We start from the raw sequence: 129,186 nt of genomic DNA, 5'->3' as shown, positions 1-129,186 counted from the left end.
ACACAGTTCCTTTAGCCTAGGTACATCCCAATATACATAAATTTAACCTCCTGTAACATTAAATGCCAAGGCATACCATTTTGTACTAGACTGGAAATCAAGCATCGTGTAAATAAGAACCAACCAAAATAATCCTTGGCGTCCCTCTTGGTAATAAACAATATAAACCAGCCCACCTTTAAAGACTGAGAGCCTACTGATCCAGTGTTTGGTACATGAAGGATTTGGAAGTGATATGGGTCCATTTTCTGGCTATAGAACTGTGGAAGTGAGCAAAATCAGCTGACAGCAGGGCAGAGTGGGAATAAACAGCATTTGGAGGACAATGAGAACACCTTGTTTGTAGTCCTGTAGGAGAGGTCACTGTGACCTGGAATGGCTTGGATTTGGCTGGACTCATGAGTAAGAACTAGACCTTTTCTGGAAGTCTTTCCTACGTCCCTCTAAAACACTCAACCAAGAACCTACTACAAACAAGGCACAGGAACCAAAAGTAATTACAGAACTTAATTTATGAAGTGAAATGTGATATGGATATGAATAACTAACCCAAAAGATATGGTAACAGATGAGGCAGAGAAATCAGGAGAGGTCTCTTGGAGGATGGCTATCTAGGCTCAGACTCTTAAGAAACTGCTATCTGCATAACAGTTTACTATTTAAGTCACCTTTCAAAGTGTTAAACCCAAGATCACCACTTCCTTCAAGTAGCTGCGGAGGTAAAGAGGGAGCAACTCTATAATATATGAACGTAACCCACCACCACTCCCAAAAATTTTTAATAAGCTAATACTTGTCTCCAAGCTACTACTTGTCTCCTTGTTTCTGACTAAACAATCACCTAGGTAACTTGATGTGTACAAACTAGCCAGACCAGTTCATGGGAGTAGGCTTCTTACATTTCTGAGGGCCCCTCTGGCCTCATCCATGACTCTACAGTTGCACCCACAAGTCTGGCCTTTGGCATAACAGGACCATGAGCTATAAGCAGCAATGCCAGGCAAATCTTGGCTACTGCTCTGAAGGCCAGAGCCGTACTTCTGTGTAGCTCTGTCTGGATGCTGGTGAGCAAAAATGGCACTCTGAATGGACCCTATCTAGTGACCACAAGTCAGGTTCAGCAGGTCTCCAGGCAACTGCTGAGTGCTTGCCTTTGGGTGATTTTTCAAAATGTCTCAGCCTAGAGAAAGCAGCTTAGCCCTTCAAGGTTTGAGCTGGAAGGTCAAGGGGGGGAGGTTTCAAAAGAAAGTGTTATAGTCAGGACTAGAGTTTACATATTCTTTCCAGTTTTCCTATCAGCTCTGTTTTTAACCTCCCTACACCTGTCTTCATCTACCGGCTATTTATTAAGTCTACTGTATCAAGGCAGTTTACCATGAAAGCAGGGTATCAGAATATAACAGAGCTTCTTTTCTTACAACATAGGAAGGGATAATAGAAGTATGGAAGTAATTACTAGTATGGCACGCTGGAAATATGTGACAGAGAAAGGAGGGTGCCAGGGACTGTGCAGAAAATAAATCATGGAATGTTTCATGGCTGACAGGCCATTTGAGAAGTAGTAACCTTAAAGAACATGCGAGATTTTGACAGATGGGAGAAGAGTATTCTGGCAGAAGGAATATGAGTAAAATAAGGAGGTATATAACAAGAGGCACAATATAAGGGACTTTGATTATCCATTTGGCTGAAGTCTAACAAATGGTAGGCATGTTGGAAAGACAGATTTGGAGTACATCAGGACTACCTTAAAAGTAGAAAAAAACAAAAGGATATCCCCTCATGGTTTGTAAAGCAGTTCATTCTATCCCCTCGCCATTAGCTGATATTAATACTTCCAACCTAATTCAAACTTACCGGTACTTTCTTGCAGCAAACTCAACTTTATCTTAGCAGCAGATATAGTTAAGTACCCACTAGAAATTCACATCGTCAAGGACATCAATTCAAGCCAAGTATTAAGCATTTAGTTTGTGATAGGTAGGCACTAGAAAAGACAATAAAGGTACATTCACCTCGCTATTTTACAGTGATTCTGAGAAAGTTACTTTTAGAGTTTTGTCAAATATCAAGCCAAGCCAATCTTAGTACAAGGCAGGTATTTGTAAAGGAGAGACTGTGCTCCTAATGTTGTTACATTTTGTTGATCTGAAATATTAAACAGAGATAACCTAGAAGACAAGTACAGTTTAGCACACCCTTTCTTTTCTTCAGCTTTAACTAAAATAATTCTCCCAACCCAGAGAACATCTCTCCATTCAAAGCACAAAATCATAACTATAAAGGAAGAAGTGTATGGACGGGGAAAAGGGCAAATATGAATAGGAAAAAAAAAAGACAAAAGTACTGGTTTTTAGTAAGTCATTGCCTATGGAAGTATATAAAAAGAAGTTTCTTTCCTAATGATTTACCTTTCTTCAGAAAGAATATTTTGGGGAAAGAGAAGGTTAGTATTACCTATCCTAGTAAATGAAAGACTGGCCCAAGTCTTTTTTAGAAGTGGTGCTTACATATAAAATAATCACTTTGCTAAACTCAGTTTTTCCCACATTAGATATATTTCTATGTCATTTAAAGGTGCACCATGCTCAACATGTCATTTAGCCAGACTAGGAAGAGACAGGAAAAAAAAAAAAAAAATTGGACATTACCACAATGCATTTCAGAGCATTTTTAAAATCCAGACTTTCATATTTTGATGGTTCAATCTTCCCATACTTGGTCCATTATATTTTCAGCACTAACAACAGTTAAAATGAGATGAGTAAATTAAATCCCAAATTGTTCATCTTTGCTACTTAGTATATTGGACACAGATAAAATACCTACCCAATGTGATTTCTGCACACATTAAACAAAAGTACAATGTTCTTAAAAAAAGAAATTTTTTTTTCAAAGCAAGTTAAATAGCCAAGTTCTACTTTCAAGACAAACATACCAACTGACTTCAGCAGCCTGCAAATAAGTTTGAAAAACAATGCAATACACATCTTCACTGTTGTAATTAGACTTGACATGTACAACATGAACCACAAAGTGTCTAAGACAAAACCCTTAATGATTTTATGCCTGGAGGTAAGGTTGCCAAAGTGTATCCCTGTCTCATTGTTTGGATCAGTCCAAACTCCGTTTATCTAGAATGATTCAAATCACTGCAAGCAATGTAAATAACTAGTGTCATTCTGAGTGAAGTGCACTTGGAAAGTACAGTGACTACTCACTGAGTGTTCAGACATACTAAAGTGCTTCCAAACCACACATTATCTGTCCTCTCCCAGGACAAGCCATTTCCAGAGACCTCATTCTCAAACTTGACTGACCCAGGGAACATGGGACACGACGAATTACCTTGCGACCAAAGTTGTGAATGCCCTAAGGCTCTACTTGGAAACTGGCCCACAGACAACTGGGGATGAACAGGACTATTTGATAGCCAATTCATAGCTAAGTCAACATTAATGAAAAAGCAGTTAGATTAATATATAACCTTCCAAAATGAGTGGTAACATTATCAAATAAATGCTCAGTCGCTCTACCTTATTTACATAATTCATCTTAGACTTTCTTTTCAGGGGGGTGGGGGGGGACAAGATTAATTCACTGAGATGGGCCAATCTCAAGATTTCCCCTCAACCTTGCCAAAGTAAATGACTTCTGCATCACTGGAAGTCAGCTCCAAAGGACTTGCCCTTCAAGCTTTCCCCATTTAACTCATGTAGATATTTGCACAAAAGATCTGCCCTTTGTCTTAACAGTTGCCTGACTTGATGTTTAGGCAAAAGAGCAAATCCCATGTATGATACTTCTGCAAGTAATTTTACATTTCCTTTTTTCCAAAAAGGTAACTGCCAACTTACATGTGTGATACAGTGGAGATAAAAGTTGATTACTAAGGGAACTTCCCTGGAGGGTGTCCAGTGATCAAGACTCTGTGCTTCTATTGCAGGTGGCATGGGCTTGATCCCTGGTCGGGAACTGAGTTTCTGTCTGCCTCGTGGCGCCAAAAAAAAAACCAAGTTATTAACTTTCAGTGACTCTAGGGGTTGTTACCTGAATCCTCACACTCTGGTCATTACACTTTATTCAAAAAGTTCTCTTTTAACTCCAAAGAATAGAAAGGCACTGTGTAGTTCTTTAGGTCATAATGCCAACACTGACTGTAGAGTCTGTTACAGGTAAGATAAATGCAAATTACAATTCTGACTGTAATTACCATACTTTTGGGGAGATGTAAAAATTATGCTGGATTGGGCAGTGTTAGCTAAGCTGGTAAGTGCTTCATCATCCATGATGGAAGAGGTTCAAAATAAATCATAGTTCCCTGTACGAGACTGCAAAAGTCACAAGCCCACACAGCAGTAACTGACAACTAGCCAAAGTAGAAGACATTTCTCAGTAGCCTGGGGACATCTTAAACAATGAATGGGCCTGGAAAACTGGGTCAGGATTACTCACAAAGCTCCTCATCCTTTCCTAGAAGAAAATGTGATAGTATGTCTTTTATATGGAAATTTCTTTGTATATATGTATAAACTTGGTATGGCCTTAATGCTGCAGTTAAGGATTTGTTTGGCTACCACCTTAAGCAGCGTGTTAAGTAATTGCCTCCTTATTGTATATTTTTACTTCTCCCTAGGCTTTTAACCTTGAACAACCAATTCCCCTTTGTCCCTTATTCAACCCTGTCTTTTGCATGAAGTCATAAATGTTATGGCAGTTATTTTTTGGCTTGTAAAAAAAAACTATTTCTGCAGTTTGAAGATGGAATGTAAACTTTCTGTGATACATGTATATATAAAAATATATTTATTGAACCATCCATATACACACATCCATGCTGATTCCAATGGCAAAAAATTAAAAGTTTTCTGAAATTTTCCCTGTGGTTAATTCATAGTTGTTACTACTTAACCAACTTGATATTAGAACTTTTGAAATCTCGCAATTACCCGAGAGAAACCTACGTATCATCTGGAAAACATCATTTCACTTAAGACAAGGCTTTATGCTGTTCGTTCAAGATGTATTTATTGATAGGTGCTATGGGATACAAAGATGACTGAAACACAGATCCTGCCCGTAAGGAGCTTACAGTCTAGCAGGGAAGACAGAACACATACATGGGATACATGGTCAGAGCTAGGTTTCAGTAAGATGAATCTAATATCGTGTAGAAAGTAGACTGGAAGTAAGAAGAGGTAAAGAAAGCTGAGAGGCCACTGAAAGGAAGTGGGGAGGAAGGATGTGAAAGACTGCTGAGGTAGAAATGACAGGAATTAGCTGGAGACAGGATGTAAGGAGACAGGAAGCAGGTGACTAGGGTGACTGACTTGTAGCATGGGTGATGGCAAACTGAGAACGGAGTAGGCGTACGGTAAGAAACGAAACTTGGCACATACAGCTCCTGTGCGTCAACACAAAATGCCCGGGATATACTGGGCGCAATCAGAAAGAAACAGCTAATTGCCCAGACCAGGGATGGAAGTACTCCAAAATGACCAGTGACTTCTCCCTCTTCTGCCCACCCCTCAAAATTTCACACCAATCCCCTCCTATATGAAATGCGTGATGCCTATAATTTACTGAATTATGCCCAATCCCTAGGCGTGCCTCCCTCATAAGCATGAAAACAGGAATACATTATTCAACTGAGTGAGTCGTCATTGAAGGGTTTTTTCATGTACCCCGAGGAGGAATGGATTAATCCTCCAGTCCTTGTCCTCCAGGAGGTTATGGTATATTCTAGTTCTAGGTTGAAAGTTATAAGCTAAGAGAAAGGTATTAAATATTCTAGGAACATTTTAAAATGAAGATTGGGATAGAATTTCCAACAGGAGGGACAATATGGAAGATAAGTAGATGAAAATAAATTTGCTCCTTACTTCAAATTCTGGACAGACCAACCCCCACAGGGTAATGAATTAACCTCTCTTAAGACATCTTTTCTCTTAGTGAGAAAAGAAAAAGCTCTTGATAGAGGTCTTGGAAAAAAAAGGTTTTGATGGTAAGAGATTGGAGGTGGCGAAAGGAGGGGTGGCAGGGAGAATGCAGATGCAAGTCTATCCTCAGGGAAGTGAAGGCACTTGAAGCCACGGAATCAGCAACACCTAGCTTGTCAGCAAACTATAACCATCCTTCCCTGAAGAATAGGAAAAACCACTGGAAAGGCAGATTAGGACCCTGATTCAAACATGCCAGGCACTGAACAGGGGATATGCCTAAAACCAAATTGCTGCCCCTTAGGAGCTTACAGTTTTAACAATACAAGGTGGGGAAAGCACCACAATGTACAGAATGCAAAATGCTGACAGATTTAGGAGAGAATTACAGCTGAGTTTCAGCTATTAACACATTAGGATACCCAATAGCTTTCTGACAGCTAGTAGTAAACCCATCCCTGAGGGGAACACAAGTTAATGTCCTTATTGACAAAAGGCCCTGGAACGGGCATTAAAACAGTTGGAAGAAAACAGAAAACGTGAGTATGAAAACTGAGCTAATGAAGCAACTGGATAAGCATATACAATGTGGCTCCTTCCCTTTTCTCCCCACATTCTACCTTTTGACAGCTTTGGCTTACTAAAGCAAACACAGGGCAGGATTGGCAATTCCTCAATGTGCTGGACTAGTCATCTGAGTCATCGACCTTTTGAAAATTGCAGGGGTTATACAAATCACCTTAGTCCTTTCCAGCACTGATACTTTAAGAAATCTAGGAGTCTCCTCCTGTTTCTTGTGATAACCATCAGTGCGGCGGCGGGGGGGAATTTATAGAAATAGTTGCTCACTTAAAATTATGATTCTTTTATATAAACCATAAATTATTCATATTCCATCAGCAAAATTCCACCCCTATCCCACTCTTCTTGAAAACCAATGTAGATACCTATGCAAATTCATTTTTAACACAATGTATGTTCTACATAATCTCCTTAAATTGTATACTGAATCTTTAAAGAAAGGAAGTCCCTTCTTTGCTAATTCCTTATGTCTTCATTTAAAAGGGCCAAATAATTGTACATACACTCCTCATATTGAGAGTATCAGTAACCAAAGTGGTTAATTACAGCAATTGTTAAAACTATATCCATATTAAATGATATAATCATCCCTCTAATTACTACCAAAATTACAGGCAAACTTCCCACAAGTGGGTTTCTGAAGAATAAATACTTGCTAAAGTACTTCAATAGTGAATTTTTGGGTAAGCATCACTTACTTTAAAAAAACAAGTCCCTTAGGAATCTGTGACATTGGACACATTTCAAAGTAATAACCACGCAGTAGATTTCTCTAACTGACCAGGTCACATGGTTTATAGAAGTAACAAGAGAACTGATTTCCAATACTATATTCTTCTCACCCAGGGCTACCTGGTTTGAGTGGAAACTGAAGAGGAGAGACTTCGAAAGTCATGCAATCAAAAGACAGCAACTTTGATTCTAAGCCAATACATAAGCATGATCAAAAGTAAAACTGGTTAAGGGTTGTAGGCCACCTTTAATCAACCTTTCACTCATTCAGGCCATTATTAAAGACTGCTTCATGAAAGCATGAGCAAAGCAATCTAATTTCAGCATCATCCAGAGTTAGATACAGATCCACTAAAAATAATAAAAATAAAAGTTTTATCTCACATGTGCCACCATATCTTTAATTCAGTCTAGTAAGTTCACAAGCCCATCTATGGTCCCCAGAACCTTGATATTACAGTAAACACAAATTCCAAGAGGTATTACTACCCTAAAACCAGAAGTCTTCGTTTAATGACCTAGTACAACATGACAAGCGACTTTAACCTACAACCCCATCCCACATAAAATATTGCTAAGTTTCTAACACATTCTTTAAGGTTTCTAAAACATCTGCAAAAGACTACCTCTAATTGTCCACTGCCAATCTATGGTACATTAGGCACTTAGTTAGAACTCCATATTCAAATAAATGTTGAAGTTGCTACTTTTACAAGATTCAAAATTGCTAAACCAAAAGTTCAACAACTGTCTAATTTGTATACAGCTCCTACAGAGATTCTTTTAAGTAGCACAAAAATAAAGCTTTAATATAAAAATTATTTTTAGAGATCAGTAGGTTTGACAAATGCAAACAACTTCCCTAAAATAAGCCACGAGACAAACAATGGACTACAAATTTAAATTCCATAGAAAGAAATTCCATTTATTCTGACAAACAGTATCTATAAAGTGCCACGTTCTCCACTAAATCACTAACTCTACCAGGGTTCTCAAATAAAGGGATGAAGAAGAGTATCAGAGGATGGCAGTTATAAGCATAAAACACAACTAAACTAACGTGGATGATGCTAAAAATAGTCTTTCACATCCAGATTAAATTGTACTAAATGTATTCTCAAACCAGATGAGAAAATAATCTAGTAATTCAATAGCACTGTGCCACAATAAAGTCTACAAATCAAAAGAAGTCCTACAAAATTAATGTTTAACTACTTTACCTTCAAGGAAATAGAAAATGGTAATGCTAGACTTGACCTGAATGTTTTGCAGACTCAAGTCTCTACACTGTAGTTATTTCATGCCCTATTCCCTTAATGGTATAGGTAGGCACTATGGTTCTAGAAAAAAAGCATCAGTTTTGGAGGCCAATCTGCTCCTACAACATGGAGGCTCGTGATGTACTTTCTTCACCTACTACTTTGAGGGGGGAATAACACCTAAGTCACAGCGTATAGCTGTGAAATATTTAGTTGTCTAACCTAAAGTGCAATTCAACTAACATGGTGGTAGTAACCTACTGATCCAAAACCAAACAATTATTCTTGCATTATCCATTTCACCACTTCGCAGCAATAACTCAAAATGTTGAGAACACAGGAAAACACAAAACGAACCTCAATATAAAAGCAAACAAAATTATTTTTGTACAGTCAAAGGTCTATTTATTTTCAACAAATCTTAAAAGACTGAAATCTACTGAACCAAACTAGTGTAACTTAGCTAAAATGTTCATGTGTGAAGGGTTTTAAGCTCAGGAGAAAAGAACTACCTGTTGGGCCATTCTAACAGACAAAAAATTATGTTGAATGTGATGAGGTGATACTGCCTACAGAAAATCTTGCCCTCACCTATTTTATTTTCACTAACTGTGAAATATGTGAATAGATGTGTACCTAGGGTAACATGTTTACTACATCAGCAATAAAGAGTGTTAACCATGATACTGAATCCTACTTATAAAGTCCAATGCAAGTCAAATCACCATAATATCCCAATTATGGTAACTTGAAATTACTGAAGCAAACTTTTGTGAAATTATGCAGGAATTCCCTGCAATAAATTACAAGCAGCATATAGTATATTGCTACCTCTCCAAATTAAAACACACACACACACACAATTGGTACAAATAAAGTTGGGATTAATTACTTACAGCAGTTGTTACTAAAATTCCTGAGAGATTTCTAGTTGCTATTTTTCTGAGACTCTATTTCAAAGGAATGAGTCTTCACTCCAGTTGTCCTATCCCACCATTCTACCCACCATGAATTACAGGAGTAAGGACTCCCTGTGTTCTCAGTGGGGCTGCTTCATTTTCCAAGAGCATTCTGTCATCACTGGCCCCCATTCACCAAACACCAGATGCAGGGCATGCATCTCCCTCCACCCGCCTCCCCACCAAAAGAACCCACAAATTTCTGCATGTCCTCTAGGATGTAACAATAGCCCCAAGTTGAGGAACACTGTATTTAGTTAGTGCCCTTAAAGCTCTGCTCTGAGGAGGAAAAACATTTAGAAATGTATGGTTTAGAATTCACTTATGAAAAATGATTCCTAGGTTATCTATATTTTATCACCTAATAGTTACAACTTAATTTTTTTCCTCAAAAATAACTCAGGCTAAATTTTCTTCTTTCAACTACAAGCTTAATATAAGCTACAAAAGTACAAGCTGAATGTCTTCTAATTCTGGGCCAAATGAAGTGGTTACCAACTAGTTGTTTAAACTGACCCAAAAACCAGCCACGGGATTCAGTTATATAAGTTTTTTTATGTTGTTATATATGAAGGAGATGTTGCCAATTTTCAAATATTTGAGGTACTAAGGACCAACTGATAACATCAAAAACTTCATTTAAGATTACACCCTTCAGTAAACCTAGTTTCCCAGCAACAGCAAAACATTCCTATTCCTACTAATATACTAGCCTCAAACAAGAGTCTTAAAGATGAACACTGTTAAAAAAACTAAGTTTAAGTTGACAACCTCATTGTCCTTCAATTGGTAGTGACAAGTTATCACACAAAGGCTTGCTACACAAATGTGTAAACAAAACCTTCACCCATCTCACACACAGCACTCAACACATACTATGCAAAACGAGTATTAGTCTATATCGCCAGATCTTCCAGAAACGTTTTAATAAAAATTGGCCATTTCCAAGAAATACCCACTGCATGCCCACCAGTAAAAGGGAACCATAACAAAACAGAAAATTTACCATATGGCTATGATTAAAAAAAAAAAAAAAAAAACCTAGCACTCACTCAAGCACACCATCAAAGTCCAACATTAATGTCACATTCTTTCTTATGGGCTATGATTCGGAATAGACACTGAAATAAAACTTAATACAAATGCTGAACTATTCAGGTCAAAGGACTCTACAGAAGCATCTGTACTCAAAGGCATTCCAGTTCGAAACTCAATTTCAGAATAAGGCATAACAAATGAACACAAGACATACAGGGTAAAAAAGGGAGTTATAATTCCCAACATACTCTGAACCTGATAGAACAAATCTAGGGGTCTTTTTTTTTTTATTATTTTCTTTAAACAATTGCCAAGACTGGAATCAAAGATAAATAGAAGGCACAACAGTTTTGCTCTGGTTTTGTGTTACGTAGATTTGGAAATTTTTTTTGTTCTTTTTTCTTTTTTTACAAATACAAATTAAACATGAAAAAAACTCTACTTCAAAAAAAAACTAACAGTTCAGGAAAAGCTTATCAGTTGCATTCTAGACATTTAAATCTATCTCACAATTTAAATTCCAATGTCAAAAACAGTAGATTTTAGAATTGTTTTGTGATCATGTTTTAAAAGAAAACTCGAACACCTTTTATTCAGTTTTTAACCACATCAATGAGAATCAAAATTGTCAATTTTTCCAATGGCAATTTCTCCACACCAGAAGATAGTCATGACTCTCAAAGAGGAATACAATTTGGGTTTCTCCGGTCTTCAAAATGTTTATCAAATCCTGTAATTCTCACAGGCTTTTGAAACACATAGAAAGTAAGTAAGAAATAGTCCAATGAATGAAACATACCAAATGTCAGTAAGAAGCAAGACACATTCCTTTGGGGAAACTGTTAAAAAAAAAAATCCAGTCTGTATATGCAAATAAAGCAAAGAAATTCAGTCTTTTTTTTCTTCTTTAAAAATCCATTTTTCCTAAAATATCATTCCACAAAATTGGAAGTGACGGACTAAAAGGTGGGGAGCAGGGAAGAGAAGGAGCACACACCATTAACACAAAAAGTAAAATTGTACAAACTTAAGCAGTTTGTGATAGACTAGGATCATATTCCAAGATACCAAGGTTGGCTGAAGAAATTCATCATTCTGTGGGAGCTAGTTTGTACTGCTGCCTGAAGACTGGTGAAGAGCATTTCACTGCCTTGGAGCAATGCTCCTGCCCACTCCAAATCCTGGTTTCTGCACCATGCCTCCACGAGGTGGGCCTCTCATGCCACCGCCCAGCCCACCTCGAGGGCCTCCAGGTCCCCGAAGGCGGTTATCCCGGCGGTCCCCTTCACGGGCGGCTCGAGTCTTCTTTTCTTCCACATTCAGACGGACCTCTCCTCTGAACATGATGGGCTGTAAGAATCAAGGTGAAGAGATTTATAGAGTGCTTATGAACTACTCTCAAAAGAGTAGCAAAAGAGCTTATGAGCGAGCTTTCAAAGATAAAAGAAAGCTAAAAAAAGAAAAACAAGAACCAGGAGCTTACAAATGAGCTGCCTTCTCACAGTTCACTTTTTGTCTCAAACTCAGAACACATTAATTTTTCCATTAACAGACACATGAAAAAGTGATCAGGTATTCAAGTTAGTTCAAAAGTTAAAAAGTCCACTTGTACACACCAGTACAAGTGACTCTTACTCAAGTAAACCTTACCTTCCCATAGAATTATGTAAGTGGGATATAAATAAAAATTGCCACCTTCTCCAGGGACTGGGAGACTTAGAATAAAATCCCATCATCACGTAATGTGGAAAGATTTTGCTGTATATGTTTATGCAAAGTACACATACATCTCAAAAACATCATGAATTTCATTTCAATATAACCTTAAGAAAATGCAATTTGCCTTAACAGAATTCAGGAAAATACTAAAATAACAATACCAGATCTTAGTGCAGGAGAAAAGAGTCTTGGGTCTTCTTTTTTGCCAAAAGAACAATAGTAAACAAAGGGTTACTCAAGACTTCAATGAACTTAATTTATGTTCCTTGCTGGCATTCTGTGGCTTTCTAACAGAAGTATTTTTTCAAAATAAATACCTAACAGTTCTTACTATGCAGAAGTGGTCTATATACTTCACTTTTATTATCTCTTTTAATCTTCACAATAACCCTTGAAGGGTTATTATCACAACTATTTTATATAGACCAGCAAACTGGTACTAGGGAGGTTAAAGAACACATACTACACAGATCACGAGTCTAGTGAGTGACAGAAGAGCAATGTAAACCCAGGCATACTGACAGGAAAGTAAAGCACTCAATCTACGCAGCATGGACAGACACCAGTTATATTCTACAAGCTATTTCTGTACACAAAAAACTGCTGAAGGGAATAAGGTAAACTTCTACCCAGACAGTGGGGTAAGGGTAAGTGTTAGTCGTTCAGTCATGTCCAACTCATTTCTTGCTCAGTTATGTCCAACTCTTTGCAACCCCACAGACTGTAGCCCACCAGACTCCTCTGTCCATGGAATTCTCCAGGCAAGAACACTGGAGTGGGTTGCCATTCCCTTCTCCAGGGGATCTTCCTGACCCAGGGATCGAACCTGGATCTTCCACCTAGCAGGCAGTTTCTTTACTCTCTGAGCCACCTAAAGCAAGCTACATTTGAAGCTCCCAAAGTACACAAACATGATCTGAAAGTGCATGTGAGGAAACCTGCACAGGGGTTGGGCAGGGAAGCCCCTTTGAGCTCTGATTCTAATTTCAATTTTATACTCTGATTAAACATATATTTGTACATATATAAATATCAACACATCCAATATTACAAATATTTTATATATACACTATATAAATCATACACATTAATATGAAGCACTATTCCTGGCAATGTTCTACATACAGTGAACAGAAGTATTTTAAGCCTGAAAGATAAGAGGTTATGACTGCAGATATTTTAAAAGGTAGTTATAGAAGACATCTCTAAGGAGGTATCAAAAGGACAGAAGCAATCTGAATGAAAAAAGGTACCAGACATACACCCCTTTCTGAGGAACTTTAACAATTCTTATGCCTAAAGATACCATGACTCACCCACATGTCAACAAAACACCAAAGCCCTCCTCTTGGATAATTAACTAGGAAGCAATCAGGTCTGACCTTGTTTGGCCCCACTGGGATTATCACACCATTGAAGAAAATACAAATTCAAGGCTGCACCAAAAAGTATGACCACTGAACTATCACAGGCTTAATGGTGAATTTACAACAAGGCCTACAGGACATTTCTGGGTTCAGTATTCCTGTGTCCTGGGTGAGGTAAGCCATTATTTTCTCCACATTTCTCAGTGTTTTGGAGGAGATGCTTAACAAAAATAGTGGTCAAACAGTTTGATAGATAATGCACATTTCCAAATGAAGGCTAACTTATAACCACAGCATTCAACGTTTAGTATATCCACTAACATTCTGGAGAACGTCAGACATTCTGGAGAACCACTGGAAAATAAAGATCTGCACCATTTCTAACTAACATGGTTAATAAAATGTATACGCTTTAACTGGCAGACACTCAAAACAGACTAGTGGTTGCCAGGGGCTGGGGAGAGAGGATATGGGCAAAGACTGCTTAATGGGTTAAGGGACTTACTCTTGATGAAATTGTTTGCAACTAGACAGGTGGTGGTTGCACAACAATGTGTATTAAATGTTACTGAATTGTACCCTTTAAAATGTTTAATTTTGTTATGTGAATTTCACCTCAATTGAAAAAAAGTGAGGTCTTAAAATTCCCACACCCATCTCAGTAAATTAACAGTATTTATATCTTTGTTTTTCTCTACAACGACTACTACTACAGAGCTTTTTTGCTAATGAAAGATGTGGGGGAAGGAAAGGACTCTGTAAGGACACAGAAACAAGACTCCAATTCTACAAATTCCTCTACTATTGGAGAAGGCAGACTGACTCCAAATCCAGACAGGTTAAAGAACAAAAGGAGATGCTCCTCATAGTTATACCCAAACAGTTATATAGGAAAATTGCAAGTATCCCTGATAAACAAACTGATTCTAAGTTCTTAGCTAAAAGTAACATAGTGCTTCATTCATCTCTTACAACGAATAAAGGAACTGCATAAATCTCAGTGTACTGGTAACCACAATCACTTCACTCTCCATCACGCAACTTAGGCAAAAACTATTTATATGATAGTTTTGCTAAGTTCCCGGGCAGTTCTTTTAATAATGGTTAAACATGATGAAAAATATTACTCAGACAGGTTGGAATAAATTGCACTTTACATGTAAGACAGTTTTAATGATGGATGAATACATTAAGATTAAAAAAAATAGAAGATGAAAAATTGCTTACCCTGTTGCTAAGCACCTTCTGAACAGGCTCAGAATCATCAAACACAACAAACCCAAAATTGGGTAATTTCCCACCACTGTTAATACGCAGTTCTACCACATTCCCATAATCTGCAAGTGAAACACAGATTCTCAAATAAGTTAGAACACTTTTAAAAAATATTACATGCACATTGTCCACCAACAGCCACAAGGCACGTGTGGCTATGGGGAATGTGAACTGTGGCTACTCTGAAAGAAGACATGCCCTGTCTGCCAACACACACACAGGATTTCAAAGACTTACAATAGGATCATGGAAAACATCTCATGTTTATATATATTCAGATGATGTCTTAGACACACTGGGTTAAGTGAAATACTAATTTAATTGTCCAGTTCTAAGAGTCGGGCACGACTGAGCAACTGAACTGAAAGTGTAACTACAGGGTGATCTAGTGGTTGGGAATCTGCCTGCCAATCCAGGAAGATCCCACATGCCGCAGAGCAGTTAAGCCCGTGTGCCACAACCACTGCAGCCCGAGCACCCTAGAGCTGGTGCTCTGCAATAAGCCACTGCAGAGAAGCTCATGCACCACAACTAGAGAAAGCCCAAGTGCAGCAACAAAGACCCAGCGCAGTCAAATAGATAAATATATCTCAAAAAAAAGTGTTACTAGAAAACTTAAAATTACATGTGTGACTATCTTCTATTTCTATTGGAGAGCAAATGAATCTAGTGTTGAAAACTCAACAACATGGAGTGGGAGGGAGGTTCAAGAGGGAGGCTGCCTATGTATACTAGGGGTGATTCATATTGTTGTTTGGCAGAAACCAACACAACACTGTAAAGCAACTATCTTCCAATTAAAACTAAATCTTAAACAAAGATGGAAAAAAAAAACTTAATAACCTACTTTGAAAAAAGTCTTTAAGCTCTGATTTGTCCACCTCATGAGGCAGGTTGCCAATGAAGAGCTGGTGACTGTCAGGATGTCTCACAATTCTTCGGGGTTCCACATCGCCTTGCTCACCAGCCTCACGGACTGAAGAGGAAACAAAACCAGCAAGCAATGAGAAAGAAGACACCCTGCAGTAACTGTCCCATTCAGCAGTTTTCTCTCTACCCCTAAACACAGATAATTCAATTCACTCTGCAGTGTATTTTTAAATCTAAGTACCCACAAATATCAACTGCCCTCCCAAAACAAGCTCTCATCCTCAACATGTGCAGCGGAGAGAAGCCCTTCTGAGCTCTCACCTGGTCTGGGTCCCCTCTGGGGAGGAACATTTATTCGCTGTTCTCGCACCCTCTGATCCCTCTGAGGCCTCTGAAGTGGAATCTGAGATTCAGGCTTAGACTCCGGGCGAGGCTGAAAAATATATGCATCAAAATTAAAGCAAGTTAATCTTTTTTTCCTTTTTAAGTGTTCTAACGAACAATAAGGTTTAGAACTAGAAAATGACAATTCTTGAGTTCTCTCGCCACTCCCCCCAAAAAACCCAAACAAACAAAAATAAAAACACATTAAAAATCACCTTGTACCCATTCTCCTCTGCCTTATCTGTTGCTGTTGCTGTTCTTTAGTTGCCAAGTCGTGTCCGACTCTTTCAAGATCCCACGGACTGCAGCCTGCCAGGCTCCTCTGTCCATGGAATTCTCCAGGCAAGCATACTGGAGTGGGTGGCCACTTCCTTCTCCAGGGGATCTTCCCGACCCAGGGATTGAACCTGTGTCTCCTGCACTGGCAGGTGGATTCTTTATCACTGAGCCACCAGGGAACCCTGTCTTATCTGTTAAACCTCTCTAAATTCACATTACGTGAAAATATAAGTAAATTTGCCTAACATGCAAATTTAATTATAAACTCACCTGTGAAGGTGGTACTTTAACAACATGTGGGGGTATCCCAGTAACTGGAACAGCTCCACTGGGTGGAAGGTTCTTACTGGTCACAGATGCCCAAGAAAAGGTCTAAGGGAACACCACCATGAGTTGTTATAATACTTAGCAAAACAATATAAAAGTTCTAGGCTTTTGATTTCTTGTACATTATATGTGCATCACATTCTCAAGAGGCAAGATGGTTTATAAGTAACTTGAGATTCCTTGCCCCACCACTTAAAATTTAGTACTAAAATTCCTTAGGACTTATCAAGCATCAGCAAAATATGAGCAGCTACTTCCACTCAATTTAAAGTTTGTGAATCCAAGAAAATTCTCCCTCCAAAGCCAGCTCTTCCTCCTTTGATTTTCTCACTCTGTGATCCAATTATACCACCTTTAGAATTTTCTTGAATTATTTCAATCAGTACCAAAATCACCAGATCTTATTTACCTCTTATCTCTCCATCTTCACTGCCATGACCCTAATCCAAGATGTCATTACCTCTTCCAGGACTACTACAGTTAAACCACCTAACTTGTCATCTACTCTCACTCCAATAAACATTTTCCACCTGCAAGCTACAGTCATGTCACCATTCCTCTTTACTACTCACCTACACACCTATTTTATACAGAGCTGCAAACTACAAACCAGGGAGGTTACTGACAGTTCCCATAGAATAATGCCCAGAAAATTTCAAGACACTTAATTAGACAAATAACAGTTTAAGAACCCTGGCCGCATAAATACAGCACTAACACACTCCTTCACAGAGCATCAGCTGTAAAGGCTCTGTGAGTTCAGCCAGTGTCATCCTGGTGTGACTCATGAGAGGTAACTGAGAAGCTTCAAACTGTTGAAATCAGTTCTTCTAATTAGAACGTATTACAATTAGTTTCTACTTCTACTGTAAAGTTGTCCTCAATTAGATTTCACAGAAAAGGGCAGGAAAAGTCTGCTGTGCCATGTTATTTTTTTGAAGATACACTATCATTTTTTTGTGTAACAAGCACAGAGTAACATGCAATTTGAATGTAGTATTAAAAAGAGTTTGTTGATATGGCAACAATATAGCACCCAAAACTTCTTGTCTGAAAGTATTCAAATTTCCTTAGAGGAGGGAAAAAACTACTTTTGACTTTATAAAGCAATATGCATCTTATCTAAGGTATGGCTCAATATGGAAGAATTTCCCCAAATGAATACAAAAATTCACCTACAAAAGTCATCCTAGCAACGAAAAAGGAGAAGAGAGATTTTTTACAACAGAAAGAAGCAGAATAAAACTGAAGACATGCAGCATACTCTCAAGTCCTCCTGCACTGTCTGGGCTATGTCTGCTGGTGCTGGAGAAGAACTCTTCTGAACATCCTCAGGAGCAGTTTCTTCCAATACTGGCTCAGACTTTTCCTCCTGGACTTCAGATACAGGTTCCTGCTCTGGTTCTGGTTCCGGTTCAGGCTCTGGTTCAGCAACAGGTTCTTCTAAATGTTCTTCTAAGTCATTGCTTTCACAGTAAAATTTGAGAAATATCATTCTGCTTCCATTGATTTAGCAAGAAATTCCTATAGAGACCTGAACCTAAAAATAGCTCCCTCCTCCCACAAATATCTACAAATTATGTATTTGAGTATTAAAACATGAGAACTTTTCAGAAAAGCCCTCGATGAGCAAGTCAGATTTGCTAGATTCTGATTAAGTAAATGCATCAACCATATCAAAAGGAACTAGACCACTCTTTCTCAAAATCTCAAATTATCACAATTTACCTATCACATATCACAAAACTCTTAACAGGCGGTGGGCAGCAGGGGAAGGGAGCTGCTTAATAGGTATGGTTTCAGTTTTGTAAGATAAAAAGTTCTAGATATCTGTTGCACAACTGTGTGCATATACTTCACACTACTATAAAGTACACTTGAAAATGGTTAAAATGTCATGTGGTTTTTACAACCAAAACATTTTCTCACGCCAAAAACACAAGGAATTTTGGAGGAAAAAAAATAAATCAGCTGTAATTCAAAATAGTTCTTAAACTTCCACATAAGTCATAGGAACAGTTTTTTAAAACTGCATATGCTTTCCTCCTGAACTTCTCATTTGGTAGGCTTGTGGCAGGATAACGAATCTTCATTTTCAACCAGCAACCCAGGTGAGTAAAGTCAGTCCCATCACGCCTTCTAGTTCTCTCAAAGCACTTAATGCTATGCCTTTATGTATTAACACTTGATAAACCCCAAATCTATTTCCACTTATGGTGAAGAAAAAAACTGAACCAAAAAGCTACTTATGGATACTATTTAAGTAGGCCTCAGAGTGCAATCTATATTAAACATGCTTTATATATTTATGTTAGACACCAAAAGCAAAACCTTTCTTCTGGGAAATTATCACTGAGACAATTCTGAGCATTACGGCTGCCCTCCAGCAAACAAGACTATACAACCCAAGTTTTCATGCAGCTCTGGACAAATGAACAAAGTTTTCCTTACCTGACAGTTTGATCATAAAAAGTTCCAGAATCATCAGGTACCACCTCAGGTGTCTGCTGTCTTTCTTCAGGCTCCTCTACTTCTTCTTCAGATTCTAAATGAGGAAAAAAATTTAACATCTTTGTGGTTCACTTAATTCAAATATATTCACTTTCACAATGTTCATCATGACAAAAAAAGGCAATGATATGAGTACATACACATAAAAGATAAAGAAAATAGGGCAACTGGATAAAATCATGAGACAGGATTTAAGGACAGAATTAAGGCTATTTTAATGTCTGGATTACAAGCATGGAATCTGAGGTAATCCAACAAATGGTCTACCACCTAACTAGTTATATGACATCAGGCAAATGACTCCTGTGCCCTAGTTTATTAAATGGGAACAACAGTACATAACGTACTTATCTGTAAGGTTGTTGTATTACAGCCTTAAATAAATACAAAGTACTTAGAATTCTCAGTCATATAGAAAACACTAAAATCCAGTCTCTCTCCAGAGCATCTTATATATGCTGACCATTACAAGGTTTCAATTCCTAAAACTTAGGGTTCCACTCTAGTAACACACCCCACTGCGGTGGAGGTACCATCTAAACTTCTGCAGAGTCCTACACAAACTGTGACCAAGATGCTACTACTGCTGTCATAACTTGTCTACTAACTTAGGAGTTCGATGCGTCCCATCAATACCAGTGGCGTAGACTAAGTGGTTAGCCTCAAGTAGATTAAAATTGCCGAGATTTCTTATATCTTAACAATTAAAAGTTACTAATGAAAAATACAGAGAATTATGAAACCATTCAAGAAACTTACACTCTCTCCAAGTCAAATTGATGCCATCCAAAAAAAAATTTAGACAAGTAACTTACCCTCCTGAGGTTCAGTGATGAAGCCACCAAAGACTTCATCTTGGTATCTGAAGATATCGTTGTGAACATAGAACTTATTTGCAACAGAGCCCTGTAATACCAACAAAAAGTTTTCACTTATCAGCAGGCTTTTCAAACTCCAAATTACCCTACACCAAATTACCCTGGGCCATTCAGTTCAGTTGCTCAGTCGTGTCCGACTCTTTGCGACCCCATGAACTGCAGCACGCCAGGCCTTCCTGTCCATCACCAACTCCCGGAGTTCACTCAGACTCACGTCCATCGAGTCCGTGATGCCATCAAGCCATCTCATCCTCGGTCGTCCCCTTCTCCTCCTGCACCCAATCCCTCCCAGCATCAGAGTCTTTTCCAATGAGTCAACTCTTCGCATGAGGTGGCCAAAGTACTGGAGTTTCAGCTTTAGCATCATTTCTTCCAAAGAAATCCCAGGGCTGATCTCCTTCAGAATGGACTGGTTGGATCTCCTTGCAGTCCAAGGGACTTATTAGTTCTCAACTAATGGCAGTATTGCCCATCCCAACAGACATTTGGCAACTTCTAGAGACATTTCAGCTCTCCCATCGAGGAGCAGAACTGACAATTACTGAGTGGAGGGCAGGGGTGTCGCTAAGCATCCTACATTACACAAGATAGGCCTGACAACAAAATTATCCAGGCTCAAATTTTAAGTCAAGGTGGAAAAGATCCTTGCTCTACCCTCAAATAGGTTAAAATCTCCAAGATTTTAAGACTTAACATGTTTGTTAAGAAGCACTCATATATACCGAGTGCTTAAAATACCACCAGATGACTATCTAAAAATTGACCAATTATTTAAGCTGCCAAAGGCCAAATCTCAAATCATTTCTTGAACAATAAATACATTATTACCAACTACATATTTTAAAATCCCCTAAATCTGTATCCAAGAATACTAACACAAGCCCTCAAATGTGGTATAGCTAAAAAGGTTTGCCTACCCTAGGTATAAGACCCACTTATGCTGAAATCTAGGTCATTTGCTAGTCATTCAATTTTTAAGACTGTTTCTTCACCTGTAAAATGAGGGATACAAACTCATACTAGAGTTTTGATTATTAAATAAGACAGTTTATGAAACAATTCATTATACTAAGGTAATATTGAAATCTTCCTCTTGAAAGATAAGTAAATTTATTAATATCCCATGATTTCTTGCATATTTAAGTCAATCAAGAATTTTAACACTACAGATAATCTAAGCCTTCTCAAGAAATCATGACAAAACTGATTTCACATGATTTTTCAAACAGAGTTATTTTATATTTAAACAGTAAAATGACAGGGATTTTTAGATTCACTGTCCTTCAACAGAAAATTATCTTAAGGGTAATGCCAGAGAAAACTTTCAGCCAGCAAGTCATCATGAGCCCCTTCCACATGCTCACACAGATCACAGACAGGATTCCTAACTTTGCTCATTTTGGACCAGGCGAGAAGAAACTTCAAATGCAATTAATCAACATAAACCTGTGGTCCTTTCATGATAACTACCAAAAAAAAAAAACAGGACTCCTTGAAGAAACAGTTGATTCCAAAACTGGAGTGGAGGATAGAGCAGGGAAAATGCAAGGTGATCCTGAAACCTCCTGTGCCATGGAGTGCCCTGTTCCCAAAAAACCCTCAGAAAAACAAAAAAACCAAACTCACTCAAAAGGGTTCACACTTAGCAGATCTGGGACATTTTAGAAATCGATAAGTTATTAATTAAATCTATTAAACAAAGATCCCATGATAGATAGGAGAAAAGGTAAAGCTACTTACAGTAGAATGCCAACGAATAGACAAAAAAAAAATTTAGATGATCACCATTTGCACCCATCAGAATAGCAAGAATTCATGGATGCTTAAAACTAATACCTAAAAAGTTTGATGAAGAACGTAAGTACATGCACAGTCTCAAAGAAGCCCACAAGGAATCCCCTGGTGGTGCAGTGGATAAGAACCCATCGAGCCAATGCAGGTCTGGGAAGAGCCCACAAGCCCTGGAGCAACTGAGCCCGTGAGCCACAACTACTGAAGCCCACGCACCAAGAGCCTAAGTCCACAGCAAGAGAAGCCACTGTAATAGAGAGTAGCCCCAGCTCGCCCCCAGGTAGAGAGCAACAAAGACTCAGCGCAGCCAGAAATAGAATAAATAAAAAAGAAGCAGGCACTATTTACATTCTGATGATAAAAATCAGAACATTAACTTTACATGTCAACCTGGTGACCATTCACGTTAGCTAAGTAATACTAATAACAGGACTGAGTGTAAATGTTAGTCGCTCAGTCGTGCCCACTCTTCGCAACCCCATGGACTGCAGCCCACCAGGCTCCTCTGTCCATGAGATTTTCCAGGCAAGGATACTGGAGTGTGTTGCCATTTCCTTCTTCAAGGGATCTTCCCAACCCAGGGATCGAACCAAACCCGGGGGTCTCCTGCACTGCAGGCAGATTCTTTACCAACTGAGCTACAAGGGAAGCTATATATATGTACACACACATATTCTTTTCTTCTCCTTCATCTCTCCTTTTAGCAAACTGTAGAGTTCCCTGGTGGATTAGATGGTAAAGAATCTGCCTGGAATTGGGGTTTGATTCCTGCGTCAGGAAGACCCCCTGGAGAAGAAAATGGCAACCCACTGAAGTATTCTTGCCTGGAGAATTCCATGGACAGAGTAGCCTGGCAGCCTATAGACCATGGGGTCACAAAAAGTCAGACACGACTGAGCAACTAATATCTCACGTCCTTCAGAGTTACTGCAACTCTCTTAATTAATTCCACTGCTAACCAATATGTGTTTTTGCTGCTGCTGCTGCTAAGTTGCTTCAGTTATGCCCGACTCTGTACGACCCCACAGACGGCAGCCCATCAGGCTCCTCCATCCATGGGATTTTCCAGGCAAGAGTACTGGAGTGGGTTGCCATTGCCTTCTCTGGTAATAACAGGACTAATGATAACAAATGCTGAAAGACACATATAACCTAAAACTAATAAGGAACTACCAGACAATTTAAACTGACACATTCTACACGGTAACTTGATTGTCCTCTTTAAAAATGTCTACTGCTGCTGCTGCTAAGTCTACATCTTGATAAACAAAAGATTAATGAATTACAGCAGATTAAAGGAGCCTAAAAAGACATTAACAGCTAAACACAATGTGTCATAATGAGCTGAATCTTGGATAAGGAAAAAAAATACTATTCTTTGTATCACTGGAACAGTAATCAAAATTTAAATATGGACTATAGATGAATAACTGTATCACAATTTTCTTTAATATTGTATTTATTTATCTATTTGGCTGTGCCAGGTCTTAGCTGCGGCACACGGGATCTAGTTCCCTGCTGCTGCTTAGTCGCTCAGTCATGTCTGACTCTTTGTGACCCTATGGATTGTAGCCGCCAGGCTCCTCTGTCCGTGGAATTCTCCAGGCAAGAATACTGGAGGGGGATGCCACGTCCTTCTCCAGGAGACCTTCAGGAATCAAACTTGGGCCCCCTACACTGGGAGGGAGGGGAAGTCTTAATTACTGGACCACCAGGAAATCCCATAAATACCTCCTGACTTTGATTAAAAAATGAAGTGCTCATTCTTAAGAAATGTTCACTTCAGTATCTGAAGATGACTAGCCATAATGTCTCCAATTTACTTTTCAAACAGTTTAGAATTAAAACACAAGGTAAATGGAATTATATAAAAAAAATAGAACTATAAATGTGTGGACAAATGTGGCTCTGGGTAAGATAACATGTAGGAGTTACTACTGTACTATTTCTGTAAATTTAAAATTTCAAAAATTAGTCTTTAGAAAGACATGTACAAATTTTTGTATTTTTTTTTTCATACCTCAGGAGCAAGGACAAAGGTCTGCATGAATCTCCTTAAAGCCTGGTTGTTATTAGAGAGCAAGCCCATCACCTGGACCACCACACCGTCATTCAGAGTAGCATGAGCATCAACGTGGCGGATCTTAGTGTGGCAATTGGTGAAGTTTTGTGACATCACTTTCCTATGGATTTCCTAAGGAATCAAGGCAAGAGATAATGCAGAATCTCCAAGAATAACCAAAAACTTTCTAACACAACAAAGAGCATTTATCTGTGCACATCTGAATTACAAACTACAGAGACCCCACTGTAATTTGTCTTCATATACTATATTTCCAGTGACACCCTGACTTTTTAAAATTATTGTCTTTAATTAACATATCTAAACATGTTTACAATAGGTGATCTCCATGCTAAAACCAATTATCTTCAAACATAAAAAAACTTCAGAATATATCACACCAAATGAACAAAACAATTTTCAGTAACTAATAAATCAAGTAGTTACTGAAGATCTAAATTTCCAAACAGAAGTTGACAACTTTAATTTTCAAATTCTATGGGTTATTTCCTAGCTGATCAACAGCCTACATAAAGCTTGTTATGCTTACTTTCTGTCCATAGACGGCATCTGCTGGCTTTCCATTTGAATCCAATCCCCCATGGACATAAGAAGAGTTCTTTCCATAAAACCTGTAAAACAGAAAGATACTTGTCATCTGTAAGCATCCTAAGACCAGCTATTTACTGTTCACGTGTGAACCCATCTGCTTCACTAGTACATTCCTGGAGGCACGAATGTGTTTTCTTTCTCATCTTTGTATGCATCCACCCCCTACATTCATAACATTTGCTGAATGGGAATGAATTTGGTCAAGGAATTTTTGCAAGTCACAAGTTCCAGGTCTCAAGAAAGAATGATTGTGTTGGAAGGGATCTTGTAGTGCACCTCAGGAAGGCCACGTAACACTCAAGTTCCTGTTTTCACTCATGGAGAAGAGAGGTAGTCTTGATATAAGGACATCTATGGACTTCCCTGGTGGCTCAGCGGTAAAGTATCCACCTGCCAATGCAGGAGACTCAGGTTCCATCCCTGGGTGGGGAAGGTCCCCTGGAGAAGGAAATAGCAACCCACTATAGCATTCTTGGCTGGAGAATTCCATGGACAGAGAAGCCTGGTGGGCGACAATCCAAAGGGTCGCAAGATTTGAACAAGACTAAACAGCTATTCTCTCCATAGTCTTGGAGAATCCTTTTCTGTATGAGAATGCATGTGATGAATTCCTATTAAAACCCAGTAACTCAGGCAGAAGGGTTTAAGGAGTTCCATTTTTGCTGATGCATTAGGAGCTTCAGACTTAATTAATTCTCCATACCTTTAATTCACCTATTTCTTCAACTGTTTTGTTTTCATTACAATACTGAATTATGAAGGTGCCAACAACTTCCACCCCAGCCCTGCCAACACACACACACACACACACACACACACACACACACACGCAATGCCCTAACTCGGGGATAATCACTATTAGGATTTCTTGGCACCTGTATTCTAGACAAACAATCTTTCACAAACCAACCCATATTTTTCTCTATCCTGACTGTTTCCCCCCTGCTCCCCAAAAAAGGGACAGATCTGGGCCCTTAGGGATACCCAAACTACCTTTCAACTTTTTAAGTTATTAAAAGGCTCCACATCAGCCAGCCACTTAGTTCACTGCTGGCTAATCCACTTTTTGTTGTATCTAAAATGTGCCTCAGAGATTAAACGTGAAAAAATACATGTGTTAGAATCAATAAGTAACAACAGTGACAAGAAATATATTTGGTTAGTTAGTTCAAACTCCTACTCCATTTTAAATTCTAAATGTATCTAACTACTAAAAGCAAAGAATACAATTGACCAAAAAATAACAAAAAAGGGGGATATTTATGGTTTAAAGACTTAACTCTTTCACTCAATAGTCCTATAAATACCAGCAAGTTTTTAAGCCCTTAGTGTCTTTACCTGTGAAATGAAGGTAATTATTCCCCAGGACCTTACACTAAGAGCTGCTTTTTTTATAAAGATCAAGAAAGGTAAAGGAGAAAAATTAGTTCTGGTCCAACAAATACACATACATTTTGAAATTTCTAAAAAGTAGTCTAATAATTCCACAGAAATAGACTGAGGAGTTTTCTACACTGCAGCATTGTTTATAGGAAGAAATACTGGAAGCAACTTATATATTCATCATTAGTGGAGTAACACAACAATTTTTTTAGAAAGTAAAAATTTCACGGATATTAAAATTAATATGATACATATACTATCCTTGTAAGATAACATTATAGCTAACACACAGCATAATAAAAATATTTGCATCTACACAGAAAAAATAGCATTGTTTTTCTAAAGACTCCCATGTTTATTTCATACGTTTGTTTTAATTTACAACAAATCGTTTCCACAAAAAAAGTACATCCTAATTTTTTAAAGCATATTAACACAAAAATATGTTAGAAAACAAACAGTCTTATACCTTCAATACACTCATAACTAAATAATTCATGGTTCACCAAGAGAAAAATAAGCAAAAAATAAATAAATCAAAAGTACAAATATATATTTATATTTAAAGCATTATTTTTCTGAAAATATATAGGAAACTTTGTCTAATTTTCAAACATTTACATATTCTACTATTATACAATTTGAATACCCATCACTTTTTGGTACTTACAAAGCATTTTTATACAACAACCCTAGAAAGCACATAATAAATCAGAGAATCTTTTTATTTTCAACTGAAGGTTAATTACACTATTGTGTTGGTTTCTGTGATATATCAACATGAATCAGCCATAGGTATATATATGTCTCCTCCCTCTTGAGGGAATAAGAGCATCTTAAATACTCATTAAAACACAGAGTTAGGTGATACTCAGGGAAAAATAATTTTACCTGTGTAGCATGTCTGGGGCCTGGTTCAACAGTGTGTAATACTGTCTCACAAATTCCCGCCCGACCAGCAGGGGACTAGGCTTCTCCATAACCATTGCTTTGGTCAATTCAACCTGGGAAAAAAAAAAATAAAGTATGTTCTACCTGATAGATCAAGTATAGGGAGAAAGGAGCAGGGGCGAAGACTGAATCATTTAGCTGAGACTGATTCAATAGACCAAAAAGATCACTTCAGCAATTCTTGGATTTTAAAAGGAATAAACATTATAAGAAACAAGCAAACCCACACGGACCAGTGAGATGTTATATGTTCAAATTTACTGTAATCAGACAAATGCTATGGGGGAAAAAAAAAATCCCTATGAAGAATTAACTCAGCATTATTCCCAATATTCAATTTTTGTAAACTGAACATAACAACGTCAAAGGTACATATTTGCAACATGCATTTCAACTTTCCCAAGCTAGTAAACTCAATTAAGAGGGTTCCACTTGGGGAAAAAAAAGAAGTGTTCCACCTGTAACATTACAACATACTACTGTGACAGTACTAAGTTCAAGTGCGACAATACAGATACACAATACCACATTTTTAGTCTAAATCAGAGATTTTACTACCTTTAAAAAATTCTAACCTGCTTAGTTTATTTTATAACAAGATCAAATAATGAAAACAGGCAAAAAGTAACAAGCAAGATGTTTTTATTCAACAAAAGAATCCCTGCCATCTCAAAATTAAGACTTTAAGTGAGTGCACTGGAATATTTTAAAAGGCACCTGGCACATGGTAAGTTTTCAAATACTGTCGCTCACTACTTTTAAAAACCCTTTCAAAAAAGTATCTGGCAGGAGATCACCCAATTTTTCATTCGAGGACATAAAATCACCCTGAGCTTTATAAACATAAAGGCAAAGAGAGGTATGTATAATTAACTACAGCATAAAGAAGAAATGAGAGAAATTGCATTACAGTTTTCTTAAAGAATGGGCAAAATGGATTGAATTTGGTTCTTGCACAAGCAGGATGTGAGGATGTTTATCCTTCACTAGTCTATGACAGCATTATTCTTAAATTACATGTACCATTTATTACTTGTTTCACCAAACTCTACGAAACTAGACTAATAACATCAATCTAACTGTATCCTTTGATACTGCTAAGTAGTTTCATTATAAATTTCTAAATAATACTTTATCAAATACTGCTTACCACATTCAATCTTCTCACGCAAAATGATGAAAATCCTCCAGGTTACAAAATTAAAGGTTAAGAAAAAGAAAAACTTACAGACCACATCTACAACTTCTCCTTTCCCTTTGAGATTATCTAGATAATTCAAATTGAAAAAAATAATAATAACTCCATCAGCTTGATTACACCATTATCATCAATGTTTTATCTTAGGTCATTGCCATAAAGCCAAGAAAGGGAAACATATTTATATTTATATAGCAAATTGATCTTTACTTCATTTGTGACTTTTTTTCTTTAACTATTATAATTCTGAAGCTTCTCAGAAAAATCTGTATCATTCACCAAGTTTCTTATTAGTTTAACAGTTTATAGAATTGAGTATCTGGCAAACTAGGGTCTCAATTAGCATTTTTAAATGTTTCAAATAGATGATACTTTATTTCAGGATTACCTCACATAGTCTTGCAGATTCCCAAAGATGATATTCACACTATAAGCACTATATGGTTCCATTAAATTGGAAACTACAGCTCAAGTTTCTCCTTTAAGCTCATCTATAATAAATATTAACCAATCAGTTCAAGTGAAATGGTAGCAGTATTTAAAAATAATACTTCTGTCAATTGTATCTCAATAATTGAGAAAAAAAGAAAAAGTAACAGAATACACATTATTTTACTGCTAAGAAACTATATTGCTTCAATGCTTAAAATAAAGAGGGGGGACTGATTCTTGAAATAGCAAATGGCTTCAAGAATTCTACATAAGTCATGGTCAGATAAAAACATTTGAAAGAAGGCTGCAAGCTTCCTTTAAGAGTTAAGTTTCTTAAGAGACCATTTCTTAGGTAACTTTCTAGCTCCAAAACTGTATCTGACACACTCATGAATAAAAAGCTTTTTTTCATTCATCATTTTCATCACAAAAGAGGTTTATCTTCTTTTTTTCTTTTTGGTTAGAATTTTATACAAGCAAAACAGATTTTTGATCATTCATTTGTCAGGCTGAACTGTCAAGGTTGTCCAGAATTCAGATTATGACAGCAGATACATTTTTTTTCAATGATTAAGAAAAAGTCAAAGAGAAAACTAAGCAAAGATACTTAGAAAAAAAAAAATCTAAGCTGCCTGAGAGGGAACAGACTGGGAAGGACCTGAGGGGAACTGCCCGGGGTGAGAGGACTCAACGCATTTGAGTGATGGCTTATTGTACAAAACTAAAAATCTTCTCAAATTGAACTTTTAAATTCTATAATTTTGTGATTTGGAAATTATGCCTCAAAAGTTTAAATAAAAATGCTTTCACGTTAAAAAAAAATCTTGAAAGGATGAAATGTTGTAGAGTAATTAAGAATACTGAACACCCAACAGCACCAATGACTACGAAATGTTTGGGGAAGTTCTTCAGTAATCTAAGACCATACTCTGCAAGTTTTGTGAATAATGTCAGCATTTCCAGTAAAAAACAAACTGTAGGACTTCCCTGGTGGTAGAGAGGTTAAGAATCTGCCTGCCAATGCTGGAGATGCAGGGTCGATCCCTGATCCAGGAAGATTCCACATCCTGAGGAGCAACTAAGCCCGTGGGGCCCAAGTACTGGTCCCACACTCCAGAGACTGCGAGCAACAACTACTGAGCCTGCATGCACTAGGGCCTGTGCTCCACAACAAGAGAAGCCACTGCAACCGGAGAAAGCTCACAGGCAGCAAGACCCAGCCCAGCTGAAAGTAAACTTAAAAAAGAAACCTTTGGCATTTGAACCCAAAAGATTTAGTCTATATGAGACTCAATCAATTTTCATCAGAAAAATCTTATTTGGTAAATTAGCTCTCTGAAATCTCCATCTTCATTTCTAGTTCAAACATAAAACAGAAGCTATGAGGAATATGTTAACATCGTACCTTCTGAGAATAGTCTCACCCTGGTTCATTAGAACTCTCAGTTCTTTCAAATTCTATCTAAAATAATGAAAGCAAACAAAATCAAATTGCATTTTCTCAGAAAAACTAATGTTTTATCAGTTCCTGATCTATTATAATTAGAAACTATGCATACCAATGAAAATATAGGCTAAAAATTTCTCAAGATCCTCCCTTATTTATTAAATACTCCTGAAACACTATGTCCTTCTAGAAGAGCTTTTGCAAATTTAGAATATTATGGATTCTGGTTGTTACTTATGTAACAGCACGAGCCAATGGATACATTACTGGTGGACTATGAAGCATGTACCACAATCAGAAATTGTTAAACTAGACAGTCTTATCCTTGTTAATTATCAACAGCAAATCCTCCTTCCTCCTGCTGATGTGAAGACTGGGAGACTTCCTAAAATATAACATGCCACTCTCCCAAGTCTAAATAAGTGGTAAGTCTGCTGAACATTCCAAATATATCTAATTTGGAGATCACTCTCTTTTAACACTGCTTTCAGATCTAAAGGATAAACTTTTGGGGGCATATATTACAAATCACTCGGAAATCAATATAGTCTAGAAAGATCAGTGATGAAAGAAACAGGACCTGGCAAAAATAAAGGGAAAGGGAAGAAATCACTCACTTCCATTCAAGTTTACATTCCACTAATTTTATATCCAACTTTGTAACGTTGTGACTGTCATATGTCATAATAAGCCAAAAGGGGTATGGGGGATAAGAAAAACATATTTTAAAAATTATACTTTATCTTACTTTTTCAAGAAATACTTTAAAGGTCCTAGGTTAGAGAAAGAGGAATTACAGAACAGTTCTTGTTCTAAAGAAGTAAAGGAAAACGTGGCCACTTAGAAATATATCCACTACTGTATTCCTGAGCTAGAAACAATTTCTCTAGTGCCCCTCAGTTCTTTCATCTCTAAAATTAAAATCATAAAAAAAATAAAAATTAAAAAAATAAATAAAATTAAATTAAAATCATAACTGCAAGAACTAAGTGTATGGTAGTAAGCACTTAATATTAACTGTTACAATATATTGATATTGTAACTATTAACTGTAACAAAAGAAAACATTTCTACATTCCACCATTTTCTGTCACCCAGAAGACTATTTCCTTAACCATTTTGCTAGCAAAATAAAAACAGGATTATCTCCTTTAAGAATAATTTTGTAGAATACCCTTGGACTACAAAAAGCCCAAGCACCTAATATAAAACTATGTTTTACTGAACTTCTAGGTTGACTTGATGACAACACTGTTCCACTCATGAATGCCACATAGGAAGACTCACCTGCATGCCCACAGAATGTAACTGGTCCAGTTAAACTGTAAAACTAAATCAAGTGCACGTCTTAGTTATCTTAATTTTTAAAACATACATCATGAAGATAAAATGATTTTAGTGTGTTCACACTGTTACGTGTAAAAATTTCTACTCTTTAAAAAATATAAACAAAGCATCATGTATATTTTTGCTCAGTGGCTCAGTCATGCCCAACTCTTTGCCACCCCATGGACTGTATCCATGGACTATAGCCTGCCAGGTTCCTCTATGTACGGGATTTTCCTGGCAAGAATTACTGGAGTCGGTTGCCATTTCCTACTCCAGGGGATGTTCCCAATCCAGGGATCCAACCTGTGTCTCCTGCACTGGAAGGCAGGTTCTGGGAAGCCCCAAGATAGTCACATAGGCACTTAAAAGATTAAAAAGTGACACAATTGATATTTCTGGGAAACTACAATATAAAGTCACCCTATTTATAGCAGTCATATTAAGTCAGTAAGAACTAGATCTAAGAGACACAGTCACTTGCCAAATATGTACTCGTATGATAGCCCTGAAACATTTAAGTGTGTTCAGTATATGTAAAATAGTACATTGTTCAGATACACAGGTAAATATATTTTTTAAATAGTCTGGAAATAAAAATAGACAAATAGACCCACCAAACAGAATAAAGAAATATACTCACACATAAACAGACACTGATTTCCAAAAGGGCAGACAATTCAGTAGAAAAAAGGTGTTCTTTTCAACAAATCGTGCTGGAATAACTGTATATCCATATACACAGAGAGAACCTCAATTCAAGCTTCACAGTATATTAAAATTTAACTCAATAGTTTTAGATGAAACCTAAAACTATAAAAATTCTAAAGAGAATCTTAATGACCTTGGGTCATTTTTGGATATAACAAAATGTATTCTATAATAAGACAGATTGATAATGTGAACTCCCATCAAAATTAAAACCTTTCAGGGACTTATCTAGAGGTCCAGTGGTTAAGACTCACTGCTTCCAATGCAGGGGGTGCAGGTCTGATCCCTGGTCAGGAAGCTGGGATTTTGTACACTGGGTGATGTGGCCAAAAAAGTTTTCACTTTGCAAGAGAGACTATTAAGGGAATGAAAAGGCAAAGGCTTGCAGTAAATATCTGGAAAGCGACTTGTATCCAGAATATATAAAGAACTCTCAAAGCTGAATAACCCGATAAAAAATTAGTGTAAGACCTAGAGACAATTCATCAAAGAAACTATGAAAAATGCTGAACATCAATATCATCGGTAATTACAGAAATGCAAAATAAAACCACAGTAAAGTACCACTGACATATCTGTCAGGGTGACAACTTCAAAGGCTGACTATACAGTGTTGCAGAGAAGGAAAGACAGCCCACTCCAGTGTTCTTGCCTGGAGAATCCCAGGGACAGAGGAGCCTGGTGGGCTGCTGTCTATGGGGTCGCACAGAGTCGGACACCACTGAAGCAACTTAGCAGCAGCAGCAGCATACAGTGTTGGCCAGGATATTGAGGAAAAGGAACACTCAAACACTGCTGGCAGGAATGTAAAACAGTACAACCACTTTGGAAGTTAGGCAGTTTCTTAAGAAGTTCTGTTTGTAATAGCCAAAAGCTGGAAACAAACCAATTTCTACCAGCAGGTGAATGGATAAACAAATTGTTGTATATTTACAGACCAGAACAGTCAATGCTGCTAAGTTGCTTCAGTCGTGTCCGACTCTGTGCGACCCCAGAGACGGCAGCCCACAGGCTCCTCTGTGCCTTAGTCAGCAATTAAAAAAAAAAAAAGAGAAGCACGTATTGTATGATTCCATTTATATAAAAATTCTAGAAAGTATAAACTGATCTTCAGTGACAGAAAGCAGGCAAGGGATCCCTGGGGGCAGAGGAGGAGGGGGAGTGGACAAGAGAGAGAGAAGGCAAAGGCACATGAGCCACTCTGGGGGATAAGCGCTATTTTCACTGCGGTCTTGGCTGTGGTGATGGTTTCATGGGTATAAACACCACCAAAAGCTGTCAGATTCTACACTTGAAGTATGTGCAGTTTAGTGTATGTCAATCATACCTCAATAAAGCTATTTTTTAACCCACTAATATAACAGCTTGGAAAGACCAAAGATAGTCTCACAAGAAGAGAGCAGAATGGGAACCTACATAGGAAAGTAAGCAAATTTAAAAGAGTGATGCAAAATGTTATCTGTCAATTTTGAGATAGAGACATTTAAGGAATTTTTTTTACTCTATTGTAATACCTATCAAAAACACTAAGTAATAAACAGTGAGGGTTTCTGTCTACTAACATAAGTGTACTAAACTATTGTGAAGTCTGCTGCAAGGCTATGCTATGTATTCAAACACGTGAAATCTGGCTTAACCATCAGAAATAAAAATGCTTTCCAGGAACCAGAGAAACTACTGCAGAAACCAAGCTACTCTAGCTCACAGCAAGAGCAGCATAACCATCACTGAACTTAATACAGTTCAATCTACTTTCCAAACTCCTCACATTCACCACCTGTTACCCTCTTTCAAAGCACTTCCTGACAACTCATCAGAGAAATGGGACAGGCAAAAATACAAGGTGAGTCTGAAGTACCTGACAAAGGAAATGCTTTAAAAAATAATAATAATAGGCAATCAAAAGGACACAAGTCAAAACTAGAACAACTGAAGCAATAAATAAGAAGCAAAAATAAGTTAGAAGAACACTGGATTACAACCCCCTAAAATAACTAAAAATCTAAAAATTAATGGGTAAAGTATTTTAAAAAATGGGAAAATGACGTTCTTAAAAAATACAGCAGAACTTTCCTGGTGGTCCACCAGTTAAAACTGTGCTCTCAATGCAGGGAACGTGGGTTCTATCCCTAGTCAGGGAACTAGATCCCACATGCCGTAATGAAGAGTTCAGAGCCACAACTAAAGATCCTGTGTAAAGACCCTGCACAGCCAAATAAGTAATTTTTTTAAATGAGAATAGACACCTTTCTTACAAAAGAATTTTAAATGTAGAAAAAACAAGGGAAATATAGAGTCACCATGAGAACACCTCAAGAGCTGCAGGCAACGTCTACTAAAAAATGAAAAAATTTAGCAGGGAAACTAGAGAAACAGAGTATCTGCTTAAGTGTTTTCCCCCAAAAATGTTCAGTTACCTACAGTGGCAGCTTTAATACATGTTCACAAATTCTAAGGCTCTCCTTCCTTAGTGCCTAGCTTCTAATGAAAATAATGCAAAGGAAAGAAATACTACCTGGTTACCACCAGGTAGTGATCAAGGTTAAAGTCAACCAGGATTGATATTATGTGCCCTGGGACGTGGTGAGAAGGCTAAATCACCTCTGGTATTTTCTCCAAAATCTATAACCTTAGTCTACCCAACACCAAGTACACTCAAATTGAGATCAAGTGTCAAAGTCATTAAACACAAAGAAAATACAACAAACTGGCACAGATCAGAGGAGCAAAACCAGGGAGACTGGAGAACTAACTGCAATGTGGTAACTTGGACTGGATTCTGAAACAGAAAAAAGGACACCAGTGGAAAAACTAAGGAAATGCAAGTAAGGTCAGTCCTTTAGTTAACAGGACTTTATCAACGTCAATTTCTTACTGTCAATAAATGCATCATGATTAGCTATGATGCTAACAAGCAAGATGAGTGAAGGGTATACAAGACATGTCTGTATTCCAACTCTCCTGTAAATCTAAAATTACCTCAAAAACAAGTTTCCCCAAGAGAAAAAAACTTTAAGAATTGGGAAATTTAATTCACTAACTTTTCTTGGTTTTTAATATCCCTCCCACAATCCAGCAGTAAAACCCAGTCAACTAGATTTACAATTAAGCAAAAATCTGGCCTAAGATGAAAAAATACTTTTATAATACTTCATCCATCAAATTCCTTAAACATGAATTTCCTATGCTTTAGATCTCATAAAAGGTGGATGTATGCCAGGAGTAAGCTTAAGACAGTTGATAAACATGGGGTATACTTGAGGCAGGTTAAAAAAAACAAAACTAAAAAAGGCAGGTGCCCCTGATGCCTTCCAAGATTCTAAAACCTTGAAATTTTAAATAGGGAAATATATCTAGCACATATCTCTACTAGGTATACCACAAGCTTTACAAAATAGTTTAAGACAATTACTTGGGTTACAGGGCTCTAGGTCTTACAAGCAAAAACATGAGAACACCTAAAATGTGTGAAACAACTTCAAAAATACATAAAGGGTTATACAAACAAGCAATGATGCTGCCACACGGCCACTTAAGGATGACATTCCTACCAAGTCAAAGTGTGTCCCACGCAAGAAGCCAGGTTTTTCTATGAACCATCTCTAGTATTTGCTTTTTACTATCATCTAAGAATCGAATCGCCAGTCTATGTCCGACGCAGGATACAGCATGCTTGGGGCTGGTGCACGGTGATGACCCAGAGAGATGTTATGGGGAGGGAGGTGGGAGGGGGGTTCATGTTTGGGAACGCATGTACACCCGTGGGGATTCATGTCAATGTATGGCAAAACCATACAGTATTGTAAAGTAAAATAAAGTAAAAAGACAAAAAAATAAAAAAATAAAAATAAAATAAATATCTGAAATACATCACACAGGCTAAACAGCTAAGCAATATGACATAAAAGACTGGCCAGTGGTCAGAAGTGGAAACCTATCACTTCATGTCATCTAAAGCCTTGATTTTATTTACAAAGACCACAGTCTTCAAGAGAACTTTTAATTACTTTCTGCTCTGTAAAGCTTCCTCTTCCCAGTCTTCAAGTGCAAATTTTTCCTAACTCTTCACCCTCTTCATCTAATCATCAGGTTTGCAATTAAGTTTTCCCAACCAAAGCCAGATGGCCTGACTAAGGATACTAAAAAAATAAACAGAATGCTGATTTTTGAGATTTAAAAACATAAATGTAGTTGTTCACCACAGAATGCTCACCAACGACAAGTGATTATAGTTGCTGAACCTCAAATTTAGCTCCATGGCTGGAAGGACAGTATTGTACTAAATGTCCTATAGCTGTTAAAAACTGACTAGCCAGAGGTGGGAAAAAAAGCTTTTCTTACCTACCTACTTTAACAATCATCTTCCTTTTTAAAATCAATAAACCTTGCCAAGGCAGTCTTAAAGCACAATTAAATGAATATACAATTTATACTTGAATTTTGAAATATTTTAAAAAACACATCTAACTGCAAAATGTTGAGTGATCAAGGGACTAATGTTATAAACTGGCAAAAAGAAAAATTGGTTTAGGGCACACATGCAGGCTTTATACCAAATTTCATCTTTTAACACTGTCCCATCCATCTTAAGTATATACAGTTCACAAACCTATGAAAATTTAAAACTAACTTCTGCCCTTTACTTTCTAGGCAAAATACTAAAACAAATTATTTAAAATGTAAATTACCAAAACCTGCTGTGAAGTAGGTCACCAAGAAACATTACCAAATCTAACGTTCCCTTAACAGACTGTCAGCTGAGAACAGCAAACTTGAGTTGAATAAAAGAACAAAGAACTACCTACTTTTCTACCAGTTAGAAGAGGTACAAAAGCTTATATTAAAAGGATTTAACAACAAAAGTAACCTCTAGTTTGGATGAGAGACTGGAAGGCAGACAAGTCTTATATTATCACAATTTGCTTCAATTAATTTGCTCCAGATAAATGAAAGCACAAGTCATCAACGAGGCTACCAATCTGTGAAATAATTTTCATATTCCTATCCACTGGAACCCATTTGCCTGAAGTCAAGAGATTTTTTTTAAATATCTAAAGGGGAAACTAGCAAAAATTTCCCTCATTTAATGCACAAACTTTCAGTCTGATATTTACCTCAAGTAACAATTAGTGGACTCAAATTAACAGTTTAAATGTTGGTCATTAGTGTTTCAACATTTGATAACTTAAAATGTTACTAATTAACTGGTGTCTAAATGCAGGTAACTGTAATTGTTACAAGAAGGCAGGTTCCAGAACTTTCCTGGTGGTCCAGTGGTTAGGACTCCGAGATCCCAATGCAGGGGGCCCAGGTTCACTCCCTCCTCAGGGAACTAGATCCCACATGCCTCAACTAAGCCAGCACAGGCAAAAAAATTTTTTAATATATAAATTTTAAAAACAGTCAAGTTCCAAGGAAAATAATGTTCTACTCCAAGCTATCTGCCATTCAGGAAAACACCAACAAAGGTTAACAATCTGTTCATAAGATATTTTGATCCTGTATTTACTGCTACTTTCGGTTAAGAAATATGGAAATTACTGGGTAAATGGAAACACAAAACTGTTTCAAAGCTTTTTAATTTACTTCTAAAGATGTGAATCATGTGCTCCCTTTAGCAGCAAAATAAGGGCTTCCCTAGTGGCTCAGACAGTAAAGAATGTCTGAATGTGCAAGACCTGGGTTTGGGTTGGGAAGATCCCCTGGAGAAGGGAACGGCTACCAATCCAATTTTCTGGCCTGCAGAGTTCCATGGACAGAAGAGCCTGGCAGACCATGGGGTAGCAAAGAGTCGGACATGACTGAGCGACTTTCACTTCACTTAGCAGCAAAAAAATTCTTATATAAAGGTCAATTCTAAAAAGTGTCTGCACACACAAAATAGATTTTAAAAAGAGAAAGGAAAAGGTTGACAGTCATTTCAATGAAAATTAATTCAGAATAGCTAGCTCCAAAACTCATTGCAGCTTTAGCTCAAGTAGAGACATTTGTGATGCCAAATAATGATTCAGACCTGCAACACAGGAATATTTATTTCATTAAGCCAAGGAATAAACTAGCTTTGAAAAATCTCAAATGTAACTCTACTAGAAAAATTTACACTCAAGTTTTTCAAGGTGTCTTCTTTGCATATAACGGGAGCATCTACAGAATACTAAATAAATGTATGAAGACAAAAGCTTTTCACCCATAGAAGTTTACCTCAATCACCCCTAATTCATCCAGCTTAGGCTCCACAGAGGGTCAAGCCTGTACTGTAAGTGGGCACAAAGCTTTCCACTCCAATTTCAAAATTTCACTTACACATGCTGGCCAGACCTGAACCTCATCCTCATTTTTTTCAACTACATAAAACGAGGAAGTTAATCTTGTGGAAGGTCTTTCTCAAAACCTTGCTCCAATTAAAAAATGGAGGGAAAAAAAGATTCAAGATCTAATATCAGAGCCTAACTTCCTGCTGGTGATAACTTCCCATCCTCAGGCTGTAAGGATCGAATCCGAGGAGGAACACTGTCCAGGATCACCTGGACGTATTGATTTTATTCTACACTTTCCCCAAAAGCATTTTAGGGCAGCAAACCTGTAGGAAGATGTGCAGAAAGGAACCCTTTCTTACCCTTTGTCATAATCCCACGTCCAACCCTCTTCTCCCTGGAAACCCTGCAAGTGGCTCAAGTACAAATAAATGCCTCTGCAGTCGGTCTTCCGAGGCTGCGGTTGTCCCCAGGGACTAGAGCTCTGGGGGCAAAGATACCCTGTGGCCGCACAGAGCGCTGGAACAAAGAATGAAGCAGGTTCGGGGACTAGGAGTCAGAAGGCCTGGGTTCAAACAAACACCTGCCCCTCATGGCCTGTGTGCCTCTGACCGTGTCACTCCACCTCTGGGCCTTCGAGTCGGCTGTAAAAATAGGAAAATCACCGTACCTACCTCATCGGGGCGTTTCAGGAGTAAAGAAGAAACACACAAGTTGCTCCGCACAGTGCCTGGCACATAGTGAGGGCTTAGAAAAATGTTAGTTATTATCATCACTCAATACCCATGAACTCGCTGCCCCTTTACTCCCTGTAAAAAAATTCGAAAACCTAGGAGCAGCATTTCGGCTTCCAGTGTCGAAAAATTCTCACCGCACTTTCGTGCCTCACCTCCCCCCTCCCGCACCACCACCACCATCAAAGAAAAGCCTCCTCTGGTCTAGGAGGAGCCCCCACCAAAGGAGGAAGGCCTCGCTAGCGCGCGGGGAAAGCGAGCGGGAAAAGCTGACGATCCGGCCGCGCGGGGCCCCAGGCCCCCAAGATCACCCTGGGGCCCGGGCGGCGGCCGCGGCTCGCTCTCGCCCCGCGTGGCCGTTGGGCGCGGCACGCGCACGCGGCGGACGCGGACACGGCCACGCGCGCCGGGCCAGTGGGGGCGGGAGGCGGAGAGTCGCCGCGCGCCCGTGCGCCCGCCGCGCGCGCCTGCGGCCGTTGGGGAGGGGGGGGGACGGTGGGCGCGCCTGGCGCGGTCGCCGTTCGGACTTCTCCTCCCTCCCATCAGAGCCCCAGTTAGTCCGCGTCCTGGGGCCGCCCAGCCCCGCCCACGCGCCAGCTTACCTGCGCGGCTGAGCGGGAGAGGAACAAGCTCTGCTCCACGGCACGGCAAAAGGTAAAAAACCCCTCACGCAACTGCGTCCGCACACACGCGTGCTCCGTCGCCGGGCTATATAACGGTGACTCAGCCTAACTTGTTGCGGCCAGGTCGGCCAGGCTGGTGGCCAATCCCGACTGCGTCCTCTGGGCTCTTCGAGCAGCAATTGGGTACTGACTCAGGATGAAGGCGTGGCTCTTGATTGGCTTTAACTCATGCCTATGAGACTGTGAAGAGCTCGTTTCCCTAGTAACGAATTGGCACTGAGAGAGGCCAATAAGTGAAGGGTACGGTGTGAAGGCGGGAGGGAAGTTCTTTGATCGATGTCCATTGTAGCCAATAAATATGTGGGGCCATTCCCATTCGTTAAAACGTCTTCCCCTGGGCGGAGATCAGTTCTCCCTGCAGGAGCGGTTGCTCCACAAGGTGGGGCCCGTGTACTTTGGGGAAGTAAACCCCAAGCAACTAGGAGGTGGGCGCCAGGATGGCCAAGGAAGCCCCCGGCCAATCGCAGCGCGGGAAGGAGCTGATTGACGCGGGGGTTGGACAGCACCAAGGAGACCGATCCCCGGGTCGCCGTGCCCTTTGGGGCGGTTCTGAGGCTCTACTGGTCCCTGCTTCTGTCTCCTTTTTCCTTTCCTTTTTTGACTCATTGGGTGCGATCCCTGAGACCCCTGATCCCACCTTTTCCGCACAGTTTGATACCAGGGGAACCAGGTGATAAAGTTTCCCGTTGTTTGGTTGTTTTGTTTCTTTCTTATACCAACTTTATTTCCATGTGGCCGCCTAAGGGCACTTGGTGGCTCCCACCATTAGTCAGCACTATTGGACAACTATTCAGGGAAACCAGAGAGGAAAGTAACTCCCATTGTGTACCTAAGATCCTATTCTTTTTAAAAAAAAAAGTCTCGCGTGAAGAGCATTGAGTTTAAAGACGTATATTTCCACTTCGGCAAGTGCTGCTGCAGGTCACTCGTGCGCGTCCATCCAGAAACGGGAGTTTGTAAATTCTCCTAACGGCTTGGGCCTTCCTGCAACATCCAGGGCGTCACCACCATTGTCATTCAGATTTCCAATGCTGTGGCTGTGGGGGTTTATTTCTTCGGGTCGTTATGTCTTGACAAGGTAGCTTGTCAAACTCCTTTGTGAACACCCCGAAGCTTTCGCGAAACACTTCAGGCGCTAAGTGGTGCACCAGACTGGTCCTGTCCACGTCTCTTACTGATTTGTTGGGCCCTCTATTGGTCACCATGAGCGGTTTTATATGGAAACACAGGGTCACGCCTCGGTCCCGTTCTCCTTCCAGGCATGTGACCCTGCAGTAGGGGCTCGCGTTAAGTTTTGCAAATTTGGAAATGAAGCACGTGGAGCCTCTCTACTGGAGACAAGGGGGCGCGGACAGCAGCCGGTGAAGTCGGAGGTGCGGCCCCAGGAGCGAAGCGGGAGAATCCCTCTGGCTCCCTAAGCCCCATCTAGCATCGACTTGGCTCATTCACCATTTATTGGGCTCCAGCGGCTGGGATCAGAGACGATCGAGACTCTGTCCTTGCTGGCTGTCATCCATTCAACAAGCCCCGACGCCGCGCCGAGAGCTCCCCAAACTGGGGAACCGGTGTGTGGGGCTCTGGAGGCACCTGAGGGAACTCGGCTCAGGCAGAAGCTGCTAAAGGTTTTCTGGAGTAAGGAACCTACAGGATCGTGTTAACCTTGCTAAGAAATTTGAGCTTTATTCTGAGAGCGGTGGAGAGCCCCCGAAAGGTTTCTTAAGAGGGTGGACTAAGAATTTTGCATTTTACAAGACAACTTTCCAAATTGAAAAGCTAATGAGAGCTGGTTGGCAACCCTTAAAATTCACAGATTGGTAATTTAACCCAGTTGGCCTGAGATGGGGGGTCCAGGCTATTCTTGATCACATTTGGAGCAAATTTTAAGTGATACAGACAGTTCTTTTTGTAGGACTTTTGGCAGTCTGTTAAAATTGTGTTTTATTTCCCTTCTTGCTTGAAAGCCATGTGGCTTTACCAAGAGGCATGTACTTGGTGTTCATTACAGCACTGTCCACTTTGTTATGATATTTAAAAACTGAAAACATAACTACTCATGAATTTACAAACCGACTAACTGGTAATATAGCCATAATATAGACTACTGTACAGCAGTTTAAAAGAGAATGAGAAAAAACTAGAAGAGAATGAGGTCAAACTATACTGATATGAGCTGATCTCCAGTTGTTAATTGGATTAACTGACAAAAATCAAGTTGAACAAAATATACAATGAGTTCCAATTTATGTTAAAAATGAAAAACCAGAACTCTTGATTTCCCTGTGTTTAAATAGGTATGTAAGTGTGGAGGAAGTGGGGAAGGGATTTAAAACAAGTCATTCCCCTAGGTTGGGAGTGGCGAGGATAATGTTACTTGGAAGTGTTACAATGATACTGTTTTGCCCTATGGTTTTGTCTAATATGTCTGTAGGAAGAAAGGAAGGGGAAATAGATTACCAGAGAGAGAATGTGGATAAGACCCCTCAGGTGGCTGTGACTATATTCCACAGGAGAGAGCAAGTTGGCATCTTCCTGTGGTCATTTCTGTACTGGAATCATAAACCCTCAGGAGGCAGATGCTGGATACTTAGTAAATGTTCAGCGAATTATTTACCACCCTAGAAGTGTCTGGAGTGCTGGTTCTCAAGATGCGGGAGATTTTGCCCTCAGGAGACATGATCTTTTCACAACTACATAGAGGGGCTACTGGCATCTAACGGGTGCAAGCCAGGGAAGCCCAGGAGAGCCCTTTGATGAAGGCGGCCGAATTAATAGTGCCCAGGTGAGAAACTCTGATCTAATCATCTAAGGGAGAGTACCCACCCTCCTCGTCTTTCCACCGGTAAGCAAATTGTACAAACCCCTCAGAACATGACTTCACCCTGTTTTTTCTGCCAGTTCTCCCCAAAGCTCTGAGAAACAGGGTGGAAAGGAAACAGAGCAAGATCCTGTGGGACTCTTCAGGTACATATCCTTTCTATGTCCTATTTCATATTTTTGGGCGGAAAAAGACTTCAGCCTCCTTGACCCTCCTTGAGTTCCAAAGGGCTGGTTCAAATTGTTGCTAGTCAGGGAAGGGAGAAGATGCAGAGACAAAGGAGGAGCAATCAAGAAAGGATAGTGCAGCCTGTGGGTAGGGTCCCGGTTCCTCCTTAATATGCATAACAATATCTTGAGTTCTGCAGGAACTAAGGGCCCCACCCTGGAGGAGGATGGTGACTTAAGGCTGAGAGTCAAAATCCCTAGAACCATCCCATTACCTCATCACCAACCAGTCAGAAGAAAGTCACAGGGTTGGGGGAGGGTGGCCAAATGAGACCTAGATGGCAGACAAGACTAGACCTTGATCCTCAATCAGCAAATGAAATGACACACCCAGAGGCGCCATGACAGTTCAAAAGACCAAGGAGTAGGCATGGCCCAACTCCTGAAAATCTCCATCCTTCTCCAAAATAGATGGAATAATCCTCCCACTCATTAGCATATGAAATTACCCAGACTATAAAAACTATCCACGCCACATTTCAAGCCGATACTCACCCACTGTAATGGCCCACACTGTCTCTGGAGTGTGCTTCTCTCTGAATCTGAATAAATCCACTGCTTACCTATCACTTTATCTCTCACTGAATTCTTTCTGCAATGAGACTTCAAGAACCTGAGCTTCATTAGGTCCTAAAACCAGGTACCATGGGTTTTGGCTGGATTCAAGTCCCAAGCTGAGGTAAACAGTTTCACCCTCACCCCAAATTTTACCAGTAAAAACCTCACACTGAAAACAGTCAGGGAGTTTGGGGTTTTTTTTTAACCTGACTCACCCATTCCCCATGCATGGCCCTCTGATGAAAGTGAAAGAGGAGAGCAAAAAAGTTGGCTTAAAGCTCAACATTCAGAAAACGAAGATCATGGCATCCAGTCCCATCACTTCATGGGAAATAGATGGGGAAACAGTGGAAACAGTGTCAGACTTTATTTTGGGGGGCTCCCAAATCACTGCAGATGGTGATTGCAGCCATGAAATTAAAAGACACTTACTCCTTGGAGGAGTACAACCTAGATAGTATATTGAAAAGCAGAGACATTATTTTGCCGACTAAGGTCCGTCTAGTCAAGGCTGTGGTTTTTCCTGTGGTCACGTAAGGATGTAAGAGTTGGACTGTGAAGAAGGCTGAGCGCTGAAGAATTGATGCTTTTGAACTGTGGTGTTGGAGAAGACTCTTGAGAGTCCCTTGGACTGCAAGGAGATCCAACCAGTCCATTCTGAAGGAGATCAGCCCTGGGTGTTCTTTGGAAGGAATGATGCTAAAGCTGAAACTCCAGTACTTTGGCCACCTGATGCGAAGAGTTGACTCATTGGAAAAGACTCTGATGCTGGGAGGGATAGGGGGCAGGAGGAGAAGGGGACGACAGAGGATGAGATGGCTGGATGGCATCACGGACTCGATGGACGTGAGTCTGAGTGAACTCCGGGAGATGGTGATGGTCAGGGAGGCCTGGCGTGCTGCGATTCATGGGGTCGCAAAGAGTCAGTCGGACACGACTAAGCGACTGAACTGAACTGAACTGCTCCAAACTTCAACATTTCAGATTGTTTAGCCTCACTGTGCATCTGGCACATGAACTTCTATTTATTAAGAGTAACAGAAAGATGCATGGTCAAGACCCCAGAAAGTACAGGTTTGTGGAGAGAATGGAAGGGTGGTGTACTAGGTAAGGAATGCTCTTAAGAATATCATCAGAATGAGTATCTCCAAGACGTGTGGTCCAGTGGCTATGGCCCTGAGCTCCCAATGCAGGGGGCCTGGGCACATGACACAGCTAAAAATCTGCAGGCCACACTAGAGATCCTGCATGTCACAACAAAGACTGAAGTGTATTGCAACTAAGACCTGGTGCAATGTTTTTAAAAAACTGAATCAGCATTTCCCAAACATAGCTAATTACTCAGAAACGGTGATTAACTACTTGCAGTAGAAATAGGAAACACCTAAATATGGAATTTATGAGACTAGGTGGATAAAATACAACCATACGATGCACTCTTACAGTGGACTGTCCAGCAGCCATAGAGAAAATGAAGCAGATCTGTGTATATGGTTATAAAGATCTCCAAGAGATGTAGGTGAAGACAGGAAGAAAAAGGTGGCAGGGGACCATTATTTAGGGGACAATTATTTCTATTAAGATATTCTGTATTGCTATAGTTATCCATGTACAATCCTGAATGGTTTTGCTGTACATGCACAGGTAATATCTTGAAAGTGGAGTCATAAGAAACTGTTAATGGTTGCTAACAGGGAGATGAAATTGGGCCAGGGTGGGAGAAAGGCTTAGTTTTCATTCATTCAAAGTACCCTTTGGTACTTTATAATACTGGAGTGGGTAGCCATTCTCTTCTCCAGAGGATCTTCCTGTCTCAGGGATTGAACCCAGGTCTCCTGCATTACAGGTGGATTCTTTACATCTGAGGGACCAGGAAAGCCCTAATTTTTTTTAAACATGTGCATGTATTTTTCAAAAATTCAATGTTAAGTATGGATTTTACTGAACATTGATATGAGGAACCTCATAACAGTGATATGAGGAACTACACATATGAAAACTTTGATCTTTAAAACAAACAGGATGGAATACTCTACATTACCCCTTTAGGTATACAAGGTGTTTGGGAAATGAGACACTAAAGTTTTAATTTGCCTCCCTCCCAGATTGCTAACCTCTTTTCCTTTTTCCCCTTACCTTACAAAAATCATACGAAGATCCCAAAGACCCTTCACTAGCTTATAAATGCATGCCTAACTGAATCCCTGTCTCTTTTGTTACTGACTGACTGCAGACACATCACATCTTCAGATTGTGACCATGAGCCAGGCATCCTGCTAATGTTCTCTATAAAAATCATCTCATTTAGTAGTCACAACAACCCTATCTCAGAAACAGGCTCAGTGAGAGTAAGCAACTGGCCCAAGGTCACACACCGAGGGCTAGAAACTAGGACTCTCTGACTTCAAGTCCATGTTCTTTTACCCACTTGTGAGTACTGCCCAGGGAAGGACAATACAGCAGCCACAGGTAGAGAAAGGAGGCAGGATCTCCTCAGAAACCCCTGAGAGGCAGGGATTTTCTTTCCTTTTCTCAGGCAAGGCACCAGGTATTGCTGTGTAGACAGAGTTGAATCCACAGCAAATCCCTGTAAGCTACAGCCAAAGCTTTTTGCAAAAAGAGCACACTCTGGTACCATCTATAGACTTCCGTGTCCTCGCTTCCTGTGGCTTCAAAGAGGGACCAAATCTTGGAAATGCAAATAACATAGCATGTATCGAGCACCTACTGTGTGATAGGCATGGTGCTCTAGGCACCATGTTTGAGCTGCTCCTCACAAAGGTGTTAAGAAATCACCTTCCGAGTCAGCGGACTAGTGTTCAATCCTTGGTTAGGAAACTAAGATCCCACATCCCACAGAACAACTAAGGCCACGAGCCAAAACTAAAGTGCCCGTATGCCACAACTAAGACCCATCACAGCCATAAATAAATAAATACTTTCTAAAAATGTTGACCAGGGTGTGGGAAAAGAGTTACTTTCATATACTATTAGTAGAAATATAAGGTAGCATAACCATTCTGAGGGCTATTTCAAAGCAACTGTTAAAATCCACTGGGGATGGGGTAGGGATGGATTGGAAGTCTGAGATTAGCAAATGCAAACTATTAAGTATGTACAACTGAGTCACTTTGCTGTACCATAAACTATACTGCATAAAATAAATTTTTTTTAAAATTCATAGCCCTATAACTCAGAAGTTCTACTTTTCTACAACTACTCTGAAGAAACACTACCACATGTATACAGTGAGCAAAGATGTTCATTACAGTATTGTTTGTAATACTGAAAAATAATCTAGACATCTCTCAATAAGGGAATATCTAAATTTATAATAATAAATACATACTAGAGGATTTTATGCAGTGATTTTAAAGATTGAGCTAGTTTATGTATATATGTGCATTTGTATTCACAATATTCATATTTTAAGTATATGCTGCAATAATATATAGCATAAATCTCAAGAGGATATTAATAAAAAAAGAGCATCTCACAAATTATGTATAGTATGTCATGTATGCTTAAAAAATACCAAAACTTAGAGCTTCCCTGGTGTTCCAGTGGTTAAGAATCCATCTGCCAGCTCACAGAACATAGGTTTGATCCCCGGTCTGGGAACTAAGATCCCACATGCTGCACGGCAGCTAAGCCCATGCACCACAACTACTGAAGCCTGTGCACTCTAGAACCTGTGGTCTGCAACAAGAGAAGCCACAGCAATGAGTAGTCCCTACTCTCTGCAACTAGAGAAAGCCCATGCACAGCAACAAAGAGCCCACGCACTGCCACAAAGACTCAGTGCAGCCATAAATAAACAAAATACCAACGACTATTATTTGCATGTGTTTATCAGTGTTTGTAAATGCATAGGAAACTATCTGGAAAGATGTGCAGCAATCTGATCAGTTACTAACTCTATGGAGAACAGTGACCTAAGAATTTGAAGGAGACTTTCACTTTATCTGTATTATTTTTCAATTTGTTTTACATTAAGAAACTTTTCCTATAATATGTAATTTTAAAATTAGCTTGTCATAACTCTAAGAGGAGGTTTTGAGTGCTTTTATGTACCAGGCACTAAACTGATCATTTTATGAGCCCTGTCTTTTTTCTCACAACAGCACTATGAATACAGGTCAAATTATTAATATTATCTTTATTTTAGAGGAAAAGAAACTGAGATTTGGAGAGGTTAATTGTCCAAAACAGCCAGGAATTGAACACAGGTTTGTCTGGACTGTCTCATGGAACACAGCTTTAAATCCTAGAAGCCTACAGTAGTTTGGCAGAGAATAAAGGAACAAGCTCAAATACTTTGGCCACCTGATGCGAAGAGCCAACTCAATAGAAAAGACCCTGATGCTGGGAAATATTGAAGGCAGGAGAAGAGCATGACAGAGGATGAGATGCTTGGATGGCGTCACTGACTTGATGGACATGAGTTTGACCAAGCTCTGGAAGATGGTGAAGGACGGCGAAGGCTGGCGTGCTGCAGTCCATGGGGTCACAAAGAGTCATACACGACTGAGGGACTGAACAACAACAACAACAAAGGGACAAAGGGAGGGTGTCTGACAAACATCCTCTTTACTTTTGGCCACAGTGCTCAGAGTCCACTCAAGCATGCTGGGGACTGTGGTGGCCCAGAGAGTTTGTTCCTTGTCTAAAGAGTCCCCAGCAGTCATCAGTTCAGTTCAGTTCAGTTGCTCAGTCGTGTCCGACTCTTTGTGACCCTGTGGACTGCAGCACACCAGGCCTCCCTGTCCATCGCCAACTCCCAGAGTTTACTCAAACTCATGTCCATTGAGTTGGTGATGCCATCCAACCATCTCATCCTCTGTAATCCCCTTCTCCTCCTGCCTTCAATCTTTCCCAGCATCAGGGTCTTTTCAAATGAGTCAGTTCTTCCCATCAGGTGGGGAAAGTATTGGAGTTTCAGCTTAACATCAGTCCTTCCAATGAACATCCGGGACTGATCTCCTTCAGGATGGACTGGTTGGATCTCCTTGCAGTCCAAGGGACTCTCAAGAGTCTTCTCCAACACTACAGTTCAAAAGCATCAATTCTTCGGTGCTCAGGTTTCTTTATAGTCCAGCTCTCACATCCATATATGACTACTGGAAAAACCATAGCTTTGACTAGATGGACCTTTGTTGACAAAGTAATGTCTCTGCTTTCGAATATGCTGTCTAGGTTTGGTCATAACTTTTCCTCCAAGGAGCAAGTGTCTTTTAATTTCATGGCTGCAGTCACCGTCTGCAGTGATTTTGGAGTTAGCAGTCATCAGGGCGATGAAATTGGGTCAGGTGGGAGAAAGGCTTAGTTTTCATTCATTCAAAGTACCCTTTGGTACTTTGTAATACTGGAGTGGGTAGCCATTCCCTTCTGCCAGGGATCTTCCCGACTCAGTGTTATTTTCTGATCCTATGGTTTCTCCTCTTTCCTGGTTCCTGGCAGGACTATACTTTCCTGTCCCCTTCATTGTTTATTTTTTGAAATGTTTATTTATTTGGCTGTGTTGGATTTTAGTTGTGGAACTCAAGATCTTTGTTGGGTCTTGCAGGATCTTTCATTGTGGCATTGGGACTCTAGTTGTAGCCTGAGAGCTCAGTAGTTGCTGAACACAGGCTTAGTTCCCCTGCAGCATGTGAGATCTTAGTTCACCGACCAGGGATTGAACCATGTCCCCTGCATTGCAAGGCAGATGCTTAACCACCGGACCACCAGGGAAGTCCCTTCCTGTTCCCTTTAAAGATAGACATGACCATGCACTTTGCTTTGACCAAAACAATGTGAGCAGAATTGACCCAGATATCTTCCAGGCAGAGAAGTCTTTGGAGCTGGTGATCGTTTGCCAAGGTCTTCCCTACCCACACTCATCCCAGTATTCAGTGCTGTCCCATATGGATAATCCCCATCGACCTTGATCTCTGGGCAACAACAATTGGCACAGAGCCATTCCTCCAAGGTTCCCAATCCTCTGATGGGCAAAATGCATGAGCAAGAAAGAAATCTGTGCTTCAAGCCTTTGAGGTTTGGGGAATGTTTGTTATTATTAATACCACAGCATTACCTGGCCTATCCTGCCAATTACAGATAGGTTTCCAGATCTTCCAGTTTTTCAGGAGATACTCAAATCTGGGTCATCATATGACATCACTCTGTTCTTTTTTTTTTTCTTAATGCTTTATTAATGGTATACAACTGTTTTGCTCTCACTTTAGAAAATGCAGTGAAATATTCTAGGACTATAACTGAATTTATTCTTGTTTAAAACTTTTTTTGGAATTTTAGTTGTTTTAAAATGTGTCCCTTGGGCTTCCCTGGTGGTCCAGTGGTTAAGAATCCACCTGCCAATGTAGGGGACATGGGTTCCATCCCTGACCTGGGAACTAAGATCCCATATGTGGCAGAGCAACTAAGCTCGTGTGCCACAACTACTGAGCCCAAGCACCCGGAGCCTGTCTGCAACAAGAGGAGCAACTGCCATGAGAAGCTCTCGCACCACAATCAGAGAGTAGCCCCTGCTCACTGCAACTGAAGAAAGCCCACGCACAGTAACAAAGACCTAGCACAGCGCCCCACCCCCACCCCCAAAAAAAGAAAAAATGCTTCTCAGTGCTCGTAACAAAGAAGCAACTAATTTTACATGCCATTCTACAAGTAGATTTTTTTTTTTTAAGTAGATTTGTTTTTGTGGTAAAATACACAGAACATAAAATTTACCAATATGACCATTTTAAAATTTGTAATCCAGTAGCATGAAGCACATTCACAATGTTGTTCCACCACACTCAGTGTTCTTAAATGTGGTCAGCTACTCCAAAAATGTTTTGAACACTTTTGGAACTGAATAAAATATGTCTACAGGCCAGATTGAGTCAGTTTGAAACTTTGCCAGATGCTAGGCTCCCCCTCCCAAGCCTGCAGCCCAAGCTGCCTTGGCTTTGTACCCCCTCTCTTCTCACACCTGGGCTTCTCTGCAGGCCCTTTCAGCTCAGAACCTTTCAAGTGTTCCTCAGTGGATAAAGCAATGAAGCAGCTAGTGCATACCTTTATTATAACACAGAAAATAGACACTTGGTCTAATAGAGGGAGTAAACAGCAGCTACAAAAGTCTCTCTTTGCAAAGCTTAACCCACAGCGTAGGGCTTCCGTGGTAGCTCAGCTGGTCAAGAATCTGCCTGCAATGCAGGAGACCCCAGTTCTATCCCTGGATTGGGAAGATCCCCTGGAAAAGGGAAAGGCTACCCACTCTAGTATTCTGGCCTGTAGACTGGTGGGCAAAGAGTTGGACACAACTGAGCAACTTTAACAGACACAGACAAACCCCAGCATCTGCCATAGGGTCACTACAGTAGGTGGAGTTTAGAGGTAGGGTATTCCTGGAAGAAAGCACCAATTAATGTCTGAGAACCCACCCTCCACTCAGTTCAGTTCCGTCGCTCAGTTGTGTCCAACTCTGTGACCCCATGAACCATAGCATGCCAGGCTTCCCTGTCCATCACCAACTCCCAGAGTCCACCCAAACTCATATCCATTGAGTCAATGCTGCCATCCAGCCATCGCATCCTCTGTCGTCCCCTTCTCCTCCCACCTTCAACCCTCCCCAGCATCAGAGTCTTTTCTAGTGAGTCAGTTCGTATCAGGTGGCTAAAGTATTGGAGTTTCAGCTTCAACATCAGTCCTTCCAATGAACACCCAGGACTGATCTCCTTTAAGATGGACTGGTTGGATCTCCTTGCAGTCCAAGGGACTCTCAAGAGTCTTCTCCAACACCACAGTTCAAAAGCATCAATTCTTCGGTGCTCAGCATTCTTTATAGTCCAACTCTCACATCCATACACGACCACTGGAAAAATCATAGCCTTTGCTAGATGGACCTTTGTTAACAAAGTAATGTCTCTGCTTTTTAATATGCTGTCTAGGTTGGTCATAACTTTCCTTCCAAGGAATAAGCGTCTTTTAATTTCATGGCTACAGTCACCACCTGCAGTTATTTTGGAGCCCAGAAAAATAAAGTCAGCCACTGTTTCCACTATTTCCCCATCCATTTGCCATAAAGTGATGGGACCGGATGCCATGATCTTAGTTTTCTGAATGTTGAGTTTTAAGCCAACTATTTCACTCTCCTCTTTCACTTTCATCAAGAGGCTCTTTAGTTCTTCTTCACTTTAAGACATAAGGGTGGTGTCATCTGCATATCTGAGGTTATTGATATTTCTCCTTGAAATCTTGGCAATCTTGATTCCACTCACCACTACACGTGACTATAGTCTATACATTCCTATCCTCCCAACAGTCAGAAAGGGCCCACTTCCCAGGCTCACTGGCTTGTGATGAAGTGACTTACCCAAGTTGACAAGGCTAGTAATGAGATTACTGGACAGTCCTGAAGTCTGCTTTTTAAAAATATTTTTCCCTGTGATCTTTTAATACATTTTCCTTATAGAAAATATGGCAAGGGCTTCCCTGGTGGTCCACGGGTTAAGAATTTGCCTGCCAACGGAGGGGACAAGGTTTGATCCTGGTCCTGGAAGATTCCGCATGCTGCAGGGCAACTAAGACTATACACACAACTACTGAGCCTGAGCTCTAGAGCCTGTGAGCCACACCAACTTAAGCCACCACAGTGAGAAGCCTGCATAACACAACTAGAGTAGCCTCCACTTGCTGCAACTAGAGAAAGCCCAGGCAGCAAAGACCCAGCACAGCCAAAACCAAGAAAAATTTTAAAAATTAAAATGTGACAAAAGAAAGTTTCAAAAAGGAAATTAAAATTGCCTATAATATTGGAAAGGATAAGAGTGATACACAGAATATCACTGAATCACACAAAAAAAGAATTCTACTTTTTGAAATTTAGTAATGATATCTTTTTACCAGTTTCTCTAATGTCCTATAGACAAATAGGAAAAGGAGTAAGTCAAGGCTGTATATTGTCACCCTGCTTATTTAACTTATATACAGAGTACATCATGAGAAACGCTGGGCTGGAAGAAGCACAAGCTGGAATCAAGATTGCTGGGAGAAATATCAATAACCTCAGATATGCAGATGACACCACCCTTATGGCAGAAACTGAAGAGGAACTAAAAAGCCTCTTGATGAAAGTGAAAGAGGAGAGTGAAAAAGTTGGCTTAAAGCTCAACATTCAGAAAACTAAGATCACGGCATCTGGTCCCATCACTTCATGGGAAATAGATGGGGAAATAGTGGAAACAGTGGCTGACTTTATTTTTGGGGGCTCCAAAATCACTGCAGATGGTGACTGCAGCTATGAAATTAAAAGGCGCTTACTCCTTGAAAGGAAAGTTAAGACCAACCTAGACAGCATATTCAAAAGCAGAGACATTACTCTGCCAACAAAGGTCCATCTAGTAAAGGCTATTGTTTTTCCAGTGGTCGTGTATGGATGTGAGAGTTGGACTGTGAAGAAACCTGAGCGCTGAAGAATTGATGCTTTTGAACTGTGGTGTTGGAGAAGACTCTTGAGAGTCCCTTGGACTGCAAGGAGATCCAACCAGTCCATCCCAAAGGAGATCAGTCCTAGGTGTTTTTTGGAAGGAATGATGCTGAAGCTGAAACTCCAATACTTTGGCCATGTCATGCGAAGAGTTGACTCACTGGAAAAGATTCTGATGCTGGAAGTGATTGGGGGCAGGAGGAGAAGGGGACGACAGAGGATGAGATGGCTGGATGGCATCACCGACTCGATGGATGTGTGTTTGAGTGAACTCTGGGAGTTGGTGATGGACAGGGAGGCCTGGCGTGCTGCAATTCATGGGGTCGCAAAGAGTCGGACACGACTGAGTGACTGAACTGAAATGAACTGAACTGATAGATTGCCGGGGTCCAGCCCCGGTGGATCCAGGGTGATTCGAAGGTGGGGACGGAGTCGGCGTCTTTGGAAAAATACATATTTAATCACAGATATAGAGGGATTAGAAATGGATAGTGTAGTAGGAAGATTAGTGGAGAAAAAGAGGCTGAATAACTTGGATTACGTGGAATAGCATCCATGCTCCAGATGGGAATTCAGCCAGAAAAACGGGAGCAAGAAAGAAGCGACATGGGGGAATCAGTCTTTCCGGAAACTGATCCAATTTCTTTATTTTTGGGTTTGCTTATATACCTTTTGTTACACATAGGGATGAATACAGAGTCACGCGGGCGTCAGCAGTCCTGACCTTTATCAAAATCAGATGCTTCACATAAATGTATAAAAAAAAGGTCTTAGGGATATTACATCATCTTCTGGCCATGAGTGAGACCTGCTGACATTTTATGATCCTTTCTTTCTGATAACCAAAAAACTTATTTCTTCCAAGGGTGTTTTTTCTTAAACCAGGCACCACCCTCCAAATAAAGTTACATTCCTATAGGGTGAGGGTGTAGTGAGTTACAATTAAGAAAGGAATTTAACCCAAGGTTAACATGATTAATCTTAAAGGTTAATACTTATTTCTCCTATATGCTTAAAGGTTAATACTTATTTCTCCTATATGTTAGTTATATTCATTATAAGGGTAGGGAACATGGAGATTTAACAGCAAACATCAGCCCAACAAATGAAAATCCTTTCACCAATGCTCCCCTTAAGATCTATTTAGTCTTAAGATATGATAAAGTTACATTTTTACATAGCAAGGACACAGTGATTTATAACAAAGTACAGTGATCTATTACAAAAGAGAAAATCCATTAACTCAAAAAGTCTAGTATTGCTAACATCAAAAACTACTGTATTTCCTTTGCTATATTCCAAATACATTGATTAATATATTCCCAGGTGCCTAAGGATATGGAGGCCTGGTGGCAATCATTGACTCAACAAGAAGAAAAAGCCCTATGCTAATTAAGACTCTCAAAATACTCCAAAACTCTCTGTGCTGTTTATGGTTAAGAGGTAGTAAACAATCATGTGCCTAGTGGCAGCAGTATGGATAATCCTGTCACACAAGCTAGTCTGTCAGCAGAGAGGTTTGACCTGAGACACCCTTGTCCCACCCAGAGCAGGGAATTAGCAGCAATTATTGACACAACAAATGAAGAACCCTTCACCAATAGAATTCCTAACCAACCCATTATACTAATAATTTCCAACTCCCCAAAAGAATTTGCCTTTAGTAAGTCTAAAACATCTCGTGCCTCTCAGGTTGGGAGGCTGTAATCAATCACATGTGGCCGGACGAACCTATACAGGTGGGCTAGATAACCTTCAGAGGAGTACGTAAGCTGGAACACTCTTGTCACGCCCAGGAATTTTTATTGCCTTGGAGCTGCACGTTTACTCCTTCTCTGAGAGAAACAGTTATGGGGGAGAGCCCCCCGTAAAGTCAGAGGTGTAGGTGAGAGCATAAAACAGACTCTGGTTTTGGGGTTAGATGCTCAGGAACAGGGGGTTTCCTGAGGCTTGATCACGCCTTTGCGTATGCCAAGCCTCCTTCCTCATGACCTTTGCCATGGGCGGAGTTCCTCACGCTGGCCCCCGGCAACAGATATCTAATAACAATGTATGAGATACAAAATTTTGAATATATTTGTGTGGGATATAAGATCAATATAAATTAATGTAAATAGAAATCTATTTAAATCATTAATGACATCATCCAAGATGCTCCTATTGTTATTTTTTCTGCAATTGATAAAATATTTTCAGAGAAATGGCTGACCATTCCAGCATTCTTGCCTGGAGAATTTCATGACAGGAGCCTGGGATTTCAGAGTCAGACATGATTGAGCAACTAACATGAGTAAAGAGGGACTGGCCACTGGGAAGTAAAGAGAACTTGAAAGAATACAGGAGTAGCAGATTTGGGGCACAGCCACTAGCCATAGGGTTAAAATAGTACAATGGTTGTGCCCAATGAAGAATCCTGCACCCCACACACCCAGGCTAAGATCCAGCCCTTGTGAATGGCAGAGGAGTGGCTATGGTACCATGCTGGTGGAATTTGCTAGAAATTCACCGTATAGGCTGGAAAACTATCCACTAGGATGCTGGAGAAAGCTATTCATAGAAAATCCTCTCACCCCAGTTACTGTATGAAAGCACATAAGCAGGGTAGGTCCTGGGGGAAGCTGCTGGCTGCTAGGTCCTGCTGGTCCCTTACACAGCAGGAGCCTGGTGCTGGGGAAGTCATCCTCAGAAGCTAAACAGAGACCAATTACCCTCTCATTCTGCAAGAGCCTGGAGAATGAGCACACCAGAATCAGAAAGGAAAACCTTTTCTCCTCCACTGTCTTTCCAGGGTCTTTATTGGCAATGCTTAATATCGTGCCATTAGGCAATAAAACAATGTTTAAATGGTTCAGATTTTCACAAGCAGGCAAAAAGGTTGAATTGGAACTGAGACAATAAATCAACAACCAGCACTTTCTCAAAAGGGTTTCATGTATGTACTGAAACTATAGTTTGGTACTTCTCTGGCAGTCCAGTTTCTAAGACTCTGTGGTTCCACTGCAGGGGGCACAGATTCGATCCCTGGTCAGAAAACTAAGATCCTGAATGCTGTGCAGCATAGCAGAAAAAACAGAAAATGTCTATAGTTTGTTCAGCGTGGTTCCCCAAAACCAGAAGGAGGAAGGAGACTATAAGTACACCTGGAAACTAAGGGACAGTATATCTAAGGAAAGGACTAGAAATCTGAGTTTTTAATAAGCTCTCCAAGCAGCTTGACTGATGAGAGAACTTTGACACTACTAACTTGGACGGTGGAGCCCCTTGGATATTACAAGGATAGAACCAGCCTGGTACTCTGTGTGTGTGTGTGTGTGTGTGTGTGTGTGTGTGTGTGTGAAGTCCTGGGTCTTGGCACACCTCTTTGTAAGATACTAGAACTGCTTTGCCTCTGTGTGTCTTCACTCATGGATATGGGTATCATGTCTTTGTAGCTTGTTTCCCCATCTCTTTCTGTGCCTGCCTCTCAGTCTAAATATCTCGGCCTCCCAAAGCATGCCCTCTAACACCTTTCAACTTTAATACTTATTTGACTGTGGACACTTGGTGGACTTACAGTCCATGGGTTGCAAAGAGGTTAGACAGGACTGAGCGCACACATCCTCTCCTTGCAAAGCAGGTTCTTAACCACTGGACCACCAGGGACGTCCCCCTTTCAACTTTCACATGCTGTTCTGTCTCCTTCCTCCCCAGTGGGTCCATCTTCCATCTTGAGATGAAGCAAGACTTCCTCCTCTGCAAGCCTCCTCTCTTCATGAACCGTCCCCATCCCCTCCCATCTGAGCGAGAGATCCTTTCATGGCTCCAAAGGCACAAGCTCCTTTAACACTTGTATTGTCCTGCATCATCCTCTTGCTTCCCTGGCTCCCTGCTAGGCTGTCTTTTCCATTACTGCATCTTGGATGCCTAGCATAGTGCCGCCCCACGGTTGGCAATCAGCAAATACTAAATAAGTAACTGAGATTATCCCTCTAGGGAGGGACGGGGGTGGGGTGGAGGCTGTGTCTGGCCTGTTCACAGCGGGGGGCCCAGTCTTCCCAGCCCCTAATATCAGCCTGACACTGAGCAGGAGTTCCAAAAATGACCAACCAGCCAGGCAAGCTAGCCGAGCTGTCCCTCCCACCGCCTAGCGCAGACGTGGCTGGCGTCCAAGGACCCCGTCCTGGGCGGAAGTCAGCGGAGTGGCCAATGGCCTTCAGGTGGCTGCCCGCCCACAAGGCCGGAGGGGGCGGGGCCGGGACCGGAGGGGGCGGGGCCGGGACCAGAGGGCGGCTCCTGCGGCGTGCACACCCGGAAGCGCGGCCGCGTCAGCGCTCAGAGCCGGTGGAGGCTAGTCACCGCCGCGGCCACCACCTCCTCCTCAATCATGCCGGTAAGTGGTCGCGCCGTCCCCGCCCCGCGCAGACCCGCGGCCTCCGGCTTGCTCGGCTGCACCGCCGTTGGGTCAGACGTCCCTCTTCAAGGGGTCTGGCAGCGGCCGGAACTGTCGCCTCACTTCTTGCCCCTCCCACCTAGCTCCCCACAGCTTCTGCGACCCTCCAGAAAATCGGATCCCCAAAAGAATTTTATCTGGGAGTCAGGCTTCAGCATATGGAAGCTCCTAACCTTCATGCGATTACAAGCCTAAACCTTTCATGCATAGACGGGGAAACTGAGACCACCCCAACAGGGGCAGGGAGTCGCAGAGATCACACAGGTGGCTATCAGGAACGGGGATGGCTGGTCTCTGCGTGTCCCACCTGGATGTCTCTTCCGGCAGAGCTGGCCTGAAAGAGGGGTTTGCGGTGGCTTTTGCCTCCCATATAGGACAGGTGTTCAGAGATCTGTGTTTTTCTTCGCTTCCCCTGGCCACTTTTGAGTTTCAGGTTGAGCCATAATGAATGGAAAGAGTGCTTTCACCCTTTCCTACCGGTCACTTTATGAACCTGAAGCCATGGGCTCCAGAGAGGTTCGGGGTCCTGCCCAAAGTCACCAGTTGCTCAGTGGCAGAGTTTGGGATGGGCAGAGCAGGTCTTAGGGCACCTTTGCGACTGACTCAGTCTCATGGTCTCATTTTGTAGGTAAAAATTTAAGGCCTTTTTCAGATTACAAAAAAAAGGTCCACTGATTTATTCAGGGTGGTGTTGAGAAATGGGTGTGCTCAGATTAAGCCCCTTATCTTCAGGGTCCAAGTCTCTCCTGGTCTCACATGATGATTGCTCAGTAAAAGTAGTCGTGCTGGCTTGGGAGGAAGTTCTGTTCCTGATCTGATCTCGGGGCTTCTGGCTGGTGTCTTGTGGTGCTTAACACTTTTCCCCAGGGTTGCCTGGTTTTATGGCTCTGCTCCAAGTGGGTACCCAGAGGTATCCCACAGATGCCCTGTGTCTTAGCAGCCTAGCTTTGGGGAGCTGACAGGTGAGCTAGAGACTCCTCCGGGCCAGGTCACAAACATCTCAAGTGTCATTCCCCTTGGGTCTTGCCAGGCACCTTGAGACAAATCCTCAGGCAACCCAAAGTATGAACAAAGAACCTGACAGAACCAGCCCTCCCGGTTGAGCAAATCTGCCTGTGACAGTGTCAGAGAACAGCACTAATCACTCTGGGTCTGGGATAGTGGAGGCTACCAGGTTTTGGTGGCTGGGTGGCATGAGGGAAAAGCCAGCTTGAGGGTGGCTCTATTCTAGGTTCACTTCTGGGAATTTATTTATTTTTTATACTTCTGGGGATTTTGACGAAAGACCAGAGTGGATGATCAGAATGAAGAGGGCACTTGGCAGTATTATCACGAGATGAACAGCTGAAGGAAGAAGGGTATTAATCAAGGGACTCACACCAAAGCTGGAAAGGGAACAATGAGTCACCTGAGAGGTTTCTCACACAAACACTTGGAATCTCCAAAACTTCTTTGAAAAAGCTGTGCCCCAACCGCCACCCTTGCCAGCTGGGGACTTTAGACACACTGCTTTACCTCTCTGTCCCTTGATTTCCTCAGCATACAATGGGGATAAAAACTGCAACCTCACAGGACTATCAGTAGTAGTAACAGGAAAAGTGCCAGTAAAATTCGTAGCTCAGCCACTGACATAGTCCTGAAGCAATGGTAACTCTTGTGTAGACCTAGAACAAATTGGGTAGAACTACAGCAGGCGAGTTTCAACCCTGTGTTAACAAGGACCACAGTGGCTGTTCTCTGTCACCCTGAGTGAGTGACCTAACCTCAGCTGTCAAGAAGTGATAATACTAAGGCCTATCTTGTGGGGTTGTTGTGATGATTAAACAAAGACATGCATGGACAACGCCTGGCACATTGTAGGCACTCTTATCTTAGTAAATTCCCAATCATCAAGGTGTTCAAAGACTGAATGTTCTGGATATTTGAGAAAGCATTTCACCTCTGGGAGGCATCTGGATAGTATTACTCCATTCCATTCCCGCCCTTCCAGTTCTGAGATTCTATTAAAGGATTGTACAGATGACTGGGCTTTTTCATCTTCTTTACAGAAACTGTTTTATAGGTGGCAGAGCAGAGGCGCTGAGGGGCTGACTCTGCAAAGTCAAGCATTCAGTGGTGGGGCCAGTCCTGGGATTCTCTGTAAAGAATGGATTACTCTACTCATTAAGGAGTCTTTCCACAACCCCCATATTTACTTTTGCAACTCAGAGGTACTGGAAGAGAGCCCTGAATAACGATTGCCTGTCTGCTGGCTTCTGACCTCTGTACTGTGCAGGATGGAAAGAGACCTGTCCTTCATAGCCAACAAAAGAAAGCTCTAGAGATCTATTGACTTTAGGTCCTCGGGCAGCAAAAACCTTGTGCTTCTTCCCAAGGTGTCCCCATCTCAGGGTTTCTGCAGCCCCATTTGCTGGTCCAGAACCAGCAGGGTGTCCCTGGAGCCAGGAAAACCTGGATTCACGTCCCAACCTCCATATATACCCACCACGTGACTGGGTAGCTTAGTTAACCCCTGGAACCTCAGTTTTCTCCTAAGTATAGTAGGGTGACTAGCTCCCTTTCCAAGCTGGGTGGGGACTGACTTAGATACTATATAAAGAGCATTTCACGTAGTGGGTACTCAACAGATTTAGGTTTTATGTTGGTCTTGCAAACCCATTAAAGCTTTGGATTGGTATACAGATGCAAGCTATTGACCAATCTTTTGTTGTTGTTGTTGTTGTTGTGGGCCATTTTAAAAATCTTTATTGAATTTGTTACAATATTGCTTCTGCTTTATGTTTTGGTTTTTTGGCCGTAAGGTATGTGGGATCTTAGCTCCCCAACCAGGGATCGAATCTGCAACCTCTTCATTAGAAGGCTAAGTCTTAACCACTGGACTACCAGGGAAGCCCCCACCCCCACCCCCACCCCACCCCCACCGACTAATCTTGATTACCAGTTACTCTAGAGCTGCTGCTGCTGCTGCTGCCAAGTCGCTTCAGTCATGTCCGACTGTGTGCGACCCCATAGACGGCAGCCCACCAGGCTCCCCTGTCGCTGGGATCCTCCAGGCAAGAGCACTGGAGTGGGGTGCCATTTCCTTCTCCAATGCAGGAAAGTGAAAAGTGAAAGTGAAGTTGCTCAGTCGTGTCCGACCCTCAGTGACCTCATGGACTGCAGCCCACCAGGCTCCTCCGTCCATGGGATTTTCCAGGCAAGAACACTGGAGTGGGTTGCCATTTCCTTCTCCAATGCAGGAAAGTGAAAAGTGAAAGTGAAGTTGCTCAGTCGTGTCTGACCCTCAGTGACCCCATGGACTGCAGCCTTCCAGGCTCCTCCGTCCATGGGATTTTCCAGGCAAGAGCACTGGAGTGGGGTGCCATTGCCTTCTCCGTACTCTAGAGCAGGAGTCAGCAAACTTTTTCTTAAAGGGCCAGACAATAAATACCTAAGTCTTCATGAACCATATGGTCTGTTACAAGTCCTCAACTCGGCCATTCTAGTGTGAAAGTAAATGAATGAGCTTAGCTGTGTTTCAGTAAAACTTTACAAAGCCAGGTTGCAGGCAGGCTGTAGTTTGCCAGTTTGTGTGCTGGAGCAGCATCTTAAACTATTGTGTGGGCAGGAATGAGCTGGGTGTCTTGTTAAAAACTGAGGATTCTGATTCAGGAGGCCTGAGGGTAGGACCTGAGAGTCTGCATTTCTGGCATGTTCCCAGATGATGCTGATACTGAAAGCCACCTGTTAAAGGCAAGATTTTGGAGTACCCACTAGAAATCCTTATTTCCAGAATTTGTTGTGGTTGTTGCTGAATGGTCACAAAATTAGCTGAAAGAATCAAATGTGTTTAACTAGAAGAAAAGGAAGACTATTTCTTTAAGGCAAGTTTTGCAGATTTGGCCTCGGTAAAATAGTGGTTTGCTGGTTGTGTAATGATGATGCAAATGATGATTATATAACTCAGCACTGAAAAACCGAAGTACTTCACTCTTGGCCTCAGTTTCCCTTGTACAGCATGATGATAACCCAGACCCAAGATGGTTTGAGACTTGGAGAGAGCCTGAGAAGCCATTTAGACCAGTTTTTCTCAGGTGTGTGGCCTTACCCTTCTGTCTCTCCTCAGTTCAGTTCAGTCGCTCAGTCGTGTCCGACTCTTTGTGACCCCATGGATTGCAGCACGCCAGGCCTCCCTGTCCATCACCAACTCCCGAAGTTCACTCAGACTCACGTCCATCAAATCAGTGATGCATTCCAGCCATCTCATCCTCTGTCGTCCCCTTCTACTCCTGCCCCCAATCCCTCCCAGCATCAGAGTCTTTTCCAATGAGTCAACTCTTCTCATGAGGTGGCCAAAGTACTGGAGTTTCAGCTTTAGCATCATTCCTTCCAAAGAACACCCAGGGCTGATCTCTTTCAGAATGGACTGGTTGGATCTCCTTGCAGTCCAAGGGACTCTCAAGAGTCTTCTCCAACACCACAGTTCAAAAGCATCAATTCTTCAGCGCTTAGCCTTCACAGTCCAACTCTCACATCCATACATGACCACAGGAAAAACCATAGCCTTGACTAGACGGACCTTAGTCGGCAAAGTAATGTCTCTGCTTTTGAATATACTATCTAGGTTGGTCATAACTTTCCTTCCAAGGAATAAGCGTCTTTTCATTTCATGGCTGCATGCATCATCTGCAGTGATTTTGGAGCCCAAAAAAAATAAAGTCTGACACTGTTTCCACTGTTTCCCCATCTATTTCCCATGAAGTAATGGGACTGGATGCCATGATCTTCTTTTTCTGAATGTTGAGCTTTAGGCCAACTTTTTCACTCTCCGCTTTCACTTTCATGAAGGAGCTTTTTAGTTCCTCTTCACTTTCTGCCATAAGGGTGGTGTCATCTGCATATCTGAGGTTATTGATATTTCTCCTGGCAATCAGGATTCCAGCTTGCGTTTCTTCCAGTCCAGTATTTCTCATGATGTACTTTTCATATAAGTTAAATAAGCAGGGTGACAATATACAGCCTTGAAACACTCCTTTCTCTATTTGGAACCAGTCTGTTATTCCATGTCCAGTTCTAACTGTTGCTTCCTGACCTGCATACAGATTTCTCAAGAGGCAGGTCAGGTGATCTGGTATTCCCATCTCTCTCAGAATTTTCCACAGTTTATTGTGATCCACACAGTCAAAGGCTTTTGCATAGTCAATAAAGCAGAAATAGATATTTTTCTGGAAATTTTTTGCCTTTTCCATGATCCAGAGGATGTTGGCAATTTGATCTCTGGTTCCTCTGCCTTTTCTAAAACCAGCTTGAACATCTGGAAGTTCACGGTTCACGTATTGCTGAAGCCTGGCTTGGAGAATTTTGAGCATTACTTTACTAGCGTGTGAGATGAGTGCAATTGTGTGGTAGTTTGAGCATTCTTTGGCATTGCCTTTCTTTGGGATTGGAATGAAAACTGACCTTTTCCAGTCCTGTGGCCACTGCTGAGTTTTCCAAATTTGGTGGCATATGGAGTGCAGCACTTTCACAGCATCATCTTTCAGGATTTGAAATAGTTCAACTGGAATTCCATCACCTCCACTAGCTTTGTTTGTAGCGATGCTTTCCAAAGCCCACTTGACTTCACATTCCAGGATGTCTGGCTCTAGATGAGTGATCACACCATCATGATTATCTGGGTCTTGAAGATCTTTTTTGTATGGTTCTTCCGTGTATTCTTGCCACCTCTTCTTAATATCTTCTACTTCTGTTAGGTCCATACCATTTCTGTCCTTTATCAAGCCCATCTTTGCATGAAATGTTCCCTTGGTATCTCTAATTTTCTTGAAGAGATCTCTAGTCTTTCCCAGTCTGTTGTTTTCCTCTATTTCTTTGCATTGATCGCTGAAGAAGGCTTTCTTATCTCTACTTGCTATTCTCTGGAACTCTGCATTCAGATGCTTATATCTTTCCTTTTCTCCTTTGCTTTTTGCCTCTCTTCTTTTCACAGCTATTTGTAAGTCCTCCTCAGACAGCCATTTTGCTTTTTTGCATTTCTTTTCCATGGGGATGGTCTTGATCCCACTCTCCTGTACAATGTCACGAACCTCATTCCATAGTTCATCAGGCACTCTATCTATCAGATCTAGGCCCTTAAATCTATTTCTCACTTCCACTGTATAATCATAAGGGATTTGATTTAGGTCATACCTTAATGGTCTAGCAGTTTTCCCTACTTTCTTCAATTTGAGTCTGAATTTGGCAATAAGGAGTTCATGATCTGAGCCACAGTCAGCTCCTGGTCTTGTTTTTGTTGACTGTATAGAGCTTCCCCATCTTTGGCTGCAAAGAATATAATCAGTCTGATTTCGGTGTTGACCATCTGGTGATGTCCATGTGTAGAGTCTTCTCTTGTGTTGTTGGAAGAGGGTGTTTGCTATGACCAGTGCATTTTCTTGGCAAAACTCTATTAGTTTTTGCCCTGCTTCATTACACATTCCAAGGCCAAATTTGCCTATTACTCCAGGTGTTTCTTGACTTCCTACTTTTGCATTCCAGTCCCCTATAATGAAAAGGACATCTTTTTTGGGTGTTAGTTCTAAAAGGTCTTGTAGGTCTTCATAGCACCATTCAGCTTCTTCAGTGTTACTGGTTGGGGCATAGATTTGGATAACTGTGATATTGAATTGTTTGCTTTGGAGACAGAGATCATTCTGTCGTTTTTGAGATTGCATCCAAGTACTGCATTTAGGACTCTTTTGTTGACCATGATGGCTACTCCATTTCTTCTGAGGGATTCCTGGCCCACAGTAGTAGATATAATGGTCATCTGAGTTAAATTCACCCATTCCAGTCCATTTTAGTTCTCTGATTCCTAGAATGTCAACATTCACCCTTGCCATCTCTTGTTTGACCACTTCCAATTTGCCTTGATTCATGGACCTGACATTCCAGGTTCCTATGCAATATTGCTCTTTACAGCATTGGATCTTGCTTCTATCACCAGTCACATCCACAGCTGGGTATTGGTTTTGCTTTGGCTTCATCCCTTCATTCTTTCTGGAGTTATTTCTCCACTGCTCTCCAGTAGCATATTGGGCACCTACTGACCTGGGGAGTTCCTCTTTCAGTATCCTATCATTTTGCCTTTTCATACTGTTCATGGGGTTCTCAAGGCAAGAATACTGAAGTGGTTTGCCATTCCCTTCTCCAGTGGACCACATTCTGTCTGTCTCTCCTCAGTGGGTTAAAAATGGAGGGTCCCAGGGCCCACCCAGAGCCACAGTGCCCACTGAGGCAGCCTGCAGACCTGCCTGCTCCCCAAGGCCCGAAGTGATTCTTATGTGCACTGAGGCTGAGAAAACTTAATTGGTTAATGGTTTAGATAAGGGAACTGGGGCCCTTAAGGGCAAGGATTTTGCCTGAGGTCTTCCAGTAAGATACAGTGCTATGCCCAGAATTCCTATTAAGGTAACAGATTTGAAATACTCCATGAAAAATGTAGCCATAGTTTTTTGTTTTTTTCTTCTTTTTAAGGGATAGAAAAGAGGGAAGTGGAATAAAGTAATAACAATAATAATCAGAATAGCTAACTTTCTTTTTTAATTTTTTTTCTGGCCACACCACAGAGTTTAGTTCCCCAACTGGAGATTGAACCCCAGCCTTTGGCAGTGAAACTGCAGAGTCTTAGCCACTGGGCCACCAAGAAAGTCCCTGATAGCTAACTTTTTACCCCAGTGGAACCTACTGCTAGGCTTCAATCTCTTTACCTAACATACTAGTTATCTATCACTCCTGATTAATTACCCCCCAAACTTAGTGGTTTAAGGCAACAAATATTCATTAACTTATGGTTTGTGAGAGTCAGGACTCTGGAAGCAGTTTACTGGTGTTTCTGGCTCAAGGTCTCTTGGGAGGTGCAATAACTGTATTGTCCAGGGCTGTGGCCCTCTGAAGGAGGATCAGCTTCCAAGAGGGCTCCCTCACATGGCTGTTGGCTGAGGGGCTCAGTTTCCTCTGGAGTGAATGATCCTAGAGAGAGTAAGGCAGACAACACATGTCTTTTATGAGTTAGCCTCCAAGGTCCCCTAACATCACTTCAGCCATGTTCTGCAAGACATACAGGCTAACCCTGAGACATTGTGGGATGAGACTACTCAAGGGCATAAATACCAAGAGGCAGAGATCGTAGAAGAGAAGCAAAAGGCAAAGGAGAAAAGGAAACATATACCCATTTGAATGCAGAGTTCCAAAGAATAGCAAAGAGAGATAAGAAAGCCTTCTTCAGTGCTCAGTGTCAAGAAATAGAGAAAAACAATAGAATGGGAAAGACGAGATCTCTTCAAGAAAATTGGAGATACCCAGAGAACATTTCATGCAAAGATGGGCATAATAAAGGACAGAAATGGTATGGACCTAACAGAAGCAGAAGATATTAAGAAGAGGTGGCAAGAATACACAGAAGAACTGTACAAAAAAGATCTTCATGACCCAGATAATCACGATGATATGATCACTCATCTAGAGCCAGACATCCTGGAATGCAAAGTCAAGTGGGTCTTAGGAAGCATCATTACAAACAAAGCTAGTGGAGGTGATGGAATTCCAGTTGGGCTATTTCAAATCGTAAAAGATAACACTGTGAACGTGTGGCACTCAATATGCCAGCAAATTTGGAGAACTTAGCAGTGGCCTCAGGACTGGAAAGGGTCAGTTTTCATTCCAATCCTGAAGAAAGGCAGTTCCAAAGAATGCTCAAACTACTGCACAGCTGCACTCATCTCACACGCTAGTAAAGTAATGCTCAAAATTCTCCAAGCCAGGCTTCAATAGTACGTGAACTGTGAACTTCCAGATGTTCAAGCTGGATTTAGAAAAGGCAAAGGAACCAGAGAACAAATTGTCAGCATCCATTGGATCATCAAAAAAGCAAGAGGGTCCCAGAAAAAACATCTACTTCTGCTTTATTGACTATGCCAAAGCCTTTGACTGTGTGGATCACCACAAACTGTGAAAAATTCTTAAAGAGATGGGTATACCACACCACCTGACCTATCTCCTGAGAAATCTGTATGCAGGTCAGGAAGCAACAGTTAGAACTGGACATGGAACCACAGACTGGTTCCAAATAGAGAAAGGAGTACATCAAGGCTGTTTACTGTCACCCTGCTTATTTAACTTATATGAAAAGTACATCATGAGAAATGCTGGGCTGGAAGAAGCACAAGCTGGAATCCTGATTGCCGGGAGAAATATCAATAACCTCAGATATGCAGATGACACCACTCTTATGGCAGAAAGCGAAGAGGAACTAAAGAACCTCTTGATGAAAGCAAAAGAAGAGAGTGAAAAAGTTGTCTTAAAACTCAACATTCAGAAAACTACGATCATGGCATCTGGTGCCATCACTTCATACCAAATAGATGGGGAAACAGTGACAGACTTTATTTTGGAGGGCTTCAAAATCACTGCAGATGGTGACTGTAGCCATGACTGAGCCCACATGGAGAGTCCAGAAACCTGAGTTCTTCTACTGGCCCAGCTTTAGCTCACTGGGAACCCAGGCAGATTCTCTCCCTTTCTAGGGCTTAGGTGCTGCCTCTGAGGCACTTGGAATGTGACAATGGTCTCTGTACTTCAGAATCACCATGGAAGCTTATTGGTGGTAATAGACACCTCAGCCCTCTGGATTGCTGACCAGAACCTCTAGTTTTTAATAAGCTCCCAGGTGATTCTAACGCAGAGAGTGATACTCTGATGCATAATTACAACCCCCAGATCAGCACTGCTCAGAGCATGCCCCTCTCCCCCGACCAGAGTTGCTAGTGATCCTGAGACAACCGCATATCTGAAAAATCAGGATGTTGAAGGTGAGACTAGAAACCAGCATTTTAAACTTCCTTCCCAGGTGATTTGATACTTGTGTGCCAGATACTGCTAAAAATTTTCTAGGGATTCTGTCCTTTAACACAACCACCTCTGAGATACAGAGACCCTGAGTTACTCCACTGTACAATTTAGTAGAGTGAGACTCAGGCTCCTGATGAGTCTGATGACAGCCCGATCTTGCCTTTCTCTCTGCCCTCTGTCTTGGGGCCCTGAATGGGCCTGCATGCTAGTGGGTGTGGGGGTTCCTCTGCAGGACCTGGCTCATGGTCCCCTTTGTCTGTTTCAGAAGCACGAGTTCTCCGTGGATATGACCTGTGAAGGCTGCTCTAACGCAGTCACTCGAGTCCTCAACAAGCTAGGAGGTGAGTGAGTGGCCCTGGGTTGGGGGTGGGGTGGGGAGACTGGTACACTTATATTAAATGAATGCAGGCATGGAGCAGGAGAATCTTGAGTTTAAGCTGATAATAACAGTGAAACCAAAACATACTGAGTTACTTAGCATGTGCCAGGTACTCTGCCTCATGGCCTCTGTGGATCATGTCATTTAATCCTCACCACAACCACTTCAGGTAGTTTCTTTGACCATCTCTGTTGCCAGCAGGAGGGAACTGAAGTTCAAAGAGGTTGAATGATCTGTTGGTATCACACAGCCAGTAAATGACTCAGCCAGTAAATCTGGCCTGGAGGAGCCCTTGCAGGACTAGTTACTATGTTACATTCATCTCCACTGTGGTAATTTTTGTTATGTGATACATTGGAGTGTCATTTTCTATTAAGATTTTTAAAGTTGTAACATTCTAAGAAACAAACTTTCAATCAGTCATGCTGGCAGAACTTCTGCTGCTGCTGCTGCTAAGTCGCTTCAGTCGTGTCCGACTCTGTGTGACCCCATAGACGGCAGCCCATCAGGCTCCCCCGTCCCTGGGATTCTCCAGGCAAGAACACTGGAGTGGGTTGCCATTTCCTTCTCCAATGCATGAAAGTGAAAAGTGAAAGTGAAGTCGCTCAGTCGTGTCCGACCCTCAGTGAACCCATGGACTGCAGCCTACCAGGCTCCTCCGTCCATGGGATTTTCCAGGCAGAACTTCTAAAGCACCCCTTTTGGATATATTTAGAAAACCATTCTCCAGTCCCCTCAATTCTCATCTGCAAAAACTCAGGCCCAGAGTGGGCTAGGGTCTGGTCCTGGGGTTCCATGAGATAATGACAGAGTTGTGATCAGAGTCCTGGGGGCAATCTGTCTTTTAAGATTTTCATTTCTAAAACCCTGAATAATAAAACACCCAATTTTCTTTCTTTTTTAATTTATTTTTAATTGAAGGATAATTGCTTTATAATATTTTGTTGGTTTCTGCCATACATCAACATAAATTGGTCACAGGTATTCATATGGCTCCTCCTTCTTAAACTGTCCTCCCAACTCCCACTATTGCTGTTCAATCATCAAGTCATGTCCGACTCTTCTCAACCCAATGGACTGTAGCACACCAGGCCTTCGTCACTCACCATCTCGGGGAGCCTGCCCAAGTTCATGTCCATTGAATCAGACCTCCCACAACAATAACACCCAGTTTTCCAAGGGCTCTCATGGGGTTGTCATCTTGTTAGCACTTAAAACAGTCCTCTTAGCTATACTTTCCATCTGTGGAATGGGGATGTTGACACCAGGCCCCAGAGGGGGAAGTGACTTGCCCAGAGTCTCACAGTGAGTCCACGGCTAATTTCTGCAATTTCTAGACTGTAAACTGGAACCTGAACTTGAAAAAATCTGAAACAATGGAAAGAACTTGACCACTAACTTCCTGTGGGACCATGGCCTCCTCTTCTGGGGCCTGGCTTTCCCCAGCTGTGGTATGGCAATGTCAGTCTCCTAGCTTTGCTCTGGATGCTTTAAGGTGAAACTCCACGGCTTCCCTGGTGGCTCAGGGGTAAAGACTATGCCTGCCAGTGCAGGAGACATGGGTTCAATCCCTGGGCTGGGCTGGGAAGGTCCTACGTGCCACTGAGCAGCTAAGCTCATGCACTGCTGAGCCTGTGTTCTAAAACCCGGAAACTACAACGCCTGAGCCCACGTGCCGCAACTCCTGAGGCCCATGTGCCCTACAGTCTGCTCCGCAACAAGAGAAGCCACTGCAGTGAGAAGCCTGGGCGCCGCAACTAGAGAGAGGCCCACACTTACCACAGCTGGAGAAAAGCGTGCACAGCGACGAAGTTCCAGTGCAGCCAAAAATAAATAATTCTTTTTCCTTTTTAAAAGAGAGAAACCCTGCTCGGAAGCCCCTGTATACAAGCAGCAGGTCTGGATGAAGTGAGGGCCAGCCTGCTTTCACTCTTGCCAGCTCCAGAACACCTGCCTGGGGACCTGGGCCGCCAGAAACACAGCTTTGAAATCCAATGGGTCGGATGATCCCAGAGTGTTTTCCAGCTCTATGATGCCACCAGAATATTTTCTCTAAAGAGGAGGGAGGCCCTTTTGAAGCAAAAGACAAAACCCAGAGTGTAGCCAGGATGCACTGCCCTCAGCCCCTGGTGTCCAGTAGGTCCAGAGTTAGAGGTTAGGACTGAATCCTGTGCCATGTGCTTTTTGAGGCCCCTTCACTGGTGCGTGAGGACCTGCCTCTGAGCTTGGGCAGGTATCTCCCACCTTTCACTACTATTCCCACTTGGGTGGCCACTTAAGAGTCAGAAGGGTTTTCTGAGTCAGTCAGGCCACAGATGAGCAGTGCTGGGCATGAGGAATCACAGATCAGTGGCATACTTGACCTGGAGTGCCCACAAGGGCCCCAACTCCTTCATGTTCCAATGGGAAGACTGGGGCCTGTGATGGGCAGGACCCAGCCGATCAGTGGTGAAGCCAAGCCTGGGACTCTGCCTTTGTTATTTCAACAAGACCCGTTTGTACCTACTCACATATGCCAGCAAGGGTCCTTAAATGGACACAGCTCTTTAGGAGGGCAGTTCTGCAATATCTGTGAACATTTAAAGTACACCAATATTTTGCCCCACACTTTCCATTTTATGAATTCATGGTATAGAAATATTTTCACAAGTTTTATAGGATATGTTCAAGTATGTCTACATTGTTTTGATCATAGTGAGAAATTGGAAGCAACCTCAGTGTCTTTTAGAGGGGGACTGAGTAGATGGATGGTGTGTGTGTGCACAGTTGCTCAGTTGTGTCCGACTCTTTGTGATCCCATGGCCCGTAGCCCTACAGGTTCCTCAGTCCATAAGATTCTCAAGGGAAGAATACCAGAGAGGGTTGCCATTCTCTCCTCCAGGGGACCTTCCTGATTCAGGGATCAAACCCGAGTCTCTTGTATCTCCGGCAGTGACAGGCAGATTCTTTACCACTGGGCCACCTGGGAAGCCCTGTGATACAGTAACACTGTGGGATATGGTGTGGCTGTCAAAAAGAACGAAGTACGTCTCTATATGGCAAGGTGTCCTGGACACTGGAAAGTGACATATAAGTAACTTGTTTACAGAGTATGATGCCACTTTGGAAAATGACTTTTCATTTGTCCATTAGGAGAAACACTGGATGGGTCCCTATTGTTCAGTGATTCTTAGAGGCAGGAAATAGTAGGGGCCCTTACAATTTCAAATTATATTCAAAAATGCTTGTCTTTTTTTTTTTTTAATGGTGTGTCTGGGGACTTCCCAGGCAGTCCAGTGGTTAAGACTTCATGCTTCCACTGCAGGGGCACAGATTCGATCCCTGGTCAGGAAACTAAGATCCCACAAACCACAGAATGTGGCAAAAAAAAAAAAAAAAAAAAAGGTATGTCTGTATTACTTTTGCAATTAAGAAGAAAAAAATTTTTACAGCCCTTATTTAGAGAAGAGATAGACAAATTATAGCCTTTGGGCCCACAGTCTGTTATTGCATAGCTGAGAATGGTTTTTACACTTTTTCAGGCTTGTAAAACAATATGGGGCTTCCCAGGTGGCTCAAGTGGTAAAGATCTGCCTGCCAATTCAGGAACCACAAGAGAAATGGGTTTGATCCCTGGGTCAGAAAGATCCCCTGGAGAAGGAAATGGCAACCCACTCTAGATTCTTGCCTGGGAAATCCCATGGGCAGAGGAGCCTGGCAGGCTGCAATACATGCATTCGCAAAAGAGTCAGACACAAAAGCAAAAGTCGCTCAGTCATGTCCAACTCTGTGAGCCCATGGACTATACAATTCATGGAATTCTCCAGGCCAGAATACGGGTAGCCTTTCCCTTCTCCAGAGGATCTTCCCAACCCAGGAATCAGACCCAGGTCTTCCACATTGCAGGTAGATTCCCTGCCAGCTGAGCCAGCAGGGAAGCCACAACACCACCAAACAATCTACAGAAGACGATGGGGCAGAGTCTGTGCAGCTCACAGTTCCTAAACCACGGGCTCTCTGGCCCTTTACAGAAGTTTGCCAATCCCTGGTCTAGAGGAGAGGGAAAGAGTGGGGTGAACAGTTTAAGAGCCTGACTGGGTACATGTCTGTCCTCCCCACCCTACTTCCTGCAGGAGTTCAATTTGACATTGACCTGCCCAACAAAAAGGTCTGCATCAACTCTGAGCACAGCGTGGACACTTTGCTGGAGACCCTGGGGAAAACAGGAAAGGCTGTCTCCTACCTTGGCCCTAAGTAGAGAGGCCCCGTCCAGCAGCCTGCAGGATGGACCAGCATGGGCAGGTGGGTGAGGCCCCGACATGGCCACCAAATATGTCATTACCCAATGCAAACCACAAGCTCAGGGACTCCTTCCAGTCTCCCACGAGCAGACCGAGCGCTGCTTGATGTATCCCAGGGACCCCGCTGTGACTTTGGGCCATAGTTTGTGATCAACAGGGTTTAAGTGTAAGCATCTGGGCCTGGGCAGTGTGTCTTTTACTTTGGTCATATAATGGTCCCTTCAGAGGTGTTATACTTCACGTACTCCCTAAGCTTTGTTCACTGACCAGGTAAGTGAATTCACCTTGGCTTCCAACCCCACTTGGAACTGTTGTCAGCTTCCCAAACATGCCCTTTGCCCAGACTGGTGCAAAAACAGTGTGATCAGTTTGGTAGCTTCTTAAAGCCTACCATATGACCCAGTCATTCCTTGCCTAGTATTTACACAAGAGAAATGGGAAGCACTGTCCATACAAAGACTTGTAAATACTGGTAGTGGCTTGACTTGTAATAGCCCAGAGCTGGAAACAACCCAGTGTCCATCACTAGGGGAGTAAACAAACTGTGGTATAGCCATATAATTGAATACTATTGTCCACGCAACAACTCCAGTGAATCTCACATATAAAAGGAGTGAAAGAAGCCAAGGAAAGGAAACATACTATATGCTTTCATTTATGGAAATTCTAGAAAAATGAAAACTAGTCTGGTGAGGGTATGTGGGTGTGTGTGTGTTAATCGCTCAGTCATGTCCGACTCTTTGCGACCCCATGGACTGTAGCCCACCAGGCTCCTTTGTCCGTGGGATTCTCCAGGCGAGAATACTGGAGTGGGTTGCCATTTCCTTCTCCATGTGGGTGTATTCATCTGATAAGTTACAGGTCATCACATTGTACACTAAAATGTGTGTATAACATGACAGTGTACCCCCAATAAAGCTGTCAAGGTGAAAACAAAAACCGCAGTAGCGTGTTTAAGCTGGCTGTTCCCTTTGATTTTACACAATCCAGAAAGGCCGGTGGCACTGTGCCAGCACCCTTCACTGTGGAGCCAGGGCAGACTTAGTCATCCGTGCAGCGTTCCTTCCCTCTGTGCCCAGTCACAGCCTCAGAACCCTTCAGAGCACAGCCCTCCTAGGGGTCACCAGCCCTGAGTATCTCTAACGCGTGGATGACAACAATCACGACATCCCTAATGTCGGCCAGGGCTCTCACTGTAATCAGGAAACACGAGGCCTGGAGAAGGGAAGTGACTTGACCAAAGCTTCACGCAGATGAGTGCCAGCCGCAGCCTCCTTCTTAAGGGTAGGTGTTGGAATCTGCGCCGTGGTGATGTCCTGTGTGTCTGGTGACATCACACGCAGATCACAAGATGCCAGGTGTGCCTGTCTCCTCTTCCCCTTTCTGCCCACAGATACAGCCATGTTCAGGAATGAGCCCAGGGTGAATAATCGGTATTCCAGGAGTCTGGTTTTAGCTCTGCCTTCAGTTCACACTCTGACTTTGGACATTTTTCTTTTATTCCTGAGACCTAGTCTTCCCTCCTGTAAAATGGGGCTGTAACCTCTACCTTGCTTTCCTGCCTTGTGGGGGTTGCTATGACGTCCCTCTGAATATGAAGGATGCTCTTTAAAGGGAGAGCAATGTTTCCACCATACCAGTGTTCATCATGGGGGTTCCTGTGTCCCTGCGGTTTTGGGAGGGAGGGTGGGACCCTGGGCCCCTCCATCTAACCTAAGTAGCCCTATTTTATATTGGGTATAAGATTGTGTTTATAAAAGTCTCTATGACAAGGATGGATGGAGGAAGGGAAAAGTTACTCAGTGGCTCCACATATGGGGGAGCCCCAGTGTAGACACACTGAATTGGAAACTCCTGACTTGAGCATGTAAATTTTAACTAAAAAATTAATACCCAGACTTCCCTGGGGTCCAGTGGTTCAGTGGCTAACAGTCTGCATGCCCAATGCAGGGGGCCCGAGTTCAGTCCCTGGTCAGGGAACTAGATCCCTCATGCTGCAACCAAGACAGCCCAACACAGCCAAATGAATAAATAAAAATACCTGCCAGTTGTAAACCATGTATAGCTTAATGTGTGTTTTTTCTCATAGTAGGCTCTTCTTTTTAAATTGAGATTAAATTCTCATAACGTTCAGCTGACCATTGTCATATGTGCCACTCATGGGCCTTTACAGTGTATTCAGAGTGTTGTACCGCCACTCTAATTTCAAAACTTTCATCCCCCTGGGAAGACTCCCTGTACCCATTTAAGCTCACACTCATTCCCCACTACCTCCTCTCTCCATCCCCTGGCAACCACAAATCTGCTTTCTGCCCTTCTGGACTCACCTATTCTGGATGTTTCCTATAAAAGGAAACATTACATGACTTTTTGTGTCTGGCTTCTTTCACTCAGCATAATGTTTTCAGGATTCACTCAAGCTTAGCATGTATCAGTACTTCATTCCTTTCAATGACTAGATAGTTCTCATAGTAGTTTTCACTAATTTATCTATTTTAGCTTTTTTTTTTTTTAATTATAGGAACTGTCAAAACTATGCAAGTAGAGTCGTAAAATGAATCTCCACATGCCCACCTCCCAGATCAGTTATCGAGTCATTGCCATCATTTCATCCATGGCCCACTCTCACCACCCCTATATTCACAGCAAATTCAGGCCTCATAGAGTTTGGTCTGCACACCTGTCAGTAATGATGTGTAGTATGAAGGGGCTCCTGGAGGTTCATACCACAGTACTGGGTGAGGATCACTGATCAAGCCAGTTTTACTCCCACACACCAGGCAGCATCTGTCCCTGAATCTGTTTTAAGAGGCTCGCCAGTGACTGATTCGAAGCCAGGTTCAGGAACCAGAGGATGAATGTTTATTGGTTATGAGGTCTCCTTGATCATCTGGCTCTTATCAGATTTGTTTGCTCATGGCTTTTTTCTGTTGCCATCCCAGTATAAGTTGAAACAAGACAGAGGAAGAGCTCCAGCAGCCCTGGGAGAGCCTGGAAGAGGGCTTCAGCAGTGATCGGCTTAGCAAGGTCAAGGCATTCTTGTAGGAGTGGCGTGCAGGCCTGGACATGGGGTTCTAGTCCTACTCAGCACCTGGGTTTCCCACTTCCCACCCTGCAACTGCCTCTTAGTGAATCTTTACTGCTTCTGTAGTGTCTCCATGTGCACAGCAGATGGCACCAGTGTTCCACCTCACTTCTCATTTCTTCCAGGACGCTGATCCTCTCCTGCCTTCCAGACAGACCTAGGACCTGGCAATCCCGCTCAGCAATGGTAGTTCCTGCGGAGACCCTCACTTGCCCTGCTCCTCTGTAGCTTCCCTGCAATAAAGTCAAGCCGATTTTGCTGGCGATACTGTCTCTCGCCTGGTCTTGTCACTTGCTTACGTGCTGTGCTGTGCCGCTCACATGTTGCTGTGAAGGAAATAACTACAGTGCTTCCTTGGGTTGGCATTCTGACAGCTCCCAGGTCCAATGGATCCTGAATCTTGGCTGTGTGAGCTTTTTCAGATCACTTACCCTCTCTGGGCCTCACTTCTCCTCATCTGTAAGTGAAGGTGTTGGGTTAGGTTGGTGATCCTGTTTCTTTTCACTACTTTCTTAGACTCCATATGTTGAAAAACTTTTGTCTGTCTAGTGAATGCATTTAAGGGACGTAAAATTGTATGGTAGTCGGAATAATAATGGGAAGATGTGCTTGTGTATCATAATAATGGGAAGAGAGAGACTGTCTGGGATAGAGTCTAAGCTCCACATCTCCCAGTAATCTCTTGATGTCCACAGGCATAAAATGTAACAGCATCTCTTGCAAATGGTGGTTGTGGGGATTAAATGACTCATGTAAATCAGAGTGCTTGCCAGTTAGAAATCACTCAGTAAACATTCTCTATTCACGTACATTTTTTTGGTGTGTATTTAATTAATCAAATATCTATAGAGATGGCAACTAGAATCCCAGTCAACCTAAAAGTTAATGCCTCACGGAGTTGATTCAGTTATATCAAAACAAAGGGGATGTTTTCATTTGTATAGCTTTATTTACTTTTTAAAAATACTTTAAAGCGGCAGCTCTCAAACTAGTTGATCTCAGGACCCTTTTACATGCTTGAACATTTCTGAGTGTCTCAAAGAGTTTATGGTTATGTGGGTTATGCCATGTTAGAAATTAAAACAAATGTTTGAAACTCAAGAATACAAAAGCACATCTCCCATGAGCCATTGGGGCGAGATGAGGTCATCGCACAGCATTTAGATCCTGGAAACTTCACTGCATGATTGTAAGAGAAAGAAAAAAAAGGCATCTTGTGGGAGCAGTTTTGACCTGGCATTCCTACTGAAAAGTCTTGGGAACCACATCACTGCTTTGATCAGTGACCTGGGATGAGACCTGGCTCTGCCTTCAGCCACCTGTGACCTCAGACCAGTCACCTCATCTCTCCCAGAAGCAGTTTCCTCGTCTGTGCAGTGCACAATATCTGCACCTCAGGGGCCTTAAGTAAAACTCTGCCAGCTCTAAACTGTGTGCTGGTGTAATTCTGGCCCCATTATGAGAGTATTAAAACAAGTCTCATCCATTTCTGCCTCTGTGGTCCCTTAGGGGCACAGGGCCTCTCCCAGCCTTCAAGGTATCTAGGTGTCTTGGCCACAAGATGGCGCTCTTCATTGGCTTTGACCATCCATGGAGATGTTGAAGACCGTTTCTGTGGACTCTGGGAGTACAAACTTGAGTTTTTCCATTTTCACAGCTTCCCAGGAGACCTGGTTGATGCTGGCTGGCCCACTGGGAACGCTCAAGGATGGAGACATTGGTGCCTCTTGGGGCGAGTGGTCCTTGGAGGAGTTCCTTTCCTTTGATTCTTCACCCTATCACTCCCTGCTGGAATCCAGGTTTCCAGCTGAGACCCTAGGTTTTGCTCTTCAACGCCCCAAGCAGCGGGAGCCAATGAGATTTCACAGCAGGGTGTGTGTGTGTGTTGGGGGGTGGGGAGCAAATGGGTCCACATGTCACCCCGTGCTTGCCCCAGTGCCTGACCCCAGCCCACCTGCCCAGGCTTCCCAGCCCTCTCTGCAGCCAGCTGCATCTCCCAGCTGCCTTGCTTTTGTTCACACTGCCTCCAGATGGAATGATCTCGCCCGCCTCCCCCTGCCGCCTGTCTCCACGTACAAATTCCTTTCCCTCCCTTGCATACCACAGCCTCCAGGAAACCTCCACAACTGGAAGTAATTTATCTCTCCTCTTGGCCCTCCCAGCATTTATCCTCCTAGCTTCAGGGCTGAGGCAAAGCTTTTCATCCACGTGTCTTTCCTGTCCTCAACAATCAGGCCACACATCTGTTCCCTCAGTGCAGAAAGCAGGCACAGTGGGGATATTTGATTGGATGTGTAATGGCTGCTATTTGAGGGCTGTTTATTGTGCATCCTGCCCTTATGTTTATGTCATTCATTTTTTTTAAAAAAATTTATCTTTTAATTGAAGGATAATTGCTTTACAGAATTTTGTTGCTTTCTGTCAAACATTAGCATGAATCAGTCATAGATGTACATATGTCCCCTCCCTTTTGAACCTCCCACCCATCTCCCATCCCATCCCACCCCTCTAGGTTAATACAGAGCCCCTGTTTGAGTTTCCTGAGCCATACAGTAAATTCCCATTGGCTATCTATTTTGCATATGGTAATGTAAGTTTCCATGTTACTCTCTCCATACACCTCTCCCACCATCCCCTCTCCCTGTGTCCATAAGACTGTTCTCTGTGTCTCCACTGCTGCCCTGTAAATAGATTCATCTGTACCGTCTTTCTAGATTCCATATATATGTGTTCGTTTACGATATTTATCTTCCTCTTTCCGACTTACTTCATTCTGTGTGATAGTCTCTAGGTTCATCCACCTCATCAGAACTGACTCAAATGCATTCCTTTTTATGGCTGAGTAATCTTCCATTGTGTATATATCCCACAGCTTCTTTATCCATTCATCTGTCAGTGGACATCTAGGTTGCTTCCATGTTCTAGCTGTTGTAAATAGTACTACAATAAACTTTGGGGTACATGTGTCTTTTTCAATTTTGGTTTCCTCAGGGTATATGCCTAGGAGTGGTATTGCTGGGTCATATGGTGGTTTTATTCCTAGTTTTTTAAGGAATCTCCATACCGTCTTCCATAGTGGCTGTATCAATATACATTTGCACCAATGGTGCAAGAAATTCCCCTTTTCTCCACACCCTCTCCAGCATTTATTGTTTGTTGACTTTTTGATGATGGCCGTTCTGACTGGCATGAGGTGATATTTCATTGTAGTTTTGATCTGCATGTCTCTAATAATATGACACTCATTTTTATCTGGTCCCTGTAAGACAGTGGACCAGGACAGACTCGACTCAGACATGGTAGATGTGTAGGAGGCATTCTTTGAGTTAATCTTACAGAGGCAGAAATTACCTGATCTGATCCTTTTAGCAGGTTTATATTTTTGTAAAAGATCCCTGTGTGAATACAGCAGTCTGGAGCCCCTCTTGGGGCTCACTATTCCAGGCTCCCGTCACCTTTGCCTCTGTGCACCTTCCCCCCATGTCCTCCATGGCCAAAGCCTTACCTTTTCCAGCGCTGACATCCCCAGGGCTGGAGAGAAGCCACACAGGCCCTATGGTGCTGGAGGCAGAGCCCCAGCAGAGTCCAGTGGCTGGACTTGGGAGAGGGCAGCAGAGGGTCCACAGAGGGAGCCCCTCGACTCTGAGCGAGCTTGAACAAGTCATCTCCTATCCATGTCTCCTGTTAAATACAAGTTTTTGACTTTTTTTTTAAACAACTTTAATGAGGTATAACTTCATTTGATAAATGGCACACAACTTAAGCCTTTATATACTGTTGAAGGATATATAGACACACTCATGAACCTATCACCACAATCAAGAGAGTGATGTTTATCACCTGGGAAACACTCATCAGACTCCTTGGTAATCCTTCCACCCCTCCCTCCACCCACAAGTAACCACCAATCTGCTTTCTGCCACTATCAATCAGTTTTTAGTTCCTAGACTTTTATATAAATACAGTCATACAGAATAGACTCATTTCTGTCTGGCTTTTCCCACTCACCACAGTGACTTTGAAATTCACTCATGTTATTGAGGTCTCAATAGTTTATTTCTTCCTATCACTGAGTAGTATGCCGTTGTACGGCCATACCACAAAGTATTATTCATTCAATGCTGATGGACACTGGACTTGTTTCCAGTTTTTTAAACTACTCTCTGGTGCTGGCCAGGTTCCACAGCGGCTCCACAGGACACAGGAGTGTGCAAACCAAGGCAGATGCCAAACCAAGGCAGCTTGACATACAGTTTTACCTACCCAGCTCCCTCCTACAGCCAAGGTATTGAGCCACACTCAGGACTTGAGCAGATCTGGGTTCAAATTCTACCTCCACTGCTTACTAACTGCATGGCCTTGAGGGGAAAGTAACAGATTCTTTTGTGCAACTCACTTCCTCATCTGTAGAATGGGGATCATGATATATCTACCTCAGCTGGCTATTGTGAGATTATATAAGGTGGCTTACGTAAGATTCTGAGACTGAAGTAAGAATGCCTAATACTTGATGGTGGCATTCCACAAATCAAGTCTTTTGAACAAAAAGTTTCACCATTATACAATTTGAAGTTTGAAAACTAGAATTTGCAGACCTACAGATCTGGGTCCTTTCAACCCTGCAGACTGCGAGAAGGAAAAATGGACCCTCAAGCACTGCACTGAGTAGGAGGAGAGCGGTGGTTGTTCAGGTCACAGCCCTCTCCGTGGCATTCTCCTTTAATTAGGGATGGTCTCTTCAAAAACACAAGCCTGTAATTTCTGGGGAGTGTCCCGCAGAGCTGCTTTTAGATTTCCATGTCTTTCGGGGCTGTGGTCACTTCGTTTAAGTGGATGAGAGAGTGCTTATCTGCTCCCCAGGAAGGGAAAGGTCTGCAGGTCTCATGACTGCCAGTCAGAACTTTGAAAGAGAATATCAAAGCCTCTGGAAACAAGGATGTTATCCCCCACTGGTCTGCTCATCCTGGGCTCCTAGCATCCTAGTCCTTTTAGGACTGAAAATCCCCAGACAGCTAGAAGCCAGCTGGATCTTAGATGAGAATGCAGGCTCTGCAGACAAACAGATGGGTTCAGTGCCAGCCTGGCTGTTTCCTGATGGCATGAGCTTGGGCAGGTTACTTAACTGTCCTCGGGATCTCAGTTTTCTCATCTGTAAAATAATAACTATGCCTTTTTTCACAGTGAAATGAGGTGATGCATGCACGTAGTGAATGCTCAGCCTGGCTACTGTTATCGTCATTGCAGGGTTTTGGAGAAAAAGATGGCTGGTTGTCCAGTCCAATATCCACACAACCCCCCACCCTGCCTCCCCCCAGTGGTGGGCCCCCAAGTCTTGGCCTACACACCAGCCCTGAGAGAGAGCTCTACAAGCAACTGGCTCAACTCCGGACAGCTCTGGGCGGCGGGGAAATTCTGGTGTTGAGCCCACATGCACCTCCCTGGCACTTCTCACAATGGAGGCTAGGTTTATCATGATACTCAGGTGTCAGTCCAGCCCCTCCCCATGGTGGCACCTGGCCCACCCCCTCAGCTCTTCCTCCGGGACACAGCTGGAGTCATCAGACCACCTGGTCACCAGCCTCCTGTTAATGCCCCACTTTTTTTTTAGCTGTACCTTAGGGCAGGTAGGATCTTAGTTCCCTGACAAGGGATCCAACTTGTGCCCCCTACAGTGGAAGCATGGAGTCTTAATCACTGAACTTCCAGGGAAGTCCTTGTTGATGCCGTTTTGATAGTGGAAGCCGAGAAAACACAAGAGGGCCAAGCAGCCCTGGGCCCCCACTGCTCCTAGGCCCACCCATACGGTTCCTGGCACCTGGCACATGTGGAAGCGGATCCCCCACCCCACTCCGCTTGATATTTTGGGGAGTGGGTTCCTGAGTCCTATGGCTCCATAACAGGCCCGAGGCTACCCGGTCAGGCCACCGCCCATCTCAGACCTGACCCCTCCCCTGCTCAGTCACTGCCACTCCCAGGGCCCAGTTTGGAAACCATCCTCCCTTAAGCAGCCACTGGTGGGTATCTAACTCCTTTTTTTTTTTTCCTGGTCTAAACAGAAGCTGTGGTTCCCTCTGTGTTCCTGGCAATTAGAGAGGCCAGAAAAGCCACTGAGATGGTAGGAAGGAGGAGAGGTGGAAGGTTGGAGGCTGGGGGAAGCAGCCCAGAACCTCTAAGAGCTTCAAGTGCCCTCCAGCGCTGTGAGACAAGCTCCCCAGACCCTTCCATCACCACCTTCTGCCTCTGCCTCCTCCACACACCAAACTCCAGAGGTAGCAGAGGCCTTGAGGAATTCTAGAATGTTAGAACTGGACAGCTCTTTAGAAAGAAAAACTCCTACTGCCTCATAATGGAAATATCTAAGTTATGATGATGATACAGAATTAAAACCATCTTATTCATAAATCACTCCCTGCATTATAATCTCTACATGATGAAGAAAGTCTGTGTAACGTTTTGGTGTATTTCTTTCTACATCTTTTTGGTGCTTATGTAAATATTTATGTGCATGCATGCTCAATTGCTCAGTATGTCCAACCCTTTGCAACTGTAGCCCACCAAGCTCCTCAGTCCACAGGATTCTCCAAGCAAGAATAATGGAGTGGGTTTCCAAATCCTCCTCCAGTGGGTCCTTCCAACACAGGGATCGAACCCACATCTGATGCATCTCCTGCACTGCAGGCAGATTCTTTACCACTGAGCTACCAGGGAAGCCCCATAAACATATACATATATATGTAAACATAAAAGGCAATATACTGTAGTGTTTCAAAACTCAGGCTCTGGAATTAGACTGTGTGCATTTAAATCCCAGCTCCATATCTTACTGGCAAATTATTTAACCCACCTAGTTTATTTATTTAACCCTCTCTAGTTGCAGTGCACAGGTTTCTCATTGCAGTGGCTTCCCTTGTTGCAGGGCGTGGGCTCTGGGATGCTGTAGGCTCAGTAGTTGCAGGTCCTGGGCTCTAGAGCACAGGCTCAATAATTGCAGCACACGGGCTTAGTTGCCCTGCTGCATGTGGGATCTTCCCGGATCAGGGATCAAGCCCATGTCCCCTGCACTGGCAAGGGGATTCGTTACCACTGAGCCACCAGGGAAGCCCTCATTGATCATTTTAATAATTTTATTGGTGCTGATGTTTTGCAACCTGCTTCTTTCACTAAGTAGTTTCCATGGACGCATTTTCGTCTCGGATGTATTATCTGTGGCTGCTTCTTCATTACAATGGCTGAGTTGGATAGTTGCAACAGACATTGTCCACAAAGTCTAAAATGCTTACTGTCTTTCCCTTTGCAGAGAAATTTTATCAATCCATGGACTAGATCAGTGATTTCACACTGTGTTCTATGGAAACCCAAGGTTCCTACAGGTGCTTCAGGGGAAGGAGAAATAGATGGTGAGGTTCCAGGCCCCCAGCACTTTTCTATCAAGATTGATTCTCTTGGGAATTCCCTGGTAGTCCAGTGGTTAAGACTCCATGCTTACACTGCAGGAAGCATGGATTCAATCCCTAGTTAGGGAACTAAGTTCCCACATGCTACGATGAAACTAAAGAATAAATAAAAAACGACTGATCCTCTTATTTGTTAAGATTAACCACCTCACACCAGTCAGATTGGCCATCATTAAAAAGTCTACAGTACAGAGGGTTCCCCGGTGGTCCAGTGTTTGCCTACCAACGCGGGGGACACAGGTTCAATCCTTGGTCCCGGACTAGGAACTCACATGCCATGGGGCAACTGAGTCCATGCACCACACCACTGCGCCTCTGCTCCAGAGCCTGCGAAACACAAATACTGAAGCCCTGGAGCCCATGCTCCACAAGAGAACCCACTGCAATGAGAAGCCTGCATGGCAACTAGAGAGCAGCCCACATGCAGAAACAAAGATCCAATGCAGCCATAAATAAATAAATGTTATTTTTAAAAAGCATACAAATGCTAGTGAGAGTGTGGAGAAAATGGAACCCTCCTACACTGTTGGTGGAAATGTAAATTCGTGTAGCTCTGGAGAAAGCATGGAGGTTCTTCAAAAAATCAGAGTTGCCATATGGTTCAGCAATCCCACGCCTGAGCATATACCCAGACAAAACTATAATTCAAAAAGATACATGTTCCCTTATGTTCATGGCAGTATTATTCACAAGTCATAGCCAAGACATATTCAAACAATCTAAATGTCCATAAACAGATGAATGGATGAAGAAGATGAGGAATATATACACAACAGGAAATTACTCAGCCATAAAAAGGAATGAAATAACACCATTTGCAGCAGCATAAAGGAATCAAGAGATTATCATACTGAGCAAAATCAGAAAGAGAAGGACAAACGCCATATGCTATCACTTACATGTGGAATCTAAAATGAACAATATATACGAATAAAATGAATATCAAATGAACATATCTATGAAGTAGAAACATAATCGCAGATATATACAACAGATTTGTGGTTGCCAAGGGTGAGGGTAGGTGTGGGAGTGAGGGATTGGGAGTTTGGGATTAGCAGACGCAAACCACTATACATAGAAAAAAATAGGTCAACAACAAGGACTGACTGTATAGCACAGGGAAATATACTCAATAATATCTTGTAATAACCTATAGTGGGAAAGAACCTGGAAGAGAATACATATATCTGTATAACTGAATCACTTTGCTGTGGACTTGAAACTAACACAACGTCGTAAATCAATTATATTTCAAACATAAATTGGCAAAAAAAAGAAAGTGTTCCGTATGACAGTAAAGGAGAAAGACACAGGAAGAAAACTATAAGCTTTTCTATACAACCATATATGGCAAAACATTAAATTTGTTAAAGCCAGCAGGTACATACAAAGATGTTGATTTACTATTCTCTAAACTTTCTTTGTGTGCTTGTAATAGCTCATAAATTAAAAGAAAAAAGATGATATATAAACATGGAAAACACTGCCAACAGTTCAACAGGATATACAATGAAAAATGAGCATCCAGTTCATCTTAAATCTGTGGTTCTCTTCCTTGGAGACACTGATTATCACCAATTTCATAAGCGTCTTTCAGGAATAGTCTGCAAATGCAGGCTTTAAGATCCAAAAGAGTAACTCCACTAGGAACAATCATCCTCACATGCATGGACATCTGATCCCATTCCTCATATGGGAAGCAGCCTGCACACCACGGCCTTCCACTTGGAGAGTCTACCTTGTGGCTCTTTACTTTGGACATTGACTGGAAACCACTTTTCGTTCTCTCTGTCAGTGGATCTGAACCCATCTGGTGCATCTTTTCCAATTAGTGACTTTGTGGGCCTCTCTTGTTAACCAGAGTCAGCTTCTCTGGAAAATGACTGCTTGTCTCTGTGACATCCCCCCCAAGGACCCCTGGGGCTTTGCTGCAGGAGACCACCTGCAATGCAGGAGATGCAGGTTCAATCCTTGGGTCAGAAGATCCCCTGGAGGAGGGCATGGCAACCCACTCCAGTATTCTTGCCTGGAGAATCCCATTGGCAGAGGAGCCTGGTGGGCTACAGTCCATGGGGTCACAAGAGTTGGACACAACGTAGTGACAACCACCAAACCACCAAGGACCCCTAGAATGAAAATTTTGTATGCCAAGCAACCTGTATTTTAAGTCACCCAGGAAGCCTATATTTTAAGTCAGACCCTCCCAAATATATTCTCAAAACTTGGTAGGAATCAGTCCAGCCATTTTACAATGGGGTACACAAATAGACAAGAAGTCATAAACTTCATTCTTATATTATACAGATAAATCCTTTACTGCTCTCTGACCCTGAACTTTAGCAAAAACAAAGGAGAAAAAGAGAGAAAACATATAAAATGGGAACATACTTAGCACAATGTTCTGTACTTTGGCTTTTTTTTGCATTTCACAGCATCTTACAATGATTCCACATTTCATATTAATCCACATAGTTTTGCCCTTCTATTTATAAAACAAATATTGGTTCAATTTTATTTGTGAATGTACTGGGGGCTAAAATTAGTAAAAATCTTATTCTTTCTAAAACAGTCTTAACTTGCTGAGTATAGGAGAATGACTTCATCTCCTTTCCTGAGATTTTTTTAGTTTTACCACTTAACATCCTGTGTCCTGGGAAACCCCTCAGTTCTGGGTGAACTGGGATGTTTGATCATCATATTTAAGTACCATAAAAATATCAGACAAGTTTGAATAGGAATTGGTCCATTATAGCAATGTGAGCGATAATCTTCATTTTTGCCCCCAAATTAAATTATCAACCAAACGTTTTCCATATGGAGAAAGGATTTTCCTAGTACTTTTGTCATTACTGTTGGGAACTGCCTCATGTCGTTAGGGGGCTGCATAATATTCCACTGAATGACTTCACCATAATTTTATTAAACCCATTCCCTCCCAATGGTCATTTCATTTCTTTCCAGTGCTTTGCCGGAATAAACAAGCCTGCCATAAATGTCCTTATTTACCTGTTCTATAAACTGGTAAATTCTTCACAATAATTTGTTTTGAAAATAAGGTTTTCCTGCTAAAAACAAAACTCCAAAAGCCACAGGATTAAAGACTCTTTCATCTTGGGTCTCCTGAGAGTCTCTTTTTCTTCAGGTGACTGTGCTCACGATGAGTTAAAAATGGGTGGGCAGCCAAGACCCCAGGAAGGAAGCCCAGGCAAAGGGAAGGCTTCCTGGTGGGGCAGGACGGAGGAAAACAGCCCGGCACTGTGGTTCCCAGCTTGGAGCTGGTGTTTATCAAGGCGGGTGAGAGAGGAGCTGGCCAGACTTGGAGGGTCCAGTGTTGGCTGGGAGAAGGGCCGGGAGACTGGAGCCATTCAGCCGTGTTCTAAAAAGAGCAGGGAAAGGAAGGAAAAACAAGCCCAGACACATACTGGGTGGCTGCCGGCTGGCCAGGGATCTTGGCACAACAAGCCAGATGCCAGGCGTTGAGGCCAAGGCAGTGGGAACCCACCCCAGACTAGGCAGGTTGAGGTCAGTTCCACAACTGCCTCTGTTAGGAATGAGTTTTTACAGAATATGGGATAATTCTGTACTTTTCCAGAAAGATGAGCAACATGGGCCAGAAGGGTGCATTTCTAGCCATGTTGTATATGAGATCCATGTGTATTAATGCATTCTTTATCCCTCAAAGGGGCTCAGCATCATTTGCCATGGTGTTAGTGAAACACAAGAGCCGAAGTCAAAAAAGTCTGGGAAATGCTAGGTCAGTCAAAATCAAGCAAAATTCTCTAGTCTGGGAATTCACAGAGCCTTCAATATACTAATACCATAATTCATGGATTTTCCAAAAGGAGAGATTGTGTTGTTTCCAAAACTTGGAGTCCTCAGAACACAACTCTACCCCCAAACACGGAATATATAATAACATCTTTGCTGAACGTTGATTGCTAATTTTAATCCGTAGGATAAGGCAGAAGCCAATAAGCCTAGCCTTAAACATCCAAAAATCTAGGAGAGAGAGGACTGTGGAGCCTGGCCAATATGGGATGCTGTCAGGCCCTACAAGAAAGCATGAGGGGCACTTTTCACAGTGTAACATAATTGACTTTCATGAGCGCAAGGGATTCCCTGGAATTCTGACTTGGGAGTAGCCCCATGCAGGTCGCAACATTTGACTGATTATGGCAGAAGAGCTCGGGTTTGCTCCAGCCTGCATCTCACTCCCATTGGTCCTAGAGACTCAGCAATACCACAGTGCTCTCTGAGGACCTTTGTGTATCAGGGTGGGTGCACACAGAACCATAGGAGAGAGGCCCTATGCTGGGTTCTGAGAAATGCTGAGATCACTTCATCCAGTTAGCATCCCCACTGCATGGCTCTGTGTCTGTGACTCCACCTTTGCTGATGCCTCCTTCAAGGTTAAAATGCAAAGCCATCTGGGGAGAACCACTGGCGGCCTCTCTGCCCTGAGATCTGAGTGGAAAGAGCCAGGTTTGGTGCTGGTCAAGGATGAAATGCCCTGTACTAAACAGGCTATATTTGCACATCTTTCCTATCCTTGAGTACCTAGGTAAGGCAGATACCTTGTATCGAGGGTCCCTTCCCTTAGAAAGAATTAGCAAATGAAATGCTAAGGTGTCAGGGAAAGTCTTAGTTTCTCTGCCACTAATTTGCTGATTGATATTAGAAAATCCTTTCCCCTCTCTGAACCTCACGTTCTCCCTCTGTAAAACGAGGTGGTCACACTATTTCCATTATTTTCTAACTTTTGACCAGAGGAAGATTTTGGTCAAACAAAGTCTTAAACTTTATCCTGTATATTGGGTTGGTCTGAAAGTTCATTTGGATTTTTCCATAACATCTTATGGATATTGTGCTTTTAGGAGCAAAGAGGTTGCTGTGATTGAGTCAGAGCATGTGTTCTTCTTCTGTATGACTGCAAAATTCTATTTCCTGACCTGAGTGGTAGTTACAACTGGTGGTTTCCTTGGAGAAGAAAATGGCAACCCACTCCAATATTCTTACCTGGGAAATCCCATGGACAGAGGAGCCTGCAGGCTACAGTCCATGGGGTCACAAAAGAGTTGGACATGACTTAGAGACTAAATCAGCACTAACTCCAAAATAAAAGTGGCTTGGGAATTTCCTGGCAGTCCAGTGCTTTCATTGCCAAGGACCTGGGTTCAATCCCTGGTTGGGGAACTAAGATCCCACAAGCCAAGCACCAAAATCAAAACTCAAAAACAACAACAATAAGAAAATAAAAGTGGCTTAAATATGACAGGATAAAGCATCTGCCTATAATGCAGGTAGACCCGGGTTCAATACCTGGGTCAGGAAGATCCCCTGGAGAAGGAAATGGCACCCCACTCCAGTACTCTTTTTTTTTTTTCCCACTCCAGTACTCTTGCCTGGAGAATCCCATGGACGGAGGATGCAGTCCATGGGGTCGCAGAGTCAGACGTGACTGAGTGACTTCACTTTAAATATGACAGAGGTTTATGTCTCTTTCATATAAATGAAGTCTGGAGATAAACAGTCCAGGAACTCAATATAATCAAGTTAGAACTAAATGCTCATCATGGATGACTCTTTGCAACCCCATGAATTGTAGCCCGCCAGGCTCCTCCGTCCATGGAATTCTCCAGACAAGAATATTGGAGTGGGTTGTCATTCCCTTCTCCAGGGGACCTTCCCGACCGAGGGACTGAACCCAGATCTCCTGCATTGCAGGCAGATTCTTTACCACCTGAGCCACAAACAGGCAGGTAAATGAAATGATCATCAAAGACCCAAGATCCTTCCTGTTTTTGCCCATTATCTTCAACATGAGACTTCTAAGTCCAAGGTAGCCGACCGAGCTTCAGCATCATGTCCACACTACAGCCAGTGGGAAAAGGGAAGAAAAAGAGCATAGACCCTCACTTTAAAAAATCACCCAGAAGTAGCACTCACAACCATTACTTATATCCCACTAACCAAAACTTCATTACATGGCCTTACCTAGCTACAAGGGAGGCTGGGAAATGTGGTGTTTAACCTAGGGGGCCATGGACCAACCCCCCGCTTCCCATCCCCCCCCCCCCCCCCAACGCCAGCTGTAGTTTCCACAACAAAGAGAAGAAGGAAGGGTAGATTTAGGGGACAGTATCAGTGGACTCTGCCACAACATACTAATGAATTTTCATTTCTGATGTGTTGAAAGTTACAGGTGACCAATATTGGTGTCTTCGTTGTTTTTCAGTCACAGTTTTAAATACAGCTTGAGGTATACAAAAGGAGATGAATATTAACAGTTTGTGGAACTGTGGAAGCACCCACAGAACGTGGCTTTAAAACCCCTGAACTAGAAACTCCCTAAGAGATTTTCCAGCACTGACATTCTAGAATTCTATGAAAGCCCTGCCCCGTTCCATGGGCTAACAGTGGGCTTTCTCTCTGGGGACTGGCAGGGGACTTCTTGTTATCTTCAGGACTGAGAATTGTACTGCTTGTTTCTTCTGAGTCAGCATGGCCCCAGCCAAATATCTTGAAAAGCTCTCTGTCATTCAGTAGCCTTCCCTCTTGGGCTGGGAGTTCCCTAGAGGAGGTGGAGTTTACTGAGGCATTGATAACTTAGTGTTTCAAAGCCAGGGCAGTTTCTTAGCAGGGAATGGCTCAGACTTTCTGTCAAGAGTTTCAGAGATCTTTAGAGTAGAGGGACCTATTTTTTGGTTCAGCTCTTTTATTATTTCAGAGAAGGAAGAACTGATCCAGAGAGGCTGAGAGATTTATCGAAAGTCATCAGCAACTTGATAGCAGGGCTGGGTCACATACTGACTTGTCCTGGTGCTCTCCATCAACTGAGATAGCTTGAATTTAATGTACACTTTCTACGTGCCAGGCTCTGAGCTAAGCACATTACTTGCTAATATAACGCCCTCCAGCACCAGAGGCTTTTAATACATTCCTGAGACACAGGAGGGAAGGGATGAGGTCATGGGCCTGAAAGACTTGGTATCTTAGAGAAGCTTCTAGAAAGACCCAGAGGCCAAGGTATTATTTCCTGATTCTGACCACATTTCTGAGAGGAATGTTGTGGGGTTTGGGACGGCTGGGCAGCCTATTGCGAGGGTGGTGGGGCTGGAGCAATGAAAGGGGATCAACATAGCTGACCTGCCTCTGTGAGAGCATAACCCTGGAAAATTCCAAAGCTTCGAGCAGCCTAGTCTGGACAGAGCCACGTTCGAAGAAAACAAAGTCCCACCATCACCAGTCATTTAAAACCTCTATAATCTTTACTTTAAGAGCATTATAAAGGATCTAGTTAATTAATCTAATTAACCAATCCATTCCTGTCCCCTTCAAATTCTCTCATCTTCTCACTCCTACTGCTCGACTGCTAGGAAAACACAAAACCCTGCACCTGGCCTTGTAAATTTTTGTCTCTTTCTTCCTATTAATGAAAAAAAGAATTTTTTTTTAGAACTTTTAACTTTGAAATAATCATAGATTCATAAAAAGCTGCAAAGGTAGTAGCAAGAATACTCAGGGGTCCCTACCCTCTCTACCAGGTTCCCCCAGCGGTTACTCCTTATGTAACACTCCCATGTTACATCTTCCCAGCTCATCTAACCCTTGCAACAACTCTAAGAGGTGACTCTTACAATGATCATTTTACACAGGAAGAAACTGAGTCTCCAGAAATGAAATACAATGCTCAAGATCCCTAGCAATTTGGTGCAGATAATCAGGACTTCGATTCAGATTTTCTGACTGTAAAGTTGGCACGTGCTCACATGAAGTCTTGTTCTCCCTCCGACTTCTCCCCAACCCTCCCCAGGAAAGAGGAAAAGTCCAGAACAGAGAGGCCCAGCCCCCAACGAAGGCAGTTCTTCACATGTCTCAGGAGTGTGAGGGCCAACTGCAGTTTGCTAAAAGTTGGAGGAGCCTCCCCTACATAGCTTGGCTGTAGAGTCATCAGAATTATGTGCATGACCCAGACAGTGGCCCCAGACGCTGTTTCAGTTCCTTTCCAAAGCTGGGACATGTTTTCTGCTCTCCTTCAGGTTGCTCTTTGCCCTCTCCCGGGACTTTCTTCCTCTCTCACCCCCCTGCTCCACTGTTCCTCTGAAACCGCAGGGTGATTCTCCTCTGCCACGTAACAAATATCATCTCCTCTTGCCTTAAAGCTACGACTGGGGCTCACGTTGTAGAAGAGGTTAGCCACCCGCTTGAGTAAACACAAGATCTCCTCAGAGCCAGAAATCTGACTTTTTCTCCTGAAAGGGATAGAGCCCCCAAGCCGAAGCAGCATAAGCCCCAAAGGGACTCAACGGGCTCCTGTAAACAAAAGGCCAGGAGCAGGGCTGTCTACCCTGTAGGGATCGCAGGCGGCTAGGTGTCACAGATGTTTCCATCCAAACACGTTTGCCTCACTCTGTAAAGCAACCCGTTCCATCTGGCAGCCTTCCTGGTGCCTCTCGCTCCCCTGCTGCTCCCCTTCTCATCTCTCATGCCTGCAATCTGAGAAGACAGGGACTAAGAGCAAAGGCTCCTTCCTATCACAAGTTTCCCCAGAAGCTTCCGGGCACAGACCTACCTACAAGTCATTGACCAGCCCTGGGTCACATGCCCTCTCTCTTCATTGTAAGGAGGTCTAGGAAGCTTGGTGTGCTGGCTGGACATGGACAGAGAGCTCCCCGAGCTAAACCGAGGGTCTTCAGATTAAGCAGAAGAGCAGGCAGATAGCAACGGCTGCCCTGGGCTGGTTTAGGGATTCAGACCAGTCTCCCAGGATGGGTCTCCGTCTCTCTCACGTTGGCTTCCTGTTCATAGGGGCCTCCCAGGGTGATCTTGGAGAGGCTGTTTCTACTCTGGATCTCACATCCACTGCTAGTCCAGCCCAGGAGGAAAACACCAGATCCTTTGCTAGAGACCTGCCTTCCACCTCATGTTCCTCCGTGAAATAGTCACTATTATCACGGAGCCTGGAATGCTAAGTAACTTAAGTAATTAAACCATTCCTGTCCCCATCAGATTCTCTCCTCTCCTCATTCCTACTGCCCGACTGTTGGGAATTAGCCTAGTCACACCCTCTTTCTCTAAAAGGGACTGAGAATGCAGGAGAGGGTGTCATTGCCCAAGAGGGAAATCAAGGCATGGTGCCCAAAGAAAGGAAAATGGGTGCTGGTAGCCCCCCAAAACCCCAGCAACTATCTACTGCTGAACCTTAGGCATCATCCGGTTCTGAGATTCTTCAGTCACTGAAGGTATGTCCAGCTTCCCCAAATATTTGATTGAAATTTCATATTTTAGATCAGTTCAGTCCAGTTCAGTTGCTCAGTCGTGTCCGACTCTTTGTGACCCCATGAATCGCAGCACGCCAGGCCTCCCTGTCCATCACCAACTCCTGAAGTTCACTCAGACTCACGTCCATTGAGTCAGTGATGCCATCCAGCCATCTCATCCTCTGTCGTCCCCTTCTCCTCCTGCCCCCAATCCCTCCCAGCATCAGAGTCTTTTCCAATGAGTCAACTCTTCGCATGAGGTGGCCAAAGTACTGGAGTTTCAGCTTGAGCATCATTCCTTCCAAAGAAATCCCAGGGCTGATCTCCTTCAGAATGGACTGGTTGGATCTCCTTGCAGTCCAAGGGACTCTCGAGTCTTCTCCAACACCACAGTTCAAAAGCATCCATTCTTCGGCGCTCAGCCTTCTTCACAGTCCAACTCTCACATCCATACGTGACCACAGGAAAAACCGTATTTTAGATCAGTGGTTCTCAAAGTGTGGCCCCAGGGTTCCAGAGGTCCCTTTAAGGGTCCACAAGTTCCAAACTATATGTTCGTAATACACTAAGATGTTATTTGCCTCTTTCACTCTCATTCTCCCCCAAGGATCCAGTGGAGTTTTCTAGAGGGCACGTGATGTGTTGGCTCCAGATGTTGTTTTGCTCTAATACCTAACGGGGTGTGTGTTTGTATAGTCTTGTTCTTTAAAAAGGTCTTACTGTTCATTTCTAACACAGTGAATATTGACAAATATAACTAAATAAAACATTTATTCAAAGTCACAACAATTTTTTTTTTTTTTTTCGGCCATGCCACACATCTTGTGGGATCTCAGTTCCCCAATCAGGGACTGAACCTGGGCCACGGCAGTGAGAGCCCAGAATCCTAACCACTAAGCAACCAGGAAACTCCTCACAATAATTTTTTTTTAAATTTAACTCACAATAATTTTTAAGGTAATAAAAGGGTTCAAGACCAAACGTTTGAGAATCATCCTTCATATTTTGGAGTGGCATATTCTGCTCCCCATCAGCTATTTTAGATATTAGGTTCACTTGAACATCTTAAGGAACAACAGGCACAATTATAAGTGTTAGGTAACAAATTTTAACCCGTTCAAGACCATCATCTGTTTAATTTTCTGTATCACAGTTTCAGCTGTAAGTATCAAAAAACAAATGAAAAAATAGCAATGCCTTAAATGACACAGAAATATGTTCTGCCCTCAAACAAACAAAATTTGGAAGCAAGTTATCAAGGGCTGGAGTTCTGGCTTCTGTCAGGGCAGCCCGAGTGTGGGCTGGAAAAGAATTTCCAGACACACAGTATTTCAGAAGGGAGTGTGAGTTTATTAAGAGCAGGGAGCAGAGATAATCAGGGTTCTGCAAATGCATCAGGTTGACCTCCTGACAGACCAGGGAGAGCCAACAGGATGCTGTTAGAGCAGAGGGCTGGCTCAAGAGAGAGCTGAGGCTTTTTTCGTGGGTTGCATTCTCAGTCGCTTCAGTCCCCTCTGACTCTTTGTGACCCTATGGATTGTAGCCCACCAGGTTCCTCCATCCACAGGATTCTTCAGGCAAGAATACTGGAGTGGGTTGCCATGCCCTGCTCCAGGAGATCTTCCTGACCCAGGGATCGAACCCACGTCTCTTATGTCTCCTGCACTGGCAGGCAGGTTCCTTACCACTAGTGCCACCTGGAAAGCCCTTTCACGGGTTAGCAGTCAATTTTTATAGTCTCAAGACAGAAAATTTCTTCTGGAAGGGTGGCATTAGGTGATTTGTTTGAGCACTATAGGGTAAGTACTAAGGTGGGCATTTTTGCCCAAATTGGGGTTAGGAAGCTTGCTGGTGATGATTAAGGGGGCTTTTGGCAATAGTTACAAAGGGTTAGCTTCAGAGGTAACCTTGGTGGTGGTCTCCACTTCGGTGGCCTTGGTGCAAGGCCCCATACCTCTCTCCTTGGGATAGGACTCCACAGCTTCATGATCATGCGAGACCTGGATTCACTCTATTTTGCTGCTCTGCCACACTTTAAATGTTGTGTTCCAAAGTGGCTGCTTAAGCTCCACCCACCCCAGTTGCATTCTGTCAGCAAGACATTTCCCCAAAGTTGCATATGACACTACTATGTACATTGTTAGGCCAGAACTTAGTTATATGACCACATCTATCCGCAAAGAACTTCAGGAAATTCAGTTTTTAAAAGTCTGTTCATCACACATTCAGTTAAAAATCAGTGTTTCTATTTCTGAGAAAGAGGAGTCTACAAAATATCAGGGATTAACTATCAGGTTAAGTTTTTTTGGTGTGTGTAGACTTTGGAATCAAGCTTCTCCTTTATTCTCTGTTTGTTGTTCAGTTGCTAAGTTGTGTCTGACTCTTTGTGACCCCATGGACCGCAGTACGTTAGGCTTCCCTGTCCTTCACTATCTCCTGGAGTTTGCTCACACTCATGTCCATTGAGTCAGTGATGCCATTCAACTATCCATCCTCTGTCACCCCCTTTTCCTCCTGCCCTCAATCTTTCCCAGCATCAGGATCTATCTAGTAAGGTGGCTCTTCGAATCAGGTGTCCAAAATATTGGAGCTTCAGCTTCAGCATCAGTCCTTCTAGTAAATATTCAGGGTTGATTTCCTTTAGGATTGACTGGTTTGATCTCCTTGCTGTCCAAGGGAATCTCAAGAGTTATTCTGTTTAACTGCAAAATATTCTGTGTGTCAAAGTGAGCTGTTTAAAAACTGCCCATTTTCAACTATGTATCTATAAATTGATATTCTCTCAATATTATGGCATAAAAAATACATTATTCAATGAATTGGCCGTGAGGCTGATTGAAGTCTACGATTGAAACCTAAATCCCAGTTTTAGTTCTTGTGATCATCAGTGCCTGCTCTTCATGTTGACTGGCTTTCACAAACAGATAAGACAATGTTTATTTAGCTATTTATTTATTTTGGCCAAGCCACTGAGAAGGTTGTAGATCTTAGTTCTTTGACCAGGGATTGAACTTGGGTCCTCGGCAGTGAAAGTCCAGAGTCCTAACTACTGGACCTCTAGGAAATTCCCAAAACAATGTTTAAAATCAGAAAATAAATTTACACTGATAAAACACTACTGTTATTTGTTAATATTTTGAAAGTCTGTGTATAATTTCATTTGGAATTGGGGATATATTGATAGCAATGATTTTCTGAAGGTTCTAGGCCAACAGATGTGTTTTGTTTGGTGACGACTTTGTTCATAGCATTTTAAATTTGAACGTCTTTTATAGACCAGATACTCTCCAGTTCAGTAAGGCTCCATTCCTCCCTCTTGTGTTAAACTGGGCTATTTAACCAAATCTTAACATATGCCTGGAGGTATCTGAAATTTCTAACAGATTATACAGAAAGGGAAAGGTTTTGTTTAAAGTCCAAAAAGCATTTGTTGAACTTGGGAAAAACCAAGAAAGTAGGTGAGCAGTCTACAGAGAATAATCACTAAAGTATGAATGAAGTACAAGTTGTATAAAAGATGATGGCATATGTTGAGGTCAGATGTTGAATAGTCTTGAAGGAGAGCTGAGAAGTCTGGCCTTAACTACATGGGAGATGGGAAACCACTGGATGATAAATAAATTTTAAAGGGTTTAGGATTGTTATGGAGGTACTGGGACATGCCTCTTTAAAACCAAGGGTAAAATGATCTATTCTGAAGATAAGACTAGGGCACATTAAAGCAAGGCACATAGAAATGGTCTCTTGCTTCTGTTGTTCAGTTTCTAAATTGTGTCTGACTCTTTGCAACCCCCTGGACTGCAGCATGCCAGGCTTCCCTTTCCTTTACCATCTCCTGGAGTCTGCTCAAATTCACCTCCATTGAGTCAGTGATGCACTTTTCCCCCATCTATCTGCCATGAAGTGATGGGACCGGCCTGGGGTTAGTGTTAATAGAGACAAGGGCTGGGTGTGTCTACCAAGGGAATTTGGAAAAGTCTTTTAGGAAAAAAAGAAGGATCAGATCCATCCTAGCCTCCTGGCTGTTCTTAATGGTCATTAGTATTCCAGTGAACACTCATAGAAAAGAATTTGATTGATTTTTTGAGTGTTCCAAGGATACCTGCTTGGGTCATTCAACTCAGGGGCCATAAATTGAATGACCAGGGTTCCAAAGTTGGGTTTTCTGGGTCCAAAAGGAGACTGAGAGCAAGGGTCACAGATAATCAACAAGAAGGTTACACTCCAAAATAAATAAAATAAAATAAACAAAAGACAGTTATACTCCAGGAAAGCTAGGCAAGCTAGAGAGTTGTTTCTGGGTCTGGTGAATGCATGGAGTGGACAAGAAGCAGTGAAATGTTCCAGTTACTGTGCTAAGCCTTTTACATGGAGTATCTGCCTGGATCTTAATTGCTTTATGGGGATAGATACCTTTATCCCTAATCCACAGAGAAGACAGGTAGAAAGGTTAAAACAATTCTTTGGACGGATTCCTATTGACACATTCCCATTGATGGGTTAGTTAAAAAGTCGTGTAGTGACATTTCGTTATGTTATCTCCCTGCAGAGGAATGGGCAAGTGTGGTATCTTTATTCTAGCACTTGCAGTGAGGTTGAGGGAAGCAGTGGGCTGGTACCTTTGGTCCCTTAAGTGTGGTATCTTTATTCTAGCACTTGCAGTGAGGTTGAGGGAAGCAGTGGGCTGGTACCTTTGGTCCCTTAAGTGTGGTATCTTTATTCTAGCACTTGCAGTGAGGTTGAGGGAAGCAGTGGGCTGGTACCTTTTGTCCCTAAAGTGTGGTATCTTTATTCTAGCACTTGCAGTGAGGTTGAGGGAAGCAGTGGGCTGGTACCTTTTGTCCCTTAAGTGTGGTATCTTTATTCTAGCACTTGCAGTGAGGTTGAGGGAAGCAGTGGGCTGGTACCTTTTGTCCCTCTGCCTTCACTGACACTTTCTCCATTTTATTGCACCCGAGTTTTCCCCTGGCCCATCCCTCTCCCCACTCTCAGCCCCTGTGTGGGGAGGGAAGACTCTGCTTCAGGATAAGAACAACCCCCTTACCTAGGCACTCAGAGGATTGCATCTCCTGGTCCCAGAGGCAGCAGTTGTTCTGAAATGCAGGCAGTTTGGGGAAGAAGAGTCAGGATTTGAGTAGACAGGAGACCTGGGAGAAAATGATCAGGCTCCTTCCAAAATGTGTCAATACACCACTGTCTGTTTTTCAGAATAATTGACATTCTCTTGGAAATAGCCAATTACAGCTAGACTCTAAGCTCTATGAAGGCAGAGACTATGTCCAGGCTCATCCCAGCATAAAAAACCATCAATAGCAGGTGTTGAAAAAATCGGTTGTTGAATGATTGAATGAGCTGTTAGACACGTTGATCATTTACTAAATCACAGCATGACATAATTGGAGGGATCCTTGAGATCTTTTAGCCTGATTTCTCCCATTTTACAGAGAAAGAACCCAAGGCAAGGGAACTTCCTGTGAGGCAGTACTGAGTGAGAATTAGATCCCAGGCCTCCTGCCCTGAGTCCTGGGTTCACTTTATAATACCAGAGCTTCTCAAGGTGGGACACAGACCATTTTTTGTCCTGAAGATTATTTTTTGCATGAAACTACACTGAATCCACAGAGTAAATAAACTATTTTCCTTTAAATATTTTTCCAAGCCTTCTGATCACGCGGAGGAGAAAGTCATGGTTTGGAGCTAGTAAATTGCTAACACTCGTCACTTGCTAATAATCTGTTTTATTCTTATTTTTTAACAACAAGAGAGCCCATGTCAGGATCAGAACCTTCACAAGAAACAGAAACAATTTAGTTTAATTCAATATTGTTATCTAAATGTTTTGTGGGAAGTTTCAAGCAGAATTCAAAACAAAGAGAATAATATTATTAACCTTCTAAGTACTCAGCATCCAGCTCTAATCACTATCAAGAGTTCATCAAACTTGTTTACATACCCAGCCCCATCACACACTTTTTCTTATGAGTCTTTCAAAACAAATCTTGTTAATACATTATACCATCACAACCATAAATATTTCAGTATGTAAAGCTAATAGCTAAGAACTTTCTTTTTGGTAGAGCCACAATTTCATCATCTCACCTAACACAACTGAAAGTAATTCCTTAGTATATATAGGAATAAAACCACCATATGACCCAGCAATCCCACTATTGGGCATATACCATGAGAAAACCATAATTGAAAAAGACACATGTACCCCAATGTTCATTGCAGCACTGTTTACAATAGCCAGGACACGGAAGGAACCTAGACGTACATCAACAGATGAATGGATAAAAACGTTGTGGGTACATACAATGGAATTTGTGATATGTACATTGGAATATCACTCAGCCATTAAAAGGAACAAATCTTAGTCAGTTCTAAGCAGATGGATGAATCTAGATAGAGCCTGTTATACAGAGTGAAGTAAGTCAGAAAGAGGAAAAACAAATATATTAATCCATATTTATGGAATCTAGAAAAATGGTACTGAGGAATCTGTTTGCAGGGCAGGAATAGAGACTCAGACATAGAGAACAGACTCACGGACACAGCAGGGGCAGGAGAGAGTGCCCCTGGGACGAATTCGGCCCTGGGATGAACTGAGAGAGCAGCACTGAAATACGTATATTACCATATGCAAAACAGCCAGTGGGAATTTGCTCTATACCACAAGGAGCTCAAAGCAGTGCCCTGTGACAACCTAGAGTGGGGGGATGGGATAGGGGGTGGGAGGGAGGTTCAAGAGGGAGGGGACATAGGGATACCTATGACTGATTCATACTGATGTAAGGGAGAGACCAAAACAATTGTAAAGCAGTCCAAGTGAAAATAAATAAAATTTTTTAAAAAAGTAATCTCATTATCGTTCAATACCCAGTCTGTGTTCAAATTTTCCAGATTATCTTAAAAATCTTTATTTCTATTCTGCTGATTTGAATCAAGATACAAAGAAACCCACACTCTACACTCTTCTTACGTCCCATTAATCTATTGTAGTTCCTACCCCCACCCACCTCTTTTTACACCATTTATTGAAGAAACCATCTCATTTGTCCTGCAGAATTTCTCACATTCTGGATATGGCTGGTTGGATTCTCACCGTGTTTCTAAATATTTTCCTCTAACCCTTCATTTCCTATAAACTGGTGGTTTGATTCAGACACAGATTGATATGAGATTGGCTCCCGAGGAATAGAATATTAAGATGAGTTTTTTAAATTCGTTCTCTAGTCTGACTGGATTTAAAGGCAATAATGATCTGTTTTCAGTCCTAAAGGGGATACTTGCAGTCCATGGCAAATGGTGGCACTATTAGCTGGCACTTCCCTGCCAATGGAGGGAACACAGGTTCGATCCCTGGTTGGGGAAGATCCCACATGCCTTGGGGCAACTAAGGCTGTGTGCTGACACTGCCCACACTTTAGGGCTGGCAAGTGGCAACCTCTGAGCCCACACGTCTAGAGCCTGTGCACCGCAACAAGAGAAGCCAAAACAATGGGAAGCCCAAGCACCACAACAGAGAGAAAGCCCTGCTCACTGCCAGGAGGGAAAGCCCTGCCACAGCAACAAAGACCCGGGGCAGCCGTAAACCAACAAACAAACTACCAGCCATAGATTCTCATAACCAAGTACCTAGAGAAGCCGAGGCTCCAAGCGATCAAGTATTTGCTGTCAAAGAGCATCTTAGTGAAATGACGGAGGATGATGCAGCTGATTGGCTGCTTCTAAGGGTGCTGGCAACGACAAGGAAAGAAAAGTGATGAGCTCAGCGCTCTAAATTACCAGCATTTTCATTTTTTATTTTTAAAAAGTTTATCTCTTAGGCTCCAGATCTTGAGTGCTAATGATATCAATACGATTCCTTCACCACATATAATTTCTTTACCTACTATATCCAGATAATAATATCTGGATAATATTAATACTAAAAGTAAGTCTGTGGAATACATCTTTCCCCCCCTTCCAGATATAATGAGTATATATCTCATTAAGGATGAACAGCCAAAATACTATTAAATTTACTTGAAATAATGATTCTCAGGATGGTTATGCCACCAACTTGATATACAATGAGGTTCAGTTGCTCCTGTACCTTTTTCTTTTTAGAATTTATTTATCTCTTTGATATAATTAAGCATTTTAAATTAGGGCTTCCCAGGTGGCACAGTGGTAAAGAATCCTTCTGCCAGTGCAAGAGATATAGAAGGCACAGGTTTGATCCCTGGGTCGGGAAGATCCCCTGGAGAAGGAAATGGCAACCCATCCCAGTATTCTTGCTTGGAAAAATCCACGGGCAGAGGAGCCTGGCAGAGTACAGCCCATAGGGTCAAAAAGAGTTGGACACGACTGAGCATGCATGAACAGCATATTTTAAATTATGTAAAACATTTAATAGTTCCAATGTTAGAATTATATAACAAGGTATATTCAGAAAGCTAGCTTTTGCCTTTTTCTCTCTCCTTAAGGAAAACATTTCTGTTAAGTTTTGGTTTATCTTTCATTCATTTCTCTTTGAAAATATAAGCAAACACATATACACGTTTTTATTTGTCTCTTGCCTCTAAACACTGTTTGGCACCTTGTTTTTTTGTTATTGTTGTTGTTTGGTTGTTGTTGTTGTTTTAACCTAATATGTCCTGGAGGTTGTTTTATAGCATTTTATGGAAATTACCAGGGACTTCCCTGGCAGTCCACTGTTTAAGACTCTGTGCTTCCAATGAAGGAGGCTCTGGCTTGATCCCTGGTCAGGGAACTGCTGTCCCACATGCCAGGCAGCGTGGTCAAAAAAAAAGAAAGGAAAAAACATTATTCCTCATTCCTTTTTAGACTGAGTTAGAATTTAACATCATCATTTTCTTAGCACTGTGTCAATTGCTTTCTGTTTATGACAAGTTTATCAGTCAGGTTCCTGGCAGGAAACAGATGGCACTTTCAAAATGGGTAATCTGAGAATTTAATCAAGGGGCTATTTATACAGATGTGGGCCCATGTAGGTAAGCCACAGAGATGGTGCAGGTCCCCAGGGCCAGCAATAGCTTGAGGCCTGAGGCGGTGAGAGGAGAGATGGTTACAAGAACAAGAAGGGGGCCTTGGTTGGGAGCTGGGCCCCGGGGTTGAGGGACAGAGTCAGTTTGCTGTGATCCCCCAGGGAAGGAGCTAGGGGAAATCAACATACCAACCTCACTCTTCTTCCTGCTCTTCCCAGTCTCCTACTGTGCTCCCCACTGGCCCCTCCCAAGTGGAAACAGGCCACTGAGGTGTGCAGATGCGGAGGCTGGGGAGTGGATGCCAGCAGCAAGCAGGACACAGCTGGCACAGCCAGGGATACTTTTCCATTTAAGTTTTACAAGCTCTCATTTAAACGAAATGCATTTGGGACTTCCCTGGTGGTCCAGTGACTGAGACTCCCAAAGCAGGGGGCCTGGGTTCCATCCTTGGTCAGGGAACTAGATCCCATGTGCCATAACTAAGAGTTCACATGCTGAAACTAAAGATCCTGCATGCAGGAACTAAGACCCAACACAGTCAAATAAATAAAAATATATATCAAAAAATTAAATGGATCTAAGCTTTAAAAAATAAGCTTAAATAAAGCAAATAAGAGGATAGGTTTCAGGAGGATACTGCAAGGGTGGTGAAGGTGGTGCTTTATGCCTGAATCTGGAAAACCCTGGTCAGGATCACCCACTGTCCCCCTCTCCCTACCCCCCACCCCCCACCCCCGTATTTTAAGAGATAACCTCCTCTCTCTCCGGGCCATCCCTAGCTGCCTCTCTCTGGACCTTTGAGAGTTGCTGAGAAACATTAGGGGAAATGATGCTTTTCATCAGAGAGGAGAGGCCCTGGGAGGTCACGAGTGAAGGGCTCTGAGAGTTCCTGAAGTGGATCCCTACCCCCCACCCCCAACTCTCACCCATCCCCTCCCCACCCCTGCCGTCCCCACTTCCCCTGTCCTGTCCCCTCCCCACCCCTACTCCAAATCCGCTCCTTTGGCTGTCCTCCCTCGGAGCACAGGGCCTTCTTTCTTATTCTCTGACCAGCTGAGCTGTTGAGGGAAGGTGGATGCTGCGTGTCCGTGGGGCTGAAGCTCTAGGTTGGAAACTGGAGAAGGACCAGAAGGGGTGGAAGAATCCCCACCTGTATTCAGTCCAAGCCCCCTGGAGGGGGAGCTTACAGCCTGTGGCTTGGGCTTACAGCCTGAGGGCTGAGTGTGGACCTCAGAGATGACCTCTCCAAGAACAGGGAGCCAGGAAGTTATATGACTCTGGGGGGGAAGAGACATAAGAGACCATTGTAAATGGAGTCAGCCCTCTTGCTTTATCTTTACCCTCCTCCTCTTGGTATAATCCCATTCACTCAAATGAGTGACGGAGCACCCCCCTGGGTGGGGCGCGGGGCAAACGCTGGGGCACAGTGAAGAACAAGGTGTCATTCCCTGGCCCAGGACACAGTAGAGTGTGGAGGAGAGATGAAAAAACAATTATACAGCCTGTAGGGGAGGTACCTAACCCAGTTTTCTGGAATCAGAGAAGCTTTCCAGAGGCTGAGCATTAAAGGAGGGTAGGAATGAGCAGTTCAAATCCATAGAGAACTTGGTGGGGAGAAGAGGATACACAAAGGCAGCCATCGGTTCAAGAGATCCTGGTGGCCAGCAACAGTTACTGTGGGTCAGCTTATTAGAACGTGTGTTGTGTTGGGTGGGGAGGAACCGTATAGGAAGTGTTCAGAGATGAGGCTGGAGGGTAGGCAGGGGCCAGGCTGTGCAGGGACTCAACCTGCCTTAAGGAGCTTGAAGGGTATTCTGTGGGGAAGGAAATGTTTATGTAGGGGAGTGACATCATCAGATTCGTGTTCAGGAGTCTCTTCATGGTACTTTAGAGCCAGCTCTCAGCTGCGCTTCCACGTTTCCATCCTCACTGTTAATCCCTGGACCCTTGTAACAGCATTGCTCTCTTCCTGAACCCCCAGCACATTGTATCTCTGCTCTACACTTGAATCTAACAGAACATTCAATTTTAAAATGCATAGGGACTTCGCTGGTGGTCCAATGGTATCCAGTGCAGGGGGTGTGGGTTTGATCCCTGGTCAGGGAACTAAGATTCCCACATGCCTCATAATGCAGCCCAAAAATAAATAAATAAAATTAAAAAAAATCAAACCAAGTTTCAGTGAGCCTTAAGATTTATTAGCATAAATTTCTTAAAAATTGCATCATTATTCCTTAAACCTAATCGTTGCACCTACTAAGACTGATTTTCTAAAAATTGTGATTAAAAAAACATAAAATTCATATGGGAAGTTCTGGAAAAGGAAAAACCATCTCTGTTGAAGAAATGTAGGCACTATGTGAAACACAAGTGCTCTACCAGTGACCAAGACATGCAAGATCCCTGCTCAGGCAACACTTAGATTCTGGGGGAGAGACAGGCAGAGCACAAGCCCATGAGTAAGCACAGGTAAATTTATCTTGTAAAAGAAAGAGGATCCCCTCAGGGTGGATGACAGAGCGACTGCAGATTAGGGCTGGGTTGTTGCTGTGCAGTAGCTCAGTCGTGCCCGGCTTGTTCAACCCCATGGCCTGCAGCACACCAGGCTTCCCTGACCTTCACTATTTCCTGGAGTTTGCTCAAACTCACGTCCATTGAGTCAATGATACCACCCAACCAGGAGATTAGGTGGTTCGTGAAGGCTTCTCTTAGGAGTTCACTGAGCTGAGGTCAGATGGCTGGAGGCAGTGTGTCCAGGGCTGCTATGGCAGTTCTTTGGCCATCAGACCCCAGGCTCTTTCTTTCTTCTCCATCCCCTTAGCTAATGGCTTCCATTCTTGAGGTAATTTTGTGGTTCAGTATAGCTGCTGGTACTCTAGCCATTCATTCCATGCAGCAGGAAGAAGGAAGGAAGAAAAGGCGAAAAGATGGACTTCTGCATGCCAAATCTAAGTATGACTTCAAATAACAACTCTGTCCTTTGGAGTCCTTTTCCATCCCACCAAGAACGAGTGTCTACCTCATCATAGGACTTCACTACCTTAGGAAGAAGAAGTGATGAACAGGGCCAGCTAAGTCTACTCTACACGCCAACAGGGATCTGAGGAGAGAGCCCAAGTCAAGAGCCTGCTGAGGACATTATACATAAGGCATTTGGATTGAGCCACAAGAAGCGCTGCCTCTAGGATGTATGTGGCCTTGGCCAAATGTGCAGTGGGCGGGCAGGGTAGAGCCCTTATCTGTATAATTTTGATATTTTAAAAGAGAGATGGACTACCCAGCTGAGTCAGATTCCTGAAAGGATCCTTCTCAGAAGTGCCATACATCTCATTAGCTAGAAAATGGCATTGGGGGAAAGAATTCTGCAAGGGTTTCCAGCAGGGAAGGGACATAAAGTGATGCACATTTTAAAAGAGCCTTTCTAGTTGCGGTGTGGAAAATGCAAAGTGGTGAGGCAAGAATGGAAAAAACATCAAAGAGGGCGTCATAGACCTGGCTCCTCCTGCTGATGATATACAAATTAACCATGTGCACAAGTCTCTCCCCGTGCCTGGGCCTGAGTTATCTCCATTCATAAACTGGGTTGAACGTGACAGGCCCTCAGTCTGCTTCTTTCTTATGAGGCTGATGTGCCAGAGGTGGTTGCCTGTGGGCCTGCCAGCTCTCAGGGCACATTCTATGCCCTGGTGAAGCATCTCTGGGAGGCTCCCCCATCCGCTATCTCCTGCCCCACAACATCTCTGAAAGCTACCTCCCTTCAGGCCTGGGTGCCCAGGTTCTGGGAAGCGGGAGGAGGCCTGGCCTCAGCTCCTGTTTGTCCCTTGACCTGCCCTGGATCTGTTTGTTCCTGCTCGTCTCTCTCCTCCATATCTGCCTCTTCTCTGTTTCTTCTCGCTCCCTGCCCGCCTCCCACACTTCTGCCAGCTCCACACCCAGCCCACAAGGGCTCCAGGCTCAGTGAGCACAGGAGCAGGTGTGAACCGTTCCTGGTCCTGCCTCCACGGCCTCCCATCAAGTCTCACTTGCCCCGCCTGTGCTGCTCTTAATGCCATCCATCTCTCTTTGGTGGTTTCTTTTTCTCTCACAGTGTCTTTTGGCTTTGCCCTCTGTGTCTCTTTTAAAAGCACAAAACAACAGGCAATTATATGTCCATAAAAAATGCACTAGGGAAGTGGTAAGAAGTTGGTATAAAGTGCCTCTCACCTCCGTGGCCGCTCAATCCATCCCCTCTCCAGAAGCTACCACTATTTATGGTTTCGTGTGTATGCATGGCTGACGCTGTGCTCTGCTATTAGCTCTCCTTTCTCTCTCCTTCTCTCTCTCTGACTTTGTGTATGGGTTTGACTGGGTCTCAGCTCCTCTGCCTTGATCTCTTTTTCCTTGTGGCTGTGCCACGTGGCTTGCAGGATCTTGGTTTCCCAACCAGGGACTGAACCTGGGCCCTGGCAGACAAAGCGCTGAGTCCTAACCACTGGACCACCAGAGAAATCCCATCTCTGCCTTTAGCTCTTTCTGCTTCTCTGTGTTGCTTTCTTCTCCTGATCTCTCAGTGCCTCTCTCTCTCTTTCCCTTTCTCTCTCTACCTCTCACTCTTTCCTTATCTGCCTCATCCTATTTTTTGCTTCTCCTGTCAAAACCAGTTTTTTTTAATTAAAAATGTTCATAAAAAATAAAAAATGGGCTTATGTCAATGATTTATTTAACCTGTTCATGAGGGAATAGCAGGGTGGTAAAACTGATTCCAGGAGAGTTCAAAGAGAGATCATGTCTGCATAGGCACTGAAGGAAAGCTGGAGAGCCTGCTAGGTCATATACAAAACTGGTTAATGTCCTACAAGGCATTAAAACTCCAGCCTCTGGGGTTCTTCCTTTAACTGGACAGAAATCTATGGATTAATATGTAACTTCAGAGCCAGGCCCCCTAATCAATTGTAAACAAGTCAAACAACAGTACGTCTCCTAGAGAAGGTGGTCCCTGGATGGGTGTGTTAGTCCTGGCTTTAGTCTAACGTCAAGAGGACATGTAGTCACCCTCTGGTCTTATTGCTGAGCTTTGGGTCGATTTCTCCACATTTGTTTCTCTGTGGGTGCCTTTCCCCCTCTCTCCTCACCTCTGCTTCTCTCTCGATCATGGCATGCTCGGTCAATGTCTTTCTCTTCTCTGTCTGAGCCTGTTTCTCTGTCTTTCTTGGACTCTGTCCCTCTGTCTGGATCTCACAAACTCATCTTAATCACCTTGACCCGGAAGTCAGCCACGTTGTGCCAGCAGCCGCACAGGAGCTGCAGGGAAGGGACAGGGCAGCCATGCCCCTGCCACTCTGTCTGAATTTCTCTTTAGCCTTGGAAGGACATCAGATGGAAATTCTGAGCCCCTGGAGCAGAGGAGCTGAGGGTGTGGGACGTGGCAGGAGAAGGGAGGGCTGGCCAGCTGCTGTGGGCTGGAGCGAGCTCCTGGCTTCAGCTGGCTGGGGCGGGGATGATTTCACACCACAAAAATGTCTGAATCAGGAGAATAATCCAACTTGGGATAAGGCTGGGAAGTGGGCCATTTAGTTGGGGAGGGCAGGGGGTGGAGATCTCGGTGTTGGGACCGGGGGCCAAGATGGGTGGCTGGCTCCAACTACTCATAGCTCTGGGGTGGGGCCCGTATGGTTCTGGGGTTTCAGGAAAGAAATGATTCCTTCTCCCACATTGCAAGTCAAAGTGCAAAGTCTGGCCTCCTGAGAGATAGCAGGGCAGACTCAGCGTTGCCACTCTGGAGAATCACAAGGCTCCACTAGAGAACCTGAGCATCTGGGGGAGGGAGGGACACAGGAGAGAGCAGAGAAAGAGAAGAGGAAACACTGAACTGAAAGTCTGCAAGGCCTTGAGTTAAACGACATAGTGCTTTTCAAGAGTTATTTAGCTGCAAAACCCGATTAAAATATCCCAACAACAGCTGCCTTGTGGGGGGTGGTCTAAGGAGAGAACCTGAGCCCCCTCACCTTGGTCCTCATCCCCCACCATTTGGAAATTGTGACCTAACCCGACAGCCTCATTTTACAAATGAGCCAAGTGCCCAGAGAGGGGAGATGACTTGCCTAAGTCATTTATGGAGTGAGGAACTTGGGCCCCTTGATGCCTGGTCCACTGCTCTCTTCAAAAAGATGGGAAGGGACTACCTGGTGGTCCAGTGGCAAAGCCTCTGCACTCCCAATGCAGGGGAATGGGTTCCACATGCTGCTGCCAAGACCTGGGGCAACCAAATAAATAAATAAATAAAGAGTTGGGAAGAACAGAAAAAGAAAGTTCAGTCACTCAGTTGTGTCCGACTCTTTGTGACCCCATGAATCGCAGCACGCAAGACCTCCCTGTCCATCGCCAACTCCCAGAGTCCACCCAAACCGATGTCCATCAAGTTGGTGATGCCATCCAACCATCTCATCCTCTGTCGACCCCTTCCCCTCCTGCCCTCAATCTTTCCCAGCATCAGGGGCTTTTCAAATGAGTCAGCTCTTCGCATCAGTTTGCCAAAGTATTGGAGTTTCAGCTTCAACATCAGTCCTTCCAATGAACACCCAGAACTGATCTCCTTTATGATGGACTAGTTGGATCTCCTTGCAGTCCAAGGGACTCTCAAGAGTCTTCTCCAACACCACAGTTCAAAAACATCAATTCTTTGGCACTCAGCTTTCTTTATAGTCCAACTCTCACATCCATACATGACCACTGGAAAACCCATAGCCTTGACTAGACAGAACTTTGTTGGCAAAGTAATGTCTCTGCTTTTGAATATGCTATCCAGGTTGGTCTTAACTTTCCTTCCAAGGAGTAAGCATCTTGTAATTTCATGGCTGAAATTACCATCTGCAGTGATTTTGGAGCCCCCCAAAATAAAGTCAGCCACTGTTTTCCCTGTTTCCCCATCTATTTGCCATGAAGTGATGGGATCAGATGCCATGATCTTAGTTTTCCAAATGTTGAGCTTTAAGCCAACTTTTCCACTCTCCTCTTTCACTTTCATCAAGAGGCTCTTTAGTTCTTCTTCACTTTAAGCGATAAGGGTGGTGTTATCTGCATATCTGAGGTTATTGATATTTCTCCTGGCAATCTTGATTCCAGCTTGTGCTTCCTCCAGCCCAGTGTTTCTCATGATGTATTCTGCATACAAGTCAAATAAGCAGGGTGACAATATACAGCCTTGACATACTCCTTTTCCTATTTGGAACCAGTCTGTTGTTCCATGTCCAGTTCTAACTGTTGCTTCCTGACCTGCATATAGGTTTTTCAAGAGGCAGGTCAGGTGGTCTGGTATTCCCATCTCTTTCAGAATTTTCCACCGTTTATTGTGATCCACACAGTCAAAGGCTTTGGCATAGTCAATAAAGCAGAAATAGATGTTTTTCTGGAACTCTCTTGCTTCTTCCAAGATCCATCAGATGTTGGCAATTTGATCTCTGGTTCCTCTGCCTTTTCTAAATCCAGCTTGAACATCTGGAAGTTCATTGTTCACATATTGCTGAAGTCTGGCTTGGAGAATTTTAAGCATTACTTTACTAGTGTGTGAGATGAGTGCAATTGTGTGGTAGTTTGCCTTTCTTTGGGATTGGAATGAAAACTGACCTCTTCCAGTCCTGTGGCCACTGCTGGGTTTTCCCAATTTGTTGGCATATTGAGTGCAGCACTTTCACAGCATCATCTTTCAGGATTTGAAACAGCTCAACTGGAATTCCATCACCTCCACTAGCTTTGTTCATAGTGGTGCTTCCTAAGGCCCACTTGACTTCACATTCCAGAATGTCTGGCTCTAGATGAGTGATCACACCATCGTGATTATCTGGGTCGTGAAGATCTTTTTTGTATAGTTCTTCTGTGTATTCTTGCCACCTCTTCTTAATATCTTCTGCTTCTGTTAGGTCCATACCATTTCTGTCCTTTATTGAGTCCATCTTTGCATGAAATGTTCCCTTGGTATCTCTAATTTTCTTGAAGAGATCTCCAGTCTTTCCCATTCTATTGTTTTCCTCTATTTCTTTGCATTGACCGCTGAGGAAGGCTTTCTTATCTCTCCTTGCTATTCTTTGGAACTCTTCATTCAAATGGATATATCTTTCTTTTTCTCCTGTGCTTTTCACTTCCCTTCTTTTCACAGCTATTTGTAAGGCCTCCTCAGACAGCCATTTTTCTTTTTTTGCATTTCTTTTTCTTGGGGATGGTCTTGATTCTTGTCTCCTGTACAATGTCACAAACCTCCATCCATATTTCATCAGGCACTCTGTCTATCAGATCTAGGCCCTTAAATCTATTTCTCACTCCACTGTATAGTCATAAGGGATTTGAAAAAGAAAGGGTTCAGATTAAAAAATGGAAGATGGGGAATGAGAAGATGGAGAAGAAGGAGAGAGTAGCAGAGAGAAGGAAGCACAAGGCTAGGTCTCTCTAAAGTTTTCATAACCAGAAAGAAAGACATTGGTCTTTCTCCTGGAAGGTTACAGAAGAGGGACCTTCGGGAAAGGTGAACCAGCCTCAGCTCCCATCAATAAAGCTGCCAGACTGGTGGCTGATAAGAGATACCTCCAGCAGATGGATTTTGTTTGAAGGAGAAAACATTTAAAATGGGGGTAAGGGATCTGAGAGCTTCTGGGTGGGGCATGTTCTCTCCAAGTTGACCAAGCTCCGCGCCCAACCCCCACCCCCGCACCCGCTAGATCCAGCACCTTGTCTAGAGGAACTTCTCAAACCTGTCACCTGCCTGCTCCCAAATATGATGACCCTATCTCCCTGGTAACTCTGGTTTCTCCTCCAGGGATGTACGAGGCAGATGGATGGAGTCCCTTCCTCACGGCTGCCTACCTGGGGTGAGGAGACTTCAAGCTTCTGGGGAGCGGGTCTGACATTGTCCAGGGCTCACATTTGGCTCATGGAACTCTTTCCTTTCCCACGGGGCTGGGTACAGCTTGTGCGTTTGTGATACTCTGTGTCTTGGGACCGATTGCTCTCTCTCTTTGCTCATTTTTTTCTTCACTGGTAAAGCCAGTGGGCTAAAAATAAACTCGTGCATTTCAATTTTTTTCTTAAGTAATGAAATCTTAGGCAATAGCCTGATATGTCAGACAAGTAAAAGTAGTTCTGCTGTAGGTAACTAATAAGGACCTGCTGTGTAGCACAAGGAACTCTACTCAGTACTGTATAATGGCCTATATGGGAAAAGAATCTAAAAAAAGAAAAAGGACATATGTTTATATACAACTGATTCACTTTGCTGTCCACCTAAAACTAACACAACACTGTAAATCAACTACACTCCAATAATTTTTTTTTTTTTAATGTAGTTCTGGTCTGGTTGAAGGCAGAGATGGACTGGGAATCTGGAGATCTGCCCCTTTGGCTTTCTTTCTGTCTCCTAAGGCTCCTCTATGAAACTCCCATAGAAGCCTGTGTGAACGTCACTGGTGTGGAAAGTCTCGAAGATTCATTACAAGAAGCTGCTGTCTGAGAACTGAAGCCAGGAGTGGGGAGAGATGACCTACTGGATCAGCCCCAGAAGAGAGTGAGTCTGCCAGGCAATGGTGAGGGAAAAGAGACTTGGAGACAGGGGTAAGGGGTTAATTGGTAATTGGTTAATCCAGATCTCCCTTCTGTGTCCCCAATTCCTGAGACCAAGAAAAGAAGGATGGAGGCTCTAGGCTGTCCCCCAGGTCAGCTGAGTCACAGCACCAGTTGCCACGTCGCTGGACTGGCGGGGATGTCATTACCCCTGGGTCCACAGTTGCAAAAACTGAAGAGAAGCTTGGTTTGCTGGCCACGTCAGGGAACATGTAAGATCTGCCACGTTGCTGGACTGGGTTATAGGGCTTTCCCCCTCCTTCAGGAAAGATTTCCAGGCGTGTGGGGTTTCAGGAGAAAATTGGTGCCTGCGTGTGAGTGTTCCCTGGACCCAGACCAGCAGCTGGAGTGCTACAGAGCCAGGGATGGGAGGAGGCAGAACTAATCCATCGTCGAGCTCCTCCAACCCCACCCAGGGCTATGGGGAGATAGCTCAGTCCGGAGGGAGCCTGGCATCTTCAGTCATGGATACAGGACCTCAAAGACAGAATAAAAGTCTATGTACTCTGTACACGAATCTTTGACATTTAGAGAGAGTTTGTCTACATTTCTGGGCTCCCCTGGTGGCTCAGACGGTAATGAATCCAACTGCAAACCTAGGTTTGATCCCTGGGTCGGGAAGATCCCGTGAAGAAGGAAGTGGCCACCCACTCCAGTATTCTTGCCTGGAGAATCCCATGGACAGAGGAGCCTGGCGGACCATGGGGTCACAGAGTTGGACACGATTGAGCAACTTGATGATGACCTGTCTATATTTCTACAGGAGGCCTTTCCTCAGCGAACTTTAATAGAGCACTATGCCAAAAAATTCATGAGCTTGGGTCAAGCCCTGGGTCTACCATTCACTGGCCTCATGACCCAGAACAAGTTACTTCACCTTCCTGGACAAGGACATTGGATCCAACAGACATCTGTCAAAGGCATTTTCATGGAAACTGAGGTCTGTGGGACACACTCAGAAGTTCACTGAAAAGAGGGACACATAAAGGTTTTCCCTGGTCGGGGAAATAAGATCCTGAATGCCATATGGCACAGCCTAAACAAACAAACAGACCCCCCCCAAAAGGTTTCTTTCCTGCAGAACTTTTCAGAGGCTTTAACACTGTCTTGTGCCTCAGGAATAACCATGAGGAAGGTGGCTGATGCCACACTTCCCAAACTCACTTGAACTCAGGGTCCCCCTTTTTATCTGAGGACTAATAGTATGTGGACATGCTCTGGGAAATTTTTAATGCTCTAATGATAAGATAGCTCACATTACTTGATAGTGCAGGATATGAAACAGTGAGCCAAACACATTACATATATAATTTCATGTCATCCTTACAAGATCCTCATAAAGGCAGGGAGCTGGGAGCGGGGTGGATTGTACCATTACATTTGAGAAAACTGAGGTTGGAGTTGAAATACTATGCCCCAAGTTTTATTGTTGTTGTTGTTGTCCCCTTAATTTTTGGCTGTACCTCACAGTCTGCGGGATCTTAAATTCCCAGACCAGGGCTTGAACCTTCACCCCCTGCAGTGGAAATGCAGAGTCTTAACCACTAGACCACGAGGCGAGTCCCTGCCCAGAGTTTTAGAGTTAAATCACTTGCCACAGGATCCAGGCCCAGTGATCTGACTCCAAAGTTGAGCCTTTCAACTTTGCTCTTGTTAACTCATTCTCTGAAACCTACTCTCTCTTGAATCTAACACTGACTTTGTACCCAGGAGGGTCAGATGTATAATCATGCTTATTTAATAAGACAAGAAAATCAAGGTGCAGAGAAAAGATAGGCCACTCGAGGATAGACTACAGGCAGGGTCCTACTAAGGATAGAAGCTGACTGCAACTCAAACACTGTTCATTGGTGGGGGGGTGATGGTTTATGTCAACTCAAGGAAGTGCAGCCAACACATGGTGAATGCTTTGCCACCTCAGTGGAGAAGAAGATGCCTCGGTAAGCTCTCCCTTGACCCCAGGTAGAGGCAGCTGGTTAGTAGAGAGAGACTCGGACCAGTTTGGAGTGGTCATTTCAGCTTCACCTGGGCCATCTGGGTGACCATGAGCAGAACATTCTGTCTGCTCAAGCCCTGAATGTGCTGAGTGAAGCCTTACTTTTCTACCTGAGGGACTGACTTGTGCTGCTCCCTAAGACACGGGAATAAAAGTCCTTCATGAACTGTAGAGAGCTGAGGGAGAATGTGAATTTGCTGGTGGGAGTGTTGAGGGTACAGTGGGTGCTGACATGAAATTCCATCCTCCTCTCCCTTTGGCCTTGCCCTGGTCATCAGCCACTCTGCCCAGGGGGCCAACGACCAGAGAACAATGGGGTCTTTGTGCCCTTCAGCCAATGGGAGGGCCGGCCCAGGGGAAGATACAGTAACAGGAAGACAGGCTGAGTCAGTCTCCCCGTGCCCGGGCTGTCTTAGTTTGGCAGGCTTGACGTTCAGCCAGATGCACAGATGGTGAGTGTCAGAGTTTTGATACATAATCTTAAGTCCAAAGGGATCAGGTGGCCCAGTCCCTGCCTCCAGAGACTTGGAGCAGCCAGAGTTGGCCTCCGCTTGGGCCTGGAGACCAGGGCTCCCATACAGTGACCTTGGGCTCTACAATCCTCCATTTCCCCAGCCATACAAGGGGGAGTAGGCCTGGATAGAGCTGAAGGGCCCTATCAGCTTTAAACTTTGAAAGACTAACAAAGATTCAGCCTGAGCCCCAAAATGGGTGGGCTTGGGGCAGATGGGGGAAGGGAGAGAGCCTCACCAAGAACATGGCACAGGCAGGGTTGTGATTAGGGAAGCGACAGAGAGCTGGGGCCTGGAGTTAAGCTACTTGTGTAGATTCCTAGCTTTACAACAGTGGGACTTCCAGCAAGCTATTTAATTCTCTGAACCTTTCTTTCCTCATCTCTGGAATGCGAATGGTAATTTCACCTTCCTGCATGCATGCTAAGCCACTTCAGTCGTTTCTGACTCTTTGCGAACCCATGGACTATAGTCTGCCAGGATCCTCTGTCCATGAGATTCTCCAGGTAAGAATACTGGAGTGGGTTGCCTTTTTCTCCTCCAGGGGATCTTCCCAGCCCAGGGACTGAGCCCGAGTCTTCTGTATCGTCTACATTGGCAGGTGGGTTCTTTACCACTAATGCCACCTGGGAAGCAATTGTACCTCCCTATGGTAGACAAAATCATGCCCCCCACCCCTCCAAAGTGTCCATGTTCTTGTTCCTGTAACTATAAATATGGCCAAAGGGACCAACTTTGCAGGTGAAGTTAGGCTTTGGAGATGGGAAGATTATCCCAGATTATCTGGGTGGGCTCAATGTAATCACAAGAGTCTCTATAAGAGGGAGGTGAGAGGGTCAAAGTCAGAAAAAGGAGATGCAACACCAGAAACAGAGGTTGGAAAGATGTGCTTGGAGGATGGAGAACAGGCCACAGGCCAAGCAAGGCAGCTGGCCTCTAGAAGCTGAAAAGGCAAGGACACAGATTCTCCCCTCAGGCCTTCAGAAGGAACGCAACCCTGCCAAGACCTTGATTTTAGGACCTCTGATCTCCGGAAATGTAAAGTCATAAATGTGTGTTTTAAGTCACCAAGTTTGCGATAATTTATTATAGCAATAATGGAAAACTAATATCCTAGCTAAGTGTGTGTATTAAGTCAAGTTTAAAAGAGATAATGAACATAAGTGTTTTGCCCAGTGTCTGCTGAGAAATACTGAAAATTGTCATCTCTCTTTCTAGTTTACTCATAATTGTTCCAAGGGGACCTAGTCTCCCCCAGGGCCTCAAGTTCCCACATACAAAACTTATTAATGTTTTTTTCTTTTACTCGCAAGGCCCACTCAGGATTTACGGCCTTGGAAATCTGAACCACTGAGATGCTGACACTGCTTCTGATGTGAGGCCTGAGGGGATGTTTCTTGGCACTGCTTCTATTTACTTAACTTTCTGCTTGGTTGCTTTCCTTCTTGCTAGAAGTCAAATTGACAGAGTCTCCCTGTCTGTTTCCAGAGCTTGGACCTCTTGCTTCCTCTCCAGGTGGTTCTGCTCGTACGTGGGTACACTGGTGGCCCACCCGGCCCCAGTTCAGCTCCCAGAGATGGTCCATCACATGGCTCAGGTCACAGAAGCTCTGGAGTTATGAGCAGAAGGATGAGCAGGTTCTCAGTGAGCCTGAGATTCGGTCTCTGAGCCAGGGCTCAGGAGACCTGGTTTTGAGTCCCATCTCCACTGAGTGACTGGGGCCTCAGTTTCTCTACATCTACAACCTGGGTTCTAATTCCCTATTTCCCTGATTCCTTCACAGCATGGCTCTGTCATTCACTGAGAAAGGAGATGAAGAACAGGGACGAAGCAGAGGAAGAGGAAGGAGAGGAGGATGAGGAAGGCCATGAGGAGAAGGGAAATCTCTGATCTATAATTTTAGCCACATTTTCAGTCACTTGAAGAAGTCAGGGTCTTGGCACTTACTCTCCCCTTGCCTGGAACACTCCTCCCCCAGCCCTTCTCACTGACTCATCATTCATTTTTCCCCCCAAACTGACCTTCTCCAGAGGCCTACCCTGACCACCCTATCAGTAAATAATTCTCCCATTACCTTCTCAAGTCATCCTGTTTAGTTCATTCACAGAATTGATCATAACCTGAAACTTTATCACCTGCCTCTAGCTGTTAGGATGTAAAAGGCATGAAGACAGCCTTTGCCCTACTTTCGGATACAACCTCTGTGGAGTGGAGTCCTTGAATGAGCGATGCAGGCAGCTGATGTTCTGGGAGGTATGGGAGCCTGGGCACCATGCACTTGCGGGCACTATCCTGGAGCCCTAAAGCTGTGCTGGGTGCTATGTCAAGATGGGAAGGATCAAGGGAGCAGGGGTGGTACCTAAAGGAGCACAGCTGGTGAGAAGCTGGACGGGGTGATGGGCAGCTGGCAGGGGCCCCGAGGGGCTGACTTCTCATTCTGCAAGCTGGAAAGCTGATCCAATCTGATGTGAGGTCAGCAACACACCCGACTAGGGAGATGGGCAGTCCAGAGCCCAGAGATGGCAGAGACGGAGGGGAACTTAGGCGAAGTAGAGTGTAGTAGGTTAAGCTCTTGAGCACTGGTGACCCTTATATCTGGATTTGAATCTCTGACTTAATCATGTACTTGGTGCATGAGCTTGGGCAAATTATCGATCTGAAATTTCACTTTCCACATCTCTAAAATGGGGTTAATAGTTCCTATCTCGTAAAGGTTAGGTCGGAAAATATGCACAAAGCACTTAGCTCAGTGCTTGGCACATAGTAGGTGTTTAATAAATATTGGCTCTTATGACTATTATGGGGCTTCCCTGGTGGTTCAGACAGTAAAGAATCTGCCTGCAATGCAGGAGACCTGGGTTCAATCCCTGGGTTGGGAAGATCCCCTGGAGAAGAGAATGGCTACCCACTCCAGTATTCTTGCCTGGAGAACCCCATGGACAGAGGAGCCTGGCAGGCTACAGTCCACAGGGTGGCAAGGAGTTGGACATGACTGACGCGGCTGAGCACACATAGGGCTACTATTATGCTGTCCATTATACTAACCAGTGGAAACCAATGGCTGAACCAGTGGCTCAGACAGGACCAGGGATGAGCCTGTGTCACTCAGTGACTCAGTGTCAGAGCGGGGACTGGCACCCAGGACGAGTACCCCGGTCCAACTGCACTTCTCTCTCTTCCCTTGGTGGTGGCCAGAGGGCCAGCCTTAGTCCTAATGGTCTCCCTCCCTAGGTCCAAGTCATCTTGCTTCAGAGGCTCCTGTCCTCCCAGGGTGCTAGGGAGGACCTAGACAGAAAACCTCCCAAGTTTTCCTCTGAGGAATCCAGGCTCAGGGTCTCCCCACAGAGAGCCCCCAGATGCGATCTTTGTCCCAGAGCTTTAGCCTAGCCCCAGTCAGCTTTCTAGCTCCTGAACTGAAGGCCTCGTGGGAACTGCAGCCAAACACTGGGAATGGTTCCATCAGCTCACTTTCATCAGAATCATTATCTTAGTTTATGAAGAAAAACACAACGTTTAAGTTAATTTTAGTCCCCATGATCCCTGGGAGCTATAGCAACCAATCCTATAAAAGCACACATCTGCCCACAGTGCAAACAGATATCTGAGGAATCTGCCAGCACCCTGTACTAAACAGCTGAGGCAGAGTTCTTGATTTGTGCAACTGGGAGAGGTCTTGGGGGTCAGCTGGTGCAGAAATACTTTCATGGATTTCTGACTCATCCCTTTCAAAACCTGAAGGAAGCCGTAGGCCTTCTCTGATGAAAAATGCACGGACACCCAGACTTTCTCAGGTTCAAGAATCTCCCCCCTTTTTTTAACTTTGCAATTTATAGTGGAGTACAGTTGATAACAATGCTGTGTTAGTTTCAGGTGTACAGCAAAGTGATTCAGTTATACATGTATGTATCTATTCTTTTTCAAATTCTTTTCCCATTTAGGTTGTTACAGAATATTGAGGAACATTCCCTGTGCTATACAGTAGGTTCTTGTTAGTTATCTGTTTAATATATAGTAGTGTGTCTATGTCAATTGCAATCTCCCAATTTATGCCCCCCCCCAACCCTTCCCCACTGGTAACCATAAATTCATTCTCTAAGTCTGTGAGTTTGTTTTGGTTTTGTATGTAAGGTTGTTTGTATCATTCTTTCTAGATTTGCATATAAGCAATATCATATGCTATTTGTCTTTTTCTACCTGACTTTACTGCTCCTGAAGACCAGTGAAGACCAGCATTGGGCACTATTGCAGGCTGGAACCCTAGTAAAAGACAACCACCACTCTGAGAGCCAGCTTTGTGCTGGCCACTGCTCTAGACACTTGCAGCACGGCTGCGAATAAGACGCACGGAGTGCCTGTTCTCACGCAGCGTCTGTCGAGCACAGGTGACAGGCCACTCCTGATCATGACAAGTGCCAGGAAGGAAGCCAAGCAGGGTAAGGTGCTGAACTAAGCCTCCGAGAGCCTCTTTTAGGAGTTGACATTAGAACAGAGATCTGAAGGGCAAAAAAACTCCAGGCACAAGAAAATCAGATGGGAGAAAGTTCCCAACAGAGGTAAGAGCAAGTGCAAAGCCCCTGGGGTGGCAATAATGTTTCAGTTGTTGAGGAACTGAAAGGAAGCCAGTGTGGATAGAGTAGAGTGAAAAAAAGGAGGCAAGTGACGGGAAGAGAGGATGGCAATGAAGCCAGAGCCCATATTGTGCAGAAGTTCATGAGAATGTTCTCTGCCTTCTCCCTTTTCATGTTATTCAAACCCAGTTCATGCTTTGAGAGCTACCTATTGCAGGAAGCCTTCTATGCCTGCTCCGACTCAGAAACCCTGCTACTCTGAACTCCCGGGGCAAACCTCAGAGTCTGAACGACTCACGTGAATGGGTGAATGCCTAAGGCCTGCCCTCTCAGCAAGATCCAAGCACCTTGATGACAAGGACCAGATATTAGTTCTTACACTTCTCCAGATGCGAGCTGTGCACTCATAAATATTCATACACTCAGTGATATTCTCATAAATATTCAACTAAGACCTGTCGTACCGAGAAGTTCATACACATCAAAGTGAACCAGGTTGGGACTTCCTGGTAGTCCAGAGGCTAATCTGCTTGCTAATGCAGGGGACACAGGTTCACTCCCTCGTCTGGGAAGGTCCTACATGCCGTGGAGTGGCTAAACCTGTGTGTCACAACTACCGAGCCCACGCAGCTTGGATCCTGTGCTCCGCAGCAGAGAAGCCACCACAACGAGAAGCCCAAGCACCACAAGGATGAGTACGCCTCGCTCATCGCCAACCAGAGAAAGTCCACCTGCAGCAGCAAAGACCCAGGGCAGCAAAAATAAATGCCTAATTTAAAAAAGAAGTGATCCAGACTGAATGTAGAATCTGCCTGCCTACCCCACTTCTAGACAGGGGATCTTGGGCAAGTAACAGCCTCTTAGCCCCTCTATTTCCTGATTAGTAAAATCAGCACAGTAACAGTATCTATGTCAAGGGTTTGCCGAGTAAATTCTAAGTCCCAAGTAAACCTTGGTCATTGTTACCTCTGTAATCATAATCCGTATCAGCAATCACCTTATTTATTCTATACTGATGACACAGATTCCCCCAGCTAGATGGCCAACCTCTTCTGTGTCTATCAGTGGCACAGCTAAGAGTTTGAGGTGGTTATTTTTAGACAGTATTCCGAGCCATCAGTGATGACGCCATCAATGGCAGCTTCTTCAGTCTGTATAGAGGCAAGTCCTGGCCTAGCCTTTGCCACAGATACAACCCCCTCACAGGGCTCTGCCCTCCTCAGCACTGCCTGATGCTAGGGAGCTCTCATAGAGATACCGGTCAGACACTCCAGACACGTGGGCCTGGATATTCCCCTTGGGAACCCTGGGTGGATGATCCCTTGCCCCCTCCAGGCCTCAGCTCCCCTCTGAACAAGGAGGGGGCTGTTTTAGGTGATCCCCGCTGGCCTTTCCAGTCCCAGCGCTCTGCTCGGTCAGTCTGTCTCGGCAAGAGCTCCAGAACCCATGTGGCGGGCGGGGTTGGGAGGCGGGTCAGGACAGCCCACCGAGAGGAGAGGAGGAAAGGCTTGGAAGACAGAGACAGCTTTGGCTGTGGGGAGAAGGGGAGGGGAGGGGAGGGGAAGGAGGAGACACAGGAGGAGGAGGGACCGAGGGGTGGAGGGGGAGACAGACCCAGCCCAGAGCTCTGAGTGGTTTCCTGTTGCCAGGCTCTAAGCCCCTCACTTTCCTGCAGACCTCCAGACAGCCTGGAGCTTGCCTGCTGCCTGCCTGCCCGCCACTGAGGTATGTCTGACCCCTGCCCTGCCTGTCCCTCCTCTAGGCCTGCATCCCCTGCACCCTGGCCCACTCCTCACTTTGTGTACAAGGAAAAGAAGCTGTGTTGGGAGGTCTCCAGGCGCAGGGACTCCGTCCTTGCTCTCCCGAAGGGCAGGGGACGCAGACTTGCTGCCTGTTAACTCCTCAGGTGAAACTGAGATCATGTGGTCTCCCCTTTGGGACTGCAGAAAGTAATCCGATTGTCTCTGAGAGAGTATTTTCTCCCTGTCTCTCTCTGTGCCTGTCTCTTGGGTTTCAGAGGCTGCCTTTACAAATGGGGGCCACCTCTTCCTTTCCTGGGAATATGATCTGGGCACAGCTGCAAGAGGGATGGGCCACCAGAGTCTGCCCTGCTTCCCATTCCAGGAGGAGAAACTTTCTAGACTTGGTTCTTGCACTCTGTTTTCCCAAAGGGATTTGGCATGAGTGATAAACTGATCTTTGGAGGGATAAGAGAGGGTCTTCACCTTTTATCAGCACTTCTGTGAAGGCTCCTGTTGCCCTGGAATTTCTCCCCTCTCAACCTCCACCCCTCTCCAACACACACAGACACACACAGACACACACAGACACAGACACAGACACACACACACCGATTCCGGTGCCATTCAGCCTGAAATAGCACTGTCAGACAGTAAGTCCGGGGTTAGGCATTGTTCCCATCCCAGGCTCCCCAGGATGTAAACACTGGAAACTCAGCAGCAGTAGCCCTCTGTGTATCTAGATTTGAAGACCCCTGATATCCGATAGGGTCCAGAGAGGCGCAGGGTCCGACGGGAGACTGGGTGTGGTGGGGGTGTGCTGCAAACAGTGGGAGGGAAAAGACAAGATGGAGAGGGTTTCAGGGCGACCTTCCCACACCTTTGCCATGAGAAGTTCAAACTCTACACTAGGCTGCTGTTAGGTCTTCTTCAGGTAAGCCCTTCCTACCTATGGCTCCACTGGCTGGCTCATGAGCAGGATTCCTGAGTCCCTAAGGGCACCAAGGGGAAAGGGGGGCCTTGGGGAAGGCATGTCTTCCAGGAAGCCCAGTCCACCCAAAAAGGAACAGAGGGGCACATGTTTTCCTCCAGAAAATGCTACTCTATGCAGAACACAAAGAGAAAGGGTTTTCTCTGCGGTTGAATTTCTGTGCACCCCAAGCGCTGAAAGCAGGATGAGAAGCTCATCTGAAGTAGGGGGGCAGACTGAAGACATACATCTTACATGTGATCTTAGGTAAATGTCTCCCCTGGACTTCGTCTCCCTGCCTGTAAAGTCAGAGGAATGGACTCAACCGTCTTTGGGGTGCCCGGGGTCCTCTGAACTTTCCAATGAAGGTCTCTTAAAGCAGAATTCATGGACTAGCTTTTGGCTAGGTTTCAAGGAGATTGCAAGCCCCTTAAAATTGTATATACAGTTGTGTGTGTGAGAGAGAGAGACACACACAGAGAGAAATAGAGACAGAGTTAGCGGCAATATCCAAGAGGGTGTTCACAGCCTTCAGTCTTAAATATATTCTCAAATGGACGCCTGCCCCTCCAGGTAGCCAGAGGGCATGACGTGGGAGATGGAGAGGGTGGGGACTGGAAGCTGAGGTGTATTTGCAGAAGGATGAAAAGCTTTGGAATGGGAGTGGTTGGGGGGAAGAGAGAGTTAACTTGCAGCCATCAGCTGCCACATCGACAAAGTCGGGAGCTGGAGTTGAGGGAGGGAGGGGGAGGGAAGGGAGGATGCCTGGAGAAGGAATCAACTTTTGAAACTTTCTCCAAGTCCCACCCACCAAAAGGCTCTTCTTTGCTATGACTCACTCTAGGAGGAATGCGAGTTGCCACGGTAACCTTTTTTTCAGGGTCTCTGCCTGCTGGCTGGGAGGGGACACTAGAACACTTAGAATATCAGGCTCTGTAGGTCTGAATGTCCCCCACTCCACTCCATCCCAAGAGGGCAAATTCTAGGTCCTGCCCTGCCGACCTCCCAATCTCCCGGGACCCCAGGGCAGCTATGGGGCTGTAAGTTGCTTCCTGCTTCCTGGGATAGGCTACTTGAAGACCCGAGTTTTAAAACCACCTCTACCTCAAAGGTGCCATTTGACCTTGAACTAATGGCTTCTCCTTTCTGAGCCCCAGGTTCAAGGAGAACCAGGTCCTCCTTGGTTCAAAAAGTGATAACACCACCACCTCAAAGGGATACTGTGTGGACAAAACGGGGATGATACACAGAGAAGCTTGCTACACTGTGGCCCTCTCACCTAATGAGATAGGTTTTTAGAATGGATGAATTGATGGCATCCAAATAATTGGTGACATCATTCCCCGCTTTTTTGTCTGGCAGCTTCATCATCTTAGGGTTTGGATATAACTTCCCTTTACTAAAAGTGCTGACAGGCACATTTAAGCAAAATAAATATTGTCCAGATTCTTTTGATTTGGGCACCTTCATATTTCCCAAGAGTGTTGCACCCTCCAGTGTCCAAGGCAAAGGCAGAGGTGGAGCCTAACTCACAGTGACATTCGGAAAGACACTTTCCCTCTCCAGACTCAGTTCCCCAATCTGTTAAATGGGGAATCTAACCTAGGGCCGAAGAATTGATGCTTTTGAACTGTGGTGTTGGAGAAGACTCTTGAGAGTCCCTTGGACTGCAAGGAGATCCAACCAGTCCATTCTGAAGGAGATCAACCATGGGATTTCTTTGGAAGGAATGACGCTGAAGCTGAAACTCCAGTACTTTGGCCACCCCATGAGAAGAGTTGACTCATTGGAAAAGACTCTGATGCTGGGAGGGATTGGGGGCAGGAGAAGAAGTGGACGACAGAGGATGAGATGGCTGGATGGCATCACGGACTCGATGGACGTGAGTCTGAGTGAACTCCGGGAGTTGGTGATGGACAGGGAGGCCTGGTGTGCTGCAATTCATGGGGTCGCAAAGAGTCAGACACCACTGAGCGACTGAACTGAACTGAGCCTAGGGTCTGCAGGTGCCCTTTCAGCTCTGAACTCCTGTGACCCTAGCTGCCAGGTGCTGTTTTCACTAGAAAGAACAGTCAGGCTACATTTTTAACAGTGCCTGGCCCCCTAATTGAAAAGGAAACAAGAGAGGGGGTGCTAGGGGAACTTGGATTGCATAATAGCCCTGCTAAAATCTTTATCCAACTGTAGAGACTTGTCAACCAATTGTGTGGCTGGGGTTTGCTATTCACAAGAGCAGTTTTCCTTGCTAAAAAAAAAAAAAATGCTATAAATAGAAAAGGATGGTGGAGGAAAGGAAAGAGCTGAGGATGTGAGGTAAACAGGAAAATATTTGATTTTTGACATTATTTAGACAGGTAGCTATGTGTGCAGGGATAAAGAGGGACAGACACAAACCCACGAGGATGCCAAGTATATAAACGTTGATTTCACCAACAGGCACCCACTGGCACAGCTGAAAATAAATGTTTCAATACATGAGCAGACACAGGGGGTCATGCACTCACGGCTCCCTCTGAGCAATACCTTGACTCACAGACAAGTCTCGGATGTCCATCTGATGCATATGCAAACTCTGACCCTCACCTATAAGGGCTGAAACCCACAGATGCTGAGTCAGGTAGACACACAGCATCACATACAAAGCTTCACACGGTGGTCCTCAAGGTCATTGGTCACTTATGCAAATACACAATCGCCATTTGTAGCCACACACAGACATGCACAGCCAGACCTAACTACAGGTCATGGCAGAGAGGTAGACCCCTGAGTGTTAGTCGCTCAGTCATGTCTGACTGTTTGCGATCCCATGGACTGTATGTAGCCCACCAGGCTCCTCTGTCCATGGGATTCTCCCAGCAAGAATACTGGACGGGGTTGCCATTTCCTTCTCCAGGGGATCTTCCCAACCCAGAAATTGAACCCCGGTCTCCTGCACTACATGCAGATTCTTTGCCATCTGAGCACCTGTTGTATGTTAGAGACAGCAATTGAGACTCGGGAAGGGAAAATAACTCAAAGTCATGCAGCAAACTGATGTCTGAGCCAAATTTTCAGACATCTGGAAACATCCAGATGTTCATTTTGGCTTCTTTTGTTGGTTTCCTTTGAGCAGTTTGGTACTCTCCTGACACTCCTCCCTGCAGTCAACAGCCCCATGGATAACAAGGGATAAGAGCTACCTCTCTTCCTCCTTTGCTGGCTTGCCATGGCCTGACGCAGCCCACATGGCTTTGTCATTAGGGCAACAGGAGGTGGCTAAGAGGTGACTGCAACCAGTGACTTGACAGAATTATTTAGAAAAACAGCCTCCTTCTTATCCAGGAGATGTCTAGACAGGACATTAACTCTGCTCTCACTTGTCAAGTTATAGAGCTTGATGTCTGTAGGCAAAGTAGGAATGGAGATACCAACTCTCGCTATAACTGGGTTCTTTCAGAAATGTGGTATTAACCCATTTCATCTGAGGATCTTTCTGGGCCCTTGTGTGTTAGTTATGGTCATAGGATCCTAGACTAATCAAATGAAAAAATAAACAATTCCCCAAACATCTTGATATTTCTGAATATCTGGAAGTTCAGCCCAGATACCAGCTTGCCATGTATGACCTCAAGTGAATTATTTTCACTCTCTGATCCTCAGTCTTCCTATCTCTAAAATCAGAAGCATGGCAAAGAGGTGTTGCTTGGCATGACACCACCAACCCATTGGTAGCAGCTGCCAAAAGAACTGTGTCCAGGATTTGAGTCCAACAAGGAGAAGGGGACGACAGAGGATGAGACGGCTGGATGGCATCACCGACTTGATGGACATGAGTTTGAGTGAACTCCGCGAGCTGGTGATGGACAGGGAAGCCTGGCGTGTTGCAATTCATGGGGTCGCAAAGAGTCAGATGCGACTAAGCGACTGAACTGAACTGGACTTTAGGGGGAAAGGTCATATGATTGATTAGTAATGTCTGCCACATGCACAGGAGGAGCAGGTGTAGCCACGTGTGCCATGGATTTGCTTGCTATCTTTAGGATGTGACAGCCTGGACACTTTGATGTTATTTCTCATCCCTTCCATTTGTGGTCACCCAGATGCACCAGTGGCCCCTAGGGGGAGCCAACGAGGAGAGCCTGGGGCTTCTAACCACAGCAAAACGTGGCATCTTAGATGTGTTTATGGAACCTCTGTCAGACTGATACCAGTCTCATCCTCTGGGGCCATTTCTGAGTTGCCTCTGAACCTCTTAAAACCTATGCTTGAGCACCCTAAAACAGGGGTCCCCAACTTCCAGGACCTAATGCCTGATGATCTGAGGTGGAGCTGATGTAATAATAATAGCAATAATGTGCACAATGAATAGAATGTGCTTTAATCACATGCTCCACTCTGCCCTGGTCTGTGGAAAAATTGTCTTCCATGAAACCGGTCCCTGGTACCAAAAAGGTTGGGGACTAAATGTTTCCCTTAAATGTTTCCCTTAGCTTCTTCCCTTCCAGCAAGAATTTTTAGAAGTTGAAGCAGGAAGTCAAGGGCCAGCCTGGGAAAGGTGGTCCTCTGATAGGCTGCTGACTCAGCTGACTTGGAACGTCAGGGCTGAAAGGAACCTTAGGGACTATGGCCTCAGGTCTTCAAACTCTCTCATGAAAGAACTTAGAGGTTCTCCAAGGCATCTCAGGGAGTGTCCCAGTGCCAGCCTCCATCTCAACACTGTTTTTGTTTTTTTTTAATTTCGAGCTGATTCATTGAATAGATAATAGTGCATTCATATGTACAACAAAAGTGAACGGCTCTTGGTTGTTTCAAACTTGGACTAATGCAGAAGACTTCACTGAGAGAAAGGCTCCCTGGCTTATATGACTCTGAACACCACTGATCTAAAACAACGTCTGCTTTGTGCAGAGGAGTGGCGCTAGGTGAAGTCCAAGGAGTAGCGGAGCCTATCCTGATTTGAAGGGTGAGCTGGGGGCAACTCTGCCAAGACTCAGTCCCAGGGCTCCTGACTTCCACGTCACCTCTGAGTGGCTGTGTGTGCTCCCTGGGGTGTGAGAGCCCACGTGGCCACACTGGCACCTCTCTGGACTGTCTCCGGCCTGCTTCTGAGTCCTGGCATCCTGGCGGGGCTGGCTCACTCACGAGGCCCTTTATTAGCCTCTAGACTTGTTTTCCTCTCTGTGGGCTTGTTTACCAGGAACATGTGTTTGGGAACCCTTGTTAGTAAGCCAAATGGTAGAAGCAAGATGTCTGGTTTGCGTCAGCAGCCCGACTGAGAGGGCAGCCTGGGGCCTGGCTTCACTGTGCCCTGTGGAGGCCGGGCTGGAGTGCCCGAGACCAAAAGGAGCGATGCCTCCTTTGTTCCAGCCCAGCACCTGTTCTCCCTGGGCCGTGAACAAAGAGCTAGGATTCTTGCCCTGGATTTCCAAGGTGAATGGAGATTCTGGGATCTTTGTATTTGAGACACTCTTCTGATGCTTATCTCTTGTAATCATCCATGAGTCTTTCAAGGTAAGTATGTTATTTTCATTTCTAAAATGGAGAAATACACGGAGGCCCAGAGAGGGAAAATCAGTTTCTGAAAGTCACACAACTGCTATACGGCAGAACCAGGATTTGAACCTGTATATTCTGTCTCCAGAGCCCCTGGGCTTACCTCTCTGCCATAATGCCTCTATAAAAGTTGATAACCACTCTGTCTAATACGGGCTTCCCTGGAGGCTCAGATAGTAAAGAATCCACTGGCAATGAAGGAGACCTGAGTTTGATCCCTGGGTTTGGAAGATCCCCTGAAGAAAGGAAAGGCAACCTACTCCAGTGTTCTTGCCTGGAGAATCCCATGGACAGAGGAGCCTGGAGGGCTATAGTCCACAGGGTCGCAAAGAGTTGGGCATGACTGAGGGACAAAGCAAGCTCTGTCTTAATATGGTAGCCACTAGCCACATATGGTTACGTAGAATTTAAGTTAATCAAAATGAAATACAATGAAAACTTCAGCCCTTCATTTTCACTAGCAACATTTCAAGTGTTCAATAACCACTGGTGGCCACTAGCCATCACGTTGCACATGCGGATATAGAATATTTTCATCATCTTAGAAAGTTCTATTAGACTGCATTGCTTCATAAATTCTTCTACTCATATCAGATTTGATGACTATAACTCAGATTCTGTGCTTCATGTCCTTAGGGTTCTATGATTCCAAGATCCACAGTCTAAAATGTAATGATTCCAAGATTTTTCCCTAGTTCTGTCCTTCAGCAACTTTTCAGTGTCCAGAGAGAGCCCACAGGAGGCCCTTTATGTTTCAAGGGAGATGAACTTGGGTGGTGGTGGGAGGAGGGGGCGGCTGTACTTTTCCATCCCCAGACTCTTTCTAAAGAAGGAGAGGTGACCTCAGCTTCGGGTCCTGCTGGCAGCCAGGGATGGGTTTTCAGCCGTCTCCAGAGCAAATAAAGGCAAAAGGAAAGGACTGGATGTTCGGAACAGGAGGCAGGGGCGGTGGCGGGGTGGGAGTGAGCTAAGTCTGCATCTGACCGACCACGGGGCCAAGGGGAACACGCCTCCTGCTGTCCCCCTCCCAGTCTCATTTCCTCCAGGGTACCTGGGGCCAGTTCACAGCCCAGCTGGGCCCCATCAGGTGAGCACTCAGCGGAGGAACTGCTGCCAAGGGAAACAGCAGGTGAGGCAGAGGGCAGGCCAGAGGCGGAGGGGGGCAGCCTCGGTCTTCATTCAGCCCTGCCACCCACTCCCTGGGGCTCTGGGCAGGTTTTTTCCCCTCTGGGCCTCAGCCCTCTCTTCTGCACTATAAGGTAGAAAGACATGCCTTCAGCCCCCAGGGGATGCCGGATTATGAAAACATTCTTAAGAGGATAAGCACAGGCATCATTACAAACTAAAGAGATACAGAGTTTTTATTTAATACTGCTCATTTATACAAAGGTGTTTATATTTTCACCAGGTGGGCATGCCAGACCTAGGTTTGACTGGCAAAGGATGTGTGCACAGCTGATCATTTCTGGATGCTGGGGTTTGGCCCTGTGTTCTGACCTTGCTAGGGTTACTGATGCACCCCCTGACCTTTGCAGGATGGGCACCTGGCCTCTTTGACCAGTGGTGGTTTAGAGAACCTCAGAGAGGGAGCTCATGGGTATGCAGGGAGTATGGTCATACATTCGAGAACTGTCCAATGCTGCCCTTCCCTCCCATCAAACGATCTGGATGGAGAGGATGTTGGGACTGGTGAGGGAAAACTGGGCAAACCCTCCTCCAAGACTGTGTGTCCTTTTCTTAACACTTACTTCCCACTTTTCTCCCCAATCCCCATCCCAGTCTTAAAGAAAAACTCTATGAGGCCCAACCCAAGTCCATGAGGAGGAATTTTTTCAGCTTGGAAGGGGCCTGCATGTTGTCTGACTTCCTCCCTCTCCACCTCAGCCCCTTTCATTCATGCTTTCTCTCCTGTTCCTTTCATCCAAAGCCATGTGCACTCTTAAATTGGAGTTGGGGACACCGTGAAGCAAAGCCAAGCTCCCAGGTTGATTTCTTTAAATTTCTGTTGGTTTTATTTCTTACAATGCCATAAAATACTGAGGTTTAGTGTCTATTTCAACCCCAGTAGAGGACCATTATGAAGTCTTCCCTTCTGCTGCCTCTTTCTGCTACCCAAATACCATAATTTAAGTGAAGATGGGAATAGTGGAGGGGATGATGTGTATCAAGACCAGCATGTGCTTGGGACAGTTGAAGAGCATCTCAAGGGCTCAGGCTACCGCCTCAAAGCTCAGCTAGTCAAACCCTCTCAAGTAGTAGAAGAGGGAAACCGAAGTCTAGAGAAGATGAAGGATTGAACCAATATACCAAGTTAATATTGAGACAGAACCAGAATCCTTGGGATTTAGCTCCAAACTAAGCATTTCTTCCATGATGCCAGGGTACCTCCCACCAAGGTGCTTGGTCAGTTGAGAAATCTTGGAAGGAACCAAGGGCAAATGAGGGGAGACATGGCCACTGCCCACACTGACTGAAAGCTGCTTAGGTGCAGGGGAGATGCTTGCTCTGTGTGGCACCGACGGATGATCATAGGAGACCAGGAGAAGCTTGAAGGGAGGCAAGCTGAACAGTAGAAGGAAGGACTTTCTAAAGCCATTTGGAAATGGAAGTTCATTGAGTTAGAACAAGAAACAAAACATCCCCACCACAGTTCCTTGGTTAGGGACGGTATTTTGGCAGCAAATCATCAGAGATTCTGCTCCAAGATGCCCTCCAGTCATTAGATTGTTAGAGTCAAGAGCTCACCATCTAGAGGATGGTTTCAGCAGTGACCAGAGTGGGAGAATTTTCTAGAGAGCTTTCTAGGTCTCAGTTAATATCTTTTAGCTGTGAGGGAGAAACAGAAGGTAACACAAAACATATGCAAGCATTTGGGTAGTTTCCACACAGAATCCAGAGAAGTGCCATCCCTCCTGGGCAGAATGGAGGAAAGTATGGCCATAAGTCTCCACTGGCTACCCTCGAAAACTATTGTTCTTTGTTTTAGAATGTAGGCCTCATTGTCTCAAATTGGCAAGGGGTTGCTGCCTATTAAATTCTCTTATTAAAGAGGGGTAAGGGAGAAGGAGGTCCAGGGAAAGACGGGAGAGGAGGAAGAGGAGGGGAAGAGTCTGGGGTATAGGAAGAAAAGAATCCTAGAACATCAGGGATTGAAGGGCCCTTGAACAAGATCTGGTTCAGCATTGCTCAGACTTGATTAATTAACCAGTTGTCTTTGTCCAATCACTGTCTAAAAATTTAAATAAATATACTGAGGAAAGAGACAAGATTCCCTACCATAAATGGAAAAACCTGCGTACTTTTGTCATAAATAGAAGGAAACTGTTAAACTAGACACAAAGGAAACAGGACAACTCTACTGAATTCCAGCTGGAAGTCGTTTCCTGCAGAGGCTCTGAGCCAGAGGCCTGCCCTCTGCTCAAAAGGGCAAGAGATGAGTGTTAGATGTTAAAGGCTGGTTAGCACCAAACTGAGACTTTCTCATACCATCAGGATTAAAAGAGAACCAAGTGGAAGCAAACTTCTCCCTGTCTTTCACTATCGTCTACCATGGACCATCTAAAATTATCTTGCATATCACAGGAATTCAGTGTCAGGAGGAACTCTCCATCAAGAAACCTCGCCCTCACTGAATTCTTCATCTCTCTTCTCTCCACAGGGTTCCCAGCACCATGAGGGCCTGGATCTTCTTTCTCCTTTGCCTGGCTGGGAGGGCCTTGGCAGCCCCTGTGAGTACCTGAAAGTCACATCTTCTTGATCTTACCT

General features: G+C 43.6%; 2 protein-coding genes and 2 long non-coding RNA genes across 4 annotated transcripts in view; 3 read left to right on the top strand and 1 right to left on the bottom strand.

The window, feature by feature from the left end:
• Window positions 1-10,720: 10,720 nt before the first annotated feature.
• Window positions 10,721-39,714, bottom strand: G3BP1 (G3BP stress granule assembly factor 1). The gene is made up of 12 exons (XM_052642516.1): window positions 39,623-39,714; window positions 26,859-26,971; window positions 24,523-24,604; window positions 23,931-24,104; window positions 20,057-20,147; window positions 19,182-19,275; window positions 17,995-18,196; window positions 16,674-16,775; window positions 16,062-16,173; window positions 15,718-15,846; window positions 14,823-14,932; window positions 10,721-11,859 (listed from the first exon to the last, which is right to left on the bottom strand). The coding sequence occupies exons 2-12, from the start codon at window positions 26,951-26,953 to the stop codon at window positions 11,653-11,655; spliced, it is 1,398 nt and encodes a 465-aa protein (XP_052498476.1). The 5' UTR covers window positions 26,954-26,971; window positions 39,623-39,714; the 3' UTR covers window positions 10,721-11,652.
• LOC128050308 (uncharacterized) lies at window positions 39,479-71,624 on the top strand. Its single transcript, XR_008199671.1, has 3 exons — window positions 39,479-39,674; window positions 67,334-67,409; window positions 71,560-71,624. It is a non-coding gene; the product is annotated as an uncharacterized LOC128050308 (long non-coding RNA).
• Window positions 71,625-71,674: 50 nt separating this feature from the next.
• LOC128050309 (uncharacterized) lies at window positions 71,675-75,079 on the top strand. Its single transcript, XR_008199672.1, has 3 exons — window positions 71,675-71,728; window positions 74,670-74,754; window positions 74,938-75,079. It is a non-coding gene; the product is annotated as an uncharacterized LOC128050309 (long non-coding RNA).
• Window positions 75,080-118,793: 43,714 nt separating this feature from the next.
• SPARC (secreted protein acidic and cysteine rich) overlaps window positions 118,794-129,186 on the top strand; it is a 22,382-nt gene continuing 11,989 nt past the window's right edge. The window contains exons 1-2 of the mRNA XM_052642767.1: window positions 118,794-118,905; window positions 129,080-129,149. Of these exons, the coding sequence (XP_052498727.1) occupies window positions 129,093-129,149 (57 nt within the window). The 5' untranslated portion in view covers window positions 118,794-118,905; window positions 129,080-129,092. The remainder of the gene's footprint in view (window positions 118,906-129,079; window positions 129,150-129,186) is intronic.

Source organism: Budorcas taxicolor, chromosome 7, assembly GCF_023091745.1.
Source record: "Budorcas taxicolor isolate Tak-1 chromosome 7, Takin1.1, whole genome shotgun sequence".
In the NCBI taxonomy this organism is placed as follows: domain Eukaryota; kingdom Metazoa; phylum Chordata; class Mammalia; order Artiodactyla; family Bovidae; genus Budorcas; species Budorcas taxicolor.
Note: the sequence above shows the minus strand (reverse complement) of the source record. Positions and strands in the feature narration are given on the sequence as shown.

Coding starts and splice junctions, on each gene's coding strand:
- G3BP1 (XM_052642516.1), bottom strand. CDS start 26,953: ATGGTTATGGAGAAGCCTAGTCCCCTGCTGGTCGGGCGGGAATTTGTG. Junction 19,276..20,056: donor CATCACTGAACCTCAGGAGG/GTAAGTTACTTG, acceptor TTCCTCATTTAG/AATCTGAAGAAGAAGTAGAG. Junction 11,860..14,822: donor AGAAGGTGCTTAGCAACAGG/GTAAGCAATTTT, acceptor TGATTCTTACAG/CCCATCATGTTCAGAGGAGA.